The sequence below is a fragment of the Larus michahellis genome, chromosome 1 (assembly GCF_964199755.1).
Source record: "Larus michahellis chromosome 1, bLarMic1.1, whole genome shotgun sequence".
Classification (NCBI taxonomy): domain Eukaryota; kingdom Metazoa; phylum Chordata; class Aves; order Charadriiformes; family Laridae; genus Larus; species Larus michahellis.
This window is the reverse complement of record NC_133896.1, coordinates 33916738-34060916: the sequence shown is the minus strand read 5'-3', so window position 1 is coordinate 34060916 and position 144179 is coordinate 33916738. Positions and strand designations below refer to the sequence as shown.

General features: G+C 42.1%; 1 protein-coding gene across 1 annotated transcript; it reads right to left on the bottom strand.

Moving 5' to 3' along the window:
* Positions 1-29152: 29152 nt before the first annotated feature.
* Positions 29153-108437, bottom strand: ANO6 (anoctamin 6). Its single transcript, XM_074567642.1, has 20 exons — positions 107991-108437; positions 81074-81150; positions 71183-71311; positions 62470-62535; positions 60556-60834; positions 60115-60228; positions 58174-58289; positions 57603-57737; positions 56175-56280; positions 54849-54909; positions 51338-51483; positions 49787-49864; positions 48064-48289; positions 47004-47173; positions 46331-46428; positions 43363-43493; positions 42356-42561; positions 32201-32400; positions 31631-31736; positions 29153-30668 (listed from the first exon to the last, which is right to left on the bottom strand). The coding sequence occupies exons 1-20, from the start codon at positions 108076-108078 to the stop codon at positions 30462-30464; spliced, it is 2739 nt and encodes a 912-aa protein (XP_074423743.1). The 5' UTR covers positions 108079-108437; the 3' UTR covers positions 29153-30461.
* Positions 108438-144179: the final 35742 nt, after the last annotated feature.

The following is a 144179-nucleotide window of genomic DNA, read 5'->3' as shown; positions in this document are numbered from 1 at the left end:
TTCGTATCGATCAAATATGTTTCTTTCTTTTTGTGTTGTAAAAGAAGAACAATATTCTGTTTATAGCAGATTAGATTAAGTGAAGCAATGACCTACATTAGGCAGATATTATTTCCTGATTATTATGGTGAAGAGGCAGTTTGCCCATTTCTGCTCACAATCTGTACTTCTGATAATGAGAAAGAGAATAATTCCCATTAGTCTGAGGTGGCCGAACGTAGGCAGCAGAGGTATTTGTGCTCCGGTACCCTTCCTTTCCAGGCCTTTTTTAGAAGGTTCTCTGCTCCATTAAAAAAAGAAGAAACACCTTCCCTTGTTTAAATTAATGGAGTCAATACTATTCTCACACGAGAGGAACTTCCTCAGAGGAAGGTCAATAACATAATTAGCAAAACATAATTAAGAAAGTGGTGCTGAACAACCAAGTTGCTGGCCAGATGCTTCCCTCAGTACAGCTGGTAGACCCATGGGGCTATGGGTGAGGTGGGGGTATCCCTGATACCAGAGGCCAAAATCTGCCCTTAGAGAGCAGAGTGATGCAGGGAGAGAGGCAAGTTCTATCCTTTGGCTAGGCTTGTGGAAAAGATAGAATTTGGCCAAAAAAGCTCTCGGGGCTGGATATCTGGCACTTGAAATTCAACACATACTATGATTTGGTTTTATGAGCTCTTGATCTTTTGCAACTTTGCATCACAAGTGTGCATGAAATGCATCATTTATGTTCTTTGTTTTAAATGTTAGATTTCCATTACATATTCGTTTGTAATATTCAATGTTTTCAATTTGTACTTTGATATTTATTTGCAGAGATGAGCCTGACTGAAGCCTGAAACAACTGAAAGCCTACTAATGCAGTCCACACCCTCAAATTTTTGATCTTAATGAACTCTCTAATCTCTGGGAGGTTTCTATAGAGGGAATCACAACTAATTTGGAATAATAGCCATATTTGAAAGTTTGGACCTTTGTCTGTGACAGTTCATACCGAGAAAAATCAAGTTATCCAGTAAATTACTGGCAATGAATTGTTGTCTTTCCTTTATTAATTATCACAGCAGCAGAAGAATTGCTGTATTTTAACAGACCACTAGTCTGATGAGTCCATTACCATTTTTTGCACAGTGGCCAATGCCATATCTTTCAAAAAAAGGTTCAACAAATCCTATGAAAATATTATGTAGTAACCCACCCACAGGAACAGTTCTCAACTTCTGGCAGGTAGTGCCTGATTTGTGGCCTCAAGTATGGCAACAAAAATCCTAAATTGTTTCACAGATCTTTTCCCAAAATGACCCCTTTGAGTACCTGAAATACTATAGAACAACACCTTGGTTCCACCTGCACATTGTGTTTTCAGTTTTGTTTTTATTTTTTCAAGAAGAGTTAATGGCATTTCAAGTGGTGTTTACTTGGTATCTTCAGAAAAAGACACTTATGTTTACCTCTGTAACAGACACTGGAAAGGTAGTGGAAAAGGGAATTTCCCCATCCTGTGCTATGGGGACAATTTAACCACAGCATTAACAGAGGGAATGAAGTCTACCTTACCTCCTCATTTTGGCTTCTCAAACTCCAGCCTGTGTTCCATCAGAGCACAATTGGATTTAATAATACAGACACCTTCTCACTGCTGCTAACTGGATTAAGACCAACAACTAATCTTACACGCAGGAATGTCATTTGCCAATTGCTAAGCACTGTTATTTTTCAGTTGCTACTATGCAGAACCATTTTCATTAACAAGTCAAAATCTTCTGGTATTTTCTTTTGCTTCTGACCCTTTTTCCTCACATGATTCAGTTCTCACCTGTGTACATAATATCAGTCAGACTGTAAACTCGAATCATTTGGTCATGCAGAGCGCATCTTTAGGTGTTTGAATGCTCTGAGCATGGTTTTCCTGATGGTCACTGACTAACATGTGATTCCAGATTTTATGTAGTGGCCTATGGTTATTTCTATAAATACATGTTTGGGCATGGATTGAATTCATTTGGCAGCACTACTTAGACATGGATGACTGATGGACCATTACAAGTCATTGACTGTAGAGAAGGTTAATCAGACAAATGTTCTCATTAACCTGAATCTGATTCTCCTCTTCATTATTGAGGTCAGATCATTTTCATTTTCACTGTGAAGTTAAGGAATGAGTTATCTTATTACAAAATATATTTATATACATGTTAAGTGTGTGTGCAGTTTCTATGAGAGCTTTATAAAATAAGGAATATATTGCGCAAAAGCATTTTGTAGTGCTCTACAATCAGAAAAAAAAAACAGTACATGTAAATGAACAGAAGACTGTTCTTTTCCAGTGCACAAATGCATGAAAATGCTTTTCAGAGACTTCTTTTGTCAGCTGATGACCTTGTTGGCTCTTTTTCTTTTCTACAATTTTTCTATCTTCTGTGTTCTTGAGGTTGTTTTTTTTTTATCCTGCCCAATTTTTCTTCATTGTTTTATGTTGATGTTTCATTTTCCTTGGGCTGCTTCCTTGCTTAAAATACATGATTTGCCATTCTCATCAGTGGTGGCTTTCATATTATTTTGTCTAGTCTCTTCCCAGTCACACAACCTTAGTTAGTAATCTCATGTGTGGCACACATTTGTCTTCTAGTAGTGTATTTATATTTGTAAAACATATCTGCTAATTGTGAGCTTTATTTCTCAGACCACTAGGTAAAATCCTATTTATTTATCTTATTTGGCAAACATGCTATGCCAATATTCCATGGTGAATGATATGGAGATAGCAACTCATTCTTGATGTCATTCAAAAATGACAAGTTATTTATATATTGTTGAGTTATTAATGGCAGTATGCTACATGTATGCCTCCATCCACATGTGGGAGAGGGAGCAAGACTACATGAGTCCAGGGTGTCCTCCTCCTTTGCAGTTCTTGGACTCATCATAAGGTTCATGTTGTAGAGAAAGCTGGAAGCAGTGGTATCTCTAGCACATCCTACATGCATATGGGGATGTGAGACCACAATTTAAAGACTTAAAATCCTGTCTCTGCTGCTAGATGACCCTGGCATGATCTTAAGTCTCTAGGCACCTACATTTCTGCCAGTAACATTCTTAATTTCTTGAATGATAGGTTAGGAACATGACCAACACTGTTTCATTGCTAAGAGTAACTAGGCATTCTCCGACATCCGCTAAACCTCATCCTACCTTCAATCAGATCAAGGTTTTGATTTCTTCTCCAATTAATGTTTCATATCAAATAACTGAATAATCATGAGAACAGAAACCAGAATGCAGTCCTCTTCCATTCCTACTCCAAATGACCAGATTAGAAAGTAATTTTCTGGCTTGCTAGCCCAACAGACATGTAATTGTTTCATAAAATTTGGAACAATTTACCAGGAGAAACTGGAAGAGCGCCATCCAGTTACATGCTGGTGGCCACAACAAGATACGGGTTAAAATTGCCTTGGGCAGAGCAGAGAGTGGAGCCAAGGCTCCCGCAGACCTGAATGAGTGTCCTCACTGCTCCTAGAAAGCGGGAAGGTTGTATCAGCAGCTTCCTGGGGCTGAGAGAGAAGAGGTTTTCACCTCCAGCCCCCTTGTGCTGGCTAGGAGAGAGGGTTCCCCATTCTCCTGGTGGCTGTCCTAGATCCCATTCAGAGGTGTGTGGATGTCTCCACATATTCAGCAGGGAGCCTAGGTACATAACATGGGGCTGGTTATTTCTAAGGGGGGCGAGATCTTTGATTCATCCTATGTAACAGTCAGCCTAAATTATTGTCTGGAGTTCTCCATTGACTTCAGAGGACCCTAGCAAGATTTTTGTTCCCAGCTAAGGTTCCCAAAGTTAGTGCGATGAAGCCAGTCGAAAGTACCAAAAGTTCATAATTGCAACACTCGATATTGCAACATCTAAAGCCTTTTGTGGACTGATCTGCTGGGGAAATTCTGGTTAGGTAAACGCAGTGGTGTTTTACAATTGACTTTAATGGCCCTAGAAGTCATTTAAAGAATTCTGTACAAAAGCTAATGCTGCTACTCTAGAAGTAGGTATTAACTGCCTTTGCTCCGATAATATTGAGGGATCAAAGCCATTGCTCCTAGGTCTTGCTGTAATGAAAGATGGGTTTTAACCGTTCTTTAAAAGCAGTGAATCTTTTCAATTCTTTTTCTCCTAAAAGCTCTTTCTATCAGATGTATTTCGATAGAGTTAGAATCATGTCCCTGTTTTCTTACTAAATGCTCCTATTTATATGTTAAAAAACCTGGCAGGTTTGCAAGTACTGAAAAAAAATCTCAAGGGGACAGCATTTTTGAAACGGAATGGGATTTAAAGTGAGAAATCATGAATACCCTTTGGCTGGGTACGACCGCAAATCTTACAGAGATCTGTGACACGCTTTTATCCAGCAGAGTCCAGCCGGGAGCCAGCAGGTTGTGTCTGTGCATCCCTTTTCTTTCTGCCCTGCTAGAGAAGGAGGTCAGCTCTGGAGCCCAGCTCAGCCCAGCCCAGTGGTGGGGAAGGATGTTGGTGCTCTGGTGCAGGTAGGAGAGGGGGCTGGGTCTTGCATGGTGGCTGTGGTTGCAGCTGGAGAGCAGGCTGTCTGCCGGGGTTCATAAAACCGGGATCACTTTCATGAAACTGGGTGAATGTCAGCCTTTTGGTTTGGTTCTTGATGAAGAGATTCAAGATCGTGGAAACCTCTCTGAGCTCAGCACTAACACACATATCACTAGACATCTGTTTTGGCTTTTGCTGGTTACTTCTCTATTAATACTGACTCTACAGATGCCTTCAGAATACAAGTCACCATATTGCACCACAAATCCTTAACACAGAAAGCAATTATAGCCACTGCCAAGTCAAAAACTTCTGCCTGAGGGAAGATCTTGCAGGCCTGGGGCATGAAGGTGTTGCTGTGAGATAGACCAGTGACGGATTATTCCAGCACTGCCCTGTTATATGTCTCAGCTCAGTTCACTTCATCTGATCGTGCCTCCATCTTACTTTTTTTCCTAAGTGCCCTTAAACTGATAGATGAAAAGGGCCCCAGGAGCTGAGAAGGGCTGGAAGAACTGCTGTCAGCTGCCATGGGATTCGATCAAGCACTGCCAGGGTTATAGGGTGGTAGGAAGGATGGCATCACTCAAGATACTGGTCCAAATTTATATGCCGGACTGAAAGTCACTGAAGCCCAAGAATATACACAAAGATAGGTCATTATTATACTTAATGGTAGGTTGGTTGTATTGCATCAAGTTTCCTTTATGTTACAGAATAGTTGGACAAAGCAGAGTCTTGCCATACCAACAGCCATCATCTAAAAACCTGGAAATACTTCTGTATAAAGAGAGATGGAGGGACCTCAGCTGCTTGATTCAGAAAGCAGATAAAACAGTAAATGTATGAATAGAGTCAATATGGAGTGGAAGATGCGCAAAATAATAAATGTTATAGAAAATCAAGGTCTCCTATTTATTCTTGAGCATAATGCCAAAACAAGGCAATTTGAAATGGAAGTGAAAAGCAGCATAACCTGAATGGTGCATTATTAATTTATGGTATTGATTGATGCATCAAAATGAAGGATTTAGTGAAAATAAAAACAAGGAAACATCTCTGTATGGAGAATGAGAAGATCTAAGCCCTGTTAGACAACACAGGATGACATGAACCATGGGAACAAAAGGCAGGCCTCTAATTAATTGGTAGTGTGTTTCTTGTCCCTTAATTTTTGGCAGTGATCTCAACAGGAATCTGAGATGGCCAGATCATTTCTCTGGTCAGGTGTTGCAATTCTGTGCAGACAGGTTTAGGCATGATTTTACTAAAATGCTCGGTACGGCTTGTGTGTATCCATATTTCCAGCTGAAGCACGTTTGACGTGACTTCAGTTGCATGCACTATGGACAACCTGTTGTCAGAAACAATTGCTTTTCACAGCCTAAGCAATACTGAGGAAAAAGAATTTGGCAAGAAACGTAACTGAAGAGGAGTACGCTCATTCCTGAGGTAACTCCACTGACCTCGCTAGAACTGCTCCGGAGTTCAGTCTGGCCTTGACCTGTTTTTCTGTGGTTCACGAGACATGCGGCGGGAGAACTGCTGCTGCTTCTCCTGTTCCATCCATCTTTGTTCAAAGTAATAACGAGAGAATTAAAAAGGGTTCAGGGAAGGGTGACAAACACGATTGGAGTGGAGGAAAACTCTCATATCAAGGGAGATTGATAAGGTTGGAGTTGTTTCCCTTAGAGATGAGACAAATAAAAAGGAGACATAAAAAAGGAGACAAAATAATAAATAGTCTAGAAGGACTCATCCACACACCCCTTGTGATCTGCTAAAGGACCTTTAGAGGTCCATGACAACGTAATCAAATTAAGATGTTGCTACCTGCCTCTCCCCACTGGCTGGCTGCACAGTTGGGCTCTCTGCCCTGTGCTTCTTTTGCCTTTTGGGGTAAAAAGGCTGAAAACCATTAATATAAGGAAGGCAGGCCTGAGGCAGCTGTTGTCCCTGTTTCCCACTCCTGAAAACAGGGATAGACATAGAAAGTCACAGAATATTCCAAGCCAGAGGAAAGGGAAATACTTTTCCACATAATACACAAACATCCACGGAGCCAGACAATAAATAATGTTTGAAGAGATTGTGCTTTGTAACAGGACTTTCCTGGGTTATAAGAGTTGCTGGTAAAGCTGGGTGCAGCTGTGCATGTTGGTTTCTCCATCCTGTGAGCCAGGCTGGGTGCCTCAGTGGGTGTCGGTAATTAGAAGGCTACCGCCCTCCCAGCCTGTGGCTGTAAATCTGCCCCTGGTTACTGCTAACAGGTATGCTAGCACGTTTTCAACAGCTTACAGCAGCTGGCGTTTAGGGGGGAATCCTAACGTGGCACATTCGTTATGCCACCTCTGCTTAACGCGGGGGATCTCATAATGTCTGGTGCCCATCATCTGTCTGCTGTCGAGGTGGGATGGACAGGGTGGGACGGACTGTGCCTGCAGCTCCTGTGCTCCTGGGTTTGCGTCTGCCAGCACCAGGGCCATGTGGCCATCCTGAATTCTTAACTAGTAATTTCTTCCCCAATAGGGAAATAGCTCCTACCTTGACTCCAGAACCAGTTGTTGTCCAGAAGAGAAGCTTTTGCAAATAATTTCATTTTAGAGAGGGGTCAGCGTTTTTAAAAGGGGTCCTCCTGTGCTGTTTCAAACTCCAGCCTTTGATAGGATTATCATCATCCTAATGATAGGATGAGGGCTAACGGTTTCAAACTGGAAGAGGGTAGATTTAGATTGGGAAGGAATTAGATTTATTAGGAAGAAATTCTTTACTGTGAGCGTGGTGAGGCACTGGAACAGGTTGCCCAGGGAAGCTGCGGATGCCCCATTCCTGGAGGTGTTCAAGGCCAGGCTGGATGGGGCTTTGAGCAGCCTGGTCTAGTGGGAGATGTCCCTGCCCATGGCAGGGGGGTTGGAACTAGATCATCTTTCTTGTCCCTTCCAACCCGAACCATTCTGGGATTCTATGATTCTTTCATAGTTACATGTCTGGCCAATCCCTTCCTATGGGTGAGAAGACCACCTAGTACCTTTTTGGACCAGTTGGAGACTACCACAACACCAAAGACATCAAAGTTTGAAAGCCATAAATGGAAATAGGCTAAAATTACATGTCATGTATTGAACTTTTCTAGCAGCTCGTGGCTTTCACTAAATGAAGGAGAACTCCACACCCTGCTGTTCCCACCTCCACCTTGTGCCTACCCCTGGTCTTTGCCTTGGGCTCTGTTGGGCTGACATGACTCGCCATGCGGGCAAAAACCTAATATGACAAACCCCAGGAACAGCCATCTCTTGTGATGGCGAGCTGAACTGGCTGATTGCAGCTGAAGACAGTGATGACTGGGTGCTCTTTTTATTTGCAAGGCAGCCAGCTTAGGGTTCAGGGTTGTGGTTTTTTTATCCGCTTGAGATAGTTTAAAACCTTTTATATATCTGTCTTCTACAACCACTTTGACAAGCAGGTAGGTGATAAGGCCTTGTGCGATGCATCTTTCCCAGCTGCAACTAGTCCAGTTTCCCTGTCTAAAATATGCATTGGTCCCAAAGGAGCACGCACCGTCCAGAGCAGACTGGATGGACCTGCTGGCTGGGGCACACACCCGGGCTGACAGAGGTCTAGGCTGCTGTTTCTGTGTCAGTGTTTCAATATTATACAGTAAGCCGCTTTTATTTGGATGAGCAATTTGATAATTGATGAAGTGATCATGAATCTCTTGCACTGTTGGCACCGCTTGCTTTCCAAGAACGAAGTTCGGACCTGCTCGCTCTTTTGTAGCTAGAAGTACCCTGTTTCACACTTGCAGGGTTATAACACGCAGCCGGGAAACAGGAGACCTACCCTCTGCTGCTTTCACTGCTGAAGGAAAAGTTCATTTCCCTCAATGGCCTCTCGCTTTCCGAGATCCTGCGCCAGCACGTGGGAAGACGCCCAGCTGCTCCCGTGGGATGCGCGGTTCCCTGGGCGGGAGAGGGGATGCACAAAGACAGGCAGCGAACGTGCTTCCCAGGGAAAGGCAAGGCTGAGGCGGCTGAGGCTTCGGCCACACTGGGGAGTTTGCTGCCTGAGCCAAGCCCTTATCTGGCATCATCTGAGCCGAGAGAGTCGACCGAGCGTGTGTACATACCCCGTGGTCAGTGAGGAAAGCGCTGTATATCTCACAGAGGGATGGAAGTGGGTCAGAGTGAACGCGGATTCTCACACATTCGCAGCAGACTGGCAGCAGAAATGGGTAATCAGTTACCACGGTTCAGTTGGTGTCTGGTAACTCTGAGTGACAGCAAGGTATCACAAGGCTACATCCTAAAAACACGCCACCTCGTGCCTCTGTATTTCATAGGAAACAACCATCGTAACAATCTCTGAGGACTCACTCAAACAAGTTCCCTAAGCAGGCAATGATAACACTGGCCTTTCTCAGTAAATTCAATTTCGTGTCAGTGTACTTCATTCTATGAATTTTTCATTTTTTGCTGCACAGCTTCAGCAGCAGCGGGGATGCAGAGTGCCATTTCCTCGCCTTTCGCTCGGTGGCTTGCTCACAGCGCACGTTGGCTTCGTAACCCAGAAAACTGGCTGATTGCAGCTGAAGACAGTGATGACTGGGTGCTGCTTTTAGTTGCAAGACACCCAGCTTAGGGTTCGGGGATGTGGATTTTTTCTGCTTGAGATAGTTTAAAACCTTTTACATATCTGTCTTCTACAACCACTTTGATAAGCAGGTAGGTGATAAGGCCTCGTGCGATGCAGCTTTCCCAACTGCAACTAGTCCAGTTTCCCTGATTAAAATATGAGCCAGCAGTGTGCCCAGGTGGCCAAGAAGGCCAACAGCATTCTGGCTTGTATCAGGAATAGCATGGCCAGCAGGAGCAGGGAAGTGATGGTGCCTCTGTACTCGGTGCTGGTGAGGCCTCACCTCGAGTGCTGTGTTCAGCTCTGGGCCCCTCTGTACAAGAGGGACATTGAAGTGCTGGAGCGTGTCCAGAGGAGAGATACCAGGCTGGTGAGGGGTCTGGAGACCAAGTCATATGAGGAGAGGCTGAGGGAGCTGGGCATGTTTAGCTTGGAGAAGGGGAGGCTGAGGGGAGACCTCATTGCCCTCTACAACTACCTGAAAGGAGGTTGGAGAGAGGTGGGTGTTGGCCTCTTCTCCCAAGTGAATAATGACAGGACCAGAGGAAATGGTCTGAAGTTGTGGCAGGGGAGGTTTAGATTAGATATGAGGAAGAATTACTTTACTGAAAGAGTGGTCAGGCACTGGAACAGCCTGCCCAGGGAGGTGGCTGAGTCACCATCCCTGGAGGTATTTAAGAAGCATCTGGATGTGGCACTTCAGGGCATGCTCTAGTGGCAGAGATTGTAGGTTGTTTGGTTGGACTCGATGATCATAAGGGTCCTTTCCAACCATGAAGATTCTATGATTCTGTGATTTGGGAAAAGGGAAGGGCCAAGGCAAGTGCTGGGGCATCGGGACATGCTTGCAGGGACCGAGCCCTGGGATGGTGGTGGATCCCCGCTCCCAGCCTGCTGGGAGATCCAAGTCTCTGGGGCTTTTCTTTCTAACTTCTCTTGCTTCCTTAGAGACTCTTTGAATTCCAGGAGTTTATTCTTGTCTTAATACAAAGGGATTTACACTGATCATTCTTGTTAATAGCCGCTAATGGGAATTTTATTCTTAAATCTCCTGTGTTTTGAAGTACCATTTAGTTTTCAAAGCAAACTCAAATTTGTAAGCATTTGTGGGAAGAAAAAACCTACCAGAGTAGCCTCTGCATTGCCTAGCTGATGTTATAAAGTCTTCTCTGATTAGCTCTTAGAAATTATTTTTAGCTTAAGTACGTGGTGTAGAGCCCTAGACACAGAGCTTTATGGTGCTTATCACTTCAAACACGATATCAACAACATTCCCCCCCAACCCGACCCCGCAAAAGAACAGATTGTAGGTGTGTAAGAGACTCCCTTTTTTCCTCCTGCAGGGAGTCTTTACTTTTAATATCAAAAGGTTTGGCTGCAGCGATTCCCCCAGCTGCTCCAGCCAGACTCCAGCGATGGCTGAGGCCGCAGGTGAGCTCCCTGCAAAAAACTGGGGCACCCCCCAAGTTCAGAGCAAAGCAGCTGGAGCTGGATGGGTTGCACTCTGCAGACACATTTCCTGTCATTATTTTTCAAATTCCCTTTACCATAGGATTTTCCTATATTTCTGTTCCATTTTTCTTCTCATTTTTTTTCTGACCCAATTAATGTCGTTTCACCTGAAATGGTTTGTACAGTCGTTAGAGGGGATTTGGGGAGAGATAGCAGCTGTAAAGTAGATGCTGGGATGCTTTATCTGATAGTCCTCTGTGACTGCCCCTCTTTGTGTTCTGGGGGCCTTTGTACCTGCTAACCTGACTTAGGTGAGTTTATCTAAGGAATTCAGGCAGCCACATATGTCAGTTTATGGGAGGGTTGGGTGTATTTGAGATGCTGATGTGAAAATTGAGTATATATGTGACCAAAAAAATCTAGTGAAATAGAAGACTATGTAAAGGAATTGCCTTTCTAACACCCAGGCAAAAATAACAGCTTGTGTAACCTAAAACACAAAGGATGAGCTTTCTGATGACTGAGTGTAGGAATGCTTATTTAGGCCCCAAATATCAGGTTGCCAAGCTTTTTTGATTTTAATGCATGGGAAGAAGTGAACAATCATTTGCAAAGTCAAGTGTAAAAGTAACAGTGTCATGCAAAATGGCAATATTTTTTCAGGTGAACTTCTGAAATTTAGTATTAGTATATTTTATCTTCTTTTAAAGCTATAATTAAGAATACATAATCTTTTCCATCCTAACTTCTGGCTTACATTTATTAAGCTGATGTCTTGCATATTTGTTCTTTTTTAGAATAAAAGTCACTCGCTCTTAGACTGAGCAAAATTTTTTCAATGGGTCTTCAGTAGGAAAATGATAGAAAACATGGCATAATCCTCTCCATATCTTGTGAGATTTTCCCAACTTGAAAAATTCCTAAGCCACTCTTCAGCATATGGATGCAAAGATTAATTTCTAATGACAGAAAACTGCCCTGCATTGCTGCAAGTGAGGAGGGACGGCTATTTACCACTCCTGCCACACCAGCCAACCTCTAGAAATGCATCTGACCAAAACAAAAGATAAAAGACAAGTGTAACAATCTGTATTTGTATTTTATTAACGTTCAAAGTGGGTTGCCTTTTCATGTTAATAGGCTTTTAATGATTTTGCATGGGAAAATGTCCTGTTTAAAGAAAGAGGGAACAGCTGATAAGTTCAAATACAGGAAAAATAATTCAACGTAACTCCTGTAGCACGGCAGCATATTGAAATTTATAATGTAACTTGTGCTGCCTCAGTTGTGAAATGCCCTCATCTTTATTCCACTCCATACAGTTTAGTAGCCAGCTGAAAGACTGTTGCTAATAACTGTTTATCTTTAGTACCTTCACTAACAGCATTATTTTGCAGCCCATTTTCAACACACGCTGCATTTTAGAAATAGACCCTGTATTAGATCACATCATAAGAGCCTCTATCCCAGAGGGCAGGAATAAGCTGCTTAAATAACTTCATTATTGCCTTTGTGAATGCTTATATGGGCCATCCCGAGGCTTGTAGCTTGTCGGACGATGGGGCTGGATTGCTGAAGCCGCTTACCTGCTATTAACAGCAGCAGTGGGGACACCAGTGTAGGGGGGTTTCTTCACATACCCCCGCCTGCAGCCACCAGCAGGACCTGCCCCGGTGTCATTAGCGCTGCGTTGTTTGGGAACACGCTGATGGCTGACGGCAGGTTGGCCTCTGACATATAGGTAATTCTGAACTTTATTAAAGCTGCCTTTCACTTAAGCTAAAGGGAGGAAGGATTGAGAGCCGAGGGGGGGCTAAATTCACTAAAAAGGAAGCACCTAAAATCAGAAGCACAGTAGATAAATGAGTGCAGAAAAAATAATTCACTTGCCGTCTTGCTGCTGTTTGCCCCGTCTTTTGAAAGCGCAGTGAAACTCCATTTCTGTGCCTTTAGATGAAGAGCAGAGTGGGATGTGACTTACGGGCCTTACCTTACGTGAGGAGGAATTGCTCTCCTAATCCATCAGACAGGTAAATTGCATTGCATTTAGCCAGTAAAAGGTGGATATTGGAGGAAACAGCCCATTAAATTACCATTTACTAGTCCTAGAGAGATGTTTCTGAAGAAATAGATCACAAAGGTGTGAGAGAGCAACCAAGTCTCTCGTCAACTCCTGGTTTTCAGTTTGGAAGAAAGACAGCGGTGCCCGGCTCTGGATGAGTCACAACAGCTTAGAGTAAGTCCCTTTAAGATCTTCTTATTCATTACTGCACAGGTGAGAGACAGGTGTGCTACACGTGTCATGCGTTACATGCAAGTGGTATCTTGGGTGCTGTAGGGGACCTTTCCAAAATGCCTACTGATAAGTGGGGTTAGACCCAAGGGCAGAGGAGGGGCTGCCTCCACCCCAGGACACACAAGTGCATGTGCTCTCAGCCACCCCCTCACCAGCCCTGGAGGTAAAGTGGGGTTATTACTCCTATTTTGGGTTTTGCTGGCGTTTCAAACCCTAGCAAAGGCTGGGTGAGGTGGTGGGGCCATTGTCTGGCTGGACTTGTGGGGAGGTCAGAGGCAGGCTGGCGGCGGGGGGCTGCCCTCACACCCAAGTTGTTTCGGTCCTGGGGAACGTTCCAGTCCTCCGGCCCACTCTTCCTCTCCCCGGCCCCTTCGGGAACCACTTAGCTCGTTAGCACAGCAGAAGACTAATCAAGCTGCAGCATTGACTACTTTTCCAGCTGTAGGAAGAAAAAACCCAAACCCTAAGTTTGGATTCTAGTCCGGGGACTCAGGCTGCCTCTTCCAGATGAAGTTTCACGCTGTGGAGCTGATGGCTGTTGGAGGAGAGGGTGTTGTGTGTGAGGTCCTGTCTCTCAGGACTTCAGTAGAAATCCCACCTTCTCAAGAGCAAAAAAGTTGTTTGTTTTTTTTTCTTTGTCCCATTTCTTCCACTCTGCTCCCACCAACAGAATTCTGCTCAAGGTTTCCCTTTTGATGAACTGGCATTCTTTTCTTGAAGAGAAATAGGTTTTGTTGAAAAATTCCCAGTCAGCTATATCCAGGATGATTGAAAAACTTCCCGGAGAGCCAGTCCTGGTAGCAAACAGCTCACAAACACGTCCCTCGGGACCTGAACAGGTCCTTCAGAAACAGCTCAGGGGTGCTGCAGATCCGATGCCACAAGCAGAGGGGAGGGAAACCCAAGGGCTGGATGTCAGTTAGTAAAAAAAAAAAAAAAAAGAAAAAAAAAATGTATAAAATTGAACACTTGACTTTGGATGGCCGTATCTTATGGAGAGAAAATCCAGCCACTGAAACAGCCCCCTTCCACTTTTCCTCATTTAAAAATGCAAGTTGGAGTGGGAGCTGGCATCCCACTCCCTCTGCAGGCCCCCATGCTGCTAGCCCCCGTGGTGGGACCACGCTTCACCCTGAGGCTTCCCAAAACAGTGAGAACACTTGTTCTAGTATTAGGAAAACTTGTCTGGTTTTACAATGAAGGAGCCAGATTTTAAAATAAATCCAGTCTTTAGAAAGCAATGCAAATCAGTACCTCACATCATGCAGTACCGTACTTCTCATTTTATATAAGCTAAAATTTCAGTAACAAATGTAAACTATATATCAGAAAATATTGTATACCTTTAGAACTGAAGTAAATATCCAAGTTGTTTGGGTTTTTTTGTTTGTTTGTTTGCTTACTTTAATTGCAACATTCTTTGTGAATTGTGTTTTTTCCTAATTTACAATCCTGAAAATTTGTTCCGTCACATTTGGTACATCCCTGAGATCCAGATCTGAAAAGCACTCGGATGTCTTACTTAAAAATTCCTCTAACACTTAAATTTACAAGTTTACAAGTTTGAATCTTAAAAACCACTTAGTATCTGTGTAGCTTTATTACTGATTGATACAAAAGTGATGGAGCTTTTTCCACCCTCTGCAAGTTATAAAAAAACATATAAAGCACTGATCAGGTTTTCATCAAGCCTCCCAGCAAAGATAAAAACCAAACACACTTGACAGATACAGTGAAAATCAGCCAAAAAGCAAAATGAAAACAATTTTAAAATTGACTCTGTTTGACAACTAAAATTTTCAATCCTAGCTAGTATCAGCTTTCAGGTTATAGATTGTCTCAAAGCATATGTTAATGTCACTGATAGGAAAGGATCACATAAAATCTGGATTTTTTAATTTCAGTCAAATTGCATGACAAAGCTATGAAAAGTGAGGCTTCTGGTGCTACCCACTCTTATGGAGTTAGATGGAGTTACGGAGTTAGATGTATTTTAGCAGTGATACTCCAATCTTAGGGCTTTGTAGAATTATGATAATTGTCATACTGTGAGATCTATAGATCAATATGAACATATAAATATATATTCGCTCATTCACACACTTTCTATGGAGTGAATATCTTTCACTCTGTTTTTTGTCATCGCTAAGCTGATTAACCCGAATTGAATTTGTTAATGCAAAATACGGTATTTTTTCTATTAACACATACAAATCCTTGCAGAAAGGTTCCTGGCTAAAGTATGATGTTTCTGGTCCAAGCTGGGAGGAAAGAGGAGGAGGAGGAGGGAAAAGAGGAGCAGGGAGGAACATTTCTCCTTTTCCTCCCACGGTGGGTGAGTGTCCAGGGCCCTCCCTGGAATACTGAAGACCTTGATCCGAATCAGACCTCCCTGGCTTCAAACTTGGCAGGATGGTATCTGGGATAAGAGTTAGTTGGGAAGGACTCTGAGTTTCTTCTAATGAAGTAATTTTATACTGTCATTTTAGATAATTACTCATTGGCACAGGGACTCAATCTACTTTTCCCGAATCCCAAGTGAAAATGCTTTACTCCAGCCTTTTCCAGGCTTTTAAATCTGTTTGTGGAAAACTTCCCAAGGTCTTGGGTTTGCCTTGAATTATGGAATATAAAAAAGTTTGGATTCTTAGAAACTCCCTGGGGAGGGAAAATATTTCCCTTTCAACTCTAGTAAAAAAAAAAAAGAAAAAAGTTTATTTTCTTTTTTACTCATTTTAAATGTAGCTAAGAGATTGATAATTCATTTCTGAAAGTCGTCTTTTCATGGAGCAATTGATGTACAAATGTTAGCAGATTAAACAAGCTGGTCTCTCTGTATTGGCAAGTGCTGCAGAGAGCAGGCCTGTAAATAGATTGAAAAGAAAAAAATGCTGGGAAATGCTTGCCATGAAATTAATTATGTGTTTAAGAAGGAGGAGCTGATTTCTGTAAAACCAAGAATGCTTTTTAATCTTCCAGAGTGGTTCAGAGATTCAGTCCTCAAGTGGAAGAAGTCCTAGACACCAGCCCTAATGTGTTGGTAAGCAAAGGACACGGACCAGTGAATAAGAAGACAATATGTCTTTTATAAATACATAGAGACAGCTTCATCTCTGTAATGTATTCATCATGCAGCAGTAAAAGCACTTTGGCCCCATGTCTTGAGGAGCATTCAAGTTTTACTGTGATTGCAGTGTGTTGCATGTCTTGCTTGGTGTTACTGCACACTCAATATATCTTTTGGGCTTGTAATTGGGATGTGTTGGGGGGTATTTCTTTATACTTAAATAATCATGAGCCAGATTTTCAAGGAGTGTCAATATGTCTGGCTGCAATGGAGTCAATGGGACCAAACTCCTTTATACCAGCTAAGGATCTGGTCCTGTGTGCGTAAAAAGAACCTAATGAGGGAAGGACCCATCTGCCTACTCAGAGGTTTCATGACCTACTTGGGCAGCTCTCCTCCTCGTTGTTCAGCAAGGCTCCACTGGGCTTCTGCTTCTTCATCTCCTTGGTCTCCCCTGAATCACTCAGTAAAGCAAATTCCACCAGAGAGAAAGACGGCTACTTCTGCATATATTAATAATACGCAGTGCTATAAATGATTAATAAAAGATACCACTGACTTTGAGTTATGGTGTAGTAATTCACGCTTAGCTGTTTAGGTGGCTCTCAGCCTTCATCCTGGCGTTGCACAAGGCACTCGGGATGAATGATTACCCTGTCACGTGGGCTGTTGTTTCCAGTTGCTTAAATTGAGCACTGCGCATATCGGACGGGATCATACCTCTGATTATGGCACGCCAGAGAGACTTCATCCACCACATGGATGGTCAAAATCAAAATGATCAATTTTTCAAATTGCTCAATGATGCATCTCTGGTAACGTTGTTAGCCATAGACTGCAACGCTCTGTCCTTCCTCATGCTGGGGATCTAGAGCTGGTCCAAAGAGGTACTTAAACTTGTGATCATCTTTCATCACATGTGCAGAGATTTTGGTGGGTCCTATGAAGTGCTTAGTGCAGACTGACATCTTGCTGCTCCTCCAGTGATGGATGAGGTCATGTTGTTTTTTTCCAGCCGTTCGCTCCACGGGAAGTCACTGCACTTTCTGCTGTGCCCCTCTGTTGTCTCTGCGATGTTTGTGTCTGTGTGAGATCTATCCCTAAAAAAGGAATACTTCATTTTTAAAAATCTTTGCAAAGATGAGATTGGGTTTTAAAGAAGAGAAGAGAAAAAGAAAACTGAGAAGTTGGGGCTTATTAAATTAAATTGTCTATGTGTGATAGAGAACAGAAGCAGAAATACGACCTTGCCTGATCACCTGCAGACAACTGAGACAGTTCCTGTTTACCTCCAGGTGATTCACCACATCCCAATGTCAATCAAAATGGATCAGACGGATCACACCTGAAAAGTGCCAGTTTTTCTCTGTTAAATACAAAGGGATCCTAAGGTGGCTTACTTAGATAAAGTTGTCTATGCTCCAGAGCCCTAAAACTTGGGGATGAGAAGCTTAGCCTTTAAATCCCTGTTTTCCCCATCCTCTATCACATTCTGTTGGGGTGACAGTACACAGGAGTTGTTCTATATGCTCTCTCTTCAGCACAGGTGAGTGAAAGGCCACAGTCATCACTAACATCCTGTTCATCAAATAATAGTCAGTGTTAAAATGCTGTAATTAAGGAGTTAACTCTGCTGATGTGGAGCTTGTAGGGGTGTAAAATTCCCACAGAAAACTTGTCCGTGATGAACGTCTGCAAATGGGAGGTGGAATGTCTGATTGGGTTGTCCCAGGTGGAAGTATTTAGATCCACAACTGACGCCTCCTTCGTCTTCAGGAGGGAGGCTTCAGGAAAGAGTTTGGTGCCTTTGTGCTGGTTTCTGAGTGAAACAAACCTTTCAGGGGAAACAATGCTAATAGAGTCATCGCTTTGGCACATGAGCCCTGCTGGAAAGAAAGTCTGTTAATCCCCTCTATAGTCTCTCTATTTATACCCTTAGGCTGCACATAAACTGGCCAAGTACAAGAACAAAGGCAGACTAGAAATATCTCCTGTGACTGTTGTTCTCATGAGCTATTATCCCCTTTATTAAGGATCAGGCTAAGAACAACCTCTGTTAAGGACAATGTTCTGCGAAGAAATGTGATTATCATGCTGATTTAGGTGAAACTTGGCCCTGTGGCTTGCCTCTCCCTCTGCCCTCACTGCCCATTTTTCTTATTGTGCTTTTAAGTGGTGGTGCCATCAGCCAGGCTGGAGGAATGCATAGACCCCAGCCTTGTCCCTTGCTCGGGGAGCAAGCCTGGGGGCAGCTGGGTTTGCACATGCACCAAGATGAATATCAGCCTGGAAGTACAGACCGTCTTGTCAGACATTACTTTAAGACATTCAATAATATGATTTTTGCAATAAAAAGGGGAAAAAAGTATCTTGGACTACGTATTTGTGTATCACCTTAGAGATGGGATCTTCTAGAGAAGGGCGAGGATTGGGACTGTTCACCAGATCACTGGTGTTCTTTTTTGTTTCTTTAAGTACGATCATTTTAGAAATTAATGTATTTGATACTTCATGTTTCTTTATTATATCGGAAGCTCATTAATAGTTGTGATTATCTTCTCTGCGGTTTTTATTTCATTAAAATAAAAATCCATGTCAACATCCTGTTTCACCATGACTGAATGGAAATGTACCTTCTTGACCTGGAAGGCTGTACAGCCCAGGTTCCTTTGTGTCAGTCAAATCCAAAGAGGAAAATGGGCCAAAGATGGCTTTTCTGATCTTTCTGCAAAGCACATTTCCAGAGGCTTTTGGAGAACCTCATTCTCCATGGAAACACACTATCGACTGGGAAGACGCTTTGTAAATGTAGAGTGCAAACAACTCCAGTGGTTTTGCTAGAGAAAAAGGAGAGAGGGAAATTCATCATACTTGGCTGTACTGCACATGAGATTTCCTTTTTGGAAAGCTGTTTGTCTGCATCGAGAATAGCTGTGATGTACCTTATGTTCCTGCAGTCAGTATTGTTAAAAATATTTGATTAGATTTATCTGTAACAGTTTTACAAACTGTGACCAAATGTACCATTTCCATTCACATATTAGAAGTATAATTGAGGATTAATCATTAGGTAACATGGATTTAAGGAGTCTATGAACTGAATGATGGAGATTCCTGAAGTATAGCAGTAAATTACTTTTTCAGACTATGTGGTTACAATTTTCTAACCCTTCCAGTATTGGATAATCAAAAATTTTATCTACAGGATACCCTGACCTTTCAAGTCATAATCCCATTTAAGGTCAGACAACAGGAATAAACGAAATCAATTCAAAGAGCAACATATTAATTTGTGGGATTTTTTTATATTTGTTGAGCTATGATACTCATTTGTGAAATGAAAGCAAGCTACTATAATAACAGCTTAATTATAGATAGGCCAGATGAGGCTGTTGGTATTTGAAGACAGAGGATGTTTATATTTAAAAAGATGAAATTCCTGTCACAGTGGAAAGATAAAACAAAAAAAGACAACGAGATAAAGAGTGGTAAGTGTTTAGGCTTATGCCTGAGGCTGGTCGGGGCCAGATGTTGGACTTAGATAAGGTGGTGGAGGATTCTTATGAGGATGCTGCTGCTGAGAAAGCCCACCAGTGCGGGGCAGAGAAGAACTGCCCTGATGCCATTCTGACCATAAACTACAAAGTATAAGTATAGTCAGTCCTTTTTCTTTGCGAGATGAAGTGAAAGCCAGAAGTAACAAGAGAAAGCAAAGATTTGGGAATTTTTGCACAAATGTGACTCATTCTGGGATTTCAAAGTGGGTGAGTCGAGTATTTCTAATTTTTGTAAAAGCAAGACAAATCAGAGTTTGTTTATAAGGTCACGTGTGCACAAATCAGGCAATCCTGCATCTGGAGGAGGGAAAAGCAACCCATCTCAGAGTCAAGGTTGAAGCATCTTATTCCTGGGTGAAGAAGAGCAAAGTTGGAGAGTCTATTGTCCACCACGCTGAAGATTGTTTCTTTGGGCCTGACTGTCTGAATCCACAGCTTGTCTCTGCCTGTTAAATCACCCTCCTGGGAGGGTGTTGAACAGAGCTACTAACACCCATGTAGGAGCTACAGTAGCAAATATGGCAGGAGAACCACTGGGAATATCTTGACTGGTTATTGTTAAGAATTTCTTTCTCTACGAAATAAGGTCTATTTAAATATTTCATAAGTTTTTATTTTCCTGAGAATTCACTTTTAATTGAAGAGAGCTATCTGGAAAACGGAAGTGATCTTCCCGAGCTGGCTCTCTGCCAGCGTTGTTAGTGTCTCTTTGAGAAGCCACTTCTGAGAACAAGCCTTGCTCCTTCGCAGGTCCGCCAGCGTCTTCCTGGCCAAGCCTTGGTGGATGTTCAGCTTCCTCAGGGGGCTTGAATTCAGCCCCCTTTCACTTTCCCTCTGGCCTCGGCTCTACATTTTGAAGATTTGTACTCACAAGTTAAGACATCACATATTGCTCACTCCTGCTCTAACAAAGACCAGATTTAATATTAATCTTTGTTTACTCGACCATAGAAGCTGCATTCAGTCTAAGATCTTTTAAATTTAATACTGATAAATTGAGCACTTTCTTAATGTATGTTCACATTCTGTCTTTGTTACATATGTGCTGTACAAATATGATGCATTGGCTTTGTAAACACAGAAAGACAAGGGAAAAAAAAAAAAGCCTTTGCAAACCAAGTTACTTTTCTGTGAAGTAATGGAGCTGTGAGAGCTGCAGTTCTTCCTATGCGAGGCTGAGGATGGCTCTGCTGAACTAATTCATCATTACCCCTGAAAGGGCAGGTCCGATCTCCCAGCTTCTGGCTGTGTTCTCCCTCGCCCCTTGTGCTGGTTCTGGAGCTGGCTGGATCTGTAACGAGCCGGTTTCACTTGCTAATCCAGAATAGAACTGAATAGGTAAAAATGGAGTCAATTTTCTGCTGGGTTGGTGAGTTGGGTCATCTTCAAAAAGGGCCTGAGGAATGCTGTGCAGAAGTGCACGGTGAAGGCTGATGGAGAGGGGGAGCAAGGACCCTTTTGGTAGCAGAAATCTGTTAGACCCACTCAGCTGCCTCTTCCATCCCAACCCAGGATGTGGGTCCGTGAGAGTTTAAAGCAATCCGAATGGGTGCTGCTGTCCTGTCCTGCTGTGCCGTGACGTGGTGCTCTGCTCTTTCCTTGCACCAGCAGTGGTGTCCATCTGGCCCCGTGATGAGCTGGTTCACTGTGCTAGAAGGGTAGACAAATATTTAGTAGTTGTATCGTTTTAGTTAGGTCTCTCCCAGTTTTGCATCCTGAGCTGGTTCTCCAGGCTGTCAAATGAGCACAAGTGATAGCAGAGAAATGTGTGGGAAAGTTTTCTTGGGGACACAGGAGGCGGTTGAACCACAACAAAGGTGGCTTAGATTAGTTGAAACTGTGAGCTGCAGTTCCACAACATATTTGTTTTCTGCATTTCTGTTTCCCCTTTGCTTGGATGAATTTTGGAAGCACAATTACATTTTCTGACTGATTTTTCAGCTGTACAAACCCATATGTATACAATGGACCTAACTCTGATACCTGGCTTGCAAAAATCTCTGCTTGCCCACAGGATGCTGAAAGTAGCCTACAAGGAGAATCTATCTAAAGAGCAAAGGGACATTAATAATTTTAATAAGATCATACAGAGACAGGAAAAACAAAACCCGAATCACCAACTCATGTTCACTCATCAAAAACGTCCACAGCTGATGAGGTAAAATAATTAGCAAATAACTTACCTTAGACTCTGATAAGGCTAAACTGGATTGTAAGAAATGGATGAACCTGTGTTTCCAAGCCCCTCCATATGTCAAGTACAGCGGTGAGAAAAAGTCCCAGCACCGTTCCCATATGTACCGTAGATCATATTTTAACTGCTTGCTACTTTGGGCATCCTTCTCCTAGTAAGGTCCCCTGTACTTGATTGAGTTTGTAGTGTGGGTGATACCTCGGTGAGCTATGCACACCTTCTGTGTGCCCGGGACTGCTAAAGGCCGTTGGAGAACTAGAGCAGTCATTGTCTTTGATTTAGTAGCAAAACCTGTTTTCATTACTTGGTCTCAAGTCCTGAGAACAGCCCAAATCCTCCAGCACTGGTGCTTTCAATAAGACATTGTTTGCTCTGCTGCGGCTGGCTGTCAATAAGATGTCATTGCTTTAGCTGCAAGATAAGAAAGGATTTGTTAATGGCTCCTCTTGGGGGATGGTGACATTTTTTTCCCCTTATAGATCACTGGGGAAAAAATATGGGAGCAAGCTGGCAAGGAAAGAAAATCAGTTCACCTTATTTTTTGTATTTATGCCTCCCAGTTAAAGCTTTAAGTTATGGAGGGCACAAATGCAGCCTTTTTCTTTTATTTGTAGTCATGTGTGAAAACAGTGATATAACAAGCAATGTGCATATTGCACATACCTTTTTAAGAGAAAAAAAAAGATACTTTAGCATGTCTTTAAAAGCAATCTGCTGTGAGCTGTAACAGGTCTATAACCTAACATTAACTGAAGTACTGTACTCCTCAAGAGGCAGATCAGTTTTTGCCTTTCCCAGATCTAACTAAGCAGTTACTAATTAACAGCAGGTACGGCAAAAATTTTTGCTTTGGCATAGCTGTCAGTGCCGTAACCCAGGGGCTGCGCGGCTGGGGATGGAGCTGCTCTCGCCCTCGCCCAGTGACCTCTGCCCCTGGCCAAAACCTCCTGTAAATAGCCCTGTCTGGTGTCACCTGTGCCCCCGGCAGCAGAGCAGGCTTCTGCAGGCTGCCCGTCACAAAAATCCCTGGTCATCGTGGGGTTTGCAGAGACAAGGTGACATTTTGGCAATATTTGGAAATAACGATGCCACGTTCTTTGCAAAGCCGCATTTAAGACAACGGTTAAGGGCCAAATCCTGCCCATTTTTAGCTGCCTGTATAATCTTGTCGTTATCCTGTATAATCTATGTAGTTAAAGTTATGAGCACCCAGAGGGCCTGTCTCAACTTGAAAATTCTCTTGGCTTCAGGTGAAGCTTGAGCTCAAGGCACAATAGCTACCCCTGAATAGGGATATTCAGAGGACCCAGACCAGGTGCCAAGACCAGCCCAGGCATTTGCAGTTGTGCAGGGGACTCTTAAAGGCACAGCCGGGTCAGACGGATAACCAGCTCAGGCAGGCAGGCAAGTCCCTTCTTTTTTTCAACTCATTAAAATAATCAGAGTGTATCTGATTGTGTTTCGGTAGATTTCTGGGGCTGGAGACTGCCTTGCTGCTGGGCTGCCTCTCGCACTGCCCCGTCCCACTGCTGCACAAAGAGAGGGGTTGGCAGGAGGAGGCAGAGCCCTGCCTGCTGATGTTGGCACAACCACCAAAATAGTTTTACGGGACAAGTCACCTTAACCCCTGGCTCACCTCTTGGGAGCCAGGCTGATCTCAGATCTGTAAAACACAAGAACGTGAAAAATTCATCGACCCTTGGCGTAGGGGACGGATGTTCAGGGGTGAATGCCAGGCTGGGGGTATTGGTCACTATTTCCACTGTCTTGCCAGGCTCCGGCAAGCGAAGACCCCGCAGTGCCCTTGCCACAGAGGCTTACGTGTGGCACTGCCCAGGCTGAGCAGCCAGACCGGTTTAGAAAATGACTGCATGAATGAGCACAATACGGCTGTAACTGGAGACCAAATGGGATCCCAGAGAATGGGGCGGTAAGGTGATAGCTGCAGCTGGCTGCGGCTCCCAGCACCACTTATTTAGCCACTTGTTGCATGACATCCACCCAGAAGCTGAGAAATGATGCGAGAGGCTTACGTGGATATCACATGAATAGCTAAAAAAAATAATCAATATTGTATTAATGCTATCAGAGTTGGCTGTAATTTCCCTCATGTTGTACAATTTAAGAATTTGAGTTGTGCTGTGGTTTGTTTTTTTTTTTTTTTTCTTTCCTACAATCTCTCTCTTCATATGCTAGAGGTGGCTTTTTGGTTCCCTGGCCTGTGCTCCCTGCACCATGAAACACAGTGGGATTTTCCCCGTGGTCCGTGTCGTATGCTTTATCTTCTTTTTCTTTCTCTTCAGCATTTAGGAGATTACCATAGCCTATCTATTTATAGACAATAATATATTCTGATACAATTGGATGGAAGACTTTTTTCTTTACTGGAAAAGAGCATCCTGCAGCGTGAGGCAGGCTGGGAGTTACGTTCTTTACAGCTGGCAGAACACCCATCTGTGTGTGCTTGAAAGAGGGTAGGGGATACGTGTTCACATGTGCACTTCCATACCCTGTGCTAGGACTGCCTGGAATAACCGGAGAATTGAAGAATTCATTCTAAAAGAGAGAGAATTGATTAAATTTCTTTGCATCATTGCTGATGGATAAACTGTAACTTTAATCACAGCGATTGGCATTGCTTTTACAGGATAGTTGTACCAGAAAATGCGATAAAAATTGTAGAAAGGAACCTTAAAAGGCTCTTGTTTTGATGCACTTCCAGCTTGCAAATAAAAAACACTTTCTTCAACTTTCCTGGAAAGAATTTGTCACTATTATCAGGCTATTAAGATACATTATTTTCTTATGAGGAACGTATTGCCCCAAGCCACATGGAGATTATTTATGATTAACTACAAGCATATCTGTGCTGGTTTTGACTGGGATAGAGTTAATTTTCTTCATAGTAACTAGTATGGGGCTATGTTTTGGATTTGTGCTGAAAACAGTGTTGATAATATAGAGATGTTTTAGTTACTGCTGAGCAGTGCTTACACAGAGTCAAGGCCTTTTCTGCTGCTCACGCCACCCAATAGGCTGGGGGTGGACAAGAAGTTGGGAGGGGACATAGCTGGGACAGCTGATGCCAACTGACCAAAGGGATATTTCACACCATGTGAGGTCATGCTCAGTATATAAAGCTGGGGGAAGAAAAAAGAAGGGGGGAGATGTTCGGGGTGATGGTGTTTGTCTTCCCAAGTAACCATTACATGCTTTTCTAGAGATGGCTGAACACCTGCCTGCTGGTGGGAAGCAGTGAATGAATTCCTTTTTTTTCTTTGCTTGCATGCGCAGCTTTTGCTTTACTTATTAAACTGTCTTTGTCTCAACTCATGAGTTCTCTCACTTTTACTCTTCCAATTCTCTCCCCCGTCCCGCTATGGGGGGTGTGAGCGAGCGGCTGCGTGGGGCTCAGCTGCCAGCTGGGGTTAAACCACAGTATCTTCTCAGCGTTTTGTGTTACTGATCCATGGTTGAGGTCCATATAAATGCAAATAAAAATGAAGCTCGCAGCCACCAGCGCTGCTCCCCTGTATAGGAAATGCAGCCTTATTTATTAGACTCGAAATGACAGGTGGGTATACCAGAGAAAAATCTAGCCTTGGTGTGAATTGCTGATACCTTTGCCGACATCTCTGGTGATGTGCAGGTGGAGGCGAGGAGGGGTGTACCAGGTGGGGCAGAGCACAGCTTGCCTGCACCAGGCATGTACTGGCTATCCAAAATAAGCACAATTCATCTGCTCTGTGACAGAAAGAACTAAAACTAAGCAGGCATCACCAGAAGTAATATGCTACTTTGGCTATTTGTGTATTAAGTTGAAAAATGCTAAAGCCTGTTCTTTGAAGGGTGTTAAAAAAAAATATATTAGTCAGTTTAAAAACACACCGTCCTCACATAGATTTGGCCTATGATAGTACTGTATCCTTCTGCTTCTAGGACAATAACCCTTATTATGCTTCACCACGAAGTTTCTTTTGTTCTTGCTCTGAGAAAGCCAAATCGATGAAAAGAGCGTCAGAACAGCTTGGGTACGGGCATCTGTATGACACATAGCCCTTAGTCAGCAGAAAGCAGGTTGGAAGTGGTAGTACCCCCGCTTCCACAACTATCCTAAAGCTCCTGAAAGCAGATCTTGGGAATCCCTAAGGGAAATAAACCCAATGCACCTCAATGCAAAGAAGACCTCAGTTTAAAATTATTCTCTAACCTTCCTGTTCTCTAAGTCTTAGAAATGAATTTCCTCGAAGTAGAGACAAAGGGTCAGAGCAGAAGCTCATGGCTGGATGAGCTGGGAGAACTCATCCAAACTGATGGCTGGATGTCAGGGAGACACAGAGAGAGTGGACTGCCCGGAGGTGGGAGCATCACAGACTCGATCCAGATGAAGAAATAAATGATGACTTTGAAACATAACACAGGGTTTATCATGACAGAAGTGAAAGGGTATAAAGACCTAAACTATTTATTTGTATGAGAACATAATGGTCCTTGTCATCGACTTGGTGTTGAAAGGAATGACTTCCATCTAGAGGATGCAGAAAAACCAGGAGATAAATTTCAGTACGAGTAACAGTTTAATGGAAAAAGATTGAAAAAGAGGAGGAATATGGAAATTAGACAGGGATGACATTGTAAGAATTTAAATGTGACATTTGGCAGCAGCAGTATCGTTCGTGGAAAAACAAACAATGCTAATCAACATCAGATGTATTGTTATTTTAAAATAGACTTTATTTATTGACAATAAATATACAATCTTAATATTCAGAAACCAATAGCAAACATTCTTAGAAAAAAATACAAAAAAATACATTCTTACATTCTGCATTTTATCAACATACACAGAGTCTAAAACAGTGGCGACGGTCTCTAATTAATGGTGCTTGTTAAGGCAATGAAATAGTCATTGGTCCAAATTCATCTTGACTTCAACAGATCTGTATAAAGTGAGAGTCTGGCCTACACATCAAGTGTAAATAAGAGTAAAATTGATTCATAGTTTAAAACAAATGTTAATTTTCCCTTCAAGCAGATGTCTAAATATTATTAAAGTCACCTAGACTAAAAAAAATAAAAAAGAAGTTACAAATACTCATGTTGGCAACTGCCCCCCCAGCATTTTGTTCTGATGTCTGTGCAGAGCTCCCTGTGAACAAGCAGAGCACATTTCAGCAGTTGGAGGTAGAGGCTACAGAAATTGCACAGCTTAAATCAAACTATTAAGATGCAATTATTAGGCACACTGTTGGTTTTCCCGTTCTTTCTCTCTCAATCAGAACTGGGCTGTGAATAACACTGTGCACGTGGTAAGCTGAACTGAATTCCTGATATGATGGCTTCCGAAATGAAATGTTACAGCTACATTAGCACGGAGTGTGGCACTTCAGAAGCAAATCGCCAGAGCAAAAAGTAGAGGTTGACTAGGTGATGCCCATGCAGTACTCACCGCTCTCTTCAGCCTAGCTCTGGTTTTAGCTCTCTGGACCAAGTGCCTGCCAGAGACCATTAAGTGCATATCTAAAACCTGCCTTCTGGTTCAGTTTGAACCAAGAGGAATCCAGTCCATGTGCCCTGAGACCGGTCTGTGATGGGAAGCACTGCCCAGAAAGTGGGGACAAGTGGAAGACTAGTTTCAAAAGCACACTCCTGATCTGAACAAAAACGGTAATGTAGAAACATGCCCAAAGCTGATTAGGATTTTATTATGGGAGGAGCCCAAGTCATAGATACATACACTTTGCTGATGTAGCAAGTTTTTTAAATCATTATTTTAAAGTCAGGAATGTAAACTCTTGATGACACTCAGGGCCAAATCCTCCTTTAGGAAATGCTGCCAAATGATGTAAAAGGGGGCAACTGAGAGAGGCCACAGGGACCAAACAAGGAACAGAAGGCACTCCTGAAAATCAGCCTCAAGCTCTGCCACTTCATGGCCCCAGGCAAGGCACTCAATTCCTTTGTTTCCTAGTCTCTTTACCTCTCAAAGAGGGCAATAAATGCTTTCTTAAGACCAAATAATTACCTGAAATGGTCCATTTTGTGCTGCACTTTTTTTTTCCCCTTTATCATAGGATGCTTCCTTGCCTGCCCCAGCCCTCCAACACCGCACCTGATAAGGTATTTAAGGCACACTGGTGCTGTGATCACTGATGGGGGTATGAAAACGGCATCTCTCAGCTGAACACAACTGCAGACCAGGAAGGGCCAGTTCAAAGCTAATATCAAAAGCTCCAAGTCTGAAAGGAGCTGACTGGCCTTTCTAACCAAACTCATTTTGCACAGGGAAGTCCTGAGTACTTCACTAAAAGTTTTCCATGAAACAGATTTTTTGGACAAATCTTGCTTTAAAAACAAGTTTGGTATATTATGCAGTGACCGGACCAGAGCCAATGTGTACAAACTGAAATACAGGAGGTTCCCTCTGAACAACAAGAAACACTGTGAGGGTGACCGAGCGCTGGCACAGGTTGCCCAGGGAGGTTGTGGAGGCTCCATCCTTGGAGATATTAAAAAGCCATCTGGACACAGTCCTGGGCAGCCGGCTCTCGGTGGCCCTGCTTGAGCAAGGCGGGGTTGGGCCACATGACCTCCAGAGGTCCTTTCCAACCCCAGCCATCCTGTGATCTGGGGAAAAGGTCAAAGGTATTGAGGGGATATATTTTGATATGAAATTCTGTCTTTGCTTAGAAACTTCTGAGCGTTTGTCCATCCACCCAATTTATATTTGCTTACTGGTAAACTAAAGACTTGTCACGATTCTGATGCAACCAAAACAAATGGCAAAGGGTAGAATTCCCTGTGAAAAGAAGCACTGTTTCAATCACTGCTCTGGTTGACTTGTTGTTTACAGTTACGGTTTATCTTCTTTTTCTGTCCTCCGTCTTTTCTTGCCTCAGGTGATATCTGCTCAAAGTTTTCTGGGCATTATAATAAGTAAGCTTCAGTCCTTCAGCGTCAGAAATGCAAGCGGTTCTCTGGAACCTGTGTTTCTTTCTTGCATCTTTCCTTGATTTTTGAACCAAGCTTTCCCCTCACGTTCTTCCATGCAATCGTGCAAAGTCTCGCTGAGTGAAAGCTCGTGTATCATGACTGCTGAAAGGACTCCCCTCCTGCGCTACCTCTTCTGGTTTAAATGTTGCTGTTTCAAAGGATAGGCTTGAGGAACACAGCAGTCAGTATTTGGAAGTTTTGCTACAAAATTCAGACTTTTGGTTCCTTCTGATTATTAGTGGGATAAAGTACATCTTATAAATGCTATTTAGTTTCTACAAATGAATTTCTTAATATATAAACAAGTATATGAATAATCTGCCTAAAAATTCTGCATATCTATTACATTTATGAATAGTACAAAATTAGAAATGCAACAGTAATCTCCTGGTTTACAAAGTACAGGCATTTTTTTTTTTTTAACACAATTTTTGTTTTCAGAATTTGTAGAAATTGGTCCACTAAAACTGTTAAAAGACAAAGCAAGTAATAATCTGGTATATCACTGCTGCAGACACAAAGCGGAGCTCTACATACATGCTTAATCTGTAATTCCCCAACTCCCAGTTTGCAACCGGAGCCAAAATAGCCAAGCAGATCTGCAGCCTAATTTGAAGATGACTGATGGCTCTAGCACAGGCATCCACACCTCTAACATCTTTCCTACTTATTTAAAGCTTCATAACATGGTTAAGGCATATTAAATGGTTTATTCCAATCTTCAGTTTCAGTAGATTCATGGTCTCGTCAGAATTCACTTTATCACACAATGTTGTATCACAACAGGTCCAGCTGCACGTTCTTCCTATGTCGAAATATTTCAGGGAAGAGCATGGTGCTTCTGGTGTGGGAGAAATGCAAAAGACAGCCCTCCACAAATATTGATTTTGTACGTGAAAAGACTTTTAACACTCATTACTGCTACAGGTAGGAGGCCTTCAAGGCTATGGTCATTCAGAGCAGAATGGGCAAGTGAACTAATGGAAGTACATTGACTGCGGAAAGATAAAATGCCTGAGTTTTCTGCTCACTTGGAGTGCTGTAAAGTCAGTTTGTATGCATTGATTTCAAAGGCAATTCTCCTGTTTACACAGAGATTGATGAACAGGATGGGCTTACAGTCCTGCTGCTTCTTCTGATCCAAGTCCATGATTAATTGAAATATCTTGTTATCCATTTAAGTCTCAGTATGCATAGCTAATTCAGTGTAGCACACAACAGTGCTTAGTACGTCAATACCAATGGCTTAACAACACGATTTTGAGTTGTAATTGTCTTCTCTTTCCTTCATGTTTTGGCTTTTCCTCTTCATTTTAGAGTTAGAGTTTGCGTTAGCAAGTAATCAAAACTCCTTCAGAAGACATGATGGCATCGTTCTTGTTCTTGAGTTTTTATTCAAGTCAAACAAGAGATCTAATAGCTCATGCCTAAATAAAGTGGAAAGCACTCTATGTATTTGAGAATTAATCTGCATCGTTTTAAGATGATAAATAATTTTTATCTTCACATGTTAAAAAAATATGTCCTACTAAAGCTGTTTAAAAAGTTGGTAACTCTTATCTGAGTCACAGTGGTTGCATTTCTCCAAGGGAAACAGGTAAATGAGCAGGCAACAGTTGCAAGACACAATGTTTAGTAAAGGGAATTAATCCAAAGTGTTTGATTAGCTATTGGCAATATCCAGACAGCTATGAGTTGGCTAAATACTGTTATTCCATATAAAAAAGTACTTATTCAGCTTTAGGTCGGAAAGTGCTGTCAACTCTTTTGATAATTTTGTCGGCTATGTTCCCCATGGTTTTTTTCACAATTTTGAGATCGTTCTCATGCAAGAGTTTCTGTGTTAGGTACTTCTCTCGTTTGACCTTGCTCTTGGTCTTTTGCGATACATCCGGAATTACGTATGAAATAATAAAATTCACAAAGTATATGACATGCTGGGGAAGGTGAAAATGAAAAAATGTCAGTTAGGCTGAACAGGACATTATTATTATTATAAATGAAATGTCACATTATCTCTTAAGACTCTCAGCTGGTTCTGTACCGGCATCTATCACAGTGGAACAGTATTTTAAAAAGTGGACATGACTAGTGAGTAGAATAATTGTCCGATAAACAAGAATTTCTTGTTTATCAGAATTGATAAACAAGAATTTCTAATCCTGATTTTAACAAGGACTTCTCTACCTGCTTTGGGGAAACCCCAGTACCCAGTGCTTCCCCCCTGCATGTAAATAACAGTTGCAGTTTCTTTTAAAATTGTTTTAGGTTTGTTCAAATGACTCTGGGGCAATGGGCTTTGCTCTGCTATGGGAACTCTGATCTAACCAGTTGCATGTTTCTGATGACTTCAGTAGTGCCCGGATCAGGCCCTATAAAATTTCATTTTATAATGAAATAATACCTAATATTCCTCTACTTTAATCTTGGACTGACCCCCATCTTTCATAAGCCTAGACCGTAGCTGCAGAGCAAGCAGCAATTGCTTTTTCAGCATCTAGAGACTCACCGCTTGCAGTGACCATCTTTATAGACTTAACTCTGCTGGTGCACATGTATTATGTACACGTATTCATGAGGCTCTGCGCAAACTTTCTCTAAGTATATGTAAAAATGTTTTTGGTCTCACTTTCCCTTCTATTTCTGATACCAAAAATAATTTTACAGTTCTTGAGAAAAGAAACTGCAAACACATGGGACAATCCTCAGCTGATGTCATGACTTCAGAGTCTTTTTCTAATGGTGCTACACCTAATTTATGTCTCCCAAGCTCTTGCCCGTGCTAGCACACATCATCAGCTCTCTGTTAGCAGTGTCGGGACAGAATGTCTTTGAAGGATTTTCTGCGTGGAGAGGTGAGAAATTTAAATAAGTAACGCTCAAACCCCTGTAATCTTACCTCCATGACAATGATGAAAGCCAGCTTGGCTGCAATGACATGCCAGTAGTATATGTTGTGCTCATATTGGTGCTGGTGACCAGCAGGGTAGCGGAGATCCCGGTATCTGAAAGCAAGGCAGGAAAGTCAGGAGCAAGTCTCGGGCATCTCTGCAGTACGGCACTGTGGCCAGAGGATGGAGCAAGACATGTCCCCGCTTAATGCATCCAGTTAGCTGCACAAAACTACAGTAGTGGGTAAAATCATACCTCCAAAGTAAGCTATATTTGGCTGAAATGCCCTTTTTTTTTTTTTTTGCCACTGTATTAAGAATTACTTACAAAACTTTTAAAGTGCTTTTTTTTGGAAGATTATCTATTACGAGAAAAACAAATGAAAGTAGGGATTTTCTGCCTATCCCAAACTTATGGGTGAATACTGCCGCTCAGTTCTGCCTTTCAAAATATGCTGGCTTTAACTGTGCTTTAACATTTCTTACTGGATATTGTTAACTGAATTGGATGATTTGGGTATTAAAAAAAAATCATATTTATTTTTGTCATTGGAAAAGAATGGTTATTTGACACTTGCCTGCACGTCGTTTGGTTCCCAAACCAAGGGGAAAAGGGCTTGCTTGCATTCTTGAAGTCTGAGATGTTGAAGACAGAAAGTGTACTGTTTATATACCCTTTCATAGTGTGACTGCTGTGACTCCCATAAGGAGGGACCGAAAAGGACCAGTAATAAACCAGACGAGGAATCATGTCAGACGTAAAAGCAATGATCATAGCCTGCATTTCAGAAAAAGAAGACAAAAAAGCAGAGCAGTGTTTAAGAAATAAGCCTTAATATGCACGGCTTTGCCATATACTTAGTATCTCAAAAATTACAGTATGAGCTAAAAATAGAAAATATGTACTTTTCCAGCCAGTGGTTCCCTCTGTAAATGAGCACGTAGCCACTCACAGGCATAAAACAATCCCTTTCTGGAATGTGCACTCCGTATGGTTTGTAAATTACGCTAGCTCTGCTGGATCCCTTAAAAAAGTTATCCTATAGTACACTTCTTTCCACAGGAGCACGCAGTGGAGGTCAGCAGCCAAACTCACCTCAAAGTACTCAAAGGTAACCTTCAGCAAACGTGCTTGCTATCAGATGTACTTATGAGATGCTTAAAGAAATCCTGCCTGATCAAACTCATGGAAACAACAGACGAGTCCTTCAGTAACAGAAAATTAAATTTCACCAGGAACCCTGAGGTTTGAGTAAAGGCATTAAATAAATTATATATATAGCTGATCCATCTCTGACCCCAGAACCATCCCACTCTTTCTGAGGTGGTAGCCAGCCCAAATTCATCTTGGCAGTTGTTGCCTCATAAGTTTCAATGTCAGTACATGTGGAAACCGCTCTTGATGCCAAGATAATTTTTTTAGTAGCAGCTGCCTAGTGCTGTTTTACATATGACGTGACCACTTGTTTTTATCTTGCTCCCAAGAGAGTCCCTGTCCTACTCAGTCTGCTGGTCACAAACTGGGTAGGAAATTGGATCCGTGGGTTTGTTGTGGGAAGTCTTTTCTAAACTCATAAACTTCCCAAAACATCCTATTGTGGAGGACAGGTTAACTATGTTTAATCCGATCTCCTCCTCTGCTATTGCAAATTCAAAAGGTTTGCCTGTGAAGAAGACTTTCCACTGGCAAGATCTGCAGCTGAGTGCCTAGCGGGAGGCTGTCCGGCCAGCTCATGCCGACAGGCGTCTCTGGCGCCCAGCACCTAGGAAGGAGTGACGAGCTCCGCTCCAGGGATGAAGGAGAAGTCTTTTGTCTCACGGCAGGGGGAAAAAAAACACTTGAGAACATGGATGGAAAGAACCAGGGCAGAGACATGGAGGAGAAAGGCGTGAAGTAGGGATCTAATGGGATCACGGGGAGGGAGGTTTTGACAGAGATGCGTAAAAGGGGCAGAAAAAAGCCATAGGAAGGGTGTGGGACAGAGGAAGTGGCAAAGTTAAGCAGTAACGGGTAACAGAGGAGAATAAGAGCTGGTTAATATCTGCATTTTATTCTCCTTCATGCCAGTCTGTGATTCACGCCCTCTGTATTTCCTTATTTTCATGAGATGGGGTAAAAATGGTCCACGCTGGTGCAGCATTGCCAACAAGACAGACCCAACCTGAGGAGCTATTTGTAACACCTGAAAAAAAGGGAAGGGGAGAGAGGAGAAAGGCGTAAAAAAAATACAGACATCTCTTCCACAGTTCCTCAAACACCACTCTGGTGGCAGTGCTAGTAGCTAAAACTACCACCCCCCTCCTGCCTGTGCCCCTAGCAGTTCACTCATGCATCCATGCAGCTGTGCAGCAGATCAGATCACGGCACTGATCTGGCGGGGAATCCTGGCCGGATCCGCTCCCTGATCTGGTTCATTGTGTGTTTGTCAAAGCGCTGGTGCCAGCACAAGACCAGAGACAGCAGCAAGGGGAAAAGACGGGGAAGGGAAAGGGCAAAGAGTTGAAAAGGGTGCGAGACCAACCCCACCTCCAGTAGCACCGCTGCCAAATGTTAAACACTAAAACAAGACTTAAGATTGACGCTGTGGTCCAAAATCTATATTTGTTTTTCCAGAATATTGTTACAATTGAATTCAGTTAAAAGAAAGTTAATTTGGCTGATGAGAAAGAAAAGGGAGGTGCCCTAAGACTAAAATAAACCCATTTAAAAGTTTCAAGGATAAGGGTTTTTTTTTTTTTGGTACTGTACTTTGGCTTAAATCAAGTATAGTTGGCATGCACTTTTAAAAACTGTTTTTAAGCATTACATGCCAGTGTGCAATGAAGTGAAAATTATGTGTTGTTTATATTTACACGCAGAGGAGTGGGTGTTTCTTGGCGGAAAAGAAATATATATTACTGTGTCTTTCAGTTGCAGGGAGAAGACCTCACACCTAAATTACCCTGTTTTTAACTGAAGTACAAGCACAGAAAGTTTTAGTTACATATAATTTCGTTCTGTTCATTAGCTCATCCAGTCAGACCATAAGTGAACCAATAGCAACCGAACAGTAAGGCAAAAAAATCCCTTCTCCCTTTGGACCAAACGAGTTTGATGCTGCTTCTGTGTATCACTTAGAAAGATGTTGGAATACAGTATTTACACAACTTAATATTTGCTCTTAGTGAATTTTTTTGCAAGGCCCCAGGTCTCTCATCATCTTAAATCTGAACCCCATCCCACTCTCCTCCCTCTCTCGGAATGATCTCCAGATGTGCTCCAGAGAGCTGCAAGGACAGAAATACGAAAGCTAATCCTACGGCATCCTCTCAAAGGAAAAACTTTTTTTCCTCCTGAATTATGGTCTTCATTTTAGGGTATTGCACTGGAGAACTACAAACAAATAGCACATTCTCTTCTTCCCAAGCTTTGCTGCGCACAATTTTCCACTTATACCATAACTAATTAAAATCAGTCTCCAAATCAACAACAGATGCTTTGGTATCATGCAACGGCAAGTCCAGCGCCTGAGTGGCAAGTCACAAAACCCATAGTTTTGTGCAAAAGTTGCTTGCAAGCTACTAGCAGGTGTCACAGAGGCAATGCATGAAGGAGAAGATGATATACTACCCAAGTCAAATCACAAGTCACACAGAAGAGAAGAAACACTTTCCGTGTGCTGAGGAAAAATCAAGGCAAGGATGGCAAAGGAAAGCCTGATGACCTATGCTAGATCCTGTATGTCAAACAAGAAAAAAAACATACTTAAAGGGAAGAAAACCGCTTCTAGCATTTGATCTAGTATATGGCCTTATAGCCCACACTTCATTAGCAAGAAACACTGGTCTCTTTGAGGTCCTTACAACACCTGCAGCAGGGCCTTTTGAACATGGCAGTCTCTGGCGCTGTGCCCCTCGCACGCTCATAACCCCACCGCTGTCAGTGGCAAATGCACTGCATTCATGCCAACATTAACCGTACCTAACGCGTGAGACCTCCGAACAGGGCGACTCTGAAAGAAACATGCCTGCAGCTAACAGCCACAGGAACATTGGGGTGTAGTGGCTGTCAAGGAGGACAGAGAGTAAAACCAAGCTGTCATATATACTTTGAGGACTTCCCACGGTTTCAGCGATGCTTCAAGGGGTACAGCACATAAGGAGGAATTTGGAGTGAAAAAAGTCGCAAAGCTCAGATTAGCCTCAGGTGGGCTGTGACTGGGTAGCGGCAGACACTTACTGCTGGGTCATTTTTCTGCAGAAAGCAGGGCACAAATACATACCCAACAGCAGCCTACACATGCCTGAAGTCACCGCAAGGTCACCAAAGGCACTTTAACTCTGCCCTGAATATCATAAAGACTATGACTAAGGTACACGTAACAATATTTTGAAGTAATCTTAAGATGTATATCCAATTTTTTATTTCATAGTGGCATTTCAGAGTGGAGTCAGATCCCTCCTCGGAGAGGTAAGCGAAACCTCTCACGGCTCCCCTCACCATCCCAACTGCCCTTACGTAATAGGTAGGAGGCTCTGGAAATTGAGGACCAGGCGATTGAGGATGGAGGAGCTGATCCATCCAGTGAAATGCACAGTGCTCGTCACTCACCCCCACGCCTCAGGACATCCTCAACAAAGAAAGAAAGAAGGGTTATTGTAGTAGGTGACTCCCTTCTGAGAGGAACAGAGGGTCCTATCTGTAGACCGGACCCATCCCACAGGGAAGTCAGCTGCCTCCCTGGGGCCAGAATTAAGGACATACGGAGGAAACTCCCTTCCCTGGTCCAGTCATCAGATTACTATCCGCTACTGATATTTCAGGTAGGCAGTGACGAAGTAGGTACCAGAAGTCTGAGGGCAATGAAGAATGACTTTAGGGCCCTGGGACGGCTGGTTAAGGGATCGGGAGCACAAATAGTGTTCTCCTCTATCCCACCATTTGCAGGGGTAGAGGAGGGGATAAATAGGAGGAGCCAGCAAATTAACTCCTGGCTCCGCGACTGGTGCGTCCGGCAGGACTTTGGCTTTTTTGAACATGGGCTGATCTACAGGAAACCAGGCATGCTGGCGTCAGGCGGGGGAAGCCTAACCCGAAGGGGAAGAAAGAGACTGGGACAAGAATTAGCAGGGCTTATCCATAAGGCTTTAAACTAGGTTTGATGGGGGATGGGGACGAAACCAGGATCACAAAAGTGGTGCCTGGGAGCAACATCGCAGTGCTCATGGGTAAAAGTGATAGCAAGGTCTTGCAGCCTGTCTCAGCGATGGTGGGGGATAGTGAATTGTGTGGCAGCATAGACACAAGGAGTAGTGATAATTTAGTAACTACAGTAGTGTCCGAGAATGATCAGGTGCAAATCAGGGCCTGTCCCCCCAAGAAAGTGGTAGGACAATTAACCCAACTGAAGTGCATCTACACTAATGCACGCAGCATGGGGAATAAGCAGGACGAGCTGGAGGCCATCGTGCAGCAGGGAAACTATGATGTGGTTGCCATCACGGAAACGTGGTGGGAAGACACACACAAGTGGAGTGCTGTAATTGATGGCTACCAGCTTTTCAGAAGAGATAGGCAAGGGAAGAGAGGTGGTGGGGTGGCCCTCTATGTTAGGGGCGGTTTTGAATGTCTAGAACTCAACAGTGTGAATGACAGTGTTGAGTGTGTATGGATAAAAATCAAGGGGAAGGCCAACAAGGCAGATATCATGATGGGAGTTTGTTATAGACCCCCTAATCAGGATGTAGAAACCGATGAAGTATTCTATAAGCGGCTGGCAGAGGTCTCGCGATCATCTGCCCTTGCTCTTGTGGGGGATTTCAACTTCCCGGATGTCCGCTGGGAATACTACACAGCAGACAGGGAACAGTCCCGGAGGTTCCCGGAGTGTGTGGAAGACAACTTCCTAACACAGCTGGTGAAGGAACCTACTAGGGGAAGTGCCCTACTGGACCTACTGTTTGTTAACAGAGAAGGTCTTGTGGGGGATGTAAAGGTTGGAGGTCATCTTGGGCAGAGTGACCATGAAATGATAGAGTTTTCAATTCTTGGTGAAGGGAGGCGGGGAGCCAGCAAAACTGCCACCTTGGATTTCCGAAGGGCAGACTTTAGCCTGTTTAGGAGCATGGTTGAGAGTGTCCCTTGGGAGGCAGTTTTGAAGAGCAAAGGTGCCCAGGAAAGCTGGTCATACTTCAAGCAGGTGCTCTTAGAAGCACAGGTGAAGGCCATCCCCATGTCCCGAAAGATGAGCCGACGGGGAAGAAGGCCAGCCTGGCTTTTAGCCTAGGTCCTGCTGGACCTCAGGAAAAAAAGGAAGGCTTACATTCTCTGGAAAAGGGGCTTAGCAACTCATGAGGATTATCAAGATATAACAAAGCTATGCAGGGGGAAGATTAGAAGGGCCAAAGCTCAATCAGAACTCAGCTTGGCCACTGCAGTTAAAGATAACAAGAAGAGATTTTTCCAGTATATCAACAGAAAAAGGAAAACTAGGGAAAATACAGGTCCACTGATGAATGAGACGGGTGCCCTAGTGGTGGAAGACACAGAGAAGGCAGAGTTACTGAATGCCTTCTTTTCTTCGGTCTTCACTGATAAAGCCGTCCCTCACACATCCCATACCCTGGAGGCAAGGGGGAAGGTCTGGAGAGAGGAAGATTTTCCCTTAGTTGAGGAGGACCGGGTCAGAGACCACTTGGTCAAGCTGGACATTCATAAATCCATGGGCCCTGACGGGATGCACCCGCGAGTGCTGAGAGAGCTGGCTGATGTTATCGCTAGACCACTCTCTATCGTCTTTGAAAAGTCATGGGGAACAGGAGAGGTGCCTGAGGACTGGAGGAAGGCTAACATCACTCCAATCTTCAAAAAAGGCAAGAAGGAGGACCCAGGGAACTACAGGCCGGTTAGTCTCACCTCTGTCCCTGGGAAGGTAATGGAGCGACTCATTCTGGATGTCGTCTCCAAACACATAGAGGAACAGGAAGTTATTGGAAGTGGTCAGCATGGATTTACCAAGGGCAAATCATGCCTGACCAATCTGATAGCTTTCTATGATGTTATAACGGGTTGGCTGGATGAGGGGAGAGCCGTAGATGTCATCTACCTTGACCTTAGCAAGGCTTTTGACACTGTCTCCCATAACATCCTCATTAGGAAGCTGAGGAAGTATGGGCTAGACGAGGTGACAGTGAGGTGGATCGAGAGCTGGCTGAGTGACAGAACTCAGAGGGTTGTGATCAGCGGCACAGAGTCCAGTTGGAGGCCTGTAACGAGTGGTGTCCCTCAGGGGTCAATACTTGGACCAATTTTGTTCAATATATTCATTAATGACCTAGATGAGGGGACAGAGTGTATCCTCAGCAAGTTTGCTGATGATACCAAGCTGGGAGGGGTGGCCGACACTCCAGAGGGCCATGCTGCCATCCAGCGTGACCTGGACAGGCTGGAGAGCTGGGCAGAGAAGAACCTAATGAGGTTCAACAAAAGCAAGTGTAGGGTCCTGCACCTGGGAAGGAAGAATGCCAAACACCAGTATAGGTTAGGGGCGGACATGCTGGGAAGCAGCTCTGAGGAGAAGGACCTGGGGGTCCTGGTAGACAGCAAATTATCCATGAGCCAGCAGTGTGCCCTTGTCGCCAAGAAGGCCAATGGCACCCTGGGCTGCATAGGGAAGACTGTGGCCAGTAGGTCGAGGGAGGTCATTCTCCCCCTCTACTCTGCACTGGTGAGGCCACAACTGGAGTACTGTGTCCAGTTTTGGACTCCCCAGTTCAAGAGGGACAGGGAACTACTGGAGCGAGTCCAGCGTAGGGCAACCAAGATGATTATGGGACTGGAGCACCTCCCTTATGAGGAAAGGCTGAAAGAGCTGGGACTCTTTAGCCTGGAGAAGAGAAGATTGAGGGGGGACCTGATTAATGTTTACAAGTATCTAAAGGGTGGGTTTAAGGAGGACGGAGCCAGGCTCTTTTCAATGGTTCCCAGTGACAGGACAAGGGGCAATGGGCACAAGCTAGAACATAGGAAGTTCCGTTCAAATACACGGAAAAACTTCTTTACAGTGAGGGTGACAGAGCACTGGAACAGGCTGCCCAGGGAGGTTGTGGAGTCCCCTTCTCTGGAGATTTTCAAGACTCGCCTGGATGCAGCCCTGAGGGATGTGCTTTAGGCAATCCTGCTCTAGCAGGGGAGTTGGACTAGATGATCTCTAGAGGTCCCTTCCAACTCTGAAGATTCCGTGATTCCGTGATTACAAGATCCAGCTGGATTGCCCAGGAAAGACAGTTAGCTTATCCAACAATATAACATATTTGTTTTTCTTCCAGGCCACCAGAAACTTTTTTGCCTTTTAAGTTTTCTAGCAGCATAGTTCAAAAGAGAATATGGATGCACCAATAATGTTGCCTCTACTTCTAGCTATGCTTCACCTGGGAATTTGCATCATTTGCTGGGAGAGTTATAATTAACAATGTTTTGCACAAGCATGAAACCAGGAGAGCCCAAAGGTATCTCCGGTGCCACCTGACATTTCTAAAAATCTGAACACGTGTTACCAAAGTTGCATGGCTTTTGTTTTAAATTTTAACACAGATTTACTAGTAAGGCCTTGAATGTTTCATATGCCTATGGAACAGCTGGATTTATGTTTGGTTTGCCGCAGCAGAGCAGTGCAAAACAGCTGGAGCATATGCTCAAGCTTGTTGTCTGTCTTCCAGATTCTTTTGTAAATTTTCCACCCTCAAGTTCCCTTTTTTCTTCCGTCATTTCTCTGTGCTCAATTCTCTGCCTTTATGTTCTCCTGAGTCACCACTCTACATCCTATGTTTACCATACCTGTTGAATTTCTATAGTATGAAATAAAAGTTCTGAACAAGAGTAATGGCGATTTTGGGAGACCTTCAAATAACTGAAAATATGTCTAATAGCGGAGGTTGACATACGAAATTTTCCTAATTACTGAAATCCACCTTGGACTCCTGTTTCTATATGGTACCATCCCTAAATGCCAAAATAATGAAAACAAGCTTCTGAGAAGATGATAACCCAATAGGCAGTCAGGTCATGGAAACTCATCCTCCCTTTCACGGAATCACGGAATTTTTCAGAGTTGGAAGGGACCTCTAGAGATCTTCTAGTCCAACTCCCCTGCTAAAGCAGGATTGCCTAGAGCACATCCCTCAGGGCTGCATCCAGGCGGGTCTTGAAAATCTCCAGAGAAGGGGACTCCACAACCTCCCTGGGCAGCCTGTTCCAGTGCTCTGTCACCCTCACCGTAAAGAAGTTTTTTCTTATATTTGATTGGAAACAAGGGCCCCCTCCTTTCAGGAGCAAAAAAAAGACTTTTTCAAGTGGGTGAAAAAAAGAGAGGAATATGTAGGGACTCTCATCTGGGTGTGGGAAGAGAAAGTGCACGAAGCTGTTCCATTATTTCTGAGAAGTAGAACCCCTGAGGCTGAGATCCTAGAACATCCAAGCACCCAATGACTATAGAAGGTATCTGAGATACAGGAAAATAAGTTCATGCCCTTATTTAAATTTGAATTGTTCTTTTACTTGAAATAAGTCCCCAAACTATCTGGTTAGTATCTATGGTAAAGTGCTCAGCTTCATCTCCCTCCTCTTATTCAAAGTCTGGCATTCTCCAAACAGGCAGAGCCTCCTGTGAAAGCTTGGGCTAAGATGAACTCTTGTCTTCAGACTCAACTGCTTTTTCCAGAAACTCCCACTGAGCACAATAAGGTACTGTTACCGCAAGGACGAGGTGTTAGAGGAAGTGACCATCTTTAACTGTGTCAGAATGGATCCCTGATCTCACCGATAACAGTAGAAAATGGTGACCTTGTTGAAAAAGGCTATTAACCATGGACAGTCTGAGGTGTTGCTGTCCCTGCAGAGGAAACCAGTGGTCACTGCTGTTTTGAGAGAGGCCAGCAGTGGGAATTTTTTGAAAGACAATACATGTTAACTTCTGTTTAAGAATAAGCAATCAAATAATTCACAGTGGTAAAGTCCAATGGACTATTTTCCTCCCCACAATGCAGCCTGTGTATAAGATCTTGGTGAATTAATGATATGGGAAATTTGAAAGGTCTGAATTTAAAAATAAATTCAGAAAATAAATTCTTTTTTCCTAAATATTTTAAAGGAACTCATTTAAAATGAATTTTAAATCCAACTGAAAATCATATTAATTTGAAAATTTTCATATAATTCATTCTGATCTCAAAAGGTAAGTGCTGCAATTTTGAACGCATGTTGTATTTTTAAGTACAGGAGAAAGAAGCTGAATTTCTGTTTTAAGGGCAAAATTGCTTAAAGCCAAATTCAAATATGAAGGCATTGACGTAACAATTGTAACAATTAGAGACAACAATCAATTATAAATTAGCTAAGCTGCAACCTAATTTTTTCAAAATTAATGCATTTAGCTGTAGACTATCTGAAAAGATCTCTGTACTATGCACTATAATTTTAGGAAAGATGCGCTATAGTCTTCATATGTAATAGATTTTTCTGAAGATTCTAGCAACTCATAGGTAAAATATTTTAGACAGTAGCCATATTCTGTTTCCGAAACACCTGGAAAGTAACAGAGCCTGTTTCGCAGGGGGTGAAGTCTTAAGGGACTGATGCTTGTAATTCATTTAGGATCACTGAAGTGCGACATTGCCACATGCGGTGTTCCCACATTTGGACGTAACACCTGCAGTGAAGGCATTTTACCTTCTGCAGTTGTTGGCTCAGTACTTACATTGGTGACCACCGCCAGAATGGCGATGCCTTGCATGATGGGCTGCCAGGCGCCGATGTCTTGTGCCTTCTGCGGAACCATGCGCCTGAACTGGGTCGTCAGCTTCCATGCGTCCAACCGGATTTCCAACATGTTGTTAATAAGAGCCAGAAGAGGAGCCAGGGGGAACGACGCCACAAAGAGAGTGACAAAGCCAAACTGTATAACTGTCAAAGGGAGAGGTCACATACATTGATGAGGCTTTCGCTTACTGGAGATAGATAAGCATATATGAGCACATATACTTTATATACTCAAACTGTGGGAGAGAGAGACAAGAAAGGGTAGCTGAGTTCCTAGTGCATCTTCTGTATAAGAAGATAGGAGCGCAACAGTACCGAAAAAAACCTGCCAGGTGGAGAGGACAGGAAAATATTACAAGTCACAACACACCAAGAGGAGCTACTCTAGGTATTTAAACGTCCATTTCTTTCTCATGTCTTCATCATGAAGATGTGGAAATCTAATGACTATCTGTCTCAGCGCTGTGCTGGAAAGCCTGAACTAACAACCATCTTATTGGTGTCTGGGTGCTGCAACAATTATGCTGGCAATGCTGTGACAGAATGGATGGTGGCAACAAACCAGAGATTTGCCAGCTCCCAAGAGACCAGCAACAAGTCCTGGTGACTCCAGATCCCCATCAGAGCAGTCTGACACAGGGCTCTGCTGCACAACACCAGAACATGGTCTGCCTTCTGGATGCATTTCTCAGAGGATGGGGCAAAGAAGCAGCAGTTCTTCTTCTTGTATAATCATGTGCTGCTTCCTAGTTATAAATTGGATCGAGGCTTAGCTGCTTAATAAAATCTTGGAAAGCATTCTATAATGGCTCATCAAAACTCGTCTTGGAAAAATATTCATGTCCTCTGTCTATATAGTTATTAAGCATTGATTGTACAAAGATTTTCTTTAGAGCATGTTTGTTCCCAGCAGTGAAAGCGAATCCGAACTAAACGGCTACTTACCCATTTCAAGATATTCATAAAACAGCCCAAGTTTTCCAATGGGCTGGAGGTGGTAGTCCTGTTCCCAGCGTGGAACAACTTTTTCTGATCTAGCAGCTGCACCGTATCTTCCAATTAGATTCTTAACCCAACTGTCAGCCAGGGAGAAAAAGACCACTAACATTGATAAAATAACCTAAAAAGTTCAGTAAGTAGAAAAAAAAATGACGTTTGTGCTGTTATGGCTTTGAACAGTCGATTTAGCTATTCTTGAATTACTGAAAACTTCCTTCAAACCTGAGTATAATCTTCTGTTGCTTTATCCCAAACCCAGTTATTTACAACCATAAATAAGGGAGTAAAAGGGCAATATATCAGAATCATAGTGATTTATACTTATGTTGTACAGGTGAATGACCACATAAAATTCAAGGAAACAAAAAATCAAGTTAAATGCAGGCCTGTGGTTAGATAGACTAATACCTTCTGATCACAAAATTCACAGAATCATAGAATGGTTGAGGTTGGAAGGCACCTCTGGAGGTCATCTGGTCCAACCCCTCCTTGCACAGGCAGGGTCACCTAGAGCCAGTTGCCCATGACCATGTCCAGACGGCTTTCCAATATCTCCAATGATGGAGATTCCACAACCTTCCTGGGCAACTTGTGCCAGTGTTTGGTCACTCTTACAATAAAAAGTTGTTTTCGTATGTTCAGAGGGAACCTTCTGTGTTTCAGTTTGTGCCCGTTGCCTCTGGTCCTGGCACTGGGCATTAGTCACTGAGATTAGTCTATCTCCCTCTTCTTTACTCTTGCCCTTCAGGTATTTGTAAACATTGATGAGATCCCCCTGAATCTTTTTTCTCCAGGCTGAACAGACCCAGCTCTCTCAGCCTTTCCTCATATGTGAGGTGCTCCAGTCCCTTCATCATCCTTATGGCCCTTTGCTGGACTTTCTTCAGTATGTCCACGCCTCTCTTGTACTAGTGGGCCCAGAACTGGACTGGACCCATCACTGTGGCCTTCCCAGTGCTGAGTAGAGGGGAAGGAACACCTCCCTCAACCTGCTAGCAACACTCCTCTTAATGCAGCTGAAGGTACCATTGGTCTTCTTTGCCATAAGGGCACATTGCTGGCTCAAGTTCAACTTGGGTGCCCACCAGGATCCCAAGTCCCTTTTATACAAAGCTGCTTTCCAGCTGTGTGGCCCCCAGAATATACTGGTGTATGGTGTTGTTCTTCCCCAGGTGCAGGACATTGCCCTTCCCCTTGTTGAATTCTATGAGGTTCTTGTCAGCCCATTTCTCCAGCCTGTCAAGGTCCCTCTGGGGGGTAGCACAACCCTCTGACTTATCAGTTTGGTGTCATCAGCAAACTTGCTGAGGGTGCACCCTGTCCCCTCATCCAGATCACTAAGGAAGATGTGAAGCAGGGTGGGACCCAGTAGTGGTCCCTGGGGTATGCCACTAGTGACTAGCCTCCAACTAGACTTCATGCCACTGATCACCACCCTCTGGGCCTGGCCATTCAGCCCGTTTTCAGTCCACCTCACTGTCTGCTCATCCAGCCCATATTTCAATAGCTTCTGTATGAGGCTTTTATGGAAGACAATGTCAACAGCCTTACTGAAGCCCAGGTAGACAATACCCAATGCTCTCCCCTCATCTACTAAGCCAGTCAATCATAGAAGGTTAGCAGGTCAGTCAACCATGACTTCCCCATGGTGAATCCATGGGCTCCTGGACTTTCTTGTCCTTCATGGGCCTGGAAATAGTTTCCAGGATTAGCTGCTCCTTCACCTTCCCAGGGATCAAGGTGAGGCTGATCTTCTCATCTGAAAGGCTTGCATGAGAACTTAAGAAAACTGATGAATTGGCTGTAGCCATTTTCAGCAGTCAAAGAACCATATTAAAAAAAAGGGGGATAGGGGTGAATGTCTACCAACAGAGAAAAAATCGAAATGGTTCTTTTTATACTTGCAGAGATGCAGAATGAGAGAGCAGTTCCAAAAGTGGTACTCAGCATTTCAACACCTAAATGTTACTTATCATCCTGGGAAGTGAATTCAAAATTCTGGTCAGATGAACATATTTCCTGTACACAGAAAGAGGAATCAGTTGTCTATGGCTGGAGCTGACAGCTGGTGGCATGTTCAGTCTAGGGACCCTTCCGCAGGTAAAAGAAGAGGTTGAAAAGAAGATTGGGTCTATGGGTCCATACCGCAACCAGCAGCACAAACAGAGCATTGGGATGTGGAGGAACGGGATCTCAGCAGAGCACCCTAGCCTCCACCCTACACAGGATTTATGGCACGCTTTGTAGTGGGGTCTCTGTGCAGCAAAGGAGCACAATTCATGGGCTTGGAAGAACCACAGCCAGAGGGTATACAGTGCTGTGGGCTGGTGCTTATGGCATTCAGGAGGGCATGAGCTAACTGGGAGTTCCTTACTCCAAGCAACATGACAGGCACTGATCAGCATAAAATACAGAACAAGTCCTGGGGGAAGGAACAGAGTCCTGGATAGTATCTTAACATAAACGAAAGGGAGAGCATTCATGGTTAGCACTTTGCTTATTGTTTACATTAAAACATGACCTTCTAGAGATCTGCCCCACTGAAAGAGAACATATAGGCACTATGAATGTCAAATATGACTGTAAAACTAAATTAGTTAAATTAGTAACTTATGCAAGACTTTTAAAAGCCCAATGTGTAACAACGAATCATTCCACTCAATATAAAGCAAGTCTGATTTGCAGTGGAAGGAAGCATTTCTGATTAGAACTAAAATCAGTCAGAACGACAGAGACATGAGCTCAGAGCTACCAGACCGAAAATATCCAAACCGTCTAAAAAGGCCCCAAAAGACTATTCTTTTAGAATATAATATGCGCCTATCAAATTTAGTGACCAAATGCCTGAACACATCAAGCAAAAGCAGTATCTTTCAAATATGAAAGAGCAGATTAGTTAATGGTTTGAACTTACGGAAGAAGCACTTCTTGTATGTTGTTCCAGATTGCTTTACCTCCCACTATGATGGCAAGCTGAGTTGTGAGTTCGAGGAGACATCCACCTGGGTCACACTGAAGGTTGTGAGGGAGACACATCATGAAAAACTTTTGAAGTCGGGTAACTTTTCAGGCATGAATGAAGCATTGGAAATAATGCATTCCTGGTTTATGAGGATAACTTTCTTTAAAGAAGACTATTTAAGCAAACCTTTCCAGTGAGGTATGCAAAAACCAATTGCAGGCCACGTATGGTCACATATGAGAGGCTGACAGGACACCAGTGAAAGAGTGAAATACCAGGCGAAGTCATGCAGCTCTGTGCTGTGCTGTCACCAGGCAAGGGTCACCCAGCAGAACAGAAACGCTGCTAGTGATGTTCTCCCCTTCCCGTGTGCCAATTGACACATGGGACCATGGGAAAATAAGTACGGTTCTGGGTACGTGTAATACATTTCTAAGCCCAACTGGTCTCGTGTCATATTCTTTTATGGTAGGGCTTACTAAGGAGGCAATCGGCTTGCGAAGCAGTCGCTTTTTGAACCCTCAATTTAAATAAGCACAACTATGTTATACACTCCTAATTGCAGCAGAATACCTGGACTAATGGCTCCTGCTGTTTAAAAACACACACTATCATACATTCTTACCTCTTCATTGCGATACTTTCCTAGCCAATAAACTGGATTTCCAGGGTGACCTACAAATTTACCCTTAAAGAAGGCTATGTAGAAGCATGAAGAATAGTAGTTGACAAATTGGAACAAGAACATCTTTGTGGTCAGACTGTTTTCATAATCGGTCTGTGTCCTTGGAAGCTCTGCAATTAAAAAAAAAATAAAATTAAAAAAAGCACCAACCTACAAGTAACCTACAAGCTGCTTTAGAGTCTCAGCTGGAAAAGTACGTTTATGCCTTGTATTCCTTAATATGACTGAGAGCATTATAAATTAGATTGTACATAATCCCCATGTATACTGTAACCATTATGCTAATTCTAAAACTATATGGGTTGTAAAAAAGGAAAAAAACTTTTCCCCTGACAATAAAGAAAAAGAACAAGCAAAAATTCTGATAACTCAGGGAAAAAAAAGGCACCCAAATCCAGCACACTCAGGGAAGATGCAAATGTAACACTTTGAACCGATGGAACGGTATTAAATGAAACTATATTAAAACACCGCACTACTTCACACATCTAAAGTAAAATAGCTACTTTAATGGTGATGGCCTGGATATAAAGAATAATAATATTTGCGACTGTTTATCTATTTAATAACATAGGAATGGTATCTAGCTTTGGAAAAGTGACCTTATTTCATTTATTTACAAGAAAATAGCTATTTTCCCCATAAACAAAAGCTAATGTAATTGAATGTGTTATGCGTTACTGATCTGTTTTCATAAACCTTGGTTATTATAGTAATTTTCTTTGCTTTGTCTGTTTCACAAGCACAAAACTGTAAACAATTGATCTTTCATGCTGGCTATACAAGGAGTTTTCAGGCAAAGAGCTGAATACCATATTCCTTTGATATCGAGAAAATCTGTATTTGAAAGTTTGCAGGTGGTATTGTGTGATGTGGTGGGAAAATTCTGAAATACGTGGTACAGGTGTTCATTTAGTGGAATGCTTATTATACATATAAATGACATTTTTTTCTTGCTATTTTACCCCAAGTTTCTATGTGAGGTACGGCAGCGGCATACCGAAGTCAGTAATCAGGATTGCCACCTTTTCATAGATGATGTTGAGAACCATAATGACTATAAAGCTGATGAGCGAAGCAGTTACTGAAGTGGCTGTCTGCGGCGTCAGGTACTTGCGGATCGCCTCCGTTCCGTTAATGTGCTGTGGCAACGTTGCAGAAAACACCAGGAAAACTGAGAGCCTGTAGACAATGATTCCAATAACTGAAGCAATAATCAAAAGAATCTGCCAAGGGAACGCAAGAAAGATGTTAATATTGAACCGCTGGCTTTGGGAAAAAGTGAGTTTGAAATACTTTTTACAATAGGCAAAAGGAAACTGATTGTGTGCCTGTCATTACGTGCCTTGCACCACCTAAGATGAGTGCAAGGGGATGCTCAAATAATATAGACGGCAATAAATTTAGAATCCATGAAAGGAGCCTTTTTTTTCATGCAGCATAGTCAATCTGCAGGAGAGAAAAGAGATGGTCTGGTTTATGACTAATAACAAGGTTTGTACTGATGCAAGCAAAGATAATGAGATGTGTAATCAAATCTTACGCCTCGAGGCATGTGATGGAAGAAATCTTTTGACATTGGGCAATTGGCAGGATGGCAAATGTACCAGCAAGTCTGCATTGATTATGGAGGGGGCTGTACCCTCTCTTTCACATGATAATATTACAGGGTACAGACCCCTCAAAGGAATAGACACGTTTTAAGACAAGTCATGTAATCTGCAAGGGTTGTAAAATGATCCGTGCACCCCACCTTGCTTGCCATCTCGTCTCTTTCTGCTTCTCCTCCTGCTTTTATTTCTTGCTAGTTCTCTAGCTATTGTGCAGATTGACGTCCACACAGCTGCGAATCTTTTTTTTTCACTGTCTCTGCAAACTGCCATGAACCCACCTACCTCCCCGCTCCCTGCACATAATAAAAGAGTGCAGCAACACAAATGACAAACCCAGACCAAATCTCTTCCCTTCAACCTGAAGTCCTGCCTATTTAAACCCAACAGCAAGCCAGTGTTCTTTCCTTTGTGTGTCAGGCGTTAACGTTGAGGCTCTCCTGGGCTGACAGCCACCACTCTATCTCCTATCTGTCTCCTATCACCTAGAATGAGGTCTTTTCCAGCTGCAGTTTGTGCTACAGGCGAGGAGGACACACAGCACGCTAAAACACTGAGCTTTTCAAGGAGACCTCTCTGGGCATGCTCACCATGTTAGATATTGTTTCATGGGTGACTGGGCTGCTTTCAAGTTTTAGTTGTAATTAAAGCAGCAGCTCTGGAAGATTAGAGAGTGCCCAGCTTTGCTCTGTTAAGTGAAACGAAAAACCTGAAAGAGGCCCAGGACTGTGAGACACGATATTGAAGCAAATGGCTGGAACAAGTAGGATAGAAACTGGCAGGGAGGAGAGCATATAGACCAAAGTCTTTCCCCTGCTCCCCCCTCCAAAAGCAAAGACATTTATCTTAAAATAATGAGGGAAAAAACAATGGACCGCATTCACCAGCGTAACTTGCAAGCTACAGCTGCAGGATATTTTGGCATATTTTCTATTGACTGTACGCTACCATCTCCATGTGGGTCCATACCTTATGGGCTTGGTTTATGCATAAAATGGAAATCCAACTGAACCTGCTCCTTTGCTACCTCTTGTTCAGTTCAGGATGATCTTTTTTTGAGACACTTACTGGAGAAGTGAATCCATGAGGTGAAAGAATAAGAGGAGAACTTACCCAGAAGAAGATTGCACTTGCACAGAAAGTCATCCGTATGCACTTCCCACAGGCAGTGTATGGCACATATTCTTCTTGCTGTAAAAGATTTAGAAACAGATCAAGGACACACCCAATCTTTTCTTCATATTTTTTGGGTGCTGCAATTAAACCCGTTATGATATTGAGGGCAGAAAAAAGGAAAGAAGTCTCTAGTTTTGTTTCCTTTCCTGCTTTGTTGTCCTGGAAACTCACATTTCTTCATGATTTCAAAAGTCTTGCCTGATTATATGTGTCTATTTTTTTGCTGCCCATTATAAGATAAAAATTACTTCCCCAGAGGCTGAGTGTCCTCAGCTCTTACTGACTTCAGCCATGACAGGGTGCATAGTCCTTTTCAATGGACCCATCCTTCTTGGCTGATCATGGCATCCAAGGTCATTAGCTTTCAACCTCATTGGCTACAATCAGCAGGCACTAAAATTCTGGTCCCTGATGTCTGTATTTCTCAATTTGTCCCATAGGAACAATGGGATGGCATTTCCAAGGAAAATGCCTACCTCAACATGGTGGTGTGAAAATTCACTGAGTCTTTACAGGATCTCTGAGGATCAAAATCATTATGTTTTAGTATGTTCTTCACTCTTTGAACTGTCTGAAAGGAACTTTCTAGCTATGACTTTATACATTAAGGGTAGCGTAGGTTTATAAGCTTTTAAACAGAACCATTTTTTTTGTGGTACAAGGTATAAAAAGAAGATCTATATAGGATAGTTTCAACTATGGCCATTAATTTTGAAACTTTTCAACTGCCCTCTAATAAACATTAGTATAATGTGGATGAAATGTGAAGGCAATGCAAATGATCAGATACATGCCAGAGAGATAGAGACAGAGAATAATAAAAAGCGAAGCTAAGCTGGAGTGAGCTACAGAAGCTAAAGCTACTCAAAGTGTATAATAAATAGAGATCTAAACTAAGGTCCCCATAAATATGAATCCTGTTTCATTGAAATGAGGATTATCCTTGTCCATGTGAGTTTGCCGTTATTGTTTGTAATTGTATTCATGTGCACTTAGCAACAATACCTGTTTATACATGTTTCAAACAGAAACACCTTTGGTTAAAAAAACAGTCTTGGCAGGATATATAATGTAACACCTTTCCCGCTATTTCACCCTTTTTTCCTGATGCATTCTTAGGCAAAGATAGCAAATGCTCAGTGATCTTGGCCTCTGGCAGCAACACTGAATAATTTCTTGGGGGATTTAATAAAGTAGACTTAGTCTCCTAAACTGGGGACGATGCCTACTTCTGTTTATTTATGACACAGGAACCTCAGCAGCGCAAGCTCCTCAAACAGGCAGTTACTTTAAGGTGTCTACAGTTAGGTATAAAATCCCTCCCACGCATCTGTATTTTATAAGTTTACTATTTCCAGGCCAGCTTATCAGCTCTCCTTGAAGCACTGCTGATTTATACAGCTCCAGTGCAGATTCACCATTTTCATAGCATCCTCCCACAACATGTCTGTGGCAGTAGCCATCACCAGTTATCAGAATATTCCTTACCTGTATGATTTCATTCATTACTACGTGAGTGCATCGCGCTTCATATTCCGGGCGAACTTGTTCTTCTTGCTCTAAGTACTCAACTGTGTCCCATTCATACTCCAGTTCAGCTTGCCTTCGCTTCCAAAACTCCAAAAACAAAGTAACTATCCAGAAGATAAACAAAGCGAGCAATACCAGGTGAGTGTTGGACACTGCCTCACCCCCTGGGCTATAACACGTGGCTCATGTTTTCCATACAGATTTCCACAGACATGGAATAAACCCCTTATCGGCTACTGTGCTGGTGAAAATAACTGTTATCTACTTCTTTATGCAGCTATTGCTTTGGATACATAGGTACTTTAATAGGAGAAACCTGAGGTAAATGGTGGTGTAAGCACATGCTAAAGAATACAAATAAATTTATTTGCTTTCTGCCTAAGGCTAGAATATTAGCACTTTGGTTTTCATACTATAGACTACTTTTGAAAAAGTTTATCATGGGATGCATAAGAAAGCAAGTTGGTTGGACAGGCGAAGGCAAAATGCTGGAGAGTGCAGAACTTCTAGGAAAGAAAAACTCAGTATTTCAAAAATTCCCATGGGGAAAAGCTCATGTTCATTGTCTGCTATTTTTGTGTGGACAAGTTACCAGTTTGCAGACTACAAGAACCAATGATGGTTCAGGTAAAGTGGCTGAAACATGGCCATCTTTCCTCCTCTGCTGGCATGAATCTGAAGGGGTAGCAGCTCTTTATGCATGGCCCAGAGCTTAGAAACTCCCTGGGCTGGGTCAACCGGTTCCCTGGACTGTGCTCCTACAACTGAAAGCACTGGAGGACCAGGTACACAGAAGCAGTACTGACTAGACATGGATCCAGCCAAACTCATTACCTTGGCCTGAGACGTGATGCAGGTAGATCTGGCAGCAGAGGCAATGACAGACCCAGGAGCTCAGGATGATGCTGTCAGTACCACGCTCCCCAGTGCGCCCTGGTGCTTTATTACTGAAGGCAGTGCATCCTCAGATTTAAATGAGTGGTGTGGCTCTGCGAGCACTGCCTCCAGGAGTTAGTATCCCATCACTGCACTCCTCATTACTCCCCTTGTCTGGGAGTAATTAACCCTAAAAGTTTTGGGTTTGTTTTTATTAGTTTGGCCCCTCATCCTGAATGATGAAACATCAATGACATGCAGTTACAAGTTCACACTTTAAAGGTTATTTCCAAAATCAGGTGTGGTCGATAGACCCCAAACTGAAGCATTTAAAAACCAGAAAACTCCACGGGCTGGGCTGTGAGATGACCTTGCCATCCGCACACAGGCAAAACCCCAGGAAACCCTCCTCCCCTGATTGTTCAGGGGCCTCTTCCACAAGGTCTTCTCCGCTACTTCATGCTTAGAAGCACAAAGGCTGTTCTAAGCAGTGGGCCTGAGGATCACATCTGCCTTCTCCTGCAGAGCAAGGAGATTAGTCTTCCGTGAACCGCTAACTGCTGGTGGGGGCCCCAGCCCAAACCGCAGGAAGCTACAGGCAACACTGATTTGCTCCAGCTGCAAATCCAACTGCTGCTGGAGAGTCGAGAGGTGCAGGGCCTCCTTCTGTGATAGCCTCCGCGCTAACAGCAAAAGCAGGGCACGTAACACTGGGACAGCTCTCTCAGCCCCAACGCAAAGAGAAGTTCTACTCGCTAAAATAAGGCAGCAGCCAAGTTGCGTCTCTCAGAGTAGGGAAGGAGCTGCTGCTGGATTCGACATTTTCCTTTTATTTTGAACCAGCATTTTTTTAACAGTGAAAACAAATGAAGCTTGCAGATCCGAGGGCTTGCAGATCCGAGGGCTCACATTGATAATCTGTGGTGTCCCCTTTCACGTGTCCCTCAACACTGCCATTCAGTATGACCCAGGTATCCTGCTTCTGAAACTATGGCAGCACGGACTGAAAAGCAATGCCTCCATTGGAGGACATCTGTTTGTTTAATTGACCTTGTTCAGGCAGGGGATCCTGTGACGGCCGCGAGGGAAGTGGAAGCTGCTGCTAGAGGAGCTTTGCCAATCTGGTCGTGCCATCACGAGAGAAGGGGTAGAAGCGCTTGTCCAGAGCATTAACGTATAGAGACTTAATTCCTGAGGCCAAATTCCCTCATGTTTTATAGTGTTTTGAGATTTTTGAAGGGAATATACTAAAAAAATTAAAAATGCAATTATTGAAAAGTGTAGTGCTAATAGTGATGCAATAATATATCTAAAAATCTAATATTCTTTTAGTTGTTTGGACCAGGAGGTCTGTATTAGAGCAAGATGAAAATTACAGCTGGAATTGTACCAGAACCATGGGTCATTTGGATTCAGTACAATTTTGACTGAATTTCTGTAATACAACTCACCTCTTCATATAGCGGACTTTTGATAAGAATACTAATAGACCTTGTAGGCACCGCTATAACTATGCAGCTTAACTTTGTAATTATTACTCTTGGAACCATTCTTCAAAATAGGAAACACAATTTTTAATTAGGAAGCAAATTGCAAATAAATTAACTGTTCAGATGACAGAAGATGAGCACATTAGTATCAAACTTCTAATTTAAAAAAAAAAAATCGTTTAGAGAATTTCCTGATGGTATTTTGATTTTAGCATATATTTTGAAAGGAATCTTCTTTTTGAAATGATATGTTTTATCTTATAATTCTCTAAAGCAGTAGCTGTTTTGAAGCACTTTAGGTCATCACAGGAAAATAAAAATACAATATGTTTTACAACGAAAGCAAATTCTGTATTCTTGTAATGAATTCAAAGTGCTACATGAGTTATTATTTTGTCTATAGTACCCTGTGTATAGACCTAACATATAACTTATTTTGGTAATTTCTGGAAAAGAAAGTGCAATAAAAGCTGGTTAACAAAGTTGCTAATACCAGCAAACGAAACTGTTTCTGGGAAAATAAACCTTGCCTAATCCCTTAAATATAGCACCAAGCGGTTTCACCCACGGGAAACATCCTGGTTTCATACATTTTCTCTTCTAAAAGATAAATCTAGTGCTTGTAACTACTATGCTTTTTACAATCTGTTTCTTAAATAAAGACAGGAGGAAAAAATTCCTGGGAAATATAATAAAAAGCTATTTTTCAATTGCTTTGCGCAGTCACACAGCTGTTAATAGGCACAGGCACCTCCAAAACCCTTTGGAAAAAACCCCCAGCTCCTCGGCCAGATATACTTAAGCATGTGGCTGGCTCCTGCTGGATGAAGGAGGCAGCTCTAATCACTTCTCTCAGACTTTTCTCCACGTTAAATGAAACAAAACAGACCCTGGAGACCAACTTTAAGTTCTACAACTTTTTGTTTTGTTATGATGCTAAAAAAGAGTTCTTGTGAATGTACCTATCTTCTACGGAACTACCTACTAGTGAATTCCTGAGTGCTGGAAAATGACGTCATTGCAAATTTATCCATGTTTTGTGGCTGATGCTGGATGCTTGGCCAAAATTAGATGACAAACCACAGTTGTTGAAATCAACTTACCCCATATTCCCATAAATACTGCAAACACCAGTGTTCCAAAGCTATCAAATATGCAGAGTTTCTGGAAAAATGGAAAAGAAAAAAAAAGGCTTACAATATAATTGACCATTTTTTTTTCTTCTACACTGACCCAGAACAGAAGCTGCTTACTGAATGTGTTGATTTTTAGCTTTTATGTAGTTTAATAAACAATCTTTATTGATAGTGTTTGCTCAATTTCTGTCAATGTACACCACCCTCCGGTAAATTAAGGAAATTAAATGCAAAGCCCATAATTAAAAATATAAGCCAAATACACATCAAGAGGATAGTAAAATGGTGTGCTATCAAACTTCCTTCCATCTGTTGCATAGGAAGAAGAAAAACAGTGCTTCTGGTCTGGGAACTCAGTATAGAGCTATGTATTTTTAATACAGCCGCAAAAAGGCAATGGACACATCTGGTTCTCATGAGCAGGATAACAACAAATCAAGCTGGTTAGTAAAAACACATTCTGATGAGATACCTCTGTAGTCACAATTTGCCTTTTCTTTCCATCTTTTCCCTGTATTCTTATTTCTTTTACCCTTTAAGTGCGCTGAAGCAACACATGAAAGCTGGGCAAAGTATTTTTGATGAATAGCTGAAAAATCAAGTTTTGGGACTGACTGAATCTATGGGAAGGAATGACAGAAGGCTAACATTAGCCTAGTGAGACAAGGCAATGGAGAAAGAAAGCGAGGTTCCTCTAGACAGGAACTCAGAGCAAGAGTCTGGCTGTGTCATGGCTAACGGGACACGGCTGTGTCACAGCTTCTGCCATGGCCAGCACCAGCCCCTCCTTGTACCCCTCTCCTCCTTGACAACACGGGTCAAATTCAAGGCCCGGATCCAGGTAACTTCTTTGTGGAGGGAGGGGACAGGATTTAGAAAAGTCAAAACATGCTTTAAACATTTCCTTAGCAAAATTGACTCAGAGCTACTGAATCAAGACTTAGCAATTGAATCTCTTTTTTTTGTTTCCCCCAAAAAAGGAAGAAGCATCCCAAAATGAAACTAAAGTGTTTCATTTCAATTAAAACACCACTTTAGCCCTGTATCAAATATTCGGCAGCTATGTGAAATAAAAAAAAACCCAATTTTTTTCATCTTAGGTCAAATTGGAGCAGTTAATGTTGTTGTTTTTACTTTTCAAAGTTCAGTCGCTATGTCAAAAGGAACAACTATTTGCACAGTTGTAGCAATTCTGCAGGACATTAGAGGAGGAATAACATTGTTTTAGGTGTAGTACTAGAGAAAGTGCAAGTAAAGTTCAATAGCGTGTCTATAAGCTGTAAATGTAGTTACCTTGGACGATTCACAAGTGATGGTGAGGTTCCAGTAGGTACATACTTTATCACACTGAGGGCACATTATGATATTACCTCCTATGTTGGGATCACATACTTCTTGGCTAAAAACAAAACTAGTCAGTCACTCACCAACACTAAATTCTTTAGTCCTTTTTCGCACATGAGTACAGTGCAATAATCTCAGGGAACTGAGAAATAATTTACCAGTGACCTGCTCTCAAGGACTCCCTCCCCGCCCTGGCAACATATCCCCATTTCTGTTCTTAGTCCTCATCTCAAAAATGGATCACATAGGAGGAAAATAATTTCCATCCCTTGTATGTGGTGGTAATTCTCAAAACTGCTTAAAACAGCTCATGAAAAACAAAACAACTTGAAAGATTGCACACTTTTCAATAGGAAACGCACACTCGCATGCTCATATGTGCTATCACAGCAAGTCTGAGGGGAGAAGGAAGAGGAACACTGCCTACCTGAGCAAGGAATATCTGCAGAACCGAAACGGCTATCTAGTCCCTGTGGTCTTCTAAATAGGGTCAGGTTGGAAAACGTGCAGAGGGGGGCTGCTAGGGTGATTCAAGGACTGGCAAATCTGCCTCCTAAGAAATGGCAAAAGAATTGCCACCTAACTGGTACCCACTAACCTAATGTGGTGGAGGCTGCAAGGTGATGTAATTGCTGTCTATAAATACATCAGTGGGGTCAACACCAGGGAGGGAGATGAACTATTCAACTAAATGATAATACTGTCATAAGGCTAAGTGGGTATAAAGCTCTGGCACAGCCCTTCAGCATGTTTTATAATGATAAACACCCTTCCAGAAAGGGTTATGCAATGTGATGGCCAGTAGATGATTTGGCACAATGACCCAGGTGTTTTTCCTTGGGTCGTTGTGCCATGGTTGAATTTCTTCATGTTCTGATGAGGGAATCTGTGTCACGGCTATACCTTTCCTCCCAACGTATCCTGGGCAGCTAAAGCCCCCTGTGCTGTTGCTCTTCCTCTATTCTTCTCTCAAAATAGAGGAAAGAAATTTTGGGGGTTTCATCAAGGTCACTGGATACCTCCTTTAAGGATTATCACCGTGAAAATGATGCATTATGGCAATTTGTATTGACTTCTCTTTGTCACTCTTTTCGTCCTGTTCCTACACTAGGCATGGTGAACTTAGTGCAAAATATAAATAAAAAGATGAAATAACAAACTCTCAGGCGTCTACCACCATAATGGTCCATGGACATCCATTACTCTTCTTATCTCATATTTTGTGCTTTTACCTTCAAATCCACAACCATTGTTGTTCTCAGCCCCTTTTCATTTTGCCTCTTTTCTTATGCAGTGTCTTGCAAACCCTGTACAGTACCCCTCTGTAGGGGGCTGATCAAAATTGCAGGTGATATTAAAATAGGCCTGATCAGGTACCTCCATGTGCAGTTGTCCTTTGTCAGGCATCCGTACAGAAAACAGCCAACTCCTACAACCGCAGCCACGATCAGCATATTAGTGTAAAAGCCCAGCCAAGCAAAGTAGATGCCAATTTTCTCTCCGTAGTATTTCCTGTGGAGGGGAAAGTTTTGGGGTTTTTTTTCTGAAATGCATGTAAATTCACATTTCTTTTTCAAATGGCTCTTTATGTAATACATTTTCTGCCAACTCATATTGTCATATTCCTCTGGTTTGAACTTTGGGATTGCAGAAGTACTGCAGCTGGGTATTTCTATCACCACTTTAATGCTTTCATAAGAGAATAAGAAGGAGAAAAAAAGGAAAAAGAGAAAGATCATACCTTGCAAAGAAAAAATTTAAGTGGTTGCCTTTTCTTGAATTGGCTTAGCATGAAACCACGCTCAAAGGATGCTCCCACGCATGAGCTGATATGTGTGTATGTATCTGCCTTTAGAACTGAGCTGTATCTCTCTGACATCCCCAAAACCAGACCTGTTAAGTAAATTCCTAGTCTCCTCTGCATTGGTCCAGCCCCAGTCACACCAACCTGATGAAATCCAGGGGTTGCAGCTTGAAAATGTTTTTAGGATGAGCCCATTCCCTGTAGAGAAGATAGCGCTCGCTTGGGCAGTCAGGATCGGTTGATGGGTGCCTAAAACTAGACTGCAAAGCGGAATGAAATTGAGAAGAAGACACTGTTAATCAAGCAGCACAGGTCAGCTCTAATCTCTGCAGACTCTATGCCGTGAAGCCAGAGCCTGGAATAGCCTTTTGGCCCAGTCTCACCGCAAGCCAGGAAAAGAAGCGGGAAGGCAGCTCTGGGATGCAGGATAGGAGTTTATCAGAAAAGCACTGAATGCCAAAGCAAACGCTTTACATGTGCGAGCTGAAAAAATCTAAGTGCATGTCAGCATCTTGGCACTTAGGAATAGAACACAGAAAAGGATCCATTCTAATTAGAGAACGGGACTGAATTAAAATGGATTTTAAGTACCTCTAACACACTAACATGCTTTGCTTCAAAATAACATTGTGCTGGAATGAAGGCTGGAAAGTCTGAGGGATAAATACAGGGCTTCTAGTCTCTGTTTTAAATTTAAAAGAGAGCTCACATGGAGATAATCCTGTGGTTTTTCTAGGTTATTGGAAAACCTACTTCAATAAAGCTTATTTTATTTGAGAGAATTTTCCATTCTGTAACTGTGATGCAACAAGGCAAGTGACATTTGTAGAAATCTATAGGCTACTTTTGATTTTCAGAGTAGCTGTGATATATAATTTTAATTGTCTAAAAAGACAGTCATTAATTACTAGGCATACTGAATCCAAATTCCCCATGCCATGATAGAAATAGCCTGCAAGGCCGGTTTTAAATCTTTAAAAGGAAACCTTAAAAATGCATAGTCACAAATGATAGTAATTCTATCCTGTAAAGCTTTAGGTTACTTACGAGAAACATGATTTGTCTTGATTCTGCCTTAAATATTTCCTTGAAACCCTTGGAGGCCTCCTGAATATTTTAAGCGGAGTCCAAACAGCTGAAGCAGTTACCATTCCTGACCTCCCACATTCTCAATGTCTTCTCAACAGAACACACCTCGGACACAGAGCCGTGGCTCTGATGGGGAAGGAGGTGTGGGGGTGTGGGTATATAATAGATATGATGCAGAAAATCAGCCCTCAGTCTTTGATTACTCTATCCCATTTGTGGCCTCATACAGAGCTTTTCCTTAGACAAATACTCTGAAATCTGATTTTCTTTCTCCTTCATTTTCTTTTTCTGTGCTATTCCTAGCCTTTGTATGCAAAACAATTTTCAGATAACTTGCTTCTTTAAATGATATGCTTTAAAAATAAAAAGCTTCGGAAGCGTAGTTTAAAAAGCTGGATTTATTATTATTGCAATGTGAAATTTGACCCAGTTGAGCTTTTCTCCACATGACTCTGACGTGTTGGACTGGCCAGACAGAGCCTCCCTGCAGAAACCTGGGTTTCCCTGCATGTGTGTCACAATGTTTGGGAACAGCGGGAATGTTTCTCACAGTGTGAGACTGTCACGCTTCCTGAGATGAGGTCTGTAGTGTACGTCTTTATTAGCAGTGTTGATATTTGATAGGAATTTTAATACTGAAAAATTGAATCCTAAAGAAAGGGACAACGTTAAAATCGGTTTAGAACTGATGATACAGAGCCTCACGGGAACTATCACTCAGGCCAGGCTCTTTACTGAACTACATCTCCCAAAGAATACAAGGTGAACACCTACTAAATGAAATACAGTGTTTTTCAGTTATGGAGCTACATTTTTAGCCAACAGTGCTTCAGAAGAAAATCTGTTTAGCCAAACTATCTCCTATTCTACTATGTGGATAATAACCAGTCAAGGAGTGAGGCAATCAATAGCGCTTGTATCTTTTGATATAAACCCCACAGATGTAGTTCAGACCTCTATCTCAAAATATATTTTAGTTACAAGCACTGGACTTACGTCATGAAGGGGAAATGCCGCTTTGTAGATGCCAGTGTCCAGTAATTTGTTAATGCCAAACTTTTTCACATTGTTTTTGGTTGCATATTCCACACGGGACAGGATAAAATGAACCTGAAATATATAAAATATTTATTTGTTTCTTGCAATCTGAAAATAATCACACACAACTATACCTGCTTCAGCACATAATTGAGTTAGGAAAGGGTGACAAGTGCAGACAAAATTAATTGCACAGTGTATATGAAACATTCAAATCCCTCCTTTAAATTCAGAAGGAAGAGAAATGGGACAAAAGTAAATAACACAAATGACACAAAACTGTTGTGTCCCAAATACTGCTAATGTTTCAGGATACTTTCATGAAGGTAATTGCACTGATTTGATTAAAGGAATCTTTTCTTTTTAAGGTGAAATGTTAAAAATACTCCATGGACTTACAATTCGGCTTCTAGTTGCAGGATTAAAAAATGTGTCTTTGTCTTGAATATAAAAATTGGACAAATGTTCCTTTTGGAAAGGGGCAGTGAAAAACTCTTGCTCAGGTTTGATGATATTTTCATCCACTCTGAAGAATCTGCTAAACCAGTTGAAAGCCGAGTCTCGAGTTTTCAGGTCATTGGGTTGCAGAGGCAATTTGATGTGCATAACCTCGGCGTATGTGCACAGCACTTCCCAAGGTGCATGCACTTTCACAAAAATAAGTTTTTCATCCAAAACCTGAAATGAAAGAATAATAAAAATATGTGTGTGAGAATATGAAAGTAAAAGACTTTTCACAACACTTCTTAAACTACCCAGAATTTTCTTTCTCTTTACAGCTCCTAGATGACTTACTCAAAGTGACATTCGTTGTCCATCTTAGCAGATATATCATTAGCTTCTGTAAAAGCATGGACATGAGGTGGAAACATGTAGGCAAATAAAGGCATATAAAAAAAGGCAGCTAACTGTTCCCTTAATGCTTGATGTTTACATCTCTGCACAGTAGTTTACAGAGCAAGTTAAGCCTAACAATGCTTCCCCCATACGGGTTCATTAGGAGCGTTAGCACTTGCAGCCTGGCAGGGCAGCTGTGGCTTTGGAGCTGTCAGTGACTCCCCAGCAGCTCAAGTACAACCCCAGGGTGACATGGCTTGACGGAAGGAGGCTAGGCGCCCATGGGTGCTCCTGGGTAACATGAATTCCCAGCTTCACAGGTAGAATGGGGAGAGGGAAAGGAAAATCAGCTGAGACTGCTGAGAACGACAGCACGGGGCACATTCGCTCCCAGTTGCACGCCCAAACCAGCACCAGTATGCAGTGGGAACCCCGACAGCCACTCTGGTCTCCTGTCTACACATCGTCTGTAGACCTTCTATTGACACCTTGGATTAGTGAGTGTCAGCCACATGAAATTACGTTGTGTAGCTCGTTGGCTCAGGAACATGGGTCAGATATCTGACCGAGCCCGGGGAAGCTTCCAGTTTCAAAAGTTTTTCAGTCATGACCGTGGCAGAGCGATTGAAAACTGCAACATGTAAGTATAGCAAGAGGGCCACGTCAGGCTTCCAGCAAGGGGTTTACTTTCTTTTGAATGTGAAGAGCCAGGCTGCATCCTTGGACATGCAGCAGGAGCCCTCGCTGCCGAAATCAAATAAATACCGTGATGCCATGGATTCTGAGCCTAATTTGGGAGGAAGGGGCAATGCGACCTTTTCTGGAGCTCACTATAGACAGCCAAGCAAGGACAAATTTAGAATGGCAGTGACTGTGCTATACCTCCCCGGGAGACCCGGCCGGAGCTCTGCAGCCCTGCAGGGCAGGAAGGAAAGGGGCTCTGAGGGCTCCAACCCTCCCTGAAAGAGACGGCAGCTCTGGCAGCTGGTGTACCTTATCACAGCGCTCTTGAGCTGCCCACAGGCCACATCGCAGCCCAAAATGCACAAAGAACAACAGTTACAATCACTTGTACAGTGCCAGGCCTTGGGAGGAGCAGGGCCACGTGCTGAAGCCTTGTGCTGCTCTTCTGGCAGGGGCATTCTGCCCTGGACAAACCACAGGCTTCCCATGCCAGAGTAGGGGGAGAAGCTCTCTGCAGAGCGTAGCCAGTAATTTTTATCTTCCAAGAGCTGAGCAAACATGACCTATGTAATCTCACAACTTTCCATCTTTTATTTTGCAGCGGAAGGAACAGACACAAAGTTTAAAAGATTTCGCATCAGATCACAGAGACAGTACTAACAGAAAAAAGGTGGGCCTTTTTCTCCTGAGAGGAGAGAAATGTTACAGTAAATTCATATGTCCAGTTTCCTTATTCCCACAGGGGGGGCTTTGTTCTCAGACACAGACGTTCACACAGAGAAGAGCACTCACCGATCTCGTCGCTTCAAGTTGCAAGCCGTTGTTTATCAGGTTTGATTCATATACTTGTCTCTTCCTCTGTTAAAAAGACATTGAACACTGTAAAACATCTGTTCCAAATTTCACAAATATGTATGCATAGAAGAATGGAATTGCCTCCCAAAATGAAGAATCGTTGGGTCGTTATCTCTATAGTCCACTTGACAGCTACTGTGCTGATAGGTACAGTCTTACTTACTAATCCTGATCGGTTGTTTTTGGTCTGATATGCAATATTGCCCTCAAATGCAATTGTGGAGAGTTCATCCTGTTAGTTTCTGGTACATTACAGAGGTAAAAATGTGCCCCAAATTTTGAATTTTGAGAGCAACTGCCTCTGAAACTTGTGATCTCCTTCACCTTTAGTCACAAATTGAACTACTGATGGCAGCCTCCCTCCCCCCATTAATCTGCCCTTTAGAAAGTCTTCACCTCAAGGGCTTTCCTTCCAGCAACCTGTAACTGTATTCTTCTTTCACAGTCATCATATGAGTTCACACAGTGCTTTAAACTGTAGTAGCCCTCTACATTTTAGTCCATGGATAAGCATCCTCAAAGGAAGAAGCCAAGAGCTGTAGCACTTGGCAAGTCAGCGGTGCTATTCTAGGAGCATTCTATTCCCCCAGAAGAACACGACAAGTTTTCCTCAGTAAAGATTAAATTAATGGATCGTTTTAATTTCACTTCACAGTTACCAGCACTTGGCAGGTAGCAAGTTACAAAAAAATCTGAAATGTCTTTGCAATCTTCAGTTTGCTTCTCCACACACACAGCCTCTCCCCAAAAAACACACTGAGACAAGCAGCCCCTCTCCCCTCAAAATACTAAACATACAACTCCATAAGCGATTTATACAAAATTTTGAAACTTCATGTGAAGTAATCCAATTTAAAAGCTATTTGTATCAACTGCCTAGCTCTCCAATGAGCTATTTGTTTATGTAAGTCGAGGGTGGCCAGCTCTCCCTGGCCTACAGGCCATGCTGCAACATATCAGCATGGGTGAGCAGCTGTAGGCAGTTGGGGCCGGGGGAGGGCTTCTGGGAGCAGTTTGCCAGGAGGAGATGACATTAATGCACTGGCGACTGATGGATTTATTCTGAACCAGGCTAGACTGCGCATGCAGTGAGGTTCTCAGAGTGACTTGGTGATACTACTCTCCCAGATTGCTTTCATGCCACTGGCCAATGTTTTGGTTGTTCATATGCCCTGTGCATAAAGGATTCTGCACCTACCACTACAGGAACTTAAAAGAAGAATGGTCCAATGGTTTCTGTGACCTGGTTCTCTATAGCTAGACTAACTGCCTTAAGATCTGTGCTTAAGATCCAGGCCTGTTGCTACTGTGAGGTACTAGAGTCAATGAATGACCCTTTTGATAAAGTCTTAGGCACTTTGATAGGTACATGGAAACTGGTCTTCAGGACTAGACCCCAAATCCACTCACTCTTGGGAGGCAAAAAACAGATGCTTCAGCAAGAAGGGCAAAAATCTTCAGGAGTTCCACAGGAACAGGTCAGTTGTATCTCCACATAGGTTTCATCTAGTTCTTTACTGTTTAAAGACTGTTGTAAATCCCCAAAGCAGAAAAAAACAAATTTTCCAAAACTCTAGCAAGTCTTGGGATTAATAATTATAAAATTGAATAATAACATAAACAGCCTACCCCATTTATTCTTTGTTAGTTCTCAGCTGCAGTACCTGCATGGGGCAATGGTCATGATGGACGAATTTCATATTTTGTTAAAAGGTGTTTCTTTTATCTGTTTTGGGTATTCTGCCTTTTTATTCCAGTGAATACCACCTTCTTCTCAGGTCAGGGACAGGAAGAGCCAAATCTGTTTTCTACTTTCATCAATACTTATCACATTTCTCCTTATTCCTCTCTTTTCTCCGGATAAAACCACAATCCCAAACTTTGATAGCACTCTTCATGGAGGTATCTCTCCATGTTCCATTAACCCACTTGTTTATTGGTGGTAGTATAATGCTCTTTGTATTTTTTCACTGTGTATATAACATTGTTATATACATTTATAATATATTGTATATATGTAATACTTTCTATTATCTAGGATTTTGATGGTAGCTGAACCTTGAAGAAGACACTTAATACAGCCATTCCCTGTGACATCTAAGTCTCTTCCTTGTACTAACAATGCTAACTTAGAATTCCAAATGTGAATGAGTTTTTTCCTTGCAGTAATATATTTCCTTGCATTTTTCAACATTTCATAGGTAATAGTGCTCTCCATTCTCCTTCAAAGCTAAAGGTTCAGAGTTATCTTAGCTTCTGAGTAAACTACATAATGATTTCCTCTGCAATTTTTCTTATTTCGTAACTCAATCCCCTTAACAGATCATTAATAGATGTAGTACACCACACAGGAGGTGTTTGTTACTCCACTATTAACTCTTTTGCCATTTCATCCTACCTCTTTGCTTCTTCCATATTCACGTAGTTCTATGTATGGTGAATAATACTAAATCATGAAAATATTTCAACATGAGTTCTGCCTTGTTTAGCAAATAAAAAAGGCAGAGGGTTAAATAAGAGGGTTAAATACCTGTTTTATTTTTTCCTAAGTAGCACAAAAATGAATGCAGGGCAACTGTGATTTGCAGAAGTCTAATACTTTTTTTTTTTTAATCTTACCATTCAGATTGCTTTAATAATTTATTATGGCAAGGAGTTCCCCAAATTAATTTTGCCCTCAAAATCTTAAAGGAATGTTGACAATATTAAGGTTTCTAATAATGCATTAATGCAAGTAGTGAGAAACAAAGCCCCAGGGAGGCTTTGCTAATTAGGGGCTTTGCTATTTTATATAAATGATTGAATTACGCGCATGATGATCTATGGAGGAGCTAGACTTTTACCCAGAGGAGTCTATAGTGGTTTTGTGTTGACTGGGGAATACAGCATAACGTTATGATAGCTTATTAGGCTGGAAGGTGGAGACTGTCCAAAGTTTATTTTGGTATCCGGCATTTTGCTCAGCTACCCGCAAGGCCAAGTTGTAATAATAATGTAATCATGGTAATGCTGCTGATCTAAACCTGACATAGATTTTGATGATTGAATGGCTGGCCAATAGACTAAGACACTACGGGATGCATAATCATATAAAATCTTCAGAAAGTGAAAGCATAGTGTAAGTAAATGCCAAGTATTACAGGCATGTAGAAGGGTTAGCTCATGGGAGCTGCTTTTTCACCATGATGCTTTCAATGTCTGGTGATTGTCTTGCCCAGCTGAGGAGACTAATAAGATTGTGGGTCTGGAAATTGGTAGCAGACCACTAGCAGTTTTTTTCTCTGTGTTTTGTAAATGCTAGGGCGCACTTGCTTTGATTACAGTGACAGAAGAATGCCAACTCGTATCTTTGTTTAGTTTTCTTTTGTGCAAAGTTAAAAGTTCCCCACAACAATATCCGTGTGGCTTCAGGGGAAAAATCCTAACAAGGTCGGAGTGCTTGAATAACCACCTCTGCCTTACCTGACAGGCAACAGATAAATCACAGTCAATAAGAGAAAGAGCATGGGGCCCAAAGCCTCCCCCATGGAAATCGGCTAAAGGGAGTGGAGAGGATCGCTGTATCAATATTATCTGCCAACTCTCACCGTTTCTTTGAAGGTATTTGAAAGCTTTTCTGAAAGTCCCAGCTGTCAGCATCAGGAAATTAATTGATTGAGAAGCTCTGCTTCTGTAAGCTTCTTTCCCTTATCTTTGAAGATAATCATAAAAATGTGAAGCAGAATATGCTATAAAGGCTGACAGAAAGAAAGTAAACCCAAAGAACTCCAAATATGTATTTTCTGAGATACCCTCTGATTTTAAGCCAGCCTGGTGATTTTCTGAAACCTGATTCATGACCACAGAGAACTGGAAATACTGCAGTCTAGCCCTGCTCTCAACAGTGGCTTCTCGTCACCCTGTTAGGAAAGACCCGTTTCTGGTCCTATGAATGTGTGCAGTACCTTCAGAGTAACTCCCTCCTTCCATTTATCTTCCCATCCTTCTGTCATCTCTCCTTCCATCTATTAGGCAAAGAAGTAGAATTTGGGTTTGGGGTTGCCTCAGGAACGGAGATTTTATTTCAGTGAGTTCCTGCTTCAAAAACCAACCCATCCATCAGAGACCAGCGCAGGTGTCGTTGCCCTCCTCCCAGTTTCAAAGGTCCCTTTCATCCTTGTTATCAGACTTCCTGGATAGGTCGGCTGGGCACACGGTGGCCATGTGGAGCTTGCCATCCTCTACTGCCTCAAATCACCGCATAAAACGGCACCGAGGTACCCCTCTTTCTGTAAACCCAAGTATTGTTCTGTTGCCGCGGGTGTGACGCATGCTAAACAGCGGGAGAAGTACAATTAGTTTTTTAAGTTATCCAAGCTTTTTGTTTGCCGGCTATCTAAACTAAACAAGTCCAGAGGCAGGAACTGTTCATTGTTTGCTTATGAAGACAAACTTCTCTAGCCCTGCTGAAGTTCTCCATAAGACCGTATGTAAAAAAAAAAAACCAAAAGTATGATGTATGAATTACAGTTTTCATCTAATTTGAAAAAAAAAAAAACAACCCACAAAAAACCCCCAGCTATTTATGTGAAGCACAGATTACTTCATGGTTGGAAATGAAGGTTTTGCCCACATTCCTACTTAAGTTACTGACAGTCTTTCTGTTTATTTCTGTTGGGGGAAGCAGGTGGACTAGAATGACATTCTGCATCGATCTATTTTTAATTCGTCTTTCCGGTGCTGACCCTTTAACTTTCAACAATGAGCTCCTGGAGGACCCCAGTAGATAAAACTGGCATTTTGGAGCATTCCTGGAAAGACTGGTGATATTTAATTTCTATTCTGATGGTAACCTATCCTGACAAATAGGGTACATAAGTTGTAGATTTAAAAAACATGCTTTGGGCAGGGATTTTAATTGCTTGCAAGGTACAGTTTCTGGAATCTGCTCCTGACAGTTTGATTTTTGCTAGTGCCTGTAAAATTAATTGTATACCAACTTAAAAAGGTTTGGAGTTTGAATTGAGTTGCATATATGAACCTTATCTGCTAACTTTTGAATCTGTAAATTATATTAGAAACTTCCACAAGGATATTATTTCAGGAGTTTGACTTTACCTCCTTTAAACCAGATTTCAGAAACACACGAAAACATGAAAATGAGGGAAGCACAGCACAGCTGCACATCTGCAAGTGCTTCAGAATCCCATATTTTTGTTTCTTCTATCCAAATCACCCCCCATGCTTTTAGTTATTTCCTTCTCTTCTCTGAGATGTTTCCCCAAGAATGCCGCTAATTAATATAAATTAATGCTGGGACATTTTCTCAGTTCAGTCACGCAATTCTCTTGAAAAAGGACAGAAAGCCATTCAAATCAAATATGGTGGACCCAGGACCCGATTTTTCTCTTGCTGGAGAAGAATAGATGGATCTGTGCCCCGTTTCTCTGAATCCAGTCAATTGGCTATCTACGTTGAGGTCTGATTTTCAGACCCTTCTGACCTCAGTGAGGTGAGGGTTTCACCTTAGGAGAACAGACTTCACTGGATCTGCTGTTCTTTAATAATCTGGAATTTCCAAATTCTGTGAACAACAAACCACTGGGTAATAGCTCTATAAAACTGTCAAGAGAGTCAAAGAAAGAGTAGCATGAGCGAGGAACCTATTCAGGCTTAAAGCACCTTACACAAGATGCTGCTTATAAAATTTGGCATTTTCAGTTAATCATTGATCAGAGACAGACAGTGACGTATGCAATATTTAAAGCTGACAATAAATGGCAATACTCCTCATTTTGGTATCTTGTATATCATCATAAGGGTAGAAGTCTTTTGCCACAGAAAAAAGCTATAACCAAATAAAAAACGGTGTCAGTAAAGACAAGCTATCAACTAGGTTTTATGTCAGTACTGACAAAACCTGTATGTATCTTGGGCAGCATCATCCCCACGCCATTCTGGGAATGGTGATAGGTCAAAATGTTAATTCTCTCCCTGGAATTCCAAGGATGCAAAACTGTACCATAAATGTCATAGAATCATAGGGTTGGAAGGGACCTCTGGAGATCATCTAGTCCAACCCCCCTGCCAGAGCAGGGTCACCTACAGCAGGTTGCACAGGAACACGTCCAGGCGGGTTTTGAATGTCTCCAGAGACGGAGACTCCACCACCTCTCTGGGCAGCCTGTGCCAGTGCTCTGCCACCCTCAAAGTAAAGAAGTTCCTCCTCATGCCATCTTCCTTTCCACCTCAGACATAAGGTATATGTGATTTGTTTCTTCTTTTCCAACGTTCTATTCACATTTTTTTTCTTTTGTTACTTCTCAGTTTCTCTCCTTTTGCTCCTAGTATGAGTGTGAGGTAGATCCCAAGGCAGTGTCCCGCATCCTGCTTGGGAGGAGATACAGGAAGAAAAAAGTTATCAGTGCTGCCAATGTCTGTGCAGCATTTGCTTGGGGAATGAAGATTTGCAGCACATACATACAACTTCTTCCACTTGCACAGCAAGTGATCTCAAGTGATACGAAAGACCTCTCTGTCTTTGAGATGACTAAAGTGTTTGTGTGCTTGGAGCTGACCTGCACCTATCCCATCCTAGAAAGTTAGAAAGCTTACATCTATTCTCATTTTTAGAAGTCTGTTCCTGCAACAACAGCTAAAGGGAATGCATTCCTAAGCTGATGGCACCTGTATGCGAGGCATTAGAGAGAGGGAGTCAGTACTTCTGAGTCGTCTCACAGGAATTTGGTTAAGAGCGGGTGACTCATTTCAGCTTATGTGACAGACTCATTGAACAAAACCCTCTCCTCACTCCCTCTTCTCCTTCCTCCACCTTTCAGTGCCCTCTGGTACTTTACCCAACGTGTAACATTTTGTCTGTTTCATGGTTGGCTTTGGATTTTTTCATTTGTTCTCCATCTCAGTGTCATCACACTTGTATCCTTTGTTCTTATCCTTGGAAGACCTCTGTAACTGCCATTTCTTCATCCTTATCTCTTTCTATGCTTTCTACTGCCCTTTCAGTACCGTATGCATTCCCAGTATCAAAATTCTTGCCTACGTCTTCCACAGTACCCTTACGGCTTCAGATTCTCCCTGTCCATAGAAAACCTGGCTCTGAAAACTGCTATCGCTGCTATTTTCAGCTTTCTTCTGACACATCCACGTCACCCTAATCACATCTCTCAGTCTCCTGGCCGTACTTCTGTCCATACAGCCTTTGTTGGCTGCCAGGCCACACAGACGGCTCTTGTTCAGCTTGGTGTCCACCAAGACCACGAGGGTCTCTTCCACAGAGCTGCTCCCCAGCCACTCAGTCTTCACCTTATCTGATCATTAGTTTAATACACTCTTGTTCTCACATTTGTTGCGTGTAGGTAGACAGTAGACTGCTTCCTCTTCCTCAGCACACCGCAGACTCAGTGTGGCTGCAGATCTTTGTAGGACCGAGACCTTTGAAAGTAAACTTTTTTTTTTTTGCAAGCACCTAGCGCATTACCCACGATTTCCTGGTCTAATTATTCATGGTTTCATTCTGGCTAATGTCCTAACATTAATGCTGCACTAAAAATACTAATCCATTGCTCACACTTAATTTCCATCACTGTTTGGAAAAGACACTCATTATATTTTTAAGTACTTTTGGGCAATGTCCAAATATTACAAACATAAATGTTAATTGATAAAAACAATTGTTTCCAAAGGGGCAGCTTTTTCTTTCTAATTACCTCTTTCAATTAATTTTTATTGCTGATCCTGTGATCATGTGTAATGCAATATCCACCCACTGCAGGACTTCCTCAAACCCTACTAACGACACTCCTTATGGCTGCCCTGTTAATGCCAACGACAACACTGTGTAATGAATATCAACCAATTTAGCTGCAGGCCTTTTTACTCCTACTCTTCTCTTTCCTAACTGCAAATCATTATTGGTATATGAGCTGCTTTCAGCAATATCTTTGTCCTTGCCTGGCTCTACCAGAGGGTGCTGCTGGAATGTGGAGAGTTGCTAAATCAAAGAAGGAAGTGGGTGGGTGGGAGACCGCCGATGCCAAGGGAACTACAGTCCCATGGATGGATATTTCTCAGGCAGTTCACAATTAAAATAGCTCATTGGCATGGCTGAGCTTGTTTTTGTGGCCCTGGGTGTCATAATGAATGTAGTCCACTGATAAACTTACTGGAATAATTAAAAACTAACAGTTAAAAATAATCTGTGATTGTCACTCATAGCTGCTAAGGAGCATCAAGCAGTCACTGGCTTGAGTCAGAAATTTTTTGCAAGGTACTAGGGAGGCCCAAGCTGTTGGAGTCTCGAGGGAAGGAGCGCTAGTCCGAAGATCTTGATGTCTAATTCTAACCGGGAACCTGATACCAGATGTTTCTGCTCACATCTCCTGAAGGGTTCCCTCCCAGAAGGATGCTCTGAGGTCACCTAGAACACAATGACAGACACGACGTGCAGTGCTCTGCCCATTTACACAGCAACCTACTGGCTTGAGCTCACCCCTGTTCCCTGCTTGGTTTGATGGACTTCAGTCTCCCAGCTCCCAAGAGTACTCCAAGGACAGGGCAATGCAATTGCCATTCTGGGTGAGGGCACGGTCCTTTCTGTCCATTGCTCTTAACACCCAACAGGTAATTCAGATTTATATTGAAAATAACTTACCTTTTGCTGTTTACGACCACTCCTCTTATGAGTCATTTTTTTGCTTTCATCTTCATACACCAAAACAAAGTCAATTCTTCGCTGTCCATCGCTGAAGAACAAGGAGTCAGGCTTATCTTCAAAATCAGCCTGGAAGGCAAGTAGGATAGGTTAATATGAAGAGCTCGACTTGCTGGTTCCTTACTCAGTTCCTGTTACACAATATTTCAGTGAACAGAGAAATTCAACATATCAGACTCATATAAAACAAAGACCAAAGTGACAACAAAAGTAGCATGGAGTAGAATGGAGGGGGAAAAAAAAGTTTGGGAGGTCTCTGCATGACATAAGAACAGCAGAACTTTGACCTAATTTTGTTCTTTCAAAATAGCATATTAGCTTTTGGCCATGGGAGGAGCGTTGGGATGCAGCACCATCCCCAAATAGTGCATCTGTCAAGCAACTTGCATGCCATCATGGATACAGTGTTAGATAGTCTGTCTGTCTAAAAGATATGTTGTTGCCTGATGGGGGTCTCAGAATTAGTGCGTTCCCATCTGTCCCCTTACCTCCCAGAAATTTAAGCATCTCTACAATTAAAAAACACCCAAAATAAAAAGCCCGATAGCTTCATGCACCCTAGTACCCAAACCCACCATTGCCCAGAGAACAAAGAACATGACCAGGCTGCAGATGAACTCTCAAAATGGACACATCCTATGTGGATTTATTTCTCTTTTTATCCACAACATCTCAGCAAGCAAAGAACATTGTTGTATGTCACATACCCATCATGTCATGATATATGGCCGAATCAAAAGGATTAATATATCCATAGGCCATTATCTAGTCCCCGGAGGAAAACTGGATAGATTGTCATATCTACTAATAGCACCTTAATGTGTTATTTCATGTGTGAAACAATACGGACACATCGATGACAGGGGAACCTGAATCCTCAAGTAATGATTTTGTAGTTTCTTAAGAGTACTCTGAGGGCACTATCACATGTAACAACCCCTCCTTTCAGGCAATATACAGCTGTAATGTTATCAGAATTGTCATGTAATGAGCACCAAACTCTCAGGTACTCGGCCAAATCCATCCATGCTGTTAATGAGGGCAGTGCCACCGAAGTTGACAGATACCAAATGTCCAAAATGGGAATCAGCATTGCATTAGAGATGCTAAGATCTCCAAGGCTGGCAAGACCCCCATACAGAACCGTGGAGGAGGCTTGGCTTCCAGATGGCTGTGCATGCAGGGTGGCCCAGGGCAGGAACAGGCCAGGCAAAATGACCCAGAGCAATCTCTTGAACACGCTGTGCCTTTGAGGACATGGAAAAGATTCCCAGATATCCTTCCTTGAAATTTCCCTGTCAGTGCAGACTACACTTCATGAGGGATGCCAGGTCCAGTTTTGGGAGCTTTTGGGAGCTCCGGCCACACGGAAATGTGGTTATGGGGTCAGGGACCCCTCAAGTGCAGACTGAAATGGTGGTTCTTCAACTGTGATAAAACTGAGAAGAACGCCAGTCTTCAGTCTGGAACACCCCAGTTCCAGGGAGCATACAGTGTTTTAGGAAAAACATTTGTCAGTATTTCCAAAACAAAAATTTCCCAGGAGTTTTATTCTAAACCTCTCCCTGTAGACTATTTTGTTACTGTTTATTGTCTGAGTCAAAACAGTCGACCAAGATGTGTCTCCCCATAATTATGACAAAATTTCCATATTTTAAGTAAACTCAGGGGAGTTTAAACTCTCTATTTTTTTATGTTGTATGTGCAAAGGCCAGGTTCTGCTGCAAAGAGGCCCTGTTAGCTTAGTTCTCTTTGAATCCCACCTGCGCCTAGAGATTTGTGACAAACCTGACAGCAAGAAGCTGCCGACGTACATATAGGCACATATCTATATGTATGTAGGCTGACATATGGCAAATATACACATATATTCTACGTTAATTTCACAACCTGGCCTAGGATTCATAAACTCCACCAAAAGCCACCAAAGCAATTCATAAAAGCCACCAAAGCCACATACAGCTGCACACTGTGGATAAAGTTTTAGGAAAAAAAATGCTTTAAACTTTCAGATGGCATCACCAGACCACAATGACACGGAGTATCTCTATCACCCAAAGCACGGGAATTTCTAAATTCTTGAGAGCTGGAGGTGGCATAGTCCCATCAAGCAATCAGGCTTGACCCTGGCAATTTTTCCTCCTGCTGAAGACTAGCCCTGGGTGTAAAATGCAGCCCTGCTGTGGCCATTTCCAGCCTTATTTAAGATGTAATCATGATGATTTCATGTTGACCAGACTCCCATCGGGAGGAAAGCATCAACAACAACAGCTGACAGCCCCTCTTGGGAGACGGCTTGGGAGCAGCAGCGGCAGCAGAGAGGAGGTGGGGAGGTGAAGGTGGCCAGGCACAGAGCCCAGCCCCGTGGCCACCGCTCTCCCCCGGGACCCCCCCAGGCTCCGGACAGGGCTAAAATTGCTCCCTGTCGCAACGCTGGAAACACAGAGCCCAAACCTTGTGGTAGTGAATAAGGAGGGGAAGTATTGCCACTGCATAAACCAGGAGATTATTTTTTTTAATAGGGCTTCTTCATTTTTTGAATCTTAGAAACAGCTTTATAATAACTTCCGTTTAAAGAGACAGAGTTTCATTGCGAAATGCAAGCACTTGAAAGCATAAAAGTAGTAACAGCTTTTGAGGTTTTTTTCACTACAACCTTTAGCTCTTTTTCCTATATGACCTATCTACAGGACGGAAAAGGAAGAAATGGCACACAGCAAACATCAGATGAAGTTTTGATCTAATAAATTTTGACCATAATTTGTAATTGCATAACTCCACTGCTTAAATAATTTTCCTTTAAATGTAGTTTCCTTTAAGCTTATAAAATTAATATGCAATTTAGCCATGACTGGCTTGACTGGATTGTCAATAAAGACTGCCTGTTAATCAGTATTCTGACTCATGAATTTACTTACATACATGATTTCATTCACATGAGTATATATGTTACCATATACATACACCTTTCTATACATATATATAAAAACCAAACTATGCATATATATAAAAACCAAACTATGCATATATATAATGGAATATAGTTGAAAGATTAATCAATACTGGACTGCATGAATCTAGATGCACGGAATTTCATACTTACGAAGCTGACTTCTTAAATGTAATCTCTATTGCTTTTAATCACAAGGGCGTTGTTCAATTGACCTATCCATAGACCCTTTATATATAAATAAAATAATAAAGAATCAACTCATTAAGCCTGAATACTTAAGAGATCAAGATAAGACCCACACAAATAAACTGTAACGGAACACTAAGTGTTGCTCAATTAAAAGTAAGAAGTAAAATGTGAATGGGAATGTAATAGTTAAGGTTCTGACAGCCACATTAACTGAGATGTGTGGTGTATCTCATAATCCCTACTGGATAGCTTGTAATGAAAAATCATATATTATTCAACATAATTACCAGGGGAAAAACAAGACTGGAAACCAAAAAGATGTGCTGTACTCTGAAGTTAATAATTCCTTTGAGACAATGTTTGTTTTTTAAAAAAATACAATTTGACAGTATTACAAATGTTATTATGATACAAATGCACACCAGCCTGTCTGCATAGACACATAAGTTAAGGGGTCTGAAATTCCAATACATTATTTTTCTTAAGTATTGGTAGCAAATGATAATCCAAAATAATGAACAGGCCCATTGATACCTCTTTGTTTTGGAAGAAACAAACACGGGGTCTATTTACTGCACTTCCTCATTTTCTTAGCCTCAGCGTAATCGCATTTTAAGTACTGATGGAGGCAATCGGTTGTGCACTCTAATGTTATAATAATACCCTAGTGGACAGCAGGTTAATATTGATTAACACCATTAATAAATAAATTAAAAAATATAATACATTTAGCTGTAAAATACTCATTACATTTAGCACATACTCTGAACTCTCCAAGTGCTGTACAATCAACTGCGTGCCAACCACCGAGAGACGGGGAACCATTAGCTGCTTTATTAACAGAAGGAATCCAAAGGAGGGGAGGGCCTGGCTGTGGATAAAGCTTTTTTTTGGAACACTTAGGTTACACCCAGAGGCAGCACGGCCACGTTCATGCGGGTATACCTCTGCCCTTCAGTTCAGAGCAGGGTCAGATCAGGTGAGCATCCGTGGCTCTTCACTCCAAGGAATGAGGCTGGAGGCAGCCTGCCGTAGTAAAAAGCCCAGAAATATGTATAATGCAGCCACCACCTCCTCAGCACCAAACGCCTTGTTCTACAGACCCGCTGCTTGGGTCCTCACCACCAGGTGACGAAGGCACAGCTGGTGGGGTCCTGTTGGAGCTGGGCAGTGCTGCACTGATGCAATGACGCTGAAGGTCTCCGGCCAGCCCTGAGCAGCCTCTGCCATGCACATCCCCCTGCTCACACACCTTCTTTTCATCCTCCCTGACTCCGGCCCCCCGCAGACACCTTGGCAAAGGAATAAGGAGCTTCCTGCGCTCTTCGTTAATCCAGCACAAGCAGTCATTGGTAAACAGCATCTGCTCTCCCAGACCTCAGGACAGAGTGGCACTTGGAGAAGGGACAAGTGGAACACAAAGACAAGCTTGCCCCTCCACATGGGGCTGTAAAAGCTGAGGTAACTGGCTTGGCTCCAAGTGACCACGTCATGGAACCAACCCTCAGCTTCTTGACTCAGAGCTGCTTCTCAGGAGGGAGACTACCGTCTGCTCCTCCCCACATATAACCAGCCTTGCTGGTAGCTAAGGGGAGTTGCCATCTCTTGCTCTTGAGACCGTTCCTGTAGCCATGGCTACATGTGACGCCTGCAGCAGAAGATGAAAGGAGACCACGCTTGTGGGAAGCTCCCTTCAGCAACAGCGATGCTCCACATCAGGGGAGAAAAACTAGTGGCATGACAAAGAAACCTGTCTTCACTTTTCCAGGCTTCTCCAGGCATTACATCGTTAAACACACAGCGGGGATAACGGTGGGAAGGGCAGCATGGAGACAAGCATGAAGAAAAATATGTGCACAGGAACTGCAGTTATTTATTGTTTACTACACCCTGAACAAGCACAGTATTGTAAGCTGTTTTTTTAAAAATAACAAGAGATCCTGCAGGAACGACTTATCTAACTGGAAGGATAAAAGAAGTGCTTTATTTCGTCCACTTGAGCCTTTGGTGTGACTGCCAATAGCACCAAATGTAATCATTATTGGAGGGACAAACTACCTCTCTGTGACCTCACATAATTTTCAGATAGGCTTCAAAACAGGTTCCTGCAGCATGCCAGGGAATAAATCAGTACTGGGAAAGAAGGGAGCCGAGCAGAGCCTGTGTAACATCGCCTCTGCTGACAGGCACCAGCAAAAAAAATCCTTGGCTGGAGCACGGCGACGGCCTTCAGGGGGACCCGCAGGTTACGCTTCAGTTGTGGGTTTTATGTAGGTGAAAATTTCAGAGTCCCTGTTTAGGAGCACAGTTATTTCTCGCTACAGGCCTCAGGAAACTTCAAATCAAGTAAATAAAAAAGAAACAAATTATATTACCAGCATATAATGAAACATGATTATTTGTAAAGCGCTTTGAGATCGTCTGGAGAAAATGTTACAGAAATGTATAAAGTTCTTACTATCACAGTTATATAAAACATCCTTTTATGTTCTAAGTGATCAATAAAGACAACTTTCTGACATTAAGACCAGGACAAGGATTTCTTTCTGGAAGATATATATAATATGTAAGATACTTCAGGAAGATGTAAGTTCATTTGCATACCACATACTAATGCTGGTCTGTTTCCATAGGGCCATAAAACTGTTGTACCTTTAACATTTTTCCTTGTGACTCATATTTGCTAACAACAACAGAGGACTGTTTTAGTTCTGTTTTTAGCAACAACGAGATTATTAGCAAGCACTTAATCAGAAGAAGGTGGGTTGGTTTTGGTTTGTTTTGTTTTTTTTTTTTATTTCCTCAACATGCAAAGAAAATTTTTGATATGTAACAAACCGTAATAAACTGAGACTAAAGACACAGAGTAGAAAAATGCGGGGCGTCATTACGGTCATACATTTCTGTCAGCAGAAAGCGGTTGGTAACTGGCCAGGCATCGGGATGCCTCGTCCCCTGAGCTAAGTTTGGACCAGACACCCACTTGACTTCCTGCCCGTGTGTCACGGCGCGGCTGGCTGCGGAAGGAATTCCAGTCACTCCTGATTAGAGAGAGACCACATGTCCCTGCTTTTAAAGAGAGGTGAAGGCAGGACTCTGCTGAAAACCTGCTTTTCAGCGCCTCCCATCCTTCTCCGGATGCAGGAGCTGGGAAATGCACTCTTTCAGACTTCCCTGAAGCCTTGTCATGGCAGAAATTGTATTTGAGGGGCAGCAGTAATAGACAATTTGAAGAAGTCATCCCCTCCTCTGCAGATACTGACTCTCAAAAAAAATCCTACTGTTACATCCAATTCAAACTATCTGCCTGTAAAGCAGGTAAGACTGCAAAATGAAACATCTCAGAGCTGGAAAATGCTTGAATTAAGGCTGCCTATGCAGTTTCGTCTTCCTTGTATGCATTGTTTATGATACATTACTTAATTGCACAATCACACACCATACTTCTACCCTCCTTTGTAGTAGTTAGGGAATAGTCCTTCTTATCTTCTTTATTCAATGTCTTTTTGTTACACCTCACGTAAATAGCCCACCTAAAATGGGGATTTCCCTCACACTATGCCTAAGGTACTCTCCTCGTATAATCTCAACATTCTACAGATGTTGAGAAGTTTAATTTCACAAGATCCCCCAGGAGAGAAAGTAACAGTCTAACCCTCATTTTAACTGCGGTCACATAAGGCACCTAGAGATCAATGCCAAAACCTGTTGACTGTCTCCTAAATTTGGAGTTCCAGCTTGAGACATCAGGACATCTTCCCACAGAGCTCAGCAATTCTCTCTGTTCAAAGAGCAGTACACTCACTTTCAGGTCCGTATGTGACTATTTTAAACAAATGCAAAGAGGGTCCCAGATGTTCCCCTTTGACACATGGTACCAAAGCTAGATGTGACTTCGCAAGTCTTGCACAGAAACCCTGTAGCAGAAGCAGGGATAAAATCTAATTATCTGGGACTGCATTCAGTTTCTCTACGCATACGAACCTTTCATTTTTTCCCCTGTGATTTCCTGCCACATTTACACCTTGCTGAAGTACTGCAAACAACACCCTTGCAGAATTTGGGCTTTCTGGAGATTAATGTCCTACTTGTGTGCTGAATGAGGCAGGGATCTTGCAGCAAACTTAGCATGTGATCCTCTAATTAGACACAGCACCAGAAGTAGAGCAGGACCATTTCTATTAGCCAATAACTTACTCAGTTTTGGCTACTCCAGGACGACTTGCAAAATCAAATCAAATTTCCAGAATACCTCCAGCTGCAAAGCACGATTTAAGTTTAGACAACAGGCTCAGTACTTCCTTTCCCGTCAATTGTTTAAAGTCAGGCTTCCTATTCACTTTCCATTTCTAGCTACAGTTAGTACTCATCCATTTCACAGACAGGCTCACTAGATCTCAATTTTATCTTTCTGGCCCCTCCAACCCACTGAAACTGCCCAGCGGCTGACAAGGAGGACCCGACATGGAAGGAGCAGTGCAGAAAAGATGCTGCTAAAACTGAACAGAAATTACAACTGCTGGCAAACATGAGGAGCCAAAAAATAAAAATTTATTTTAATGGTTGATTTTCAGTAGAAATAAAAATAAAGTCTACCAAGACTGCTTGGAGGAGACTGTTCTAACCACAAGGTATATGACATTCCAGATGTTTTGATGCTATTTCCCTGCATGTAAATACATAAAAATTTTTTTCATTGAACCACAAGGAGAGTCTAAGATGGATTTTTATAATGTCCTAGTCAGGGCACTCAGTTGGGAAATAGAAGCTCTTGGTTCCACCTCATGCTCCAAAAAATGATTAAATATTTTTCCAGACACCGAATCAGCTTGCAACCAGGAACACCCTGCCACAAAATGCTGGGGCAGGGGAGGAGATAGCATCCAGCTCCCAGAATAAAACTAATTTCCTGGTACTTTGGGTACTTGTTTTCTACAGCAGAGGCAGGAACAACGCCCCCGACCCATAACTACAAGTACTTTGCCAACTAAGCTGCTAGAGCAGCTCCCCCCAGGGCGCTGGTGCACCTTGGCGCAATGAAGACTGAATCCTTCCCTTCGTTTACACTGTTTTCGAAACGCTCTGCTACGACAGCAATCCTTTGCCTCTGTCTTTTATGATTCTGTTTCCCATTTCAGTCCGACATGAATCAAAATAGCTGCCAGTTTGGTGTCCAGGCTGGAAAATAAATTATCTAAACATCTCCACTCATAATATCTACACGTAAGACAGCACAGGCTTAATTCACCCCCGTGAATTTGAATGCTTGATTTGCATATCTTAACTTCTTAGCTCATTTTTCATTGTATTGTATGTTCTTTTAGATATATGAAGAAAACAATGTATTTCCTTACGGACAGAGAAATCAGCAGGGCCTGGACCTCCTCAGTCGTAACACAGACCTCCCCTGTACAAGCTAGAGGGATAACTGGTAGCAGCAGTAGCCGGCTGTTGTTTCTGGAGTAGGATCTAGTGGACAGCAATGAAAGAAACACACAGGCAGGTACACAGCTATGTGTAAATAGCCGATAGCTTAAATGTCCCCTTGGACTGGGCTGACTGGGAACCAGCTCCAGCTCTCATTGCTTGGTGGCACCATTACAGTACTCTCCCGAATGATTTCTCTATATGAAAACTGTCACGAAGCTCTTAGGTGCTCACAAGTAATTGGTCCAATGAGCAATTCTTGAGACTGTTGAAACTGTTTCTTTATGCCTTGTTCTCCCGTAACACTGATCCACGTGTAGAGGCACTTTGAGTAGAAAAGACAATCTCTACACCCCCAAAGCCAGTGACACTAACCTCTGTCATTAGAGTAAGAAAACACAGAACAGGCTTTTTTGATTTATATGGAGTTGCTCTATCAGCTTTAGGATAAGTACATGATTTTTACACCTTTTTAAATCCAGGCTTATAGCTATCTCCTTGTGTAACTGCAGACCACACTTGTACCTTTCCAGGGGAAAAAAAATAAAATTGGACTTCTCAGCATGCCAGTTGGGCATCAGGTTGGCAAAGCATGTGCCACGGCAGGGCTTGTTGGGGTCAACTGGCCAACCCTTAGAGATAAATGAGATCTGATGAAGGGGATCTTGAGCTACAGCCAGAAGCCTATTAGCTGCAGAAAACACTAGGTGTGCTGGGGAACCTGAACTTTGGATAATGGGAATGGATACCTACAGGTCTTTTTTCTTCTTGCCACTTAAGTCTCCGATTGGAGTAAGGAATTTCTTGGTGTCTCCAAGCTTTCTGTAAACATGAATCCTGAACTTGTATGTCAGTCAACTAACAGCTGGGTGTGTATGAATCTATAGGGTATGTGCGTTTATATGTAGGGTGTGTTCGTAACTATTTATCCTTGCATACACACACTGAAATCCTATACATGCATGTACAAAATTATATATAGAGAGGAGATGTATATGCACGTCTCAGTTTATAGCAAATATATACTGGTCACTTTTAATTGAGTCCAGTGCCCGGGTCAACCTGCACTTTCACATCTGAGTCAATGACTTCAGGTGCCTTGCAGGAAACAGGGATACAGCAGCTCAGATTCAGTCACGCGGATGAACTGCATGTGCTGCAGATGCAAAGGATTGCTAGTCTTCTGGAACAGCTACTGATGGCTGCACATCTATACAAGAAAAAATTACAGGTAGTCAGAGTTAAAGTAAAGAAGTACCCACCCATTCAGGAGTATGAAGGTTTTGCTGATCCGGCACAGTTCCATAAGTGGGAATAACCACCTGGTTCAGTTCCAAGACTAAAAATAAACATAAAACATAAAAAAATTAAAACATTTTAGCATTTCGTGTGGTAGGTGTTTTTTTAAAAATTTTATTAATGGTTTGTGGAGAAGCTACACTTCCCCACAAATTGCGCTTATTTAATGTTTCAGAAACGGAATGTTTGTGTTTCACAGCTCAGTTAGTTAGTTATAATCAGCAGGTGGCAAGAGAGCTTGTTACCAGGATGACAAGCTAATGCTAGGAGAGCATTCTGACTGAGCTACAGTGATGCAAAGCATCCCTTTGCTAGGATGTGTTATTTAGTGTTTCAGAAACTCTGACCATACTCCAGCAGTAGTTACGTTTATCTTTCAATGAATACAGGTACCAGAACTGGCTCCACCTGCACAAATAACTCTAGCTTATGTTGACTGTACTTGTCAGGCAATAACAAATAACAGTGCCAGGGAATTCTTCAGAAATCCTGGAATGGGTGTGATAAAGGCAGTGATGCTGTAACGTTCACTCTACAACCGGAATGGTTTTCACATAACCTAATAACTCACCTACAAGTTCAATGTGTATTGAGGTCCCAGTGACTCCTCACCCATTTTGCCAATATCTATTAAAAAGCAACAACCCGCAAACTTAATTGCTTTGCTGAAAATACAGCATAAAATAAAAATGATCTTGTGCAGTATGCCGCTCCATGATGCCATTATCAAGCACACTGGGGAAAACTGACCACCAGATCAAGCACTGGATAACACACAAATTCACCCTAATAAAGCTGCCGGAAGTAAGTGACAGAAGCTCTACAATCGCTGCAAGGTTTAGCTTCTTAACAAACATTTTTGGATCTTAAGAAGAAGTCAGATAACATCCCGAGGCTGAAGATAACATCACGTGGCTGAAGGGAAAAGGCTGCTTTCTGCCTATGCATGGCAGGCAGATGGACCCCGTGTGTTATTTTTAGATCCTTAAAATAGAGAGGTGTCTCAGCCAAGTCTGTCCTGCACTGCGGAAAGGGTCATGGATATCAATGGTAACTAAATGCCAGTGTTGTCTAGAAAGGATAGTCTCAACTTATCAAAAAATACTATAATACTATAAAAGAAAATCCCCCAAACTCTAAAATAATCTATATTTTATCTATTTAATCTAATATAAAATATTCTATAGTGCTCTTAGAAGGAAAGCTAAACACCCATTAGGTACAATGCCAGGACAAACATAACTGATACGCCTGTTTGTTTGTTTCGGGTTTGGTTTTTTTTTTTTTTTTTGGCTTAAAAGCTTCATTGATATGTGGCCAAATTCTCAAGAATTTTTAAGAAGCTTTTTTTCACTGATGATGCTCATTTATACCAGCTGAAGATATGTCAAAACACTTAGAAATGGAGCACAACAAGACTGCTCCTCACAAATCAGCAGAATTCTCTCACGGCCTCTAAGCAGATGAATTCTCTGGTTTAAATACTCTTTCGTAGAGTTTGGTAGGGACTTCCTTCCAGATGTTGAGCTGTCAGTTTCCAGATCTCTACTGTGGTGATAGTGTATACTCTCGGGAGGAGACAAAAGCAAGTCCATGAATTTTTCCATCAACATCCCTTCAGAAACTTTTGAGTCATAACCCAAAGGTTGTCCCAGTTGAATAATCAAAGTCCGTGAGGTCTCAAAAACATTAAGAAATGTTTGCCAGCACTTAAAGAGAGAGCAGGAAAATGTGGACTAGTGTAGCGCACAAACATCACATGCTGAGACCATAAGGTGAGGACTCAGAAAACATGAGTGTATCTCAGCAGCTACTGCAAGACTGCTGTATGTGCACATCAGTATATTTTAACACGTTCGGCTCAGACTAGTGCGAGAAGGGCAAATACATACCCTTGATGTCAGTGTAATGGGGCATCACCCTGCGTTCCTTAGGGCATTCCTTATTCTCTATCTGGACAAAAAGACGCCCAGATACGAAGTGCTTCTGAAAACCCACAAAAGAGGGAACGTTTCTGCCCGCATATAATGGGGAGGGTGAAGGAGAAACATAAACAGCTTGCTTTGAAATACAAACATCTGCTCTGAAACTCTGGGTGCCATTACGCGAAACAAGCAGATGTGGACACAGACGCGAAGATTTCTGCCAGCCACTGAACTGCAGTAACGAGAATCGTGAGTTAAGATGGCCTTTTTGCTCTCACGATGTGTAACCACACACCCCTCATCACTGCTGTCTAGAAATCCCTTCAGCCAGAACTGAAGAGAAGGGGGAAACGTCGCATTCACAGCAGGAAGGACAACTCCAGTTCTCCCAAATCCTGATGGATCTGGGACTGGCCAGGAACACCCTCTGGAGAAATTTATGCATGAGTACAACTTGCTTCTGCCGCAGTGTCTCAGGCCAGCATATCTTCCCCATGATATGGTAAGTGTCATGCATGCTTTACCATTTTATCAATATTTAGCATCTTAACACATTGTTACTTTAAATACCGCTCAGTACAGTCCCCGGGCCAGTGGTCCAATGAAAGGACTCATCCAAAAGGGACCTGCCACTCTCACTTCTTATGGGGCATCAGCCCAGAACCTCTCTCAAATGAAATACAGATTAATGCTTGTGTGAAGTCAAAAATACAAAGCCTTGACACTACCTGAATGTGTACCTAGATAACACTTGTTCTGGCGGTGGTTTGCAAGGACAGCTGTGCCAATTTGCGCGGGTTTTAGCTGGAAAAGAGCACTCTAGTCTCTCAGAAATACAAAAAGCTACTTGCAAAAACTCAGCTTTGCCAGAAAAAGCTGCAGCCACAAAAAGTGCTTTCCCTACCCCCACAGTCACTTAATCTGTTTCTCCCACCTCCCCTACAGCATTATGGTAAGGTCAGTTTTAAGTATGGGGGAAAGGAAAGAAAATTGCAGCACAGAAGTTTGAGGCTGGACATTAGGAAAAGCTTTCTAACAGGGAGAACAGTAGAAGAGACTGCCTGGGAAAGCAGGTGAGGTCATGTGAAGCCTTCAGTTTCAGAGATTCTTCAGTACAGATTAATTAAATACCCTGGAACAATCCAGGCCAAACTGAATCTGGCATGAACTTGAGGAGGATGGTGCAGATGAGCTTTTGGGGTCCTTTCCAGACCCAGTTTCCTCTGAGTGTAAGTGGGGTCCTAGTGTTCTCATAGTTATGTCCAAAAAAGACCACTGTGCTGAGATTTTATATTAAAATAATAGTTCTGCTTACCTATTTCTTCTTCAGAAGCATTCTCACTCCTGTTAATGTTTGGGTCGGAGAACTTCAAGTGTAGATGCTTATGTTCTACCACTCAGCCAAGCAAAGCAAAGAAGGTGTAAGGGAACAAAGAAATCTCTCGGATTTGTGCTGGCATACTCTGATTTTAATTGATTGATAGATCAAATTCTATCTTCAAGCAATCCTGGCAACATATACTTTTTTCAGAACACTTTATCTCATTTCTTTGAATTGTAATCATAGATTTTGAGTTCCTCCTGAGTGATACCAGTTGGTCTTTGATCTAGTCCTTACAAAAGATGCTGTTGTAAAAACTTGAAGTGTTGAATCTGTGCATACTACTTTACAAGTACGCCCCAGTGGTACCCGAGCTACCAATATACCAGTGGTATTTCCAGCTGTCTGGAGATCATTCTGCAGTCCAGGACACTGAATTGCACTGTCAGCATTTCACATCTTGCCTCAAATACGCCTATACACAAGTACTAAGAAGTCTATGTTAATCCCACACTGCTTCTTTATAACCTGTGTACATCCCATGCTTTGGGACAGGCCACGGGAGATGAATCCTCCTGTTTTCTGAAAGGAATCCACTGAATTCTACCAGAGATTTGTTTTATGTACTTTCTCTATGGCTTTGCTTTCTCACAGGCTGGCCGGCATTTCTGACTGGATTGAATAAATTCCTTGAGAGCAAACGTAAAATGTCCAGTCTTTTGATTAGCTAATTGATATTGACACTGAATAGTTTTGCAAGTTCAGTGATCTCCCCATTGAATAATTCAATTTTGAAGGCTTTCATGAACATTACTAGTAGCAATCTCTACATACTGCTATGGCAGAGGTGAGAGGCTATGGCACAGGTGAGAGGCACGGAAGCCGCTCTTCCTTTGGAATAAATAGAAAGAAAAATTAAAACTTTCCTTGGAGTCTGAATTGTGAAATAATAGAAGCTGCCCAAAGCACAGGCAGTAGGGATGAAACAGTTTTTTTGAGGCTGTAAATTAAGAGGCCTGAGAATGGAAAAAAAGCAGTATCCAGAAGTGAAAAGAAAGATGCTGTCCAAAAAACATTAATGACAAGAAAACCACAAAGATATTGGATAAGCTAATGTTTGAAAAGACCACTGGGCTTGGCTCTATAAGCAAGGGCATTGCCAAACATGCCTGAAATTGCCAAAGAAATCCTTGGCTACCATCTACTTTCTCTCTAATGGAAGTAATCAAAGGTGAAAAGGGCAGCAGCGCTCTTTAAGCTTGTAAATCACCTATATAAGCCAAATTAATAGGCACAGAATTATTCTGAGAAATCAAAAAGGTTTTACAACACTACGCTCATAGTACCTGGCACTCCACTTCCCTCAACAAACCTGTGAGGTTTTGCAAAGGACAAGATCTCAGCCCTGGCACTGAACATGGTACCTCATGAGCAATCATGAACGTAAAGCCAGAAAGCGATGTCTGGGATCCTCCAGGGTCTCCAGGCATTGCTGCTTTGCTGTACATATCACATCACATATTTGTAAGTGTACTGACTGTCTGTCACGGAAGTTTTAAAACGTGTAAGTCCCAAATCCTGTTCTTAGCGAGGGAAAAAATAAATTAGTAGAATATTGTGCTCTCCCAAGTACAAAACTGATGCGCTCAAGAATACCTGCTCAGCCCCTCGGTGGGATTCGCCTGCTGCATGGGCTGCTTCCTCCATAAGCAGGGAAGTTTACAGGATAGTTCCAGAAAACGAGTTGCTGCAAAGCTAGACCGCAGTGCTGGGGCACATCAACTTCCCTGCATCGCCTGGCTGCACGCACGCACGATGCCGTCCCACGGCCAATGCAGGTGGAAAGCAGGGGAGGAAAGGGTAGCAGGCATTTCCCACAGGACAACACTGAATAGGTGGTGTGCTTCAAACCCACACCCCAGCTTAGCTCACAGCACCGCCCTCGTGGAGCCGTGCCTCGGACAACGACATTCACTGCATATAGAAATGTAAAAACATAAGTACACAATTAGACACAGTTCAGTCTTTTAGGCCTCAACTGGATTGCAAAGAAAATTAAAACAGTAACAAAATACTTCACTGACTGGAAGATATCATGAAATATTTACGTGCAATTTTTATCTGAAGTGACACATTCCCTGAAATGTTAGTTTGACAGCCCTGTCACCACATTAGAACAGAAAAAATAGTCATCAGTCAAGTCTATCTGTCCTAATGAAAATCAAATGAGAAGATCATATCTGGCATGCCACCGTGAGGCTCAGGGAACCGGATGGAGTCAGATTGTTCCCAACTACTGGCGTAAACACGAAGATCCAAAGACGGTGGGGTTTGCCCAGATACTGCTTTCCAAGTAGAGCTGATCCTGCGCCACACACCTCCTCAGAAAACAAACCAACACTGTGGTAGCATCTCCCCATCTCGGCAGGCTGCAGTCATGCTAGCAGAAGATCGGTTTCATGATACCATCACGCACGGCACCCAGGAGGCAACCAAGCAAAAAGCCCCACCTCACAGGCACTGTCTGAGAAGCCACGAGAAAGCATGAGATAAAGTACTGGATATGAACTGAATCCTGGAATGAATGAAAACGACTCTGAAGCCCATCATCTCATCAAGTCAAATTACTTTCACCTTATTTCATAAAAAAGAACAAACTACTGCTGTCTGGAATAAAACTAAAGTTTCAGAGAGATCAATCTTCTCAAAAAGGATTATTGACACATCCAAGAGAGGGTACCACGTGAAGAAATGGCAATTACTGTATCGAAACTGAGGAAACAATGAAGGGAGAGCATCCTTAGCAGGTGGATCAGTCTAAAGTTCCAGAGTCATCCCTGACTATGAGCTGGGGACTGCGGTAAAGCCACTGTCCTGAAAGGGACTTTACGTAGATGTCAGCTTCCTTAAGAATGTCCAGCCCTCTGTCTCTTGGTCCAAAAATAATAAAATTAAGGTACTGAAGTACATGATTCTATCCTGGCTTTTGGGGAGAGAAGGGAGAGAAATTTATGCCATGTTGTTTTAGATGCCCCAGAAGATCAAAAAGGCAGATCAACTGACAATATAAAGGAGTTTCCCTACTGAGCAAACATTTTGCTTTTCCAAAGCCTAACACTTACCCAGAAAGTGAAGATATTGTTATAAACATGACTACAAGTTCTGGGGCTATGAGCAAAGAACATTTTGAATATCTGCTATTTAGACTAGACAAAACAACTGCTTTCCTTCCTGTTAATTTATATCAGATTATTAACATATTCATTTTATATATGTATACATAAAATCTAAAAATCACTCTAATAGTTATTACTAAAAAAAGCCTATCAGAACAGGTCACAACCTGTTTTAAGGTTGGTTTTTTTTCAGTTAAATGTAACCTATTCAAGTCAGATGTAATATTTGCTGAAAACTGAAGTGAAGTAAAACCTTTGCACAAGTGATTTTTTCTGGAAACAGAAACTGTTGGACTGATATACTGTTTGTTGACAGCCACAATGTCTTTTGCTGGTGCAGAATATTTCTTTATTGTAATTTATTTCATATGTTCAGTTCGTTGTACAGGAGTACTCTCAGAGCTAAGAAACTATTTAGGAGCTGAAAAAGCAAGAATATGTATTTTCTTTTTTAAATCTATGAACCAAAGAAAGAAAGAGACAATGAGATCCACAGCTCTAAACCAAAATTAATCAAGGTCATCAACTTCTTTGAGCTGCTTCCTTCGTTAAAAAATATGGTTTTAAATATAAAATCCTTATGTATCAAGCCACATATAAAATAGTTTCATTTAATTAGTTAAACAAATTTAAACAAAAAACCCCATCAAGTCCTCCTTAGCTAGGATGATATGTGAACCTAATTTTTTTTACTTTGCAGAGTAAATGAATAAACACAAAGAGTTAAGAGAAGCACGTCTCAGGTTATCCTTCCTAAATGTAGGTCTGATCTTTTTACCTTGCTCCTTGTTAGGTGGAGACATTATCTTTTTGTTGGTTAAAGGGCTGCCCGGGTTGAAGTGACTTTTCCAGACCAGCTCTTCTCTGGGACACAGTCTCTTCTCCACTCACACAGGAGGGCAGCCGTTAGATCACAAACTATCAATGTCTTCACCTCATTCCACCAAAATACTATCGGCTTGCATTTAGTAGCATTCAGTCTTTTAAGTTCAGTTATATGATTGGAATGGGTGTAAATTAGTTTTATGTCGTACTGTAGACCTTATCTGAAGAATACATGCTACTAATCCCCATAGTCTTCATTTTCTGAAAAGTTATGCATTTGAAGTGAAATTGAATTATTTTTATAACAAACTACACTTAATAACCTATTATTTATAGTTAATAAGAGATCTACGCAGCTGCCTTCTGTGTGAAAGTCTTGCTCTCTTCTAATGGTTGCCTGCAGTCTTACAGTACATGAGAAAAACAATGACAATTAGTAATGCCAAAATGGCTTTCCAGGCTGTCAATAAATTACAATCTTTGTGCACTCAAACAGAGCAGATCTGCAGGTATCGTCAACCCCAAACCTAATCTATGCCCCATAATAAGAAAAACATCGATTTTAATTTCAGACGCCCAAGCATACCCAATATGAAGCTACAGACGCTGTTGGATCACAAAGGAAGTGAAATGGCTGTCTCGGAAGATGATTCTTTCTTGTTTGAAAGACTATTCTTTCCATTAAGTTATCTTCTCTTACAGCTGTGCAAACAAAGGATTGGGAACATGTGGCATGACTTTCAAAAACAAATACTCTTTCATGACTAACCCTAAACAGGAAAACGTTCAGCTGGGAATATAATACAGAGTATTGCTAGTTTCAGCACCCCATGTCCTGAAACAGCCAGCTCAGAGTCAGGGTAACTCACCAAAAATAATAAAATAATTAGCAGGCAGTCACAGAACAAGAAATTGGACTTTGTGGAAATGATTCTGCTGATAGCAGTGCCTAAATATTTAAGAGGCACTGAGCTGGAAGGTTTACGGGGCTCAGTAACCAACCTGTCAAACAGTTCTTATGTGTCCAGGGCTCGAAGTGGGACACTTGCCCAAAACCTATGGCAAAAACCCTGAATCGTTTCAAGGAGACCTGGACATGCCCCAACTTCAGTTTCGAAAACAAACACCGGGCTAATGACTTTTTAGTTACAAGTCTGTGAATCCAGACTAATCCCCTGAAATGCAAATGCTGGCGCTGCTGCGATGCACGCCACAACCAACCCGTCTGCATCCAGCCTGCACATCGGACACCAGCTGACTGTAAATCACTGCAGAAATTCAGTTGCTAATTAGACTATTCTAAACCCTTTTCCTGAAGATAAACAATTTACCCACCTTCAGCTGAAACGGCCGTCAGAAAGAACTATTTTGGCTCTCCTCTGCCGATAGGTAATAGATAGATATAGAAACCATTTTTGGTTTTAGAACATAACACACCTACCTGCTATAATTTTAAAACAATATTTGGTGTGCTTTTTGTTTGTACACTGAATGCATACATGTCAAACAGCCAGCTAGCTTTGTCAGAGTATAAAATAATGGAATAAACTAATTAAGTCAGAAGGCTTCAGACTGATAATCTTTTTAGGCATTAATCTTAGGTTGGAGTATGGGCTTGAATCGTTCTTTCTTCTCCACGTACACCTTCTTATAATCTATTAAGTAATTTAAATATATTAAAATGATGCAACAAATGAGCCTTCTTCAGTTTTTCAAGTAAGGGCTGCTTTGTTTTAATTATATATGGAATCAGGTGGAAAACTGCTGTAATGTTGCCTGTCAAATAAGCCTGTTAAATTATTGATTCAAACTATGTCACACTGTTACACGCTGAAGCACACATACATCCATACTGTATTTCTTTTGTTTTTAACAATAGTGTAAACATTGTCATCCCTACTGTCAAAAATGCAAGTTCTTGGTTTCTAGAGTTAAGAAAAATAACTATCTCAGTCGCATTAAGAACGTAAGACATAAGGGATCAGCTGGGTCACTGAGTCAGCACCAGCTTACAGGCTACTTTGATTTTTAGTTTTTTTATTATGTTTTAAGAGAAAATTTTCCTTACATGGAATAATCTGTTTAAGTCTGAAAAAGGGATCAAGAAGAACAGGCTGCTGTTTTTCTCTTGCGGTGAAGAAAATCCAGGTGGCAGAGGATGAGATCCACTAATTCTAAAAAACCCGAAGGGCATTAGGAGAGATTTGCAGAAGGTGTTAGGCATATAAGGTTACAGATAAATTCCTGCTGAGGTATTCAAAAGTGTCCAAGCAGATTGACAGTTTTTACGCCAAATTATATCAAACACAGCATATGGCCCTTAGTGACCAGAATCAATCCATCAATTTCATAAATCGAGCCATCAATTTCATTAACTAGAGTTAATATTTCCCTTGCTTAATAAATTATGTTAAATGTAAACTGTTTTATAAACACCCTTTCTTCTTACGTATACAGCGTATTTAAGATAACTAATAAACATGTTTGCACGCTGTTTTTCTCTATGGTTAATTAACTCTACTTACCAACAAGTTACATCTAAATACAAGTTCGAGTTCAGGGTAAATAGTTATTATCTAGCAGATAAGAAAGAAGTCATTCCACAACAAATTAAAAATCAGAGTAAGTGTGCATTGAGCTATACACCTGCTGAAATTAAAACATGTCTATGGAATTAAAGAAGGGATGTAGGCACCTAAACCAGCATTTGTGAGCAACCCGAACATTCAGGTCCAGAAGTACAAACCAAACCCACGGCTGTGCAGCCGCTGGCTAACAGGAGCCTCCTGCATTTCCCTGGGGGTCACCAGGGACCAGGCTGGGTGAAACCCCTGTGCTGCCCTCAGCACTGTCATTATTCAGCAGAACGCAAGGGGTTTACTGTCTCAGCTGCTCTATCATTCAACAAGAAAAAAACCTCTTTCCTTTAAAATAAAAAATCAAAACATCATTAAAAACTCTATATAGTTTACTACATATTACAACCTGTAAATTAAGTCACTAACTTCAGTCATTCTACTTTGGTTAATACTGCTCTACATGGTAGAATCTGGTTTTCAGGGCTCTTAAAAAAAAATAGAAATTTATAGCTAAATGCCGCAAGTGAGCAGATCAGTAAGACCCTGGTTCAAGATTGAATCGCAGACCCTGGTTCAAGATTGTCAGCACTCATGCTTATTTTAAAGAAGACAGAGGACTGGATCTTGGTCTTCCCATTTTAGAAGTGGTTCTTACTACATAAAAGGTAAAAAGCGATACCACTTGATCTAGCACAGGAGCTGCTGGTGGATTTTAAAGCAAAGGAAGTAATTTTTTATTATAAAGCCCAAATTGTTATCCTTTTTTTCTTCAAGACCCCACCTCCTATAAGATAGATAAGATGGGGCTGCAATGAGGATGACTCCAGGGCTGGTCAAGGAGGAAGACTTGTCCACCTAGACTTTTAACTTGTTTTTGCAAAAGATGGATAGGCTACAGAGACTGTAGGAAGATTGAAAGGAAGAAAGATTATCTGATTGTCGAAGATTATCTGATCGGATTATCTGTCCAAGATTGTCTTCGGTCTTGGAGAAGTGGCTTATGCCACAGCCTCAGCATCTAGTAGATGTGATGGTGAGCAAGATACCTCAACAAAGTTTTGCCCAGCTTGCTTCCCATCGCAGAGTTTTCAAGCGCAGGGTGTTACAGCCGGGAAGCTCAGCGCTTTTACAGCAGAGCTGGCCATTTGTCACTAAGTTAGCTGGAGAAGTATGGTACGGTACTTGGAATTAGCAAGCTTGGGAAACGCTCTTATTTCTGAAAAATCAGTCCCAAAGCTTTTGTGATTGATGAGCATTTTTTTGACAGCTTCATATGAAACATAGAGAGTTTATCAGCCATAAACTCAGAATGGCGTTAAAACCTAATTGTACAAAAGTGGTTGAAAACGAATTGTTTTCTCGTGTCCCTGCTGCAGACGTGGGCTGGGGAGGCTGGCGGGTGGGATGGGGGTCTCTCTGTTCAGCGCCTTGTCTTTGCACAGCCCATTCAGAAGTTTTTTACATTCCCCACATCTTATCACTTCAGCAGCCTGCATTCCTACCACAGGGCTCTGGATTCCTGAAACTCCAGCTCTCCCTAAAAAGGGAGTTAAGGCAACCTGACACTCGCATCCCCTGTCGGATATACTGTCAGATGTGGGAAGAGCACCATAGAAACACAGAGGGGGAAAGGAATGAAAATGCGCAAGGCTCAGATAATTTGAGTTAAACAAGGCTTGGAGCCATGCTCTTAATGAGGAAGATAAAAAGAAATCTGCAATTACTACCAGTTTACTGAATGAGGCAGCAAACTTAAGAGGAAAAAAAGAACAGTATGATTGTGTAATTAAAAACTGTAACATGCGTGCAAGCAAATGGCAGGGAAATTGGAGTTGCCTGGGCAACGTTAATGCTGACTTTGCCCAACTTCTAAGTGCTTGACTTCACAACCTTAATGTTAACGTTTTTTAGACATAATACATAATTAGCCGCAGCCAATTAGGGATGCTATGGCTCCTGTTGCTAACCGGTAATATTTACATTTAAATATGGAGAAAGATTACTGCTGGCTATAGTGTATTATTTAATTATACAGTCAGTTTAGAAATGAAATTACATCTGAAGCATTTGAGAGATTCCCTTGAGCAGAAGTGATGGAACAATTATTACTGCAATTTGGCATGAGGAAACTTTGCTGAAAGTCTAGAATTTCACCTAATCAGACAATTTGATTAGTGATCCATGTGTAGGAGCACTCTGTGCTGCTGATGAGTAATTTCAAAAAGCACTGTAAGAAAAGTAATCATAATAACTATGGACACTTTTCCTTAGCAACTTGCATATCAAATTTATTAAGTTTTAAAAGTCAATTCAGAATAATGTAATTAGTGTAAATTCAGTACCATGATGGAAAAAAACCCCAGTGTATTTTAGCTTATTACAATCACTATGAATAAAAAGTTCTGGTTTCTGCTGACAATTCAATTCATGATGCCCAGCAACTACAGCTGGTCAAGGTCTGACAGCTTCATGCCAAACAGCTGTGGCTTTGAAGACACAGAGGTTTCTAAATTACTTTCTGGGAAAAGAGGCATTAACAAGAAGGATGCCTGTGCGCACACAGCTTTCTAGAAACAGTAATGTGGGCAGACTGATGGAAAATAAGAATATGCTCTCTCTGCCTGGCATTGAAAAGTCGACTACGCCACTAAAGGAAAAAAAAATAGATGCATGTGAAAATACCAGCTCAAGAAACTTAGACGTACAAACACATTTGGAAAATATGAAGGCAATAAAAGCAAACTCCAGAGTGATCACAAACATTTTTCCCTGGACTTTGAGAACCTGGAAGTAGCAGGAGGTAAGATCTCAAGAGTTATTCCAGTCCTCTTATAAGACAAGGATGGAATAATGCAGTGGATTCCTTTGGCGAGAGAATGCTGTGTTGAAGGTCCTGGTCATTTCAGCCACTGGTAAAGAGCCCCCAGTTTTAAGTGACATGAATATGCAGATCAGTCATTGCACACTTACCAGACCAAGCCTTGAGCTTAGGCAGGGTTGGTAATGCGACCAGCTTCCCAAGGTAATGCTGCCGTCAGACCACACCTTCGGCTGCAAACAGCCTCTTGCTGGGATGGGCGATCTGTGATCTGGCTGGTGAGCCTGACTGGTGGCTTGTCCTTTCTATCGAATGTATGAAGGAAATGCACCACTCGACTGCAGTCGTTCAGCTGCAGGCCTTACCTCTAGCGCCTGGCTTTTGTCCTTGGACAGACGGCCTGCTCCCAGTCCTCAACTTTATGTTATCATGGAGTCTTTGGCCTATGGTCTGCCTTCTGTCCATGTTCTTGCCTTGCCTTTTGACTGCAAGGCTGTTCACAGGTTTCGCACAATGTCAGTGACTTTTAAGAAACAGAGTGTATGTGCAGCCACAGAAGAACAAGGGCACGTAAGAACACAAGACCGTGCTTATGGATCATCTCAGTGGTCCACCTAGCCCCCTGTCCCCACGAGTGACCAATGGTGGCCTGGGCCAAAACCATCATTCAGTGTTCTGAAGTGTAAGATGAGGGCACGGGGGCAGTGAAGCTCCTATAGTATGTGATCAGACAGAAGCAGTATATTTGTGGTTTAGATCACATGGCTTTTTAATTCATCAATTTCTCTCTACAGCTTTTGAACCTGCAACTGCTTCTTCCACTTTTTAGCACTGGGAAGAGCGAGGAGCGGTAAGTTTTTATTCACTTCCACAACGTGAGGTGGCACATCAGAAATCTTCTCAGGTATATTACATATTACTACACACTCTGAGGCAGATGCCACAGATACCTGAGGAAAAGTATCAACAGTGCTGCCGATGGGACAGCGAGAGCTTTTCGACTGCTTGGTGTGCAACGACGTTAATAATGTACTGGGTATCCAGATATTACGTCACCCTAAGATATGTGCTTGTCAGCAACGCATATAGAAGGATCATTCCCTGGATAATGTCCTACTTCAGATTTCAGCATGGTCACCCACCACTGTTGTGAACAGGGTTTTCAGAGCGGGAACAGTGGAGGCAGCTTTAGACCCAACAAAGTAAGCACATGATAGTGCAGTGTAAAGTGCCATTTCTAGACTTCTCTAACTACTGTTGCACCTTCCTAGAAGATTAGCCACCCCAGAGGGAGTAAATTCAGTCTAAGAACTTGTCAGAAAGAATGCAGGTGAATTTTAAAGCACAAGTCTCCTTTTCATTGGCAGGTAGCATAAAAATGTGGAAAATAAGTATTTTGATAGCTTATCTCAGAAGGAAGCAAAGTCAGGACTATACACTAATGACGCTGATGAATAATGACTGGCTTTGAGTCTTAGATACCGTTCAGCTATAACAAAACCAAGCAGCAAGAATAATAAGGAGGAAAAAGCCAAACAGAAATTCTCTTCCTCCTATCTCACCTATACCACAGTGTAATTCCATGGAATCTTAAAAAAGGCTACAAAAGAGGAGATGCAAGCTTTGCTTTGGAAAGCATGGGAAGACATTTTACTTTGGTATCAACAAAGTCCTGCTGATCTGTTTTACGATGTTATAAACATACCAGACGGCAGTAACACAGAACAACCATAGGGCTTGCTCCTGTCGTACAACATCACAGATCTTCGTGGGAGTACAACCAGTGCTTGAGAGACCCAGCCATACCCCTCTCCACAAAATCATTTCCACTGAGATTCTACTCCATATCTCCAAAACTGTGGAAGTGAGAGGATGTAAAAAATCAGTTTTCAGGTGAAAAAAACTGAGCAGCCTCTACAGAGCTGTTTTTCATTTAAGCTTCGGTAAGATTGCTTACGCATCTCAGGATAACAATAGGGAAAAGCAAGTGTGATGGTCTGTTAAAAGGCTGGTCATAATCCCTTGACATTGGCTATGCTGAGTTTTGTTTTATTTGTTAAGAGAAGACCACGGTGGCTTTACTGCAGATTCTATTTTTTGTTTCAAGGAGAAAAAATATGACCTTTTGAAATGTGTGAATCCAGCTCATAAGACTGTAAGGCAAGAAGTTACCAACAAGGTCATCCAGGCTGATCCCTGTAAAACAAGCCTGAGGATCTGACCATCCTAGCTCTTGTGTCAACTCCAACTTCTGGCTAAGGTGAATAAACTTCTCAGTTCCAAAGATTTTACTGAACTGAAGACTGATGGACTGGTATCAAGGAGATCTCTTAAAAAGGACAACAAATTAGGATCCAGTAAATGCATCCAGAAAATGTTCTCTCTGTGCCGTACATAGCACTAATGGAATATGTTCATGCTGAACTCACACAGCTAGGATTTCGATGATCACCTTTCCTGAAGCCACAGACTTTGGTTTAGTTTGGTATCTGCAAAATGGAGCAATCCCTAAACATGAAATCACCGAATGACTCCTCTCTCTCTGTTTGCTGGAGGTTGGCACTTTGGCTGTGCAGTCTGGACCCTGAGAGCACCTTATGTCACTTCTGAGTGACATTTCTCTTTTACCTGGGTCAGGTCTGCTCATATGGAGTGAAACTCAGCACTCTGAAGGCCAAGAGAATCACTGACCCTAAAGGTGGCAAAATAAAACGGTGAAGAAAATACCGAAGGGGATTAAAAAGAACTGAAAGACTTCCTGAAAGCAAAAGGGATTTCTCTGGAGCTTATTTTTGCATGCAAGGTGTTCTTGTGGTGTCCTGAGGAACATCCTGTTGAGGAGAAGGGTCACTGGGTTTTTTCAGTGAACTGTACGCAGTGAGAGATGCAGAAACTCCTCTGATAGACACGTTTGGTCTTATCCTAGAGTGCAGGATAAACATCTATCCCCAAAACATTTAATTAAACTCAGAGGAAACAAACAAAAAAAGAAAGGTGAGGATACACCAGCCGCAACCGATTGATGGAGTACCGCTGTTTAGACAGATATTTATCCTTCCACCATCAATAGCTTTGGAAGATAAACCACTGAAAAAACCCACTGGAAAACCCCACTCTGAACAGCAATATACAGTCACTGGGAGCTGAGGCTGCAGCATTTACACACTTATAACTATGGATGCTGATGGTTCCACGTAACTCAAAAGGATTGTTCTCGTGTTTGTGTCATGTTTGGCTCCTAATAACATCCCTACATGGATTGGTGTGCAGAGATGAGTAGCAGCTTGCTACCTCAGAAGTTTAGGCTGTTGTGTGAGGACTATAGGATCAAACTCCAGGTAAACCTGTAAAAATCTGGATTCCTGCCATGGGCTGAGAGGAATACGTGACATTTTGACAATGTAAGAGCTATCACAAGCACTACACAACTTGGGTCCAAACATCATAAAATGCCACTGTTTATATGCGTTTTCTTTCCCTGAGAAATTTCAGATGAGTTGTTAGTGAGATTTGATTTAACTCAGCCCTGCTAAACTGTAATATTGCTGATATTTTGAGAGGTTCAAAGGACCAAAACGAGGAAGCAGTGCAAGCTGTTTATCGTTTTTGTGCAAGCACTCTGCCTTCCCTGCCTAGATCACGTGCGTGCCCAGAACCTGGCCTAATAAACATGCATATCTCTGAAGGCTGATTTGCTGAAGGACTGTGACCTAAAGGTTCAGTGGAGAATTAACCCTCTGGTCAAGAGTATGATAAGCTGTTTTTTCACCTGCTCCAGCACCGAAGCACATCATCACACAAATGCACCCGGACTTCTGCCAGTCCCTCAGAGCCTTCTTGAACCTGACGGAATTTTCTTTGCTTAAAATAACGTGAGGTTTATTTTTTGGTTGGTTTTCTTTTTCCTGTCCCAGAGCAACTGACCCAAATCAGTTGTCCTTAGGCAAGAAACATAAAGAAGACAAGCCACTTTTGCTTTTGCCATGAGATGGGCTTGCCAAGATCAACCCCAAGCACACTGTCGAAATTCCTGCCCAATTGTACGGGGAAGGAGCGTACCCTGCCTTCCGTGGGTTTTACAGGGGGGCAGCCCATGCGCAGCGGTTGCCCCAAGCTACAGACACAGCTTTTTTAGCAGCCAAGCTGATCCCATGGTGTTCCTCACCAATGCCAAGCCTCCGGGCAGCTGTGAAGCCTTTTCATTGGGAACTGAAGTGATTAACCAAATTGTAATTGCAGATCGCTGTTTGGTTAGACTTCAATGCCTGTGGATCAATGAGCTATCTAATTAGAAAACTTAAGTTTGAAATATGTTTATAAAATTATACCCGTTGCTCTTAAATTTACATGTCTCCAAGGAGAGATATTTGAATTTCTGTAATGAGTTTCTCAGAATGTTTGCTTTAAAGTATTTCCTACGCTCAGCTGTTATGCAGTGTGTTTACAAGAGGGTCCCAAAAAGATACTTTTAATTACTTCGACTATGAAAATATTAAGTTTAAAGTCAAAACCTACAGGCATTTTTGAGCTACTTCATGCGTGTAGATGGAAAGGCTCATGTTTGTAAGCACTCCCAGTGTCGAACCCAGAGTTTAGAAATAAACTGTATACTTTTGTTTCCTAATTAGAAAATATTTCGTAGTTTTAGCAATTGAGGGACTCTTCATATTTTTCTTCTAAAAGCTGCGGATTAATAGCCCGCTGCCACCTAAAACCACCTTCTTCTGTGCATAAGAAGTCTGAAAGAGAGTTTTGGTCTTCTTGCAAACACCAATAAACTTACAAAAACCTCTGGAGCTCTATTTGGCCTGACTGCATTACCCTTGAAGCTTTTTCTCTCCTAACTTTATTATCATCAAGGAACAAGTTAAAAAAAAGAAAAATACAGCATTGGCTCATTTATTCTTCAAGTCACATTGATTTCTTTTTTTTTTTTTTTTTAAATAATACGTTACATGTTTAAGTCTTACCACGTTACATGTTTAAGTCTTACCAATTATTGTAGGAGTTTTTGCTGGGCTGTTTGTCTTTAGCACAGCCATTAGTTTATAGATTAAACTGTCCTTTTGTGCAAATTCCTTCTTGTCTTTTATAGACAGCAGAATAATTAAATGAATTTAATTATTTTTCCTAGAATAAATCAGTATATGCAGAGATGATGAAAGATTTAATAAAGATATTTCGTCCATTAGGGACTAGTTCTGCATTCTTTACTATGAATAGCATTTACAAAAATAATGCTATTCCCACTCTAGTCAATGGGACTGCTCACAAGGGTGAAGTGTGCATTGTTTGACCTCATCCTTGTTCATTAATGCCTATAAAAACTCCATTAGACTACTTAAGGAAAAATCACATAGAAAGAGAACACTAATAATTTTACTAATATTGCACACAAACTAATAAAACTCTCTGGCAATGCTAGAGCCCTCTGGATCATCATCTCTGTCTTGTTTTTTTAAACGTCATTATCTCTAACTGCAGTGCCAAACCTAAACCAGTGGAAATTTCTTGCAAATAATTAATGGTATAAATATAGCCCTTTTTTTCCTGCTGGATAAATTACCTATGAACACATTGTGATTTTTACTATATATTAAAAATATGCATGCAAGCACCAGAGATTAATTATTTCAATTCACTGCACAAGTTATATTACCTGAGTCCCTCACCGTACCTTATTTTCCTGATGGACTTGGAAGAATCTTTATGCCACTGCTTATGAGTTCCTGACCAGATAAATAGGTGAATAGCTGCACTGGTTGGCTTTACCCTTGCGAATGCTGTCATGAGTTCTTCCTCTTTGCCCTTTACTTACTTACTTTTGTAGTCTGTACCCAGGCCTCAACAGATATTTTGCCTTTACTTCCATCTCCTCACTCTTTCCATGTCTTCAACACTTCTTATTTTACCAGACCCTTCAGTCACGACCCCAGTCTGTGCTACAGGGGTCTCTCCACTGGTCTAAGTTCTAGGCTTTGGTGCTTATCTCAAGCTCCCTCCACTGACATCGACAGACCCCAGCTTCTCCACAGGCAGGACGTGCTGCTTCTTCCACTCCTCCACTGTGCCAGATCACAGCAGCATGTCCTTGGATTACGAATATCAGTTCCCAGCATCTTCAGCAGGGTTGCTACACCGACAACATTTTATAGTCAGCTCTCATACTTTCCACCCTGAGCTGCAATCCAGGCAACATTTTCTCAGTTAAATATTCCTCCCACAAAGGAAGAAATCTTTCACTCACTGAAAAATCACTAATCTCATCTCTTCTCCTCACCAAAATGCATTAGCTCTGGCACCGCCACAGCACAGGACATTCAGTGCATCTCAGCTCAAGTGCTTCTTGCTCCCACTCTTCCTTCCAAATTTTCTTACACACCCAGTTAAAATTCCTCATCTGACTGCAATTTCCCAAAGTAGTAATGGTTGAGGGACTCATCACGGGTCTCTGCGCCAGCAGTGGAGCAAGAACCAAGATCTTCCTGTAGACGCTCTCAAAGCCAGATGCCTTGGCAAAAGATCCACCCAAGTTAGAAGCCCACAGGACAGAAGCCCACCATGGACACTCAAGATATCAGACATTTAGCTGCTGCAGCAACTGCTCTCAAACAGCACTTGAACAGAACAGAGGTGGTGGCTGCTGCCTACAGAAGAATACTGGTGCAGCAGCTCATTCCGATGACTGTACTGTAAGCAGTCTCCTATGCAAATATTTAATGTCCCGTGATAAATCATATCTAAAAAATGCTGGAGAACCTGACTAACCAGATTAGTGGGGTCAGGGGAAATCCATCAACAAAAAAAAAACAAAAAAAAAAAAAGAAAGGAAGGAAGGGAAACTATAAAAGCAAAGAAAAATCTGTTATTGGTGGCGGTTCCTACAAAACTCCGATTTTCAGTTATGTATAAAGAATATTGATGATTAGTGGTATAGCTGGAAATTATTTAATGTAAACACTAAATTGAAGGGTTCAATCTTATTCAGCCTTTATACAATATTTTGAAACTAAGCTGCAATTTCTACCACATGAGGCATAAAATCAATTAAAGAATGTTTATGCTCCAACAGACTTGTAACTACACTGCTTAAAGTTCAGTCAGTTTGTGTTTTGAGACATTTTTGTTAATTTTCCAACACGAATCTGGTACTCATTAAAGATGTTTAAATATGGTCTCTTTCCAAAACCGTTTGGTCTTCCTGGTTCTTCCTGCTGGTCTGAATCTCACCCTTTTACAACCATAACACACACGGTTTATTAATGTGGGTATTGCCATTAGCACAACTATCTGGGCTCTGCCTATTTTGCATTCAGTAATATTACGCCCTTCGACAGGTCACGTGCTGCACAGGAGATGGGCCATCCAGATTGGTGAGGTTTGGAACTGAAGGCTTGTGAAGAGGAAGCTGCTCTGACACGGATGCAGGATAGGAGTGGGAAAAAGGGATTATACTCCCATTTGATAGGACCACGCAATGGAAGAACATATGCCAGGCTGCCTGATGCTAATTAAAGTGTAAGTCTTCCCCATTCCCTACCCTTTGGCACTCCGCAGCCCATCCCTGACAAACCAGCAACTGCTTTAGGCAAGTTATCTTTGCACAGGCAGAGAACTAAATCACGTGTGCACAAGCGTGGGGCCTGAGCACACCTCTTGACTTCCCTAGGGAAGGTACCCCATGGGTACACGAGGAGGTTGGGGAGTGATTCTGAACCCTGCAGAGGAGTGGGGACAGCTCAAAGATTAAATCAAGCCATCTTGAGGTTGAGGGCTTTTTTTTTAATTAGCTCAGTGATGCTTCAGGATCTTGCTTCTGAAGCCCATGCAGGGAATTGTGCCTACATGTCTACTATTGTTATCATATACTAAGTTTGGGACAGGTCAGAATAAGGGGTAGAAATTATTCCATTGCACTAAACAAAAATATATTTCGGGTGCCTGTATAATTCCTCAGGAAGCAATCAAGACACTCACCCTGTCACGAAGCCTTCAGATGGATGTAGGATACCTGAGTAAAGCATGAAGGGTGGAGAAGATGAAGGATTCTGCACTCAGATGTTTGCTTTCTTAGGCTGTGATTATCAAACAAAATCCATTGTTTGATGGCAATTTGCATGACTGCCAGTTTTCATTTCCCACAGAAGACACTGGCGATAAGAAAGTAAAGGGTACACTGTCCTTCTCTGTAGCTTTGCATTCCACTGACACACCCCAATGAAAAATAAGGCCAAATGCCACGAAGACTTAAGCTGCTGCTGTAAGGTGCTTGTGGGGAATACTTCTTTTGGTAGCCAAGCCAATTTACGCTGGCTTGACAAGTTTGTGACATTACAGCCTACGGCTTTCATTTCAACTTCCAGATTCATCAGACTTGAACCCTAACACGAAATGTTAACAACGTCCCAGCGGGCTCTCATCGCAGCCAGGGCAGCAGATGAACACATACGCTCTTCGGTGGGAAAACTGTTCCACCTACATTCACACTGAGCCTGGATTTGAATCAAACCCCCCTAAAAAGTTGACAAGTGATACTAGGCCCATGCCTTGGTGAAACTATTTTTTGATGTCATATTAAAGACATAAATCAAATATCAGTTTAATAACATGTATATTCTACAGAGCAATGCTTCAGACTGTTCAAAAGGACCATGCCAGCGCCATGCACTGAAGCGACAGTGACAATCCAGTAAAAGCCAACTTATTTTTTCTGTTCATTAGAACACAGAGCTCAGCACTTGCATAATATTCCTGTCCTCACCTTTGTTTTCTGAATCTAAGAACAATAAACAATCCAAACCCACAGCACCATTCTTCAGTGTCCTCCTCCTTGGCATTCACACCCTGTTAAATGCATTATCCTGTTAAACACACGCCTGCAGCAGCTCCAGATGCTTAAGGCCTGCAGCACCTTTTCCAAAGATCTTCTCATGTCAAGCATGCGATACTTTGATTTATTGTTTGTGCATTATTTATAATGCACAAAAATATGCAACTCTTTTTCCTGACCTATCCCAGTCAATCCCAAACTTAGGCCACTGCTTTTTTATTCGACTTTCTGGGGGGGTGTATAGGAATGTGTTATCTCAAACTAAAACAGTAAAAGAAAAAAAAAATCCATTGCTCTTTACAAGGGATAAGCTGGAAGGCGTTACAAAGACTATTTAATTTATGACAGTCAATTGCACTCATAGAACTCACCCTTCTGGTTTTGTATTTTTTTTTTTTTTTACCACGGAAGAAAACACCAGTTTTAATATCAGTTCCCCCTTGGGGTTTGCCACACGTCTAGTGGCAAACTAGACCTTAATTCCACAGCATGCTACCCATCATTTCCTAGGAAATGGCAGGTACCAAGAAACACTAGGATGAGGTGATTTAAATGATAACAACTTTATTGAACTTTCCATGCGTATAGTAACGGATCTTATTCATAACCATTCTCTAATTACTTTTTCTAGGGTCTATTTGTGCGACCCACAGACTGACGCGACGCCTGTTATGGGGTGCACAGATCACCCCTTCCAGGCCTCTGGTCTTCTGAAATTCAAGCTCTCTATCTGCAATTTGATAGAGTGCCTAAATTGCAAATCAGCTGATACTAGGACATTTTTGGGGAGTTGTTGATTGCGTTACTTTCAGTAAGTGTAACGCTACGGGACTGCTGGAGTTCTGTACCATGTAACACAAGCCTGGCTGTTTCCTACTTATCAATTTTAATAAGTTTTCTTTTTTACAAATGATAATGCTTGAAAAGTCATTTTAAAAAGTCCCAGATATTGAGCATAAATGGGTGTTTTTCCTTTTAAAGGAACTTGTGGGCTGTGTAAATAGAGGAAAAACTTTAAGGAATCACCTCCAGACTTTATGAATTACAAATAGCGCAAAACAGTAATTATATTGTAGTTAAATATTTATACTCTCACTATGTGATTTTTAGTAGTTTGTAGAGAAATCATTAAATCAGCATTAAAAAGTGAGTGATACCAGCAGTGTACTCTTCAAATGCAACCATACCAGGTAACAAGGCTGTTACTCCTGCCTGGCTTGGATTTGGCGAAAGTGAAGTGGGAAGAAAGCAAAAAAAATAAATAATTATTGAAATACGAAGAGAGGAAGAAATGTAGGTAAACCATCAGGGTAACAGATATAAGAGGAAGGACATGAAAGGTAGTTTAAATTTTGAGCAGTGTTACAGGCTGGTGTTTCCCGGACCTATACAAGTCCCAGTTCTCCATGAAGAGTGTCTCGCCGCCTCAACTGTAAGTCTGAATAAGTGAGACATACGTCTACCTTCCTGCTTGCTCCTGTTCCTCGTCTTCTAGATGCACACGTACAAGAACGGTGACACAAACAGAGCACACAACTGGGGAGCAGAAATTCTTGATTCTCAGCTCATCGGACATACCCATCCCAGTCTTCTGCAGGACAGTGGGTGACTGAAATGTGCCCCAATAATTTTTAGGTCGATTCCAAGACAGAGAAGAAAGAGAGGAGAAAGCCAGGTGGGATAACAGTGGAACTACTCACTACTGTAGACAGACTGAAAAGCAAGATGTTGTCCTTTCAGAAGCAGAATTACATTTTTGTTAAAGAATCTGCTTATAAAGCCTTCCATGTTATAAAATTATCAGATCTGATCCTTACACCTACTGCCGGGTAGACGACTTTTAAATTTCCCACAGTGCGGGGATTACAGTTAATAAATAGCAGGACAAAACCACATTTTTCAATCAAGGAATCTAATTGTTGAGACTTCCCATTGCCTTGAGAAGACTTCTACAGAAAATTGACCATTTCACAGCATCATGAAGGCAAACACTGGAGTAATTTGTAGAACACTGTTGATATGCTGTACATTCATATTGGAGCACAGTATATGATATCAGTAATATATGTAGGGCCATATGAGAAGCAGGTCAAGTTAATAAAACTAGTGAATATGAAATAATAGAAGATCTAGGCAGGCAATATGATAAAATTCAGCATATGCCATGATGAAACAAGCAGAGGACAGAACAGTGAGCAAAACTAAGGAGGTGAAGAATAGCTACACCTGCTTTTCACCATTCAGATTATCACATCACCCCTTAGGACACAGTTCCAGTTGTGCAGTGGGCTGCACAAAACTGGTTATTTCAGGTTGCAACTCCACAAATGATGTTGCTTGAGTAAGCCAGTACTGTTGTATGTTTTTATTGTACTTGGTAAAAACGTAAAAACTTATTAAATACTTGGTTAAAAAAGCATGAAATACTTTTCAGAAAGAAGAGCTGGAATCCTCATCAGCACAGTATCTATATTGTGTGACAAGAAAAAGGTTAACGAACATCCATTCTTTGGTCACCTATAAAGCATGGCTTGATAATTACTGCAGCAGTGTCGAAAGACGGGAAGATCTTGTACGCTCAAGGCGCAAGGAACAACTAAGATGCCAACATATCCCAACGAAGAGAAAAGTATTTCACGCGGAATGGTTAGCCAGAGCGGATGCCTCTGGATATTGTCTGCAGAAGTTAATTTTTCTGGAGAGCAGACTCAGATATTCTGTAAATCCCCAAACACAAGGAAACTAATTTAGACATGGTATGAGGTTTGGCACCAGGGAAAGAAAAACTTTACAGTTTATGGAACTGTCTGACAGTTTCTAGGCAGAAAATAATGGGTTTGGAGAATTTTAAATGCTGTGGCAACCACAGGTCAATGTCCTTCCCACCATTTCTGCCTGGTAACAAGATATCTCAGAAACAAATTGATGTCACCAATGTAACAATGCTCTTGAAAACAGTCGGACTCCAAAAGAAAATGTTGCCCATCTTATTTAAGCACTGAGGGGAAAAAGGTTTTCTGCTTGTCAAAAAAGCCTAACCTTGGGACAAGACTTTCTTCCTGAAGCACAAGTCTGACCGAAACAATCCATTTCGAAGCCGCGTACGGCCAGCAGCGCGATTGTGGTGCTTTCCCGTGGACTGGGACTCCCAAGCCTGGCTCCTTCTCTGGACTCCTGCCTACGTCTGCTTCTGACGTGCGTGGTTTGCTAGTCATCAGCGTGGATAACCATAACCAACTGTATGCCAATACCAGCCAGAGCACTGCCTTTCTGTGCCATGACTACAAACTCTGATATGCCATGATAATGCCTGCCTGATGAGCTATAAACACTTGGGACTGATCTTTGGATAGAACCGGAAAGAGTTCAGAAGGCAGCCTGCATACTTGCTAAAGCAGGGATGGCTTTCTTGGGAAAAATGCAGGTGGAAGTGATACAATAAAACTGGCGGTAGATGGACGATTTACAAGTTTCTTAGACTAATAAAATAGCTCTCCTGTAATTATACCTAACGTAAAAACCTCAAGACTGTTAACCATGCATTTTGCAAGGCAGAATAGAAAATGTGACAGCACTGGTCGCTGCGTAACAGGCTTTGCACAACAACTCACGAAATCCTCCTTGCTCAATTTTTACCCAGTTTTGCCACACAGCATGCGTTGTTCCAAACTGCTGGATCCTGCAAGCAGAACACGTAGCTCGTGATTTGCTGCCTCTGGGAGCTGAACTAACCCCAAATTTGATAGAGAGTCATGAGTAGGAAAAAATTTAGTTGTCCTCTGGGTATGGAAAGAATGGAAAGAAAAAGGCACGTGTTGATTAATACACTGCAGTGCTGATCCACCCTTCAATTTGGGGAGTGGAGTCAAACAATTCCTCTGCCTCACTTCATATGGAAAACTGAATTAGTCTTTGGACTGTTACTGTAAAGCAAGGGATACTCCCACAGCATCTGAAACAAAGGCTAGTAATGTTGGAGGAAAGACATTCCCTGATTTCCACAGGCATTGGGTGAGGCTTAAACTTTACACACTTTTGGAGTGAGCTAACTGAATAAATGAGGGTAAACCGTACTGGCCATTATTAAGGATTAGTATTTAGAGGCAACATAAGTATCAGAGACAGTTAATGCCATTAGAATTTTTTACTAATGCAGAAATTCAGTCCCAATATTAAAAAAATATAAAAATTCTGTACTTATCACTAAAATTATTCATAACCTTTGAACACTAATGAGCAAGAACCCTTTTTATTTGATAAAATTTATATATACAAATCTATCTTCTACTCGCTTGTCGAGTTGACATTTGCCTGCATTCTTTGTTTGTCAGTTCCATTTTAACAAGCTAAGTAGAATAAAGGACTTCAGAATATCTGGGGTACTGGAGCTGAAACCAGCTTCTGAACTGGAGTAAATCTGTGTCTTTTTAGTGAAATGAATAGACCCCTTATAGTCTTGAACCAGCTGAGAACCAACCCCTTTTGGGCTGTTTTCTGGAAATACTTTAATAGAATTCATTCCCACAGTGAATACAAATGTCATTGTGCCGGGCTGCTGCTTTTGGGATAAGACGGAACGTACACTGTCTTTGAATTTAAAACTCTCTGGTCATTTTACTGTCTGCATTTCTGGCAGACACAATATGCATTTTTTTTTTCCCCCAGCAAAATTACCATCTACTTTTTGCCAATTTTCTCCCCTTACTTTTTTCTTTTTTGGGGGGTGGGGGGTGGGGTGTAGGATGGGGGTGTAATTATTCCCCTCCTTTCCTTGGCTGTCAAATTAAATTCCGGCAGTGCGAGGAGAGCTGGCTGCTGTCCCTCGAAGCTGATGGCAGCCGCACGGATCAGCCCAGGGGGATGCTGCAAGCTCGGGGGTGTGAGGGGGCGATGGCATTCCTCGCATTTTCCAAGGGAGCGAGGCACCCCGGCGCAGGCTGTGCCGGTGCTGGGCCATGGGAGCTGCCACACCGAAGGTCTCTCCAGCAGAGAGAGAAAACGAAGCGCTGCTTGGGTGTCACCTCAGGCGCCTCCCTCCCCAGGTGAGGGACAGGATCAGGTAAAGTTTTCGGTGCCCCTCCGCCAACTCAGCCGCGCTGGCGCCCTCGGAGCCGCGGCCGCTCCGTCAGGCAGCCCCGGCCGGCCCGCCCCGCCCGCGCACGCAAAGGCTGCGCGTATTTTCCAGGGGAAAAACCACCAGAAGTTGTAGCAGGAGGAGGCGAGCCGTGGTGCATGCCCCGCTGCCTGCCAGCCCCCTCCGGCCACCGTCCCGCTCGCCGCCCGGGGGGGCGGCGACAGCAGGAGCCCTCCCCACCCGCGACACCGTCTCCGGGAGGAACTTCCCCACGCCGCAGCCCCGGGAAGGGGGGGACGGGGACACCCTCCCGGCGCCAGCCCGCGACTCACCGGTCTCCCCGTCATCATCATCATCTTCCTCCTCTCCCTCCTCCTCCCCCTCCAGATCCAGCAGCACGTCTTGGTTCTCCGCGTTCATCTTCCCGAGGCTGGGACCCCCGCGCCCGCTCTCCCGCCGCCGGGGAGCCCGGTCCGCCCCGAGCCCTCCCTGCCCCGGAGGCGGAGCGGCGGCGGCGGCGGGGGCGGCGGGGCGGGGGGCGGGGGGCGGGCGGGGCGGCCACCCCCACTCCCCGGCGGGCCAGTCCGCCCTTGCCCGGGCGAGCTGAGCGCCGGGCTGTCGCCCACAGCCCGTCCCGGGGCTCGCCAGCGCTGAGCCTCGGGAAGGGGGAGCTGCGGGTGCGATTCGAGACAGGCAGCGCTGGGTTTCCTTAGTCCTTGCGGCGTTGTCACCTTGTAACGAGCAGTTTGCTGGAGCCGTCAGAGAAGGGAGAAGGCACCTACCGATCTTCGGGCAGAGAGGGGCAGAGATGGTTATCCGAGTCGTGCGCTGTAAGCAGGCACGTTTATTTACTTCATTGGCAGCATCCTGGATGATTAAAAGGGGGAAGCTGGAAAAACATTATAGTAATCATTGTGCATTTTGTTCTGGTTTTTGCAGTTTCCCATATGGCAGAATTCATATACATGATCATAGCATAGAATCATAGAATTGTCTAGGTTGGAAGGGACCTTTCAGATCATTGAGTCCAGCCATCAACCTAACTCTGACAAAAACACCATTAATCCATGTCCCCAAGCACCACATCTACCCATCTTCTAAATACCTCCAGGGATGGCAATTCCACCCCTTCCCTGGGCAGCCTGTTCCAATGTTTGACATGGACAATGTCGTTCTTCACCTTTAGGTGAAGAAATTTTTCCTAGTAGCCAACCTAAACCTCCCCTGGCCCCTCCCTGGGGCCTCTTCCTCTTGTCCTATCATAAGCTGATCAAACGCCATTTTAAAACTAACTAGGGAACAGTTTTTAACAGGAGCCAGGATGAAGATTGTTCAAAGATTTTCATGTCCTGAAACATACATGTCCGTATGTTTACCTTTTGAAAATTGGGTCAGGAGTAAAACTCCTGAGTCTTTTTAAAACATGTCAAATTATGCACCTAAACACTGAAGGACTCACCGTTGCTAAACACTTCTGCAAATCCAAAGCTCACTTACGTAAAAAACCCCAAACCAGTAAGTATTGCAGAGTTATTTGGAGAAGGCAGCAGAAGTTGGAGGGGGAAGCCTCAAAGGCTGAATAAAAAGCCCATCTCTAGAGCTCTATTGATGTATTCAACTCAGTTAACCGTTCTACAGGTGAGAGGCTGTCGTCATCTCTAACTTCATTTGCAGATACAAACCAGCAAAATTTTGCAATACAGGGAATGCAGAATTGTCACTACGCAGGAATGCCAAGGGGGCAGAAGTGCTGACAAAAAGGGATTTGAGTGCTCAGCAATCTACCAATCTACTCACATATATACTGGTTCCAGGGGAAAAGTAGAGAGTTCCTGAAATGGAAAGATGTCTGGAGGGGTGCCCAGAGCTTGACTGGACTGAGCTTGAATAGTGGGAAGAAACGAAAATAAGACTGAAAAGATGGATTGAAGAAAGGGGGGAGTCCTGTTTGGGGAAAGGAGAAAAGAGCAAGGTAAACTTTTTTTTTTCTGTGTAAAGCAATAAATACATGTAAGCAATCTATTTTCAATCTCTAGTCTATTGCTGATACCAAAATGGCCCACAGGACTCATGATGTCTAAACTGTACAGACAAGAATCTGGACCAAAAGCCACTTGTCAGATAAGCTTGTCACTTGCTAATACGGTTATCTGTTGTCAAGCAGCTGCGGTTTAGGGTCACGACAGTACAGCGAGTCTAAGTGCAGGCACTTTCAGACAAAAATAAGTTGAGAAATTTAATTGGGAAGTTTTGGAGCAACTATGCTTAGCAAAGACCCACTGACACTGATGGCTTGAAAAGAGAAATAGTCTGCAAGGACATGAGTGAATTCATCAGAACAGAAACTACGTCTCTCGACCTTATTGATGACAGCACCGGTATTAGCAAACGAGCACTATCTGTACCATCTGACACCAGGCATTTTTCTCACCCTGTTAGATAAAGAAAGCAGCACAGAGCTGAACCGGAGAAGGAAGGCAGTACGATGGGGATACCTGGTAGAGGGTAATGATGCATAGTAAGACATGTTTTCTTGTGTCCCCAGTTTGACTTACAGCGTGCTGCCCTGTGACACAGCCAGTCTGCCCCGACCACCTCAGCATGTGCCTTACTCATTGTCACGACTCCTGGCCAGGTTTCACACTTAGTGAGGCTACAAGGGCCGAGTGAATTACCCGGCTCCTTGCCAGGAGCATCTACCCCAGGCTGACTCAGCCACAGGCACCTCATGGTTTCCACGTGCCCGGCAAACAGTTGCAGTGACATCTATGTATATTTGGATTGTGCAATATTCAGGTGTCCTCCTTCCTTGTAGGTCCTCCCCAAACTGTGGTCCCGCTGGTGACATCTTATTTCCTAAATGATGGGAGGAGAGCGGGGATTGTTACAGACAAGGTACAGCTTATGACTGTGACGTGAGACTTGTGCACTCCCGGATACACACCACGGACATCATTGTTACCTTAGTTACCTGCCTCCTATTTTCACATTTCATGAATGAAAATGTAATAGAAATGCTGCAAAGTGAAAAAAAAAACCAACAAAAAAACAACAAAAAAACGTAGAAAAGAGGAGCACTTCAAAACCAGACTGTACACAAGCTATGTTTTTTTAACTTCAGCCCACTAAAAGTACAGGTAGAGGATCTACCACTTCAGTCCGGCTCTCACTATAAGATTTCTCCCAGCAATTACACAACATAAAGATTTTGTAGGCTTCATTCATCCTTCAATACCTGAATGTTCAATCTCATAGCTTGCTTTAGAGCCAAGTTTTGCAGTTATCTGAAAAGGCCATGGGAGTACTGTGTTCAAAATTCCCCTAAAACATTTTGAAAATGCATAGCTATTTGGGTTTTTTTTAACTTTATACCTGATGCAAATATTTCCATGTGTACTTTTGGCAAACCACCAAAGCTTCAGAAGCTCGGTTTGGTTACTCCTGAAAAATAGAGATTAAAAAAACCAAAAAAGCAAATGAAGAGAAAAATGCAACAGCACCACCCTGCTGCCATCTCCTTGTCAGACAGATAATAACAAAAGATCTGCTCAAAGAATTGCAGTTGTGTAACATCTTGCCAACAAATAGAGTTTTTCAAAAGACAGCTGAAATGAAAAAGTTAGGCTAAAACAAATTCCCTCCCCCCTCCCCCTAGTTCAAGCATAGCTGTTTTCAATTTTATTGAAAAAGAAATAAAAATGTTTTAACATTCCTGGTAGTGAGAAACAGAGCAGAAGTCCACAGAGCCAGCGGAAAAATTGCTTCCATGAGTAAGGGTTTCATAGCAACCATAACAACATAGGTCAGGAAGAGACTAAAAGAGATTGTGTAGCCCAGTGGTGACAAAACTTTGGCGCAGTCACCACGTCTCTAACTGACATGGATCTGGGCTGGCACCAGGGTCTCCGAGTCACAGGGCCTTTGGCAATAAATCTGGCACCGAGCACTGAAAACGCGCTGTTGATGCACGGTCTGGTCCAGCCCCCAGCTGTAAGACAGGTTTGAACGCATCCAGACATTGGTGACAAAAAGCTGGTCACATGCTTCACAGTGTCTGGTGAGGAGGCCATAAGGTCTCCCCAGGTAAGCTCTTGCCAGGTTTTCACTCCTGTTGATACTCAGCCAAAATCGTTTTGCAGCAGCGTCTGAAGCTGTTTTCTTTTTGTCCTTCTTCCAGCATCCATGAGAACAGCTGGTTGTTGTCCTCTTAATAATAATGTAATACGTATGGAAAACTATCACCTTAATTCCTCTGCAGCTTTTCTCATCCAGGCTACACAAACCCAGGCCTTTCAGCCTTCCAGCACGTACCACTGCCTGTGCTTTCCTCTCTGCTAAGAAGTTAGTGTAAAAAACTCAGTGTGAGACTCTATGGAAGGAGAAGGTGATATTATTTTACAAAATCTCTAAGTAAATTGGCTTTACCTCCTCACTGGCATTTTCTCAATGTTGTATTCACTTAACACTCTCACATCCACATACTCACAAGAAACAAGACATAAGTGTTGAGGTGGTCTGGCCTGGGCCACTTGTGTCCAACACAAAGGATAAGGGGCCATGGACTCTCCATCCTTGGAGATGTTCAAAAGCAGCCTGGAGACCGTGCCTGGCAGCCAGCTCTAGGTGGCTCTGCTTGAGCAGGAAAATTGGACCAAATGACCTCCAGAGGTGCCTTCCAACCTCAACCCTTCTGTGATTCTGTGAAGGGACACTAGGTGTCAGGTCCTCATCACATCTCTTAAACAACAACAAATTACTTTTTGGACAGGTCTTTTATACTCAAGAGTCAAAAATTACTATGGCATGATCCTTTTGCATCAGAATTTTGCTAAACTTCCACCTCCATCAATTTTAGGCAGGTCTGCTCTACATTCCTTAAGGCCATAGTCTGAATTCCAGCTGGGCTGAAAGGAAAGGGAACGGCATATGTGATGTGCTGTAACCTTCTTCCCATCTTCATTGTGTTAGAGTGTAAGGTCTTCTGCTGACAGATAGGCTGTGGGTGGTTTTACTGGAGTGCAGGCCTCCTGGACTTAACACAGGCAACAGTCCTCAATTGTACCCTTGTGGACTACATCCATATTTATGAATATAGCCCATTTTTTACATTGTTCTGCTGTTTCTTCTTGTGTTTACGCAGCTATATCCGCTCCTACTTCATTTCTGCCGCCTTAATAATTTCCATTACAAGTCAGTACCTCTGTACACCTTCTTTCATTTCCTAACCCTTTATTTTAAGGTATAGCGCCCAAAACCAAATACTGTATTCCAGGTAAGAACTCACCCACAGTGAATAGAATTGCTGTACTGTTTTGAATGTGATGCTCCTTCTAACATATCCCAGAGCAACAATTACTTTTTTTGCAGCAGTATCACATTGTCATCTCATATTTCTGTTGCATTCTGCAGAAAGTCTTAGATTAATTTCTGCAGTTGAGTTCTTTGTCAGGCTGTTTCCCCTTTTGTATTTCTGTAGTTGATTTTCTGCTTCTAAGCGGACATTTTCCCCCCCTTGTTTTTGTTATATTTCCTCATTTCATCAACTCTTTCTCATTTGTCAAGATAATTTTGAATTCAAATGTTGTCTTTCACAGCACTTACAAACTGCCAGGGGACAAAATCCATACTGTTTAAAACATAGTCATAGCCAAATAAAAACCATGAACATCAAGGAAGCAGACAGTCAGCAAATGTGGACGACTAGTAGGTCAAGTGTACTTAAAAAAAAACAAACTTGGAGGGAAAGAGTTTGGTGGGAAAGCTATCAATTATTGAAAGATACTGTATTAAGGCTGCTACAGCAAATTGTATCAGTTAAGGCAAAATTTGGGAAGAATAGCAGGAGACAAGTATCCCTGTGTGAGGAATTCTTTAAGGATACGAAGGTCAAAGTGGTGGGATTCGTTGCAGAGCAGAGAACACAGCCGTCTTTCTGTTCTGCATTCTTAGGTGGAATGAAAGAAGTAATTATCCCAGAGACCAAACAAAGTCTGTTATTTCACATTTCATAAGACATTAGACTTTTTAATAACCGCTGGGATATTATACCTTTGTGTCTGAAAGCAGATGAATTTTAAAGTGTTACTGAAAGAGTCTGAAGCTCAGTAACAGAAAAGAGACCCTTTGAAATGCTCTATTAGAGAGCCTGCAAAGCCCCCGTTCTAATGGAGAAATAAAATCAGAGAGAAAATAAAAACAAATAAAGTGGTCATTCCCCACAAGAAATTCCCTTAAGTGCACTGAATTATTCGGAAATTTGCTGCATTAAAAGTCAGCAAAAGAAAATGTAGGAGAATGTGCTTCCAGTTCACCAAACCGTCTATTTTCCCGGTACTATTAAATTAGTGCTTACAACCTCTTCAAGAGTAGAGAAAAATGACTGAGAAGAGTTTGGAGTTCATTTTGTTTTACCAAGCTCTTGTGTTTATTTCAGCGTGATTCACAGATAGGGAGAGCAGTGAGGCATTAAGGGAAATTAAAATTACCCAAACCCTGTACAGCTCTAGTATTTTTCTTTTATTTTGGTCATGTTTCCGATCCTATGTAATCCTCCCAGATCTCTTAATTCTCACTCTTGCATGCAACCTCCAGCCTGAGATGACAACTTCAGTCTCTTTTGCCCTCTGTTGAAGTGAATTGGTAATAACAATCGCCAATAAAAGGTGAGCTACAATATATAAAAGAGGATATAAATAATTGATCTCAGACCAGTGGCGTGTGTAATTACTTTATGTAGAAGTCTCGTAAGTGCTGCCAAGTCTTCTGCTGGCTCCTGCTTATGTGTTCATTTTACCTTCTTTCACTAGCTGTCCTTAGTATGGGGTGTAGACATGGTAATTATATGGCAATTTTTTTGTCTGATATTTCTACCTCTTTAATACAAAGCTCTTAATTCTTAGGAAATGTCTATATGTGGCCAATGGATATCTCAGAATAATAGACTCAGAGTTCAAATAGTTTTATTTTTCTAACACAAATGTCTCACCTCCCGTAGTTCAGCATATTTAAACTTCAGGGTGTTAATGGGGTTATTTCACCAGGTGAACTATGTACAGTCGCGTACAATTATTTCATTTGCAGTGAGCTGTGCTAGTTTTACGGTATTTTAATTGTACTTACAAAAAACCAATTTAGTCCTTTATCTGTCTGGATATCCCCAAGTCACAGGAAATGACTGTGGTGAATCTTACTCATTCTTCAAGAGAGAGCTTGTTCTCAGTCATCCTGCCTCACCCTGAAGTGCTCAGTAGACTACAGACATTACTATAGGTAGGTGGTACGGAAGGTAAAGTCACCCACATGGGTTAGTTAGTTCAGGTGTGGTACATCAGTAACGTGACTAGTCCTTTCAAAACCTGCGCTAGTACCTGTGTGTGTTGCTGCCCTTTGCATGGGGATACACCAAGCTGCTCCGGATTGTCATAGAATCATAGAATGGTTCGGGTTGGAAGGCACCTTAAAGATCATCCAGCCTGGTCTTGAACACTTCCAGGGATGGGGCATCCACAACCTCCCTGGACAACCTGTTTCAGTGCCTCACTGCCCTCACAGTGAAGAATTTGTTCCTCATATCTAATCTAAATCTTCCCTCTTTCAGTTTGAAACCATTACCCCTCATCCTATCATTACATTTCCTGATAAAGAGTCCCTCCCCATCTTTCTTGTAGGCCCCCTTTAGGTACTGGAAGGCTGCTATGAGGTCTCCCCAGAGCCTTCTCTTCTCCAGGCTGAACAACCCCAACTGTCTCAGCCTGTCCTCATAGGAGAGGTGCTCCAGCCCTCGGATCATCTTCGTGGCCCTCCGCTGGACCTGTTCCAGCAGTTCCATGTTCTTCTTGTGCTGAGGGTTCCAGAGCTGGACACAGTACTCCAGGTGGGGTCTCACCAGAGCAGAGTGGAGGGGCAGAATCACCCCCCTTGCCCTGCTGCCCACACTTCTTTTGATGCAGCCCAGGATATGGTTGGCTTTTTGGGCTGCAAGTGTGCATTGCCAGCTCATGTTGAGCTTCTCGTCCACCAGCACCCCCAAGTCCTTCTCCTCAGGGCTGCTCTCAAGCCATTTTCTGCCCAACCTGTATTTGTGCCTGGGATTGCCATGACCCAGGCTGCAGTATCTGGGCATCAAGTTGAACTGATGGAGAAGGTATGTCCCATGCTTGTGAGACTGCAAACAGATTTTGTCTTAGCATGCAGAGAAGATGCAAAGAAAGAGCTACATTTAGTACTGACCTGAACCCCACGGAAATCATAAAACTCATTTGAGTGTAGTGCAGCATTACCATGTCCAAGTGCAGGTACAGCCTGGATGGGAAAGTAAAGGAGAGGAGTAGACACAACCATGTTGTATAACTGAGTGTTCAGACTACACTGGGAGGGATATCCCACTATAGTGGGATATATATATCCCACTAACGGTGGGATATATAATCTCAGAGGAGCAAAAAACCTGAACTTACCTTGTAATAAATATGTATATGGGAGTTTATCGATGGTAAGGTCAGGAAGGGTTTTCTTGGCACAGCCTGACTAACTCATGCGGGTTACATCCCCTCCCCTCCTCGTCACCACCTCCCCTTACTGCGGTGGCCGATGCATCCCGCATTGCAGTTAGTGTTCATTTCTACTGTACTTCCACTGGGGTAAACAAGTGCTCCCTCCGCATGCTTTCAGAAAGGCTCAGTGTTTGTGGTGAGCAAAGTGCTTTCAGCAACTGCTATTGTACATCTCCACCAATTGCAAGCACAGATTTTCCATTAAAAGTTGAAGAGAGGGGAAGAAGAGGAATTCTGAAAGCAACCCCACAATTAGATAAGTGAAGACTTAATGTCAAAATGCTTCACAGCACTTTTAAGGATAATTTGGTTCTATCCTGTGGCCATGAAACAATCTTAAAATAACTTGTCAATAACCGTATCCTGCAGCAATATAATAGGACCTTCTGGCGTTAATGAAAAACCTGGCAACCAAGCTTCATAAGGCTTTACTTATAGCTGAAAGCACAAATATAAACACATAAGAAAACACTTAGCAACAGTTTGATTCATGTTTGCGATTTTGACACTCAGCAATTCCTCCCGACAGGTAGAGGGAAGCTTCAAACTCCTTTGGCTCCTTCTCTTCCAGCAGAAAGGAAACAGCTTTCAGCTCTTTCCGGATCAGACTTTTTGTGTCAGGGTGGGTAGCTCTCCTGCTGCGGCTGGTCTTAATTTGCAACAGTTCCTCATCTAAGCTTCAGCGACATCCCTGCTGCTGGGTTGTTCCGCTGTTAGATGCTGTGTCTGTACTTGCTTGTGGTCATGTAAGTGGTGTACATCAGTAGACTCCACAATTCATGACGTGAGAGCGTTCTGTGACAGGCTTTAATGCTCGCGCAGAGTTGGAGGAGCACATATGTCTGTCTGTACGTGCACATCTATGCCGCTTCCTCTCTTCTGCAAAAATAAATGGTTTGGTCCTTCCTCCTTCTCCACTCCGTTGTGTGCACCTCACCGTATTTCACCTTTGCTCCAGGACGGAATTACACTGATAGGCAGATAGGGAGAGTCCTGATCCTCCTGAAAGACGTGGAAGGAGGTGTTCTGCTGTACCCTGGTTTGGAGCCTGATTTGAATACCCATGTGCTCTGCAATGTCTCCTCATTGCACTTCAGAGAGAAATCGATCCTTTTTCATATATCTTCCATGCCTTGCAAAATGCAAGATAGAAAACCACTCCTATTTACTACTATGAAGCATTAAAAATAAGTGTCTACAGAGTGTGAGAATTTCCTAACCTCAAGGCTCTTTTCTCTTTCCCCATATCATTTTTCTCATTTATTTTCTATCAAAAGTGAGCTTATATGAGCCTTAAGATGTTAGTGGGGTAAGACCGATGTTCACCAGACAGGAAAGGAAACAGATAGATGTGCGCGGAAGCTGGGACCACAGACTGAGTTACCCGTCCTTTGCTGTGGTGAAAAAAATCACCTGCGGTGACTTTAAAGTGAGGAGTTTGCTCTGTTTGTCTCTGTGGCTTCAGCCTCCTCAGCACGGGCTGCTGCATGGCCAGGAATGTGGATGCTTTCTGCCGCCAGCCCAGGATCCTGTTTTGTTACTGCTTCCTCCTTTGGCCTCTTGCCAGAAAATCACCTTGGAAACCCAGGCACCGGTTTCCATGGTCACTTGGAGGAGCATACGTTTCCTTCCATTGCGTTGGGTATTCGGCAGAGGAAACCCACAAGCTTTTTTTTTTTTTTTTTTTTTTCCCAGAGTAAGTTTGTTGGGACTGGACTCAAAGAGCTGCATCCTGACCTTATTTCCTTCATCAAATCCCCAGTGAAACCACCGGAGCTGCAGAGTGTAAACAAGGGCAGAACGTGGCTTTACATGAATGTTCTCACACCAAGCTGTGAAACGACCTCTTACAAAAAACTTGCCTCTGACTTATTACCAGCCCAGAGAAACTCGAGAGTGAGATAAACCAGATTAAAATGGAACCTTGTTCTCCCCCCAAACACAGGTACATAAAATTCCATGAACAAGAAATAGATAAAAGCCTTTGAAAGCACTCACCTGATAGCTGAAGTGAAAACCTAGCTTGTCAAGCTGAAGGTATGACGGCGCCAGTATCCTGCACTCAGAAATGCCTTGGGGATGGTTGTGGAAAAAAGTGTAAGAAATTTACCTGACTGCCAGGATCATGAAATCAGCTAGTTGGGTTCAAGCACCGTAGGATCCAAGGCTAACCATCCAGATGACGAACTTGTTGACTTCCTATAAGAAAAAGTAAGGATGTTGCTCAAGCTGGTGAGTGAGGACCTGAAGCTCCTCCCTGTTGTGACTACACAGGCTGCAGCAGAAACATCCTCACATCAGGTATTTTATTCAGGTCAGAGGAAATACAGCAAATGCATCATGCTCCTCTGTGGCCTCAACTTTTCCAGGTAAAGGTTGTTACTCCTCCCTTTCCACCTTAAAGCTGGTTTCCTTCTGAACGGTGCTATACGCATCTAGTTCCTTACAGGAACATGGTGCCTAACCAGGGAGTCCAGGGAGCTGATGAACTGGTAGATCACAAAGTGATCAAGGCCGCGTTGTGATCCTCCAGAGTACCAGAAGATCTATTTAACACTTTGCAGCAGTTTTCTGGATCTGCAATTTGAAGCCATTGCGATTGCTTGGTGAACAGTAACTCTGCTCATCGCAATTGGGAAAGAACGCTTCAAAGCAAGAAATCCTCCCCATTTACAGGCGTGACCATTCTCAAGAGTGGATCTGAGACACCAGATCGCTACAGCTCCCGCTTCTTCATCCTTATTTTTCCTACCCGTCTGTTCTGAAGGAAAATTATTAGGGAAACAGTAAACCCACAGCTAAATACCACAAGAATATTTTCTGTTAAATTCGATGTTTCAGTGTGGGGATGTGAGTGGAGACACATCACTGCCAATGCACAGAAGAGTGTGAACAGATTTGAGCTCATTTTGCCCAGGCTCTGAGCTGACTCGATGCCAGCCAGCCAGTCCAGAAGCTACACAAACACGACAGCATGCCTGATGTGTTGCTATCTCTCTCTAAGCCAATATGCCCTTGCAACCCAAAATAGCCCTGCATATTATTTTCCACATTATATTGAAGTATGCAGAAACTAAGTTATAGGATCGCCGCGGCCCTTTCAAAACCGGTTTAAAGAGAATCAGTTCAGCAAATTCCTGTTGTTTGGGGCACGCTCCATCCATGCTGGATAGCCCATTAAATCCTGCTAACTCTCGCCACAACACATTCGTGGAAGCTACTGTTGAACGATCGGTTGGTTCCCCGTTATGTGATATCCCCTCCGAACGGCCGGGATGCTTTTACTGCATTTGTATTGCCATCAGCAACTTTGATTCCCCTGAAAGCAGCTGATGGTTTTCAGTAACCGCAGCTCAAGTGAAGAGTTCACCTCCGCATTGATCAGTTCTGCGTGTACCCTGCAGAGCTGTGGATAGAGTTACAGCCTCTTACTGCTAACGAGCGAGAAGAAAATCAGCTCTGCTTCTATTAACTTGCACGTTCACTTCAGAAACACCTATTTGCACCTTCACTGTGGACTTATTTGCAGTTTCACCACCATATTTTATTATTGCAGCAATGACGTTCAGTTTCTAAACAGATACGGTAAATTCTGTGGAAGTAGGGCAGCGCAGCCTTCATCTTACCAGGGGTAGGGTGCAATGAGAACTGGACCCTTCCCTGTGCCTCAAGACCCGCCCCCCACAAGAGGTTGTGTTCACTTTTAGTGATTTTTTTTTGTTGGCCGTACACTCCGATCGCTCTGTACATGAACTGCTCCAGCGAAGTCTAATATTAGGCCTGGCTCACTAACCTTTATTTACTTCTTTTCTAGGAGATTACCTTCTTTCTAATTATCCGTGCCTAAACTGCAAACATCAGTTTCTTTTAACCTCCCTCCCTTGACAGGACAAGACTAATATTAATTCTGTTAAAGTTAATTCCTGCTAGAATTGTTTTCAATAATCCATTATTTTCTAGTGCAGTTATTTAAGCAGGAGCAACTTGGCTTGGCTGTAGGCAAGTGGCGTGTTACGCTACTCTATTTGTCACTCTTTCTAAAATGACATTAAAAATAATTAAACAACATGAAATGGCTGCAATATTAATTGAGAAGCAAGTAGGAAATGCCAAAATGCTGGCTGTCTGCACATCCTTAGTGGGTTTACCCAGTGTGCTTTAGTTTGCATTCTGTAAAGCAGCATCATTTATTTTTTTCCCATAAGTCTTATGGGAAAAAATAATAACAACAACATCAACAACAGCAATAATAACAACAACAACATAATTACACATAATTATTACATGCACAAGAGGTCCACATACTAACTAGTGCTCAGGAATGCCGGCTGAAATAAGGTAATCTTAGAGCCCTGCAATGGGAAGCCTTATGGATAAGCGCTTGTGACGGAGTCACTTTGGAGAGGGAGCGTCAGAGCAGAGCCCGTGGGAAATGTAGTTGAACACAGCCCTGGTCAAGGACCAAGGACCTGGTCAAGGACCATGGCAGATGCAGGGTAGTGTGGCTAACCCAAAATGCCAAATAGTTTCTTCTTTGAGTGGGTCCTACTTTCTGTCTGATGTGTAACGCAAGGGTTCTATGGTGAAAATAGTGTTTTATAATGTGACTGCAGTTAGCGTCAGAAGGGAAGTTGCAAAAGCCTTTTCTAACTTGGACATCCCTGACCTTACAACTTCCAAGTTTTTTCTTCAACAGCGGCCTTTGTGTGTGTGTGTGTGTGATACAAACCAGCTTATATTGTCCATACAGTATTTACATCATTTGCAAGAGAGAAGGAAACTTCTATAAGGTAATTTCCCCGATCGTGTCTGTGAGTGATGGATCTCTGCCACTGAAATGACACAGAATATATTGCATCCAGCTTTATTCTCAGTCACTGAATATAAGTGTCTTGGTCCACATTGGACTAAGTTGCAACTGCACAGTGATTTTTCTGCTTCCAAGTGTGACCGGCAGCTCTTGAGAAGTCTCATTGAACAAGGTACGCGTGCTGCAGCTACCTGCGGATGCAGCGCTATTAACTTCCCTCACATTTGCCAATGCATGTTTATGTTTCGATGGTTGGTAAGACTTTTTTTAACACAAGGTCAATCACTAGAGAAGAAGGCATTTTAGCCAGGCAGACGGACCAGCAGTGGGCTGCCTTGGTAGTGACCTACCCTTTGTATTTGCAGCAAGAAGCTCCTGCTGAACCGCCCCCCCTGCCCCCCGCAGTCTCCAGTCCATCTCAGCACAGGTAAAATGGATTTTGATTCGGTTTGTTTGGGCTTGGTTTAAAACACAGAGGAGGCTGTACAAGCCAGAAGGAAAAAATCCAATTGCTCTAGTCTGGAGGGCTGTGAACAACACTCCAATATTTCAGGGAAGAGATGAGGATTTTAAACCTTCAATGCCATTCCTGGGAAGTGCAGGAATCTATCCATCTCTCTGTTAGCAGGGGTAGGAGAGGGAGGTCATGTCTCTACGCTGGCATGAAGGAAATCTGGTCCCTTTTCATGCCTTCCATGCATGCCTCTCTCCTTACAGCCCTGGAGATCCTTCACATGTTTGTGGTGCTTCTGCCTTTGGAGATATCCCTCTCCTGGTCCCACAAAGGGCCCTGTACGTGCTTTTTCCCACATGTTTGTGGGGATCATCCTCCTGGTGTGACCTTCCAGAGATAAGGAACAGTGATGCTCTGCGAATGCGAGAGACATCTGAGTGTGCTGCCACACTAAGGGACATCAGACAGCACTGCTCTTTACAATTACAGCCGGGCAAACCTGGTTGTGAGCTGAGACTGATGCACTGATGGGTAGGCTGATGGTGGAAGGAGCCCATTGTCAGAAAAGGGTCTCCTGTGGTCACGAGGGGAAGAAACTGAGGGGCTGAGCTAATTCCAGCTATACACCCAGAATGCCCAGACCAGCCGCAATGTCTGCCTTGCAGTAACACAATACAGTATTTTGGTTTGGTTTTATATTTCTTTTTGTCAAAGAAGAACATTTCTGACCCTATAGTCTGAACTTTCAACTTCTATATATCCAATTAGCGCAAGAAGTTTTCTCTAGGAACCTCAGACCTTTGTAAAGGTCAAATCTCAAAGTCAGAATTTCATTCTGAAAGATGGTTTCAGTGAGGGTTAGGGTGCATTAGGCTAGGGCTTGGACAAAATCTCCTTGTAGCAGTTAGTCCTAAAGCTGTTTTTCATTCAGAATAAAATGTAAGAAACAGTCAAGCCCCTTCATGGAATTAGATAGCTGAAACAAAAGGAGGCATTGCCAAGAACATAGCAATATACACCATTGTGAGGATCCCAGATAAAAGAGAAGGTTTTCTTTGGGTTGAATACAAATGCAGAGGTGTGGGCACGGTTTGATGGAGCTAGATGTGAAGAGAAGCAGCAAAACTAGCACAGGCTGACACGGAAACATCAGAAAAGCAAGGAGGTAACCAGAGCAAGCATCAGGCACGTGGCCTCATAAAAATTCTATGGCCAGAGACGACTTTCTGTGAGGGCTCTGCTGAAAGAATTTTGAAATTGGGAAGAAAGTGCTTGCCCTTTTTTGATAACTTTGGTTTTAGTCTTTGTAGGTAAAAAAGGACAAAAGTCAGAAACAGACCTGACTTCAACATCAGTTTTTGTTCCTGAAAGAAACTTCCAGTAAGACTCCAAACAGTGAATAGCAGTTTGTATCCAAAAAGGAAAAGCATCTCTCCCCAGAATTGTGCCACTGTTCCAGCAGGCTCTGTGCGGGAGGTGGGGTCCTGCCAGGTAAAGGGGAATTCAATTTGTAACCATTTAAAAAATGTAAAGCATTGTTAAAAAAAAGGTAAAAAAATTAAATTGCATCTATTAAAAAAAGGTGAATTTCCTTCAATGAACCGTGCCATGAATAGTTAATAGGACGGTAACAAGAGCAACAGATAAATATCATTATAGCCTGCCTGCGTTTTCTACCTCAACTAGAGCGACCCCACCTCTCCTCCCCTACTTTCACACCAAGCTAGGAGAGATCAAGGGGGCAGTGGTAGCACTTTTCCATGGAGACGTGCTGTGCCAAGCCAGCGGGAGCAGGGTGTCTCGCCCATGCGCCCCTACCTCCATCAGCCTGGAGGAACCCCCTCTGCCCCTTACTGTAGCGCCGTTTCCAGACTAACTTGCTTCAAGTAGCACTTGGAGACTTGAGAGCCAGGAATAGCGAGTCCTTTTCTGGTCCCACAAGAAGCTATAGTGGGTCATGGAAGCATCATGGAAGGCCAGCCACTAGGTTTAACCGAGTTTGAGCATTAGATTCTCCTTCTTTGGTGGGCTTCTTGCCTGTACAGTAACGTATTTTCCTACATAATCTGCAAAGCTTCCTCATAGCTTCCTCAGATGAGAAAAACCTTCCTTTCCTGTGAGGTCAAAGGGCCAGCACCCGTGGAGCATCCTTTTGACTCAACCAGTCAAAGTTCAAAGCAACTCCATATACCATGATGTGTGAAAAAAGAAAGAGTAGTCGTAGCAGAAGGCCTTCAGGGGGTTGTGCAGACAAAATGAGTCACCAAGGGAAACTGTGTATTAAAGTGAAAGTAGGTAGGAAGCTCAAGCCTGGAAGCGCAGCTCCTGTGAAGTTTGCTTGTGCATTCGTTAGCCTGAGCCTTGTGGGACTAGTTAGTTCTTTAGTGAATTCCATTTCCTAGAGCTCTTTGAAACTTTCTGTAGTTGCATTCATCCCTGCAAATCCAGGCTAGGCTTAGTATTTAGAATGTGTTTACCATTTTTGAAGTGCAGAGTATGGGAAGAGAGTGTTGACACCAACAGGGTACAGGCAGAAAACGAAGCAAAATGATAATTTTCTAAACATATGCTTTCATTAAGAATGAATTACCAGATGGTTCTGGCAGCTTTAGTTCTGGCCAGTGGTACAATGCACTCACAAATTCAAAGGAGAGCCGCTATCTCTTGTGAATAGGAGAATAGCTTAGTGGAGGAATTATTCCCAGAATAAATACCGCCAGTACAAAACAGAAAAAGGCTGCCCATTAGCTCCTAATAAAATTAGAAAATAGGTGATTGTTTTAAAGAAAACAGAATGGCCCTTGAAATTTGTCTGTTTCTATTTACATGTCGATATGGGTATGGCCATACAAATGTTATGGGCTTTGAGTACCTGGACATTGAGAAGTTGCCTCTTCAGGAGAGGTGCCCATCAAGTAAGCCAAACTGCTGGGACCTGTCTGGATTTTGTGAAGGGCGTGGGAAGGCAGAGTAATGGGCACAGGCAAACCATGTCTTCTGGCTGCTTTCAGGAGCTCGGGGCCCTTCAGCCGTGCATGTCAGCATGTAGGAGCATTATGCAGCTGTCCCCATTCCCTGCTGTCACATCGGCCACCTTCAGATGGCCTCGGAGTTCCGTGAATGAGCCAACTGTCTACCTGGTATTGATGGACATTTGGGGGTTTTAAGGGGTCTAGATGAGTTATATTGCTAATCAGAACTATAGATGAGTCCTTTCCCCAGTCATACCTGGGATGGCTTTTCAGGGAAACAGAGGTAATTTATTAACTAGTGTTCATTAGGACCCATGGTGAAAATGGCATTTGTAAGCTGCTTCACCCCTGTAATGTCACTCACCACTGTGGGAAGCAAGCTGTTACTAGAAAGCCTCAGCAGATGTTATTGCACTTTCTGGGGAAAGGGATGCCATTAGGCATTTCGGCTGGAGGGAAAGGCCATTATGCTTCAGAACTCCTTTCCAGTCCCACAAAGATTAATAATTCCCAATCACTATTTAGTTGATCTTGATCTAAGGTTTATAAGACACTGCTGGGCTAAGAAGCTCTCTCAAGATCACAAGACAGATCACCGATATACCAAGGAATGCCAATGGAAAGAATCCAGGCTCACAGATCAGTGAAGATGAGTATGTTTTATTTACAGAGTACTTGTGCCTGTTCTATAAAAATGGATCTTTATGGAAAAGGTTAGCTGAACAGTCCAGGATTGTATAGTTAGATTCTCTAGGAAAAAAACACAAGAACAAACCAACTCCTCATTAGCTTTGGATAAAGTATTTTTTGATGTATAAATTTTTCCACAAATAACGTTAAATAAATTATGTGAGGGCAGCATGTAGCTGTAGTACCAGTGTTCTTCTACGGAGAAATTCTTAGGCAAAGCTCTTCAACTGATACATGCTGAGGTAGCCCCAGTGACTCCAACAATTGCCAATTGACTCCAACAGTTCACAGACTTACAGCTGCCCAGTATATATGTATGTGTCTGTAATCTACAGATGCACTTAAACTGCTACTGAAAGTAACTGAAAAAAAATAACAAATGCTAATACAAATACAATGTTTTACTAATAAGCTAAATAATATCAATTTATGGTGATCTTGTAAAGAAAGAGTACATAGTTTTTTCACCTGGGCACTTCTTAGTTTCCCCGTCCTGGTTTGAAAGAGTCACTGCTAGTGGGGAGGGGTTTCCACCGCTGTATTTAGCACTATGTGACAGTCATGTTAGTGCAATTAAACACACATTCAGTCATGCGTGCCCAGTGTAGGCACTAATAGCCGCTTAACTAAAGTCACTTTTAGCCATAATTTATATGCAGCCCTAGGGTAGCTCATTAGCGCTCTCTCATTGCTATTTATATACCCACGAGCTCTGTGGAAGAGCTGGCGAATGTGTACGGCTACCTGGGAAGCAGGAGGCAGGGCGCTGGAGTGAAACCAGAGCAGCCAGTCCGCCTGCTGGTGGCAGCAAGCTCTCATCTACCGCAGTGGTACCGAGCTCGCTCGCTGCCCTTATCGAGGGGAAAAGAAAGGAAGAATGGAAGAAAGAAAGAAAGGGGAAGAAAGGAAGAAAGGGAAAGGAAGAAAACGAAGAAAGAAAGGAAGAAAGGGAAAGGAAGGAAGGAAGGAAGGAAGGAAGGAAGGAAGGAAGGAAGGAAGGAAGGAAGGAAGGAAGGAAGGAAGGAAGGAAGGAAGGAAGGAAGGAAGGAAGGAAGGAAGGAAGGAAGGGAAAGAAAGGAAGGAAGGAAGGGAAAGAAAGGAAGGAAGGAAGGGAAAGAAAGGAAGGAAGGATGAGAAGAAAGAAAGAAAGAAAGAAAGAAAGAAAGAAAGAAAGAAAGAAAGAAAGAAAGAAAGAAAGAAAGAAAGAAAGAAAGAAAGAAAGAAAGAAAGAAAGAAAGAAAGAAAGAAAGAAAGAAAGAAAGAAAGAGAGGGAGGGAGGGAGGGAAACGAAGAAAAGGAAAGAAGAAGATAGAGAAAGAAAGAAAGAGAGAAAGAGAGAAAGAGAGAAAGAGAGAAAGAGAGAAAGAGAGAAAGAGAGAAAGAGAGAAAGAGAGAGAGAAAGAAAGAGAGAGAGAGAGAAAGAGAGAAAGAGAGAGAGAAAGAAAGAGAGAGAGAAAGAGAGAAAGAGAGAGAGAAAGAGAGAAAGAGAGAGAGAAAGAGAGAGAAAGAGAGAGAAAGAGAGAAAGAGAGAAAGAGAGAAAGAGAGAAAGAAAGAGAGAAAGAGAGAAAGAGAGAAAGAGAGAAAGAGAGAAAGAGAGAAAGAGAGAAAGAGAGAAAGAGAGAAAGAAAGAGAGAAAGAGAGAAAGAAAGAGAGAAAGAGAGAAAGAAAGAGAGAAAGAGAGAAAGAAAGAAAGAAAGAAAGAAAGAAAGAAAGAAAGAAAGAAAGAAAGAAAGAAAGAAAGAAAGAAAGAAAGAAAGAAAGAAAGAAAGAAAGAAAGAAAGAAAGAAAGAAAGAAAGAAAGAAAGAAGGAAGGAAAAAAAGGGAAGTACTACATTTAAGTCGAAGCAGTTGCCAGAAGAAATGGGGTCCCTACAGGACCCTATGGGGTCCACTCTGGGACCACATTTTGCCATGAAAGTGATCTGCTGAAGTTCTGTGTGTTGAAGTAAAGTAACTGAATTCAAATTGTTTGCCTTTTTACAGTCTTCTTCCTCTACTCTCAGCCACGCGAAGAAGCATGTTATCTCCATTTTTGCTGTGGCAGACTGGTACTTAACATGGCTCACTAGACTGCAAATCCATATGTGAATAAAAGGAATTCAGGTAGGATGCAACTATTTTACAGGAGCGATTCAGATGTTTGATTTCACCGACGAGGGAAATGCTGTCTCATGGGCTGTACAAATAGAGGACAGTTAATGGTGCTAACACACAATCATAGAATAGTTTGGGTTGGAAGGGACCTTTAAAGGTCATCTAGTCCAACCCTCTGCAATAAGCAGGGACATCTTCAAGTAGATGTGGTTGCTCAGAGCCCTGTCCAACCTGACCTTGAATGTTTCCAGGGATGGGGCATCTACCACCTCTCTGGGCAACCTGGTCCAGTGTTTCACCACCTTCATGTCCTATGGGGTGTCTTAGAATCCCCGCAAAGCTTCCCTCTAGCACAATACAAAACAGAGATGACATATTGATGTGATGATGCTTCAAGTGTAGAAGTACGAGACCCTTCTGTACTGGGAAAATATTTGTTGTTACACGTTTTGCACCTTTACACTAGGAAGAACAGATCCATTATTCCAATCATTCAAGTGTAAAGTTTTGAGGACTTGCCTAGGTTTGAGACTGGAGTACTTATTCTTCACTTTGCCACTGGTTTTGTTTTAATTCTGTCTAAGCAAATAACTGTTAGTTTACAATTAGCACAGAGACAATCTAAGCCCAGGACAGTGACTGTTAACAGGCAGGCGTTCCCCCCAGGTTACCTGTACTCTTGGAAACACTTGTGGGCAGAGCTCTTGCTACCATTACTATACTGAAAAATGGTGTTTTTTCACAATGAAAAACCAGATTCCAGTATACCATTTTGGAGAAATCACCCTCTTCCTGTAACAAATCAAATACAGGAAAGGATATTGGTAATTTAAGGGTTTACATTATAACTTTCAGCAGATGCAAGCCTTTCAGTTTGAGCTCGCATCTACTTGTACTCTTGACTGTTCTGAGTTGAGTTTGAAGTAAGCTGAGTTAGCCTTACCCTACACATTCTTCTCCACCTGCCAGATGCGGTGACAAACCTGCCCGCAGCCCTGCATGGTTGGTTGCCAGCTGATCTGTCTGTTGGCATTAGTGCACAGCCTCGTGCGAAGGCTGTTACTGGAAATGCATTTACCGAGCTCTGTCGTTGCAAAGGAATGTAAGAGGATAACAGGTTATGGCTATATTTTTCTTCTGCCATCTTTGTCAGGTAGAAGATTGTACCATGTTTGCTGTCAGACTATTGCAAAATGGCATATGTTATTAATCTAAGTCTATTAATATGAGAATATACATTAGACACTACATCATTCCTGAGGAAGGTTTCCTACAAAGCTAGAATTGTGTGTGCTTCTGGCTTTTGCATCCTGTTTCTGTTCTCTCCATCACCAGAAATGAGATATACCACCTCTGATAAGATCTGTCCTGGACTCTGTGAGCTGTTACAGTGCTTCTTGGATTCCTGAGAGTAAGAAAAAATTCAGCTAAAAGCTGAGCGATACATTGTTGGAATGAATATTTACAAACTAAATACAAGAGATTTCAAGATCCAAGATATACAGCAGTGCATGTTGTGGAGAGTTTGCTCAAGTTGCAGAGTTTGTTAGATCTCTCTTAGCTATTTGTAACAGTATAAACCCAGGTAAACAATAGTTTTTTGTATTCACAGTAAAGCAAGATAGAGCGGCATCTGGCTAAGTGAGTTTTGTTATTATTATTAGTAGTAATACAAATGTTAAAATATAATTCAGAAGTTATGCAGCTCCTGAGAGAGAAAAAACCTTATAAAAGCATATTCCTTGCCTACAAGTGGGATGTTCTACTTCTGTTCCATAAGAGACTATGAGTGTGTTTATACTCCTGCTCTTCAGAGCCCTGCATAGTATAACAGATTTTCAAAATAACTATTTCCTTTTCATAACTTGCATAGACACATAGGTCAAGCCCTCATACCTAGGCAGTGAGATATAGACTGGAATAAAACTTAACATATATAAACTTCAGATTCCCATATTTTGCAAGGTTTGTATTTTTTCTAAGTACGCTTTACATTTTTAATATAGAAGTTTATATATATGCACACATTGTTCTTATTCCTTAGGAGGGATTTTTGTTCCTCGTATTGAAGCTGGGAGACAGACAAAGCAATTTCTGGAGTCACCTCTTTTGGAGTTCATGATTTTTATATTTTAAGTGCAAGTCTGCTGCGTACTAGACTGATGTCCAGTCGAGTATGTGCCGCTGAGTATGGGTTGTACTTCTTTATTGAGTTAGAAAACCTGGCACACATGGTTTTCTCTGGAAAACACCAGTGTCTTCAGACCAAATGAGAACAGCAAGAAGCCACATACGATGCTAGCCTGAGGGGCCTCATGATTAAAGTAAACTGCATGGTATGAAGTATCAAACAGAAATGAAATTGGCTGACCGCAGATCTAACCCTCATGCTCCAAAAACCGTAGAGTCTGAAGATGTTAACTTTTTCCTTAACTACTGCATCATCTACGCCAGACTTCATGAGACACGCAGTCTGAACCAGATTGTGAAAAATAAGAGTATAGGTCCCCATTCAATCAGTGCATTGCAAACCTGAAATCACACCTGAAAAGTGATCTAGAAGACCTAAATGATGAGCAGGAAGCTGTCTAAGCTTCACCAGTGAAAAACACATAATAGAAAAGCCTAAACCCCCCTACTTGCCTCTTTAGCTAAGGCATACTTTATACTCTCATATATACTCATATTTCATATACTTCACAGACCGCTTGTTCAAGAACTGAGAGTGGGTTTCAAGTTTTCCTCTGAGTTTGTGTTACATAAATTCATGACTTAATGCACACAGTGGTTCCTTGATGATTTCACCCACTGCTCAAAATAATTTGTGACTTCATAACATTTTATTTATACAATAATTACTTTGATTCTGATTAAGCTTCATTCATAACTGGATTGTTTCATGGTAGTTAGTTTTCCTAAAGTTAGAATAGTTTGGTTCAGATTTTAATTAACTTTGAATTGCTGAGTTCATAATTTTTCAATAAAAAGCTTAAAATCCTGCAGAGTTGTTGTTTTCTATCAAGGCTGCAACATATGTTCACCAACCATGGATGGTATGAAGCAACCTCAGGTGATAAACTTGAAAGTCACTTTGTTCTCCTTCTGATCTGCTAGTCTCTGGTCACTTCGTTCACATTGCAGTGTGGAAAAAGGCACCTACTGTCCTGGATCTCTCCATAGGCCCTCACTGACAGATGGAGCAAGTTTTTTTTTTAAGTGCCCGAGTCAAATTCAAAACAGAACAGAGTCCTAAGTCAAAGAAGATGCTACTTTAATTTCACTCAGTATTGATAAAATTTAAGCTCATAATTCACGCAGACATGCATACTCCTGCACTAGAGCTGCATGTCCATCCAGCATGGTCGTTTAGCAGAGCCCCATCTTCTTGACTACAATTTTGGTAGCCTTGTTGCCAGCAGTGCTGCTACTGGAAAGTGCCAGGTTCAGGGCTTCTCCATGCAAAGCTTGGAGCTGTACCAAAGCCCAGGAAATTATATTAGAATATGTGAGTTCAATAAGCTTTCCTTCCCTATTCATGAACACCGAGTTCAAAGTTTTAAAACACAGACAACCTTTCATTTCAAAATAACGTAAGACTAACAATTATTATTTCAAGGATTATTATGCTTTATGATGTTTTAATGATTAAATGAAATGTTGAACTACTAGCTTTCAAAAACGGAGGATGAGCACCGAATACTTCTGTGAGAGGCAGCAAATAGAAAAGTCAGTAACATTAGCACTCTTTGGGTGCCTTGGCAATTACCTTGGTTCCCCATCTTTCTCTAGCAGTCATGAGAGAGAGGTCAGCGAAGCAATTTTTCTCCTTGCTTCTCATGGCTTCCTCCTCCATTGTAGAGCCTGGCTTGCTGTCCAGGCCTGAGCGGTCTGGAAATGCAGACAGGCTCATCAGTTGGCTTTTGAAACACAACTGTTGTGGGCTCAGTTTTTTGGTGCAGTTTCTGCTGCCACCTCTGGATGTTGAGCCAGCCCAGCTCAGCATCTCCGGCCATCTCCCTGGCCAACTCAGGGAACGCTCATCAGCGTGCGAGTCCTTGTGGGAATAAAGGCACCCTTGGAAGAGGACCTGTTCTCCATCAATCTATTAACCTTTAATTAACCCCAGAAGGAAGAAAAAAATCTGTATTTTAGCAACCTGTTTGCAACTGTCCTACGGCAGAAAAGCAGGCAATGCTGCTCCATTATCTTCATTTGCTCACCAAGAGAAGAGAGCAGCCCTCCAGCTCCTCTGGAGCCCCCAGCAGGTCGGGGCCATTCTTCATTCCCATCACCTGCAAGCACATATTGGTGATGTCAGGCATCTACACCTTGAAAATTTTCTTTTTTTCAAGGTCAAAATATTTTTTTTTATTTTTGTCAAATATAATTACTAACTTTATCAATATTTGTTTTGCTTAATTTTTTTTTAATTTCCCATTTCAAGCACCATATATCTGTGTGTAGTCTTATTTCAAAGGGACAGGACACACTCCTCATAGAGTAGCTGCTCCTTGAAGTATATTATTGGAAAGTATTTTGCTCTCAGTCATTAAAAGAGAAAGTGAACTCTGCCCAATGAAAAATTTTTTTTTTTTTTTTTAGAAATGCCTTTTTGGCACTTTCAGAAAGCTCACCGAATCACTATTTATATCTACATTTTAATTCTTCTAACAATACAAGGTGGAGACAATAATAAAGGCTCCTTATCCACAAATAAAGTTTAATATAGGGCTATTTCAAATATAGTGTTAAGCAGTTCTGGGCTTACATACATATGCCTATGAAAAGAAGTTAAATAATTATTAAATAAGCTATTGAATTACTGATCCCTAGTGTTCCTAAATAACTTTATTTATTCCTTTGCTTTAATTGGGGCTTTCATTAGCACATGCTACTTTATTGTTTCATATAAAAATTAATGTTAAGAGACAAGAAGGCTCAGACCTCACATTGGTTCATAACTTAGCATGAATTATCAATTAACTTCATTAGTCAGACGAAACATTATTTGCACAAATGAACATTTCAGGGCTAAACTGAAAGTGAGAAATCTCATTCACTTTCCAATAAACCCATTGATTTGCCAGCACTGGAATCTCGGCCACTGAATGAATAAACTCTTTGCTTCTCATATGCAAATATTCTCTTACTGCAATCTGACAGATTAGAGAGGTTTTCTTAAAGGCAGGTTTTTCAAGGTCTGAGATTAATGAGAAGTTCATATGAATATTATTGGCTAGATATGACATTTAACACACATTAATGTAATTAATCATTTAGGGCATGTAGGTAAATTCTGGTGTTTATAATACAAGGACACATTGCGAAGTTATTTCATACATGGGGGATTTTCAAAGTCCCGCATGATGACATTGATATAGTGCTACTACTCTGTTATAATCTTCGTATATTATTTAAGTGTAACAAATACTTCATTCATTGCCTGCCCTAAACTTTGCATTTGGTGACATTCTTGCTGCTGTGTTAATATCGGGTCTATTAAGCTGGACCTCATGGTCCATTACCCTTTCTTTAGGCCTGACCCCATGAAGTTTAAGGGTCTTGAGCACAGTGTGAAAAAGCAAAGGGTTTCACTCTCACCCAAGGAGCTCATTAGGACTTTATAGAAACACAAAAAATACTCACACAGTACCAACATTTGCACTGAGGGATACTCACCAGACAAACAGCCTGGTGTCAGGAGGTGTTCATTGTTCTCTTTTTCCAGGCCTGCACACCAATTTAGCAGGCTAACTAAAGGGATCGCTCATTTGTAATCCCCCATTTCAGCCTTTGTAGCAGAGATTCATTTGCCAGCATCTTTTAACTTTGCTTCCTTGAAATTCCCGTTTCACTTAGGCCAGTGTATTTGAAATGAACTGGAATACGCTGGCTAAGGTTACACTTGCCAATTGCTATAGTGGGATTTGGAGGTTGTCTTTGTTTGCTGCCTCAAGGCAAGTAAACAGTCATTCACAGTACGTTTTTAAAAGACCTTTCTGCAAATCACTTATTGACTGAGGGCCAGGTTCTGCTCTGTTTACCTGCCTTGAATAATGCTCCTTTTCTCCTGGATTGCGGTTCAGTTACTGAAGGAGTAAGGCGCTACAAACGCAGCAGAAGGCTGTCAGACTCTGACCCTAACCAAGATAAGAACAAAGAACTGCTTTTCTGCCATTAACAAAACAAGTTTGCTCTTCTTGGGCCGTAGTCCATCTGTCTACCTGTCTCTATAAAGTGACAGCATCTTCGGCAAATATCCTGTGCGCCATTAGTGGACGATAACACAGTTCACTGTGGCTTTGAGTTCAGTATAAAACATCTCCTTGTACAAGACAGTGGATTGTTAAGGCTTTTGCAGCATTCAGCCTCTGAGCGCAAAGATGTAGGTAGTGTCTCGACCACATTCTAAACTGCTTTGATTTTCTTTTTTTATATTTAAGACTCTGACATGAAAACCTGAAGTACTGATTTTTTAAATCATTTTGCTTTCTTTGAAAGCAGGTGCTCATTGCCTTCAGTAATGAGCCAGGCCACAGCCTTCAGTATCGTTTTCAGAATTTCCATACTTTCTGTAAAGACAGTAACAACAGATTTCAAACCAAAGGGATCCACTTTACATCAAACTCTAAGGGCTTTTTATTTTATCAGGAAAATAGGAAAATTGTGTAGAAAATTTTGCCTGGCAAAGATTACTTTTAGTATTTCACAATAAGGTATCTTTCCATCAGGAGAACCTATTTAGATTCCTGGCCATTTCCTGCATTCACTGTGGGAGGTGCTGCTCTAAGAAAGGGCAACTGGCATTAAAATAACTACAGCTTTGGGTTCGGCCAGCTGTGGGAAGCTGAAGTAAGAAAATTGCTGTTTGCAGATAAATGGCATCTAGGTGGGGTAATCCTCTTATTCCCTTACGTTGCTATACATTATGCTATGAAATCAGTGCAGAAACATATGGCAGGAATTTGTTACTCTGTTTTAAAATAACAGCAAAACAAAATATAACATATATATTATTATATAAAATATATAATAAAATATATTTTAATATAACAGCAATACTGCATGACACCTGTGTATCTTCACTGTGAGAAAACCTAGTTTTGTTAGTCAACGTGGAATTTTTCTACTTTAAAAAGAGCTACCATTGTAAGTCAATTTGGCACCATCAGTGGATACAATGAAAAATAAATACAAACCAAATTTGCTAAGGAAACGTCATATCCCTTCAGACTCACCAGAATGGATTTGGGTCACTAGCACAGCGCAGGAATGCTGTACATTTGCTGACAAATAAGTTCATAGTCAATTCTTGGTCAATGAACCCTGCCTGGCAAATCAGGTGTGATTTATTCATGATCACTGCCTGTGCCCGGCTTGTTTGAGAGCCATTACAAAGCAAAATCCCGGGATTTCCACAGAAAGCTTGGTTATTTTTTAGTTACTATGCCATCTCCATGTAATTTCCTGAACTCGTAAGATTACAACTCCTGGAGTTCCTCAGCTACGGCCCCAACTGTTTCATCTCAGCTTACCTTTAACTAAGATGAAATAGTTACTATACTTTCGAAACGAATTATGGGGAGGAGGAAAGGGCCAATGGAAACTTCTGTGCTTCATTCCAAGGCAATTGAAAAAGTGAAGGGAGATGATGAGAAGTGTGCACTTAGGTGAGGTGGTAGAAAAGGGAAGGAACCACTGGGTGTCTGGGTCACACGCAGTATGAATGGGGAATTTTTGAAGATAGTAGCCACCTACAACTTCACGGTACCTTCGACAAGTGGGAGGGACAAGACACGAAACCAGTTGACAGCAACTTCAACATAGCTTCAAACAGCAGCGTATGCAAAATGGCTCACGTGAGGACTCAATTCTTCATTGCAAAGTCACTGAGTTTATCCCAAACAGCTTTCCACAGCAGATTAAATTTATCTGATATTGCTGACATTTGGATTCGGGAAGAGGCAGAGCCACTTAAGCAATCTATTTTGGCATCTCTGCTTTGGGGATGCAGAGAAAGGGGGCATGGGGGGGCGCAGCGGCATTTAAACAAGCACTGTCATTTCTGCAGTGAATGTCTGATTGTGGCCTAGGATTTTGGCCTTTGGCCTCCAAATATATTTAATCTGAGACATGGTCAAGACACTGTGAACAGGAAGGCTCCTCAAGCTATCACATCAATAATCTGGGATTTTCACTTTGTTCTCTCAAGAGCAGCGCAAACAAACAAATGCAAAAACTGGTCTTCCAGCTGCCGTTGTTTTTAATTACAATGCAGAGGAAAAGTTAAGTCAGCAGTTAATTGAACTGAGTCCGCTAAAAGTCATTGCTCTTTAACAGCAAAATTATATGTCTTGAAGGCTTGTTAGATAAATTGTAGCATAAAAATCACCAGTAGGTCATTGACGATTTTAATGTTTCCTGTATGGATTTATTAGCATTCTTAAACAGGCAGAGCCTGTGTGTAACATTATTCTTTCAACATTTTTCAGGATAATATTTTTATATTAGATGAAATTGATACTTGGAATAAGCTGTATCTTTATTCTGGGTTCTGTTCTGTTCACCAGAATTCACTCCCAGGTGCCCAGGGACAAGCTCTTGGTGAGAGGGACGAAGCTGAAAACAAGTGTCTGCTGCACACCACCACAGGTGCAAGAAATAAAATAATAATGTATTAAAATCTTACAAATAGCATGGGACTCTCAACTCTGTGTTTCAAAGGTCCAAGCTCTATCTGATAGTACTGCTCAACTCCAAAGTTTTCTTCAGACTTACTTGAAACAGAAATGGAGGTTTCTAAGTGCTATCAGTCAGCTACAGCTCTTTGTGCAATGGACCATGAAGAGCTGATCTCTAGACTTTCCCATTGTATTACCACTAAAATGTAAAAATAATGTAATATAGCAAGTATAATATAATAACAGTAATTAGGACAACTAGAAGAGGTGTAAAATAAATTGATTCTTTCCATTGTTACCTCTATAAAAAACAAACCAGATGTGCAGCACCTATAAAGGATCATATGTGAAATTGAACAGAATGCCCTACAACGGTATGATCCCGTACAGTGATATAAGAGTGGCAGGCCTTCCCAAGTGGTATCAAACGGCAAAAAAAAAATATAATAAAGGCAGGTTTAGCTAAGACCAAAGAAAAGGGTGATTGCATGAGACCTGAAAAGAAAGAGAGATTTATTGTCTGAGGTGCAAAGGTTGGGCAGGGGTCTAATAAGGGCAGATGATGCGCGGGTATTACAAACGCCTCTTCAAGCGGAGTCACGAAAGCATACTAAAGTAGAGCTATGGGTCGGGTATCTAGGGGAAAAGCAAAGAGGTGACTGGACTTTGAACCAAAACAGAGTAACATTTTTGTAAGTTAGACACAACAGTAAGAAAATCCCTACATTGCCAGCAGTTGATGAGGTGTTGCCTGTAAGTGTCAAAGAGAAGATCCTGTAGAGGTGACTGGCAATATTATATTCCAAGTAGCTTGAGAGAATAAAAACTGTCCCTCCCATTGAAGCTAGCATGACGACAGCCTTAGACGCTGCAAGTAATCTATTTCATGATCACTTCTGACCTTTCGGGATTGCATTCCCAACTGGAATAATAACTTGGGACATTACCATTTCCTACAAAGTGAAATTTCAGGTAAGTGTTGCCCCTGAAATATGTAAATATTTTTACTGTTTCATTTTGACGGGAGTGATTACTCAGGATTTTAGCATCAAAACCGAGTGCCAATAGGAACAAAATGTAAGTTTTCAGTTTTGTTGATGAACTTCTAGTAAAAAATGATTGTGGTATTTCCAAATTAGTGTTTTGCAACCAAAAACAATTTGTCAGCAAGTGTTTGACTAGCTGTAATGACTTCAATAATGAAAAGCGAATGGTTTTTACATGGTACCATTGAGATATTACTCATTCTTCTGCAGAGTAAAAAAATAAGACATTTAAATTACATGAGTGCATGGGGAAGAAAGAAGAAGTAATTGTATACAAGGGAGTAGGTGCTATGCAAACACCTGGATAGATTACAATCTACCTTAATTGAGTAATTGATCACATCCTTTTGAATTCTATTTCAATGACCTGAGAAGAGGGGTTAAATAGGGGTTACTGGGTGAAGTAATGTGCTTATAGACAGCTAATGCAGAGTCAGACTTTAGGTACGTAGGACAGACTGACTGACAGTGATAGGTTAAATAACACATGGTAAACGTGTCAGAGGGCCATTCCCTGACAATTACATCTCTTTGTAACATTAGGATATCTCCTACATAATTTCTCCCTGTTGGCCCACTGTTACAGTTAAGTGATTTAGCAAATACATGCTACCTAGGTACAATTTGCTATATTAAAATACAAGAATTGTTTCAGTAATTATTTGGAAAGATAACTGGGAAACACATGAAGAGTTACACAGTAGTCAGCATGGATATATATATAAAGAAAATTGTTTAACTAACGTGATTAACTTCTTCATGGGAAAGAATGAAAACTGACAGGAGTGAAGTAGGAAACATCTGAAGTTGACTACAAAGAGGCTTTTTAATTTAGCATCACATAAAAGATTGATATGTAACACCATCAAATGTGGTATTGATGGTGACATGTTACACTGGGGAAAAATGGCTCCTTAAATGAAATAAGAGAGCTATATTAAATGGATATAAATTGAGGGATGTCATAGGAATTGTAATTGGGTATAGCATTTCTTCCAGTAATACAGAAACACTCTGAAACAGATGCGCACTTGTGCAAAGCAGAAAAAAAGTGTAAGGCTGAATTTTAGGGAAGAGAAAGAAAATGAATTGTTGAAAGTATTGGAAAATATCAATATTTTAAAGTAATGAATCTTAGATCACATTTATTGCCAAAATTTATTCTCACATTTCTGTGAAAATAAGTAGAAAAGGGTTTTTAGAGTAATAACAGAAATTCAAATACATCGCTTGATACTTGTTAAAAAGGAAAGGAAATAGCTTCTTGGCTATTTGTTTGCTTGGAGAGCAAAATGTAAATGAACATCTACAGCTTGGTATGGTAATTTGGCAGCACATTAAAAGCAGACAAGTGAAGAATGCAAAAGACACCAAGCGCAGGTAATAACAGAGAGTATCTCACATCTGAGGAGCTTCTGATCTACAGAAACAACAATTCTTTTCATGACAACCTGTAAGGTATGAAAAGAAGAAAAAGATGATTTCTTATATGCAATCCTGTGTCCACAGCACAGTTTTATGCATACAACCTTGTACCCCATGATACTCTGAATCCCATCACTCTTAAAATATTTAAGGTATAACCTTAATCTTAAGTGAAAGCTTAGCAGTATTAACACATGCTTGAAATGGCGTTCCGTGTTAGGAAAAGTCATCAGTTCACCAAGACAATGAACACTACTCTAAGTTGAAAAGAAGTAGTCCTAAAATAGATACCAATCTTTTCGCTAATTTTGACTTACGAATTTTCTAAGTCAAATGCCCACATTGGGCAAGACCCAAAACAAAGATGAGAAAGAACTTTTATTTTTATATTTGACTTCATAAAACTTTTGTAACTATGTTACTATGTTTTGTCCTAACTATGGTTAGAACAAAAAATACTAATGATGGTTCATACTGCTTATAAAATAGTTAATTTCCAAAGCCATGAATACCCTCCTATTGACTATAAACATTTGAGCTACGATTAGGTACAACAGAAACCTTGGAAATTTTAATCATACGCTTTCAACCAGATCCTTATCAGACATAACCTTCTAGGTATGATTACAGGCCCCTGTGTCTATGGCATTGGCCCTACCAGACTTCTCACCGGCTTTTGGGCAACTACAAAATCTGTATTTTCGATAGTTAAATGCACCATGGACACCGAGTTCTCCCACGGCCCATGGGAGTCAGTCATCACCCCCCCCACACCTCCATCCATGGTGGAGGTCAGCACCCCGGTGTCCATCCCAAGCCTAAGCCTTCCCTGGAGCCCACATGTAGGTTTGGTTTTGCCAACAGCTCTGGAAAGAGCCTGTTTTGTTCAGCAGAATCCAGATGTGTATAACGGATGCAAAACCTTAATCTTAAGTAGTTAGGGCCTCTATTAGCAAAAATACATTCAGTGAGAAAGAAAATATTCATTTTTTATGCTTTAGCCACACGTACAGCTAGGCAGCCTCAGGCCAGCTGATGCAAAATCTAGAAGCAATCCCACAGCAGAACACAAAAACTTGTCCCCACGTCACAGAGAGGGGCTTTTCCCAATGCCTTCTCTCATGCCCTGCAGAACTCCTAGTCCTTGCTGTGCTCAGCTTAAATGCCATGGCCTGTGATACACAAAATAAAAAAAAATAGTATTTTGATCTAAAAAAAGAGTATCTGCAAAAATAGGAGCTTACAGTCTTTACCCAGAGGATGCCTACATACAGAAGGACTTATGGTTTTGTGGATCCTAGTCTTATCCCAGTATAAGGACCCGTAAGTAAGGGCCGTAGAGGTTCTCCAAAAAGATCTAGGAATGTTCTTTCTTTACCACCTTCTCTCAGCTCAGACAGCTCTCCCTTGAGGCCCAATAGACATTGTAAAGCCTATTACATGGAAAATTCCCAATTACACCACTATCAAAAATTGGTTTGATGTTGCAGCATAGTTTACACAGATCCGTCGTCAGGAACTTTGTTCCTGAACACAGGAATAGGCTCATAGGATAATTCAAGCTGGAAAGGACCTCAAGAGATCTGTAGTTCAACCTCCTGCTCAAAGCAGGGTCAATTCTGAGCTCAGACTAGCTTGCTCAGGGCTTTATCCAGTTGGGTCTTGAAAACCTGAAAGGATGGAGCCTGCACAACCTCTCTGGGCAGCCTCTTCCACTGCCCAACTGTCCTCATGGGGAAAAAGGTTTTTCCTTATATCCAGTCTGAACAACTCTTGTTTCAATTTATGTCTGTTGCCTCTTCTTCTCTCTCCATGCTCTGTTGTGAAGAGCCTGACTCCATCTTCTTGCTAACCCCCTCATAGGTACTGATAGGTACTGATAGGTACTCATAGGTACCCCCTCATAGGCTGTGTTTGCTTCAGGCTGAGCAAGCCCAGGTCCTTCAGTCTCTCCTCACCGGGCAAGTGCCCAGTCCCCCTCCAGCTTGAGGGCCTCTGCTGAACTCACTCCAGTTTGTCAATCTCTTTCTTGTGCTGGTGGGCCTAAAATTGGCCGCGCTATTCAGATATGGTCTAACAAGTGCTGAGAAATAGGAAATAATCTCTTCCCTCATTCCAAAGGCTGCATCCCCGTTTGTACAGCCCAGGAGGCTGCTGGCCATCCTTACTGCCAGGGCACAAGGTCTGTGCTCAACTTGACCTGGCCTGTGCTCAACTACCCATCAGGCCCCCGGGGCTGTTCCTCTCAGCCTGGGCTGCTGCAGGGATGTTTCCCTCCTGGGGACAGCACTTTGCATTTGTCCTTGAATCTCACAAGGTCCTCTTCATTCTTGTAGGTCCCCATCTTGTCCTTTTTGGAGATGGGTACAACATTTGCCTTGCTCCAGTTAGGGACTTCTAAGTTTCTATGACCTTTCAAAGATGACAAAGAATCACGTTTTATACATGAGGACATAGTTAAATACAATTTGCTCCTATTTGATACAAGAAAAAAATTGCTTTAACACTGTTACAGAGACATTATTTTTTTCAAAGACTGCAAACACAAGGGTAAAATCTTGGCTCCCTGGAAGCCTCTGGCAAAGCTCCCGTTGCATCCAGAAAATGTAACGGGAAATGTAATGGCATTTATAGTCCAGTTAGGACTTGGGTTTCCTTGGTCTGAAGCTGTATTTGTCAAAGTAATCAAAAGCAACTTTTATTTTTTGAAATGTACTTTTGTTTGCTCTAAGCATGACTCAAAGCCCCTCCCTGACCATGGAAAGACAATATTTTTTTAGTGTACGTTAGATCAGATATTTAATATGGAAATTTCTGTAATTAATTAATCTTCTTAATCAAGGGAAAAATAAAAAATCTGCAGGGAGCTTCTAGCTGCCATACAAAGTTAGGGGGGTTAGTACTGCTGTACTGTGCTCTATCTATCATTGCTATTTTGCATTATTTTAATTACAAGAACAGAGGAAATTTTCAGAAGAGATTAAATTTAAGCAATGGGTCATTTTTTCTAATTAATCTTAGGAAACTATGCAGATTTTATTGCTGCGGGAACACTTGGGCTAAGCGTACTTACTTCACTTCGTCTAAATCTAAAAGTTACTTTATCTGAAATTGTCTTTCTACCTGACAATCAAAGAAATTGTGGGTTCCTGTAGGGATTAAGTCAGGAAGCAGTTTTTAACAACAACAAATTGAAACGTTTACACAAGGAAGTGTTGCTTTTATAAGTGATGGGAAACTTCAAATTTGATTACAAGCAACCTTTGGCTTCCTATCTGTTCAACAATAGGCCATGTTGTTAAGGGCAATTTCCATGCACAGCATGTGGGTCCCATTTTTTCATCCTTAGACATGGTTGTTTACTGTTCAGAACTGTTTATGCATTTTAATCAGGCTTATTCAGCAGCCCTTAATAAATCACCACTAAGTGAATGTACCAAAACAAGAACTATTATACAGGATTTGTTCCCCTTATGCAGTATTTGCTGCCCTCAGGTTCCACTGGATATAAAAATAAAGAGTAAATGGGTAATTGAGTCAAAGGAATAATTATGAGACATATGATTTTAATGCCTTTTGCTGAGCCATTGCCTCCAGCAACTTCCGCTAGCTACAGGAGCCTGCCTTTAAATTCAGCCCAGGCCAGAATGACTTAACAATTGGAACCTGCCTTCAGCTCATGGCACTGGAAGGCTTTTTGATGGGATGAAGCTGACAGCCCAGTTCCTGCCTGGCAGACGTTCACATGAGACAAGGCTGAAGTCATATAGATAAGCACTTAAACATTCAGGTATCTTGAGCTCTGGAAACAACAGAGGAGAGAATTGTTGGTAAGAAATTGGTACACAGAAGCAAATTTATATTTTCTGTTATTCGTATGAGGAACGAGCCAAAAAATATTTTTTTTCTGTAGTCTGGCAAACAAAAAATTTCCAGAGGAATTTTAATAAATGCTAATGGTTTTCTGTGATAGCTCTCGTTTACTAAAAATAAAGAGTTTCCAGAAATGAAGTTATTTAATTTTAAACAAACTATAAAGTTTATTTAAACTATAAAGTGTATTTAGTCTTGAAAGATTTTTCCAATCCTGCTTTTACTGGATTTTGCTGGATTACTATCTCTTCCTGTGAAAAACAGGGAAAAACAGGGGAATTTTACAGACCTATAGATCATGTGCAGGAAAGATGTGACACACATGGCACGGTGCCCTATGCGTGTCAAAGAGTTATGTCTGGGAAAAACAAAGTAAAATGCAGTAACAAAAAAGGCGTGTACCACATAGGGCAGACTTTCCCAGAAACTACTACTGAAATACCATTTTGGAGATTATTTAGCAGGATCATTGCCTCAGTCTGTCAGTTTGCCCCACTGAAGCCACTAGGAGGAATTAGGGTGGGTATATTTGAGCTCTATTCTCTTTGCTTACAGAAATGCTGTTTCCCTTTGGGTCAGCGTGCTTGGTCAGGCTGCCCAGTCCCTACGTTGCTCGTAGCAAGAAAAGCTTTGTCTGGCAGTCAGCAGCCATGTAAGATTCCCCACCTACTCTCCTGCTGGACCATAACCCCTACTGCAGCTTCGAAGACCTTTTCTTCTCTCTCCCTGCCTCCTAAATTGTTTGTGAAGCATTTATGCTTGTTTCCTAAGAAGCAGGATATTTGGGGGTTTTGCTTCAATCTGTTATTGTTTACCATGATAATGAAAGGTTCCTTTGTGAGCAGAAAATTGCCACAGCATAGCAAAACTCTGATAGCTAAATAGTGAGATTTCCTTTGGGAAAATTTAAGGCCCAGTTCTCCAAAAGCCTAACTAATATGAATGGTCATCTTGACTTCAGTGGTGCTCAGCTACCATGATCAGCATGGCATGTAACCTTTCAGCTAGCTGGATCAGGCAGGCTCAAACCTTTCAAGAATACCACACTGAAACACTACTATTTTCTTCAGTAATACCTTGGCTAGACCTACACAAAAGATGGTTCCTGAATTGTGCTGGCAAAATGCTCAATTACTAATATCAAACCAGCAATTGCGCCATTCTTCCTTGGAAAATAGATTACAGTCATTCCACCTGCATAAAGAGAAAAGATGGTGTCCTTGGATAAAGGAATGGCTATATTCAACAACAATGCTGGTTTATTTAATTGTTTGTTATTAAGCAAAATGTGGCCAAGCCTCCGTTTCTTGTGCACTATTTGCAAAGCGTGTCCAGCTCAGACCACATTGTCCTCCGATCTAAATTTAGATTTTCTTTTTGTTATTCTGGTAACAGCCTTGCTTCTCTTGGTGAAAAAAATACAATCTTCACAATGTTATGATGGTGTGCAGTGAAGAGAAACTGCCACAGGAAACTAGTCCAGTACTTTCTATGCAGTGTTACCTGAGCGGGACTTTTGCTTGACTAATGGACCACGTAATTGTATTGTAAATGTTGGGTTGAAACCTAGCTGTCAAGATTTTACTTCTTTCACAACTGCAGAGGCTATTTGTGTTTTTCTTTGCCTTGAAATTTCATTATACTACCTAACACTTCAGTTAGTTAGGAAACGCCAGAGTCATGCAAGTCAGCTATTTGGGACGTAACTAAATTGAGAACTTTCACCTCTGAGGGTAAAATGCTTCTGAATGCAGTAACCCACCTCACGTGCTCCCTTGCATTACATTACAAAGTTTAAAAGAAATTAATTATGTCAATAAGTGGGCAAATATTCTCTTTTCCATAGACACTCTCCTCCCCCCGCTGCCCCCGCCTTGATTCTCTGCTATTTTTTGGGAAACAATTATTTACAATTTTTAAGGA

Excerpts from the sequence above, each read along its gene's own strand:
- ANO6 (XM_074567642.1), bottom strand. The coding sequence starts at position 108,078 with ATGAACGCGGAGAACCAAGACGTGCTGCTGGATCTGGAGGGGGAGGAG. Across the intron at positions 43,494-46,330 it reads ATACAAGAAGTGCTTCTTCC|TTGGGTTAAGAATCTAATTG; the intron begins GTAAGTTCAAAC and ends CCTGGCTGACAG. Across the intron at positions 30,669-31,630 it reads CTTTCATCATTGTCATGGAG|CATGTCATATACTTTGTGAA; the intron begins GTAAGATTACAG and ends CACCTTCCCCAG.